We start from the raw sequence: 116,808 nt of genomic DNA on the forward strand, positions 1-116,808 counted from the left end.
ATCAGAGACCTCAAACCACAAGAAATACACTCAGAATGAGCTTCAAACCTCACACCTGGATATATACACCTAAACCAATCCGAGACCGCCCATCCTGGTACATGTATCTATATATACATACCACCATATGACTCAGAAATCTCCTATTTCGAAGATACCCATGAAACATCCAAGGTCTACCAACCTAGACACAACTCACAGACACCTCAGAGACCTCACATATATACACACAAAATCAGTGGAGAGACCTCACATCCTGGGACATGCACTTACCAAAACCTCAAAGCCCACCATTTTAGGGGGACACACACTCTCAAACAGGTCAGAGACCTCTCGCCCTGGTTCACACAGCCACACACAGTTCAGAGACCCCCCACCATCAGACATTCACTCACAAACACTGTGGAGTTCACATCCTTGGATGGGCACAGATGGCCACATAGGGACATCACAACCCGTGACACTGTGTTTGTTTCCCATTGCTGTTCTAATAAATCACTGCAATCTCAGTGTCGGGAACAAACACAAATTTATTTATAATATGACATTTGCGTAGGTCAGAAACCCAAAAATGGGTCTTACAGTCCTCAAGTCAGGTGTAAACAGAGCTATCTCCCTTCTGGAACAACTCAAGGGGAGAATCCATATCCTTGCCTTTTCCAGTTTCCAGAGCTGCCTGCATTCTTGGTCTCCGGCCCCTTGCAAAGCTGTGAGCGCCTCATCTCCAAATCTCTCTGCTCTCTGCCTCTGCCGTCACCTCTCCTCCCTGATTAGGGCTCTCTGGTCACATGTGCTTCACGAGGGCCTATTATTTGCCTGACTACAGACATCTATGCACAGTTAGAAATTTCACATCCTGGGACATACTGCCATGAACAGCTCAAGGACTTCGCCAGCTGGGACACACACCCACCAACAGCTCTGTCATCCCATCACTGTATCTGACCTGGTCTGTGTCATTACTCTGCATTCTTGACAATAACCTTCCTGTCTGCCTCACTTCAGAATCTTTGTGATTATATTGGACCCACCTAGAAAATCTAAGATCTTCCCATCTCGAGATGCTTGATTTAATCATACCTGAAAAGTACCTTTTTTCAAAAAAAAATTTTTTATGGTCCACGAGCTGCCAGTTTGCAATCCATTTTATTTTTTTATTATTTTTTGTGGGGGGTGGTAATTAGGTTTATTTATTTATTTTTCTTTAATGGAGGTACTCGGGTTTGAACTCAGGACCTCATGCATGGTAAGCATGGACTCTACCACTGAGCTATACCCTCCCCCTGAAAAGTACCTTTTAACGTGGAAGGTCACATCCTCAAAGTTTTCAAGGATTAGGACACGGGCATCTTTAGGAGGCCTTAAGTCAGCAGAGCAGAGACACACATGCACAATTAGAGACCTCACATCACGAAACACACACCTTCCAAAATCTCAAGAGACCTAAAATCCCAGGGCATGAGCCAGAAAGAGCTCACATCCCCCATCCAGAGTCACACATCTAGGAAGTGATCAGAGACCTTCTACCCTCAAGCAGACATCGAAAGAGAGCAGAGAGATGTACATTGTGGGACATACATCCACAAATGGGCCTGGGACCTCACAAATTGAGACACATATCCACAGACAGACCTCACACCCTTGACTAACAAGCAAGAGAGACCAGAACAACACAAAACAAAACACAAACCAACTTCACATACTGCGATACACACACAAACGGATCAGAAACCTCATCTGAGAAATACAACCAAAAATTGGCTCAGAGACCTCAAACCCGGCAATAAGAACCCACAGTATATTAGAGACCACATATTCTGGGAAATACTCACAGAGTTAACTAAAGATACTTGACATCTTCGGGCATGCATCCACAAGGAGAGGGGAGAGCTCAAACCTGGGACCCATTCCTGCAAACAGATCGCAGGCCTCAAGCCTGAGACATACCCACAAAGAGCTCAGAAACCTCATGTCTCGGATCTACACACTTTAACACCTGATAAACCTCTCATCCTGTTACATATTTGAGCAACCAAATCAGAAATCTCATATGCTTGCAAATAACACCGGAAGCATCAGAGATCTAATGCCCTGGGATGTACATCCTCAAACAGCTCGGGGAACTCACACTGGGGATACACACCCCACAAAGAGCTCTGAGGCCTCACATCCTAGGACCTGTGTTCAGAAATGGATCAGAGAGCGCACATCCTGGGAGAACACCCTCAAACACCTTAAGAGTCTTTTAACCTGGTTCATTTATCAGAAAACAGATCTGAGTCTTCACACCGTTAGACATACACCACCACCACCTTACACACACACACACACACACACACACACACACACACACACACACACACACAAAGATCAGAGAGTTCACATTCTGGAATACACCTCAACAAACAGATTAGAGACCTCACAACCTGGACACGTAACCATGAAGAGACCACAGACCTCAAAGCCTGCAATGTACACCTTCAAAATGATCTGAGACCTCACATTCTGAGAAATCTACCAACAAAGAGATCAGTGGACTCACATCGTAGGATATACTCCAGAACACAACAGAGACCATATACAACCAGAGATACCCACAACTAGATCAGAGATCTCAAATCCAGCAACATAAACTCACAGGCACATCGGAGACCAGACATGCTATGAAAAAGAGCCAGAAACAGATCACAGGAGGAATATCTTGTGACACAGACCCACAAAGAGATCAGAGGATTCGGGCCAAGGGACATACATTCACAGTGAGCTCTCTGAAACCTCATACCCCGGACCTTCATAATCAGACAGATTAGAGACCTCATATTCTAGTAGATGTACCACCAAAGAAAGCAGAAAGCTCATTATCATCAGAAATACCTCCCAAACATATCAAAGACCTCACAGCCTGGAATATAACCCACAAATATCTTAAAGACCTCATACACTGGACATACACTCTGGATCAGCTCAAAGACCTCACATCTTAGGACACATAAACAGATCAGAGATCTCCCATTCTGAGACGTACACCAACAAACAGTCACACATTTTGGGACACATACCCTCAAGTAGGTCAGAGACCTCACTCAGACACATCAGACACACACTCACAGACAGATGACGGAGTTCACATCCTGGGCTGGGCACTGACAACCAGGTAGAGACATCACCACCTGGGACACTGTGTCCATTTCCCATCGCTGCTATAACAAATCACTGTCATCTTCATGTTGTAAAAAAAAAACAACCCACACATCTATTATTTCACATTTCTACAGGTCAGAAACCCCAAACTGAGTCTTCCAGAGATAAAATCAGGTTGTCAGCAGGGCTGCCTTCCTCCAGGAGGCTCCAAGAGAGAAGGCCCTTCCTTGTGTTTTCCAGTTTTAGGGGCTGTCTATAGTCCTTGGCCCGTGGCCCCATCCTTCTTCAAAGCCAGCAGTATTTCATCTTCAAATGTCTTTCCAATCTCTCTTCTCTCTGCTCAGTCGTCATACCTCCTTCTCTGACTCTGCTTCCATCATTCTGTCACCTTCTTTGACTCATCCTGCACTGTCATGTCATCATTTCTGACTCTTACCATCCTGCCTTCCACACGGAAGGCCCTTAGGGACTACACTGTGCCCAGCTGGATAATCCAGGATAAAGTCTCAATCTCCAGGTGCTTAACTGAGTCACATCTGAAAAGTCCCTTCTGTCAGAAAGTTAACCTAGTCACAGGCTCCAGAGACTGAGACATGTATATCGTTGAGGGCCAGTATTCAGCCAGAGATACACACGCACAGACTGATAGAGACATGACATCTTGGGATACACACACCCACCAACTAATCAGGGAGCTCACACCTGATGCATACACCCACAAGCAGATCAGGGACCTAAAAACCTGGGAAATATAGCCGTAAGGAAACCAGAGACCTCAAATCCTGCCACATGACTCTATGGTTCAGAGGCCACATATCCTGGGTAGACCAGAAATAGATTAGCATTCTCACCCCAGCTCATATGCTGATAAACATGTGAGAGTCCTCAAAGCTTCGTACATACACTCAAAAGGAGTTCAGATACGTCACTGGCTGGAATTCTCTCCCAAACAGATCAGAAACCTCACAATACACACCCATAAACCCAGCACGACCCTCCCTCCTTGGGACATACACACACAAAGAGCTCAGACACCTCACGCTCTGGGACATTTGCCACCAAGCAGAGCAGAGACTTCCTGTCCTGGAATAGAAATCAATGGATCAGAGAATTTGCATCCTTGACAAAATTCATGAGCAGACATCACATACTGAAACACAGGAATGAACAGAGAAGAGACTTCACGCTGTGAAATGCAACCACAGAGAGGTCACAAACCCCACTCTTCAGACACACACCCTCTAAGAGATCTAAGACATCACATTCTATGATATGTACCCACAAACAAATCCAAAATCTCAAATCTTGGGAAATAATCCTCGCAGATCAGAGAACTCACAACCTGGGATGGACATGCATTAAAAAGTAGAGAAACATGCTTTCTAGGACATATGATCAAAGATCTCAAATCCTAAGAATTAGACCCACAATGAGATCAGAGACTTACATCCTGGTATACGTACCCAAAAACGGATGAGAAATCTCACCCTCTGGACAAACATCCTCAAACAGAGCAGAGACCTCACATCCTGGGACAAACAGCTGGGGTCCTTACATCCTGGGACACATATGTACAATCAGATCAGACCTTACGCATTTGACAAACACACACAGACAGATCGGAGACCCCCATTCTGTGATGGACATCCACAAAGAGATTAGGAACCTCACAACTTGAGACAGACATGCATAACAGAGCAGAGAATTCAAATCCTGCAGTATACACCACAAGCAGTTCAGAGACCCACATACCAGGAAAAACATTCAGAAACGAAGTAGAACCCTCTCAAATTGGAATATATCACTCAAAAGAGAGGAGAGAGCTCATATCCTGGGAATATACTTACAAATAAATTAGAGGCCCCACATCGTAGGACATACACCCTCACACAGGTGAGAGACCTCACCTCTCTCACTGAGGAAATACATTGAGGAATAGATGAGAACCTCCCATTGTGGGACATCACCCCCCAAAAAAGATCAGAGATATCACCTTGTGGGACATATACTTGCAAACAGATTGGCAATGTCAAACTCTATTAAATCCATACGTCAGAGATCTCACACCCAGGGACATATAACCACAAATAGAGCAAAGACTTTACATGTTTTTTACATACACCCATGTAAGTGACCTTACCTCCTGGAACATACAATGACAAAAAAGGCCATAAACCTCGAAAGATCATAAACCAGTAAATAATCCCCTAAACCGATAAAAGACATCACCCCATGGGACCTACACCCAAAAAGACTTCACAGGCCTCACATAATGAGACATACATCCATAAACAGAAAGAAACCTTACAACCAGGTTCATACAACCCACAAACATATCAGGGAACTTACATTCTTGGCATACACCCATGAAAGATACCTGGTAATTACAGTGACAAGCAGACCACAGACCTCAAATCCTGGGACCTACACACATAAACAAGTCAGTGATCTCACACTCCGGGACAGACACCCACAAACATATTAGAGATCTTCCATTCTAGGGAATATATCCACAAACAGATCAGGAAGGACCTCATAACTGAGACCTATACACACAAGGAGATCAGAGAGCTCACATTCTAGGACATTGCAGAAACAACTCAGATACCTAAAATCCCAGGCCATAAAGCCACGAACATAACACAGACATCTCACCTGGGAATTATCACCCTAAAGAGATGAAGGACTTCAAACTCTTGATACAGCTATGAAAAGATCAGAGATCTTACATACCAAGACTTAGGTGGACAGACAGATCAGGGACTTCTTACTCTGGGACAAACACCCAGAAACAGATCAGGGACCTCATACCCCAGGAAATACACCCACAAAGAGACCTTGATATACATACACCAGTGAAGACAGATTTGCATATTACCAAACAGCAAGAAACAGATCAGAAACCTTATGTTTTGGGAAATACACCGCTCAACAGATCAGAGATCTCACACCTTGGGATATATACCAACAAAGAGCTCAGAGACTTCACATCATGGGATATTCACTCCCAAAAAGATCAGAGACCTCAATCATAGGTCACAGAGCCACAAACATATTTGAGAACTCACATTATGCAAACCGCCCCCGCCCCCTGCAACAATAACAAAAAGAAACCCCACGGATCAAAGACCTCATTCCCCAGAACACACAAACACAAAAGTATCAGAGCACTCACACCCCTGACACACACCCATGGAGAGACCTCACATACTGAGACATATACAGGGAGAGAGAGACCTGAGACCATATTCTGGGACATACACCCACAAATAGATGATATATTTCACATTCTGGGACACACACCCACAAAGAGTTCAACAGAAGTTAGGTCTTTGGAACTACACCCATACACATTTTAGAGACCTCACACCCAGAGACACACCCCCACAAACACAGCAGAGGTCTCACATGGTGGGACATACACCCTTAGACAGAAGAGTCCTCTTATCGTACAACACACACGTACCAAACAGATCAGAGTACTCACACCCCCAGGAAACACAACCAAACAAGCTCAGAAATATAACAACCAGGAAAATATATCCACAAAGAGCTCAGAGGCCTCATATCTTGGGACATAGACCCACAAACAGATCAGAGCGCTCACACATAAGCACAAACATCTACAAAGAGATCTGGGCTCTAACATACAAGGACATAAATGCAAAAAGACAGATCAGACACTTAACAATTTTTTTTAACAGAGGTACTAGGAATTGAACCCAGGACCTTGTGCATGCTAAGCACATGCTCTACCACTGAGCTACACCCTCCCCTCAGAAACTTCATACTCTTGACATACAGCCAAGAAAAGATACCTCACATCCTGCAACATACAATGACAAACAGATCAGAGACCTCACTCTCTGAAATGTACACCCACAAGCAGATCAGAAACCTTATACCATTGGACATAAACCCACAAATAGAGCAGAAACCTCACACTCTGGACATACACACCCACATAGATCAGAGAACTCACATCCTGGAATATACACCCACAAGCAAATCAGAAATCTCTCATCCTGGACAACAAATACGCAAAGAGATCAGAGACACCTCATAATCTTGGACACACACTAGAGAGTTCAGATACCTCACATGCTGGTAATATACACCCATGAACAGAGACCCTGTATAATGCAACATACAGCCACAGGCACATCATAGACCCCACACATTTGGGACATACATCCACAAACAGCACGGAACCCTTATAATATCCAGAAACAGTTTAGAGAGCTGAAACCCTGGAACACAGATTTCCCCTCTGTCCTCAAAATCAGTAATATCAATATCTGGACACAGACTCTCAAATACCACAGGAACTTCATATCCAGGAACTTAGAGGCCCAAACTGCTGTGACACACACCCAATGCCCTGGATGCCAGTCACTTCAATGACGTCACTTCCTGGGACTTAAAAATCCATATACCTTGGGGCTTGAGTACAGCTCAGTGGCAGAGCATGTGCTTAGCATGCGCAAGGTCCTGGGTTCAATCCCCAGTGCCTCCATTTTTAAAAAATCAAAAAAAAATCCATATACCTCAATGAACAACAAAACTTATACACAGTCCTCCGAAGAGTTCATGGCTGTGAAACCTGAGACACAGATTCCCAAACACCTCAATGCCCTCACACCCAGAACACAGACTGCCAGAGGGCTCAAAGACTTCAAATCCTGGACCCAAGTACAAAGCATCTTAAAGACATTACATCCTGGGATGAAAGATCCCAAACAGTCATGATCACATTCTGGACATGAACAGAAAAGGAGCCCAGAATTCCCATAATTTGGGACATAGATCTTCAAATGGTTCCGAGATCTAAAATCTAGAGAGAGGACCCAAAGAGATCAGAGACGTAAAAATGTGAAACACAGAATGCTCAAAACACCCAGATATGGATACAGGTCACAAAAAGCTCAGAAAACTGGAACCCCAGGCAGAGATTCTCAAAGAGCTCAGAAACACCACAAATTACTCCCCAAATTTAGCAGCTTAAAACAATGCTAAGCATTAATTAGCTCACACCATTTTGGGGAGTCAGGAACTCAGGAGCAGTTTAGCTGCATGGTTCTGGCTTTGGGTCTCTTGGGCTGCAGTCATCTGAAGGCTGGAGTGGGGCCAGAAGCTCCACTTCCAAGTTGGATCATTCATGTGGCTGGTGAGTTAGTGCTGGCTTTCGGCTGGGGTGCCTCAGTTCCATGGTACATGTCTCTCCCCAAGGGGCTGCTTGAGTGCCCTCACAACATGGTGGCTAGCTTCCACTAGAGCAAGTGGTCCAAGGAATAGCAAGGCAGAAGCCAAAATGCCTTTTAAACCTCCCTTTAAGTAAGCCCTGCTTTGCTGCATCCACAAATTTGGTAAGTTTTATTTTCATTTTCAATTCACACTATTTTTGAAATTTCTCTTCAGGGTTCTTTGACGCACTGAGGCCCTGCACCCTCCCCCAAAGCCTTTCTCCAGAGCTCAGACCCTATCTCTTGCATAAATGCACAAAACTGTCTCTCTTATAACCAGATTTACAGTTTTCACAAGAGGAACATTTTTTTTTCCTCACTATGTCTCTTGCCTCATGGTACACAGCCTATATTATATCCGTTCTTAAGAGAGCAGCTGATGAAAATGAATATACATATGTAAGTATATGCATGACTGCGACATTATGCTGTACACCAGAAATTGACACATGGTAACTAACTGCACTTCGATTTAAAAAAAAAATAAAAATAAAAATAAAAGAGAGCAGCTGATGTAAAATTGTGGTTTTAGTAGAGCTGGAGATGCAATTCTGGAGAGTGTTTACTCTTTCCTGAACCCAACACGCATTTACAGCAAATGTTATTTGCCCGTTACTACTACATTCCAACTGAGACAGTCTCAGACCCACCCTGGCCCCCCACCAGAGATGGCATCTACCTGAATTGTGTCCCTCCCTCTGCCCTTGAATTGAGAAGGAACGTGTGATTAGGGAGAAGGGGCTGAAATCAGTGGAGTGTAGGTGTGTGGATTGTACGTGGTCCTCCTGTCCTATTGACTCAGAGAAGTCTTGTAAAACCTCAGCAAGTTAAAGTTTAGAAAGATGATCTAAAACAGCTAGACTCTCCTACCATCTAACCAGGACTTGGGGGTTGTAGGCTCTGAAACAGGGTCTACCAGGCTCCAAAACCCATGTGTACTGGATGAAAACTGGTAGCACTGGGTATGAACAAGGCCTGAGGGGGGATGGACTCCAATGTCCATCTAAGCAACGTCCATCCTGAGAGACAGGGGTCTCCACTCTGGGACTGGCGTCAAGAGACACAACCAATACCTCCCTACAGGACAATCTCCACAAATGGTGTCCAAGGAGACCCTGTGACCTCCAGAACAAAGGGCAAGACAGCGGACCACCTATACTTCACGGTCTAGACAAGGAAGCCAGGGTTGCTGTGAATCTGTGTGGAGGAGTTCACAACTAATCACGTGACCCCCACTTCTCACTGCCTTTCTGAACTGGCATATGGCCCGGGTTGAAGGAGGTGCCACAAACACCTCACGTCTGGATTTTGGTACATGATGAGGTCACTCATTCCTGATACAACACTCCCAAGAGCTCAGAGCCTTCAAACACCGGGGAGGAGACGCTGTTGGCAGACCAGAGACCTCACATTCTGAGACACAGACCCAAACACTTTCTCAGAGAACACAAACCTCAGACAAAGACCCCAAACTACTCAAAAACGTCCTACCTTAGCCCCCAGGGAACATTTGCCAATATCTAGGAACAGTTTTGGTTGTCAAGGCTAGGAGGGCAGCAGTGCTACTGGCATCTACTGGGTGGAGATCAGGGATGCTGCCTGTCAGTGCCCTTTAGCCAAAGACCCTACCCCCAGGAATATAGCTGTAGTTAAACAAGTTGGGTTTACTACTGATTGCAGTGAGAGTAAACATGGGAACCGTGGAACATGTTGGTAAGAGGGTGTTAGAAAGAACCAATCATAAGATTTGGGCTTCAGTTGAGTGGTTTGGGGGAGGGTCCAAGGAGGTAGGGGCTCACTCTAGATTGGATGCTGTCAGAAAGCGAGGGCAATTTTATGACTGGGTATCTCAATAAATCTTTAAATCTATAAGGAGGGCAGACTAGGGTGAGGATAAAGCTCAAATTGATAGAGAAGGAGCAGTCATTCATTTTAACTACAAGAGGCAGATGTCTGGCATCTTGTGGGTGGCGCAGTGACCTTGTTTTTGTCTGTGCTTAGACAACATAAAGTGGCTTTGCTTTGACTCATTTTAGCATGGTCTCAGAATAACCTTGTCTGAGGTTAGTATCCTATGAGACTGTTTATATCTAATAAGAGAGTAATATAGCTGAGCTGTGACTCTTCTGACAGCTTCTGGATGTTGGGGGCTGCTCCCCCCACTCTCTTCCTTCCTCTCGCCCCCTCCTTTCCTTTCTTTCTCATGCTAAACATCTGGTCTAGGTTGAATTGGGTTCCTTCAAAATTCATATGTTGAAGTCCTAACCCCTAAAACCTCAGAATGTGACCTTAGTTGGGTCATTGCAGATGTAAGATGAGGTCATACTGGAGCAGGGTGAGCCCCAAATGCAATATGACTGGTGTCTTTATAAAACAGGTAAGTGTGGGCACAGACACCCATGCACATACACACACACACACACACACACACACACACACACACACGGAGAAGGCCATGTGAAGATGAAGGCAGAGATCAGGGTGATGCAGCAAAAGCAAAGGAACGTCAGAACGACTGCCAGCAAACCACTAGAAGCTAGGAGAGATGCATGGAACAGATCCTCTTTCTCAGCCCTCAGAAGGTACCAAGCCTGCTGACACCTTGACCTTGGACTTCAGCCTTCAGAACTGTGAAAAAATAAATTTCTGTTGTTTGAGATACCTAGTTCATGATACTATTTTTTATAGCAGCCCTAGCAGATGAATACAACATCCTACAATGCCCTCCATAACAAAGAATTTTCCGATCCAAAATATCAGTAGTGCATGGTGATCATTTGGGAATGCACAGAAATACTGAATGACTGTGTTGTATACCTGGAACCAACAGGGTGTTGTAGGTCCATTATATTTTTCTTTTTTTGGTTTATTATATTTCAATTTAAAAATGTATTATTCATCCACTTATTCTTGATTTGCAGAAGATTAGCCTAGAATACCATAATTTGAAGATGCATGGTCTGAGATTTCACTTACATAATCAGTTTCAGCAATACCCCCCCAAAACCTGTCGACAGTGCTGAGGTTGAGGAACCCTACCCTACACACAGAACCCCAAAGCACTTACTGACCTCAGAATCTTTGCTAGAGACCAATAAAAAGGAACTGAGCATGCACACACCTTTGGACATAGGCCACCAAAATGCTCAAAGACATCACACCCTGAACTCAGACACTACACAGCTCAGAGAAGACAGACCCTCAAGAGACCCCTAAAAAGTCAGACATCATTCTCTGAGACAAAAACCACCAAGATGAAAAATCTAGCATCTAGAAACATACACCAAAATGCTCAGAGACATCACAGCATGGGACACAGAACCCAAGAGAGCTCTGAGTCCAGAGATCTGACATTTCACACCTTGAGCACACACCAAACAGGGGAACAAAAGCTCATGAACAAGTGTCATTCATTTCCTGCTTTTAAAATTGTTTTAGGGTTATGTAAGTTCTTTACATTAGGGGAAGCTGGGCAAAGGGTATACAAGAACTCTGCACTATTTCTGCCATTTTTCTCTAAGTCTAAAATGATTTTAAAATAATTTTTAAAGCAAAAAGATCAAAGGACATAAAAGCGAAGTTATAAAACTTAAATACATCATTCCACAAACTCAGAAAACAATATTAAACCCCTTTGAAAGTCAGAGAAATGCCAAAAAAAACCAAAAATGAAGTTTAACTTTAAGAAAAAAAAAAAAGCCCACACATCCGAAGACAAAGACCCTCAAACAGCTTAGAGATTTCACATCTTGGGACAGAGACCCACAAACATCTGGAAGACCTAAACCCCTGTGAAGCAGACTCCCAAAGCAGCTGAGAGACTAAATGATCTGCTCGTAGATGTCATACCCTGCAGTGAGATTCCAAAACAAACCCGAGATATCGCATTCTGGATACAACCCTCCAAACTGCACACGGCATGTAATAACTACCTTGAGAGTTGACTGACTTGAGAACCACTTCCCTCTTACACTCAGCCAAACACCTCTCCTGCCTGATACTTAAAATCCCATCATTAAAAAGTTTACTCCTTTAAGTCTTGCCCCTCTTCAAAATTCTCCTTTTAATTGCCACACACCCCTGTATCCTAGAGCATGAAACCGTGCATCGCTCTCTAGGCATCTGTGGCCCAGCCCCTCACCCTACTCCTCCACACACACCGCCACACACCCCGAATCAGGCCTCGTCCAGAGAGGGGCAGGAAACCTCCAAGTCATCCTCTCTGAGGGGAGGAGGGGATGGCTTGGAGGAGGATCATGAGATCACCTTGAACCTTCTCTGCAGGACTCAGACCTCCAGAGGCAGCCTGATACCCTGATGTCAGGAACCCTGGAGACGAATTTTTCTCAGTGCTATTGTGAATGGTGAGTGAATCCTGAAATCAATATAATGGGACGCAATAAGCATTGTTTTAAAACGAGAAATAACAGGTAGAAGAGAATAGAAAAGATTACCCGACACATTCTGTGCCAGCCAATAATGCCAGCTTCTTTTACAGGTGCGCAAACTGAAGTTCTTAGATGGGATTCGAACCTACAGTCTCCAGTAGCCAAAGCCCTGCCTCAGAGCAACCCCGAACGCCAACCCAGGAGCCATAGCGCCTGCGCTGAACCAGCAGCCAATGGCAGCCCGGAGCCGGAGGGCCCGGCTTGCAGCCGGTAAACTATTCCGGAAAATCTCGGTACCCTGGAAGAGCTTGGGTAGCCAATCTTGCAGTGACCAATCGGAGCTCAGGACAGGATTTGATCCCGCCCTACCCATCCAGAAACCAATCACCTCTCCGCCGCCTTCCATTTTCCCCCCGCCCCAACCTCTCCGCTGATGATTAGAAGCCGTAGAGCCAACCCAGGTGGGGCGAGATATAAAATCATGGCGATCGCGGCTTCCAGATAGGTGGAGGCTCTAAGGCGAAGGGTGGGATTTTCCCCATCCCAGCTCCCGGCGCCGAGGTCGGTCAGGGCATCACCATTCGCTCCTCTGCCTAGGGTGGGGGTCTTTCCACGTGCGGGACCTCTCGTGTCCCCACACGTACAGTGGTTTCTTCCAAAATACACGACCACCCCCACTCCCGTGGTACCTCCCAGAGCGGACTGTTCCATGTTCGCATCGTTCAATGGTGTCCTGGAGCTGCAGTGTCTCATTCTTAACTCTTTATTCCCACGCCTCATACTCTCTGTGTGTGCGACCTAAGAAGGGCTGTTTCATGTCAATGTCCCAGGAATTGTTCAAACTTTGGTTCACTCCAACACAACTGAATAAACTCTTTCATGACTTCCTCCCCCCTCTGCCCATGTTCCATCCCCTTCTCCCTCTCGCATATCCCCCCAGTGGACCGTCCCAGTCCCATAATCTGACGATCTTGTTAGGAGCGAAGCCAAGGCGTCCGACCCCTTGCTGCAGAGTCCTGGCCACTGGAAGTGTGAATTTGTGTGGCTGTATCTATCAAAATAAAAAATTGACACCCATCCCCCACTGGAATGACAGTACCACCAGTGTGTATATATGGATTTCCAGTTTCCCTGTGTCTGCAGCGCCTAAAAATGTGCCCTGCACACAGTAGGTTCTCAAAATGAATCTGTTAAATAAATGACTCCTTTGACCTGGGAGTTCCACTTCTAAATATGTATTCTAAGGAAATACACACGCACAGGTCTGCACGAGAATGGGAGGAGCACACAATTAAGGGAAGGAAAGGTGATTTGTGTCAGACCGTGGCGTACAGGCTGGCTGTGAGACAGAATGGGACCTCAACACTGGAAACATGCCCCAAATGGCTCAGGGATATCACAGAGCACAAAAGAGCTTGGAGACCTTAGACCGTGGGACACAGAACCCAAAGCAGTTCAGGGATCTCACACGTGGACACAGACCACAAAAACAGCCTAGAGACCGCACACTCTGGCCAAAAGCTGGCGAAAAAGCTCAGAGAAGGAGGGCAGGGTATAGCTCAGTGGTAGAGTGCACAAGGTCCTGGGTTCAAGCCCCAGTGCCTCCATTAAATAAATAGATGAATAAACCTAATTACCTCCACCCCCCAAAAAAGACTAATTTAAAATTAAACTAAATTAAAAAGATGAGAGAACTCACGTAACAAGACACAGATAACCAGTTAATTCATAGATCTCATCCAATCACAGACTCCTATAAACATCTCAGGGACTTCACTCCCTGGGACACCAAAACACCTCAGGGACCCTCCACACTGGGACCTGAACCCCAGATAGCTCACATACCTCATACCATGGACACAGACCCCAAAAGAGCTCAAAGACCTCACCACCCGGGATCTACATAAGAAACCTCGGCAAAGACCTCAGACTCTTGACATAGAGCATGAAACAACTCAGAGTCCTGGACACAAACAGAATGAGGGTGCCACACATGTACCTGCTGTTAATGGGCAAGCAAGTGAGGGAAAAAATGCTCAAAGACATCAGATGAGCACCAGCCCCGCAAAGGGTTCAGAGATGTCACACCCAAACAGCTCAGAGAGCTGTGACACAAACGTCATGACCCAAATCATAACTTCATAATCACTTCAGTGATCCCACTCCCTGGGATATTGACCCCAAATAGCTCAGAAAGGTGACACCCTGCACATAAGTTCCGAAACAACTCAGGAACCTCATACCCTGGGACAAGACATGGAACCCCAAATAGTACAGAAACAGATCTCTAAACAGCTAATGAGACTTCATACTCAAGAATACAGACACTCAAAAACACAGACACCTCACACCTTGGAAAAGAGACACTGATACAACTCAGTGACCTCGGTGCCTGGACACAGGACCGTAATAGATCAGATATATCACTCCCTGGAACTGAGATCGCCCAAAAGAGCAGCAAACTCATGCCTGGAAATGAATTATTCAAAAATCTCACATCGTGGAACTCAGGATGCACATGAACTTGGACAACCTGCACACTGAGACCGAGAAACCCAAACATTCACAGATCTCCAGACACAGGTACCCAACACCTGATAGACTTTATACACTAGACACAGACCTCTAAAACATTTCAGAGAGCGCACACTCTGGGATAGAGACCCACCAAGAAAATAAAGATGTCCTACCTCGTGACACATCCCCATAAATAATTTTGGAAACTGACCCCAAATAAGACAGGGATATCACAATCAAGAAAGGAATTCCTAACAGGACAGAGACACCACATCCTGGGACTGATATCTCTGAAAGGAAAAGAGATTTCACATCCCAAACAGTTCAAGGATGTCACCACATGGAACTCAGAATCCAAAGAGTTTGGACACCTCACGCCCTGGAACACAAAGGCTAAAACAGTTTTGGGGACTCACACCCTGGACACAGACCCCAAACAGTTCAGAGACCTCACACGTCAGACACAGACCTTGAAACATCATAAAGGCATCACACCATGGCATACACACCCACAACAATACCTCAGAAACCCTAGACTCTGGAAATATACCCAGAAATAAATAAAAGACCTCATTCTTGTAACTGAGACCCACATAAACATCAGAGATCTCACACCTGGAAACTTCTGCCAAATGGATCAAAGATCTCAGTGATGGGCTTTAGACCCATAAGAGCTATGAGGTCTCATATCCTTGGCAGTGACTCCCACAAAGTTCAGAAAACTTAAACCCTGGACCCACGCCCCAGAAGAGCCCCAAACTCCACATGCTAGGAAAAATACACTCCAACAGCTCAGAAAACTTACACTGAGACAAACAGGAATAGAAGCACCTCAGCGATCTCATTCCATGCTACCAGATGCCAAGACCACAAAGACCTCACACACTTAGGACACAGATCATAAAACAATTCAGAGGCTTTGTATGCCGGATGCAGATTCCCATGAAGCTCGGAGATGTTCAGAGGCTGGGACAATGACCCAGAAGCACTGCAGAAACCTCACACCTTGAGACACAGTGTCCCAAAGAGCTCAGAGATCTCACATGCTGGGCACAGCATTAAACAATTCTGGGGCCTTAAGCTTTGGACCCGGACCATTCTCTCCACCCGCTCCTCCCATCCAACCTCACAGACCTCGTGAGTTCAGGGAAAATCCAAAACAGAGATCTCACATCCTGTCACACAGAATCCTAATACCTCACAGACCTTCAGGCCCGAACACCTACCCCAAACAGCTCTGACAGCTCTCACTCTAGGATGCCCAACCCCCTGACGGCCCAAGCAATTCACTCTGGGGCACAGATGGCAAGTACCTCAGCTCAGAGGACATGACACTCGGAACACAAAACCCCAGACAGCTCAGAGATCTCATGGTCTGGAACCCAAATCCATGAACAGACAGTGATTCTACACAGTCATACACAATAGCTCAGAGACCCCACCCCTTGGAAACAGAACAAGTTCAGAGACATCACACCCTTGACCGTGACTATCAATAGGAACAGACTCTTCACACCTGGAAACATATCCCAAATGGCTCAGAATTTCCATCATGTGACACAGAACCCAAAACAGCACAGAGACTTCATACCCTGGACATAGATCCCCAAATCTCAGAAAGTTCACAGCCTGGGACCTAGACCCAAAACAGTTCAGAGAACTCACACCCTTGGGCACAGGTCATAAAACATTTCAGGGACCTCAGGCCATGAACACAGATGCCTATGAATTCATAGACCTCATATGTTGGGACCAGGATCCAAAAATATTCCAGAGATTTCACACAATGGGGTACAGACCCCCCAAAATGAATCCTTGCAGCCTAGGCACAATCACCAGTCACCCCAAGAGTTCAGACATCTCACACCTTGGACACAGACCACAGAAAAACTGTTCATAAACCTCCTACCTTGGTAGCAGATTTCAAACAGGCTCCTAAATAAATCACAAACTTCATGGAAACCAATTGGTAAAGAAACAAACCCACGACTTGAGACCCAAACCTGATCAAAATCTAACTGACCACTTATTAGTAAGAGGCATCACACCCTTACACAGAAACCACCAAAAACATGAGAGACCTCACACCTTGGAACATACCCCAGGTGACACAGGGATTCCATGGCATGGAACACAGACCCAAAAGAACTCACACACTTCATACCTTTCAGACAGCTCAGAACCCCAAAAAGCTAAAAGACCTCATTTCTTGGACTCAGACTAAAAAATCATTCATAACCATCGTACCATTAACAAACATCCCAGAGAAACTCAGAGATCTCACGTGCTAGGACACAGATATGGACTGAGTCCTCTCTGTCCAAGACGTCACACTGTGGAACACACCCAGGGATGCAGTGATCCAAACAGCTCAGAGACCTCATACCTTGGGACAGAGCCCCTCACCCCACGCCCAACACCTCAGAGACCTCACACTATGGGACAAAACCCTACACATAGTTCAAAGACCTCAAAGTCTTAAGAAAAAAATGCATACAATTTCAGATAGCTCATCCTCTGGACAAACATTCCAAACGAGTTCAGAAACAAGATACCGTAAGTCACAGAGCTGGTACGTGGTCTGTGGTCTCCCAACCTGGTACACAAACTATAAGAGATTCCAACCCTGGGCACAGACCGCCACAGTTGTGAGACTTCACACCACAGAAAGAGATCCCCAAAGAGCTGAGAAACTTCGCACTGTGAGACACATATCCACGTATATTCCAGAGACCTTATACCACGATATACACACCCCAGACAGTCCAGAGACCTCAAATCCTGTGACACAGCCTGATAAACAGTCCAGATAACTCATACCCTGATTAATCACCCAGGCTCTAATTAATCCGAGACATCAGCCTTGGAACTGAGATTTTTCAAAAAGAACAGAAACATCACGCCTAAAAGCATCCCCCAAATGGTTCAGGAACTTTACACCGTGCAAGACAGATGCTAAAAGAGTTCTGAGATTTTACATCCTAAGATCTGGACACCAAAACAGCTCAGAGACCCTACGCCCAAGTACACAAACCACAAACACCTTAGAGATCTCATACCTTGGCATACTGGCTCATAAATGGCTTAGAGACTTCAGTCACTGGAAACAGTACTTTAACAAGTCAGAAACATCACACCCTGGGACTGATACCCTCAAAAGGAATAGAGACTTCATACCTGGAAATAGACCCCAAACAACCTAGGGACCTCATTTCATGGGACACAGAAACCAAAGGTTCTCAGGGACCTCACCCATATACACAGACACAGATAGTTCACAGATACATACACATAGTTCAGAGTTCCCAAATTCTTTGTCACAAGTGCCCAAATAGTTAAAATAAATCCTAATTCAGATTAAAAACCCCTAAAGAGCTGAGAGATCACACATTTTGGAGAACGATCTTCAAACAGTATAAGGATCTCCCACCCAGAACCACATGCCCGACTATAGTCTGAAGAGTGTGGAAAGAGGTAGTGGGAGTCTCTGGGGATTTTTTTTTCTTGTTTCTCTCCTGGCTTTTCCCTAATGGTAGCCCCAGGTCAGAACTCTACGGCAGCAGTGTAGGCAGCTAAATCTCCGGGAGAAATGGCATCATTTTGGCCAGAGGACGAGGAAGACAGGCCCCTGAAGGCTGGAGATGTGGAGGGCAACTCCACAGAGGAGAGAGCTAGAGAAAGGAACCCCCTAATTCTGTGCGTAAATTGACGCAAGCCTCAGGCTTGCATGAGCAGATCCAAACAGAACGACAAAGCTTTGAAAATGGAACTGACAATTTTGAAATCCCAGTCTATCCCTTCCCACCCTCCACGAATAGATAAACAAGATTATACTGTATAGCACAGGGAAATATACACAAAATGTTATGATAACTCACAGAGAAAAAAATGTGACAATGAGTGTGTATATGTCCATGTATGACTGAAAAATTGTGCTGAACACTGGAATTTGACATAACATTGTAAAATGATTATAAATCAATAAAAAATGTTAAAAAAAAAAAAAAAAGAAAATGGAACTGACATCAGAAGTACTGCCCACAGAAAGCGAGACAAAACTTGTGGTTTGAACCCAGACAAGTGGATTGTCTGATAAAAAACAAATAAACTATTATTTTCAGGAGCTTAGGAAGACCTAAAGTCTAAACAACACAAGATTTTAAATGTCCAGGATATAACCTAAACTTACTGTACCTATGAAGAACCAAGAAAATGCAACCAATTCTCAAGACAACAGATACCAAAACGAAATGACTCAGATGTTAGAATTCTCAAAGATTGTTTTGAAAGATTGTAAAAAAGCTATGCCAACCATATCTCATGAAGCAAAGGTAAACACACTGAAATGAATGGTAAGATAGAAGTTCTCAGTAGAGAAATATGTTTTAAAACTATTTTTAATAAAATAGGAGTTGGGGATTAACAGATACACATGACTATATATAAAACAGATAAACAACAAGGACCTACTGTATAGCACAGGGAACTACATGCAGTTTCTTATAATAACTTTTAATGGAAAGGAATCTGAAAAGAAAAAAATAGCATAGCTGAATTGCTTTGCTGTACACCTGAAACTAACACTGTGAATCAACTACACTTCAATAAAAAATAGAATTTTTTAAAAGTCCCATCAAAGAAACTATTTTAAATATACACTCTATAGAGTATATAAAAACTATAGAGAAACTATAAAAAAAACTAATTGGAAATTTTAGAACCAAAAATATACCATTCGAAATAAAAATTTATCGGGACAGGCTCAATAGAAGAATAGATATGACAGAGGAATCAGTGAACTTGAAGATAGGTCAACAGAAATTCTCCAATTTGAAGAACAGAAAGAAAAATATTAGAAAACGTGGACAGGATTTCAGGAACCTATGACACAATTTCAAAAGGTCAAATATTCATGCCATTGAAGCCTCAGATAAAGGATGATGCTGGTGTGGAAAAAAATTGAAGAAATGATAGCCAAAACTTTCCCAGACTTGGATGAAAGGCATAAATTAACCGACTCGAGAAATGCAATGATCTCCAAGCAGCATAAACTCAAAGAAATATATCATAATCAAATTGCCAAAAGATAAATATCTTGAAAGCAGTTAGAGAAAAACAACATATTACATAGGGGAAAAATGATACAAATTCCACATATTTCTCATCAGAAATATAGTGGCCAAAGGGCAGTGGAACAACTTCTTTAAAGTACTGAAAGTCACAGTCAACCCAGAATTCCAGTCAGCCAAAATGACATTCAGAAATGAAAACAAAACAAAGACATTCTCAGATGACAGAAAGTTAAGAGCATTTGTCAACAGCAGACCTGTTCTACAAGAAATGATAAAGAAAAATGATACCAGAGGGAAACTTGGAACTTCAGGAATGAAGGAAGAGCAACAGAAATGGTAAATCTCTGGGTAAATATAGAAGACCCATTTCCCCCTCTTAAATTCTTTAAAATATGAATTACTGTTCTGTGCAAAAATGTCCTCAGTGTTGATGTTTTCAGAGTATATAGATGTAATAAATATGACAATATAACAGGAGGGAGCAGGGTAAAGGGAAATATATGGTCGCAAGACTTCCACATTTTACTTGAAGCGGTAAAATATCAACTCTAAAAAGACTGTGAAAGATTAGGTATGTGCATTGCAATCCCTAGAGCAACCACTAAAAATTATTACAAAGAGATATAGCCAAAAGTCTGATAGATAAATTAAAATGGAATCCTAAAAAGTATTCAGACAATCCAAAAGAAAATAAGAAAGGGAAATAGAGGAACAAAAGAAGGAGGGGGAAATAGAAAGCAAATAATAGAGTGACAGCCCTAAATCCAACCACATCATGGAATACTAATCAACCGTAAAAAATGACAACATAATGCCATTTGCAGCAACATAGATGTCCCTGGAGAATGTCATTCTAAGTGAAGTTAGCCAGAAAGAGAAAGAAAAATACCATGTGATATCACTCATATGCAGAATCTAAATTAAAAAAACAGAAGACAAGTGAACTTAAAAATAAAACAGAAACAGACTCACAGACATAGAATACAAACTTGTGGTTGCCGGCGGGGAGGAGGGTGGGTAGGGACAGACTGGGAGTTTGAGATTTATAGATACTGGAAGGTATATATAGAATAGATAAACAAGATTATACTGTATAGCACAGGGAAATATATTCAAGATCTTGTAGTAGCTCACGGTGAAAAAGAATATGAATATATGTATATTGATGTATAAATGAAAAACTGTGCTGTACACCAGAAATTGATGCAACATTGTAAACTGACTATAACTCAATTAAAAAAAGAAAAAAATCACTGAAAAATAAATCCAACCACATCAATAATCACATTAAATGTCGATGGTCTAAACCAGGGTCCACAAACTTTTGCTTAAAGGACCAGATAGTAAATATCTTAGGCTTGCAGGCCGTACAGTCTCTCTCACAACTATTCAACTCTGCTGTCATAGTGTAAAAGTAGCCATAGACAATAGTAAATGGATGGGTGTTTTCTGTGTTCCAATAAAATGTTATTTATAATAATAGCCGGTCAGCTCACAGGCCATAGTTTCTGACCCTTGGTCTAAACTCATCTATTCAAAGACAGAAGCTTTCTGATTATATATACATATTTTAAAAACAAGATCCAACTATGTACTTTCTACAATAAACTACTTCAAATATAAAGATATAGACAAGTCAAAAGGAAAAGGATGGATAAAAAGATGGAGAGATTATATTACTATCAGACAAAGTAGCTATCAGAACAGGGAAAATTATCAGGAATAAACAGGGACATTATCTAATAGTAAAACAGTAAATTCACCAAGATGATATAACAATCTTAAATGTACATTCATTTAACAAATCTTCAAAATACATGAAGTGAAAACTGATAGTAATGCAAGGAGGAACAGGCAAATTCACAGTTATAATTGGTGACTTCTACAGTCTTCTTTTAGTAATAAAGATAAAAAGTAGACAGAAAATCAGTAAGGATAGGGAAGACTTGAACAACATTACCAAACAATTTGACCTAACTGACATTTATAGAGTACTCCAACCAACAGTGAATACAAACAATACAAATTCTCCTCAAGTGCACATGGAAAATTCACCAAAACAGACCATATTCTATGCCACGAAACAAACGTCAACAAATTTAGAAGTTTTAAAACCCAGAAAATATGTTCTCTGACTATAACGGAATTAAACTAGAAATCAATAAAAGAAATATATATGGAAAATCCCCCAATATTTGGAAATTAAACAAGATACTTCTAAATAATCCATGAGTCAAAGAGGAAATCAGAAGGGAAATTAGAAACTATTGTGAATTGAATAAAAATGAAAATACAACAAATAAAAATTTGTGGGATATAGCTAAAGTAGTGATGAGAGGGAAATTAACAACATTAAAATGTTTCTTAAAAAAAGAAGAAAGTTCTCAAATCAATTATCTAAATTTCCAATGTAGGCAACTAGAAAAATTATGCCTGAAGGAAGGAAATAATAAAGATAAGAACAGAAATCACTACAATTGAAAACAGGAAAACAATAGAAAAAAATCAATGGAGCCAAATGTCAGTTCCTGAAAAACATCAATGAAATTGAAAGTCTCTTTCAAGTGAAAGCACCAAAAGCAGTACAACTTTTTTTCATTAACTCCTAATTCAATAAGAAAGCCTCTGCAAAAATTTTCTATTGCTTCCGAATTCTCAAATGGAAAGGATTTTACTAGAAAGAGCCTAATGAGCAAGACTTTTTCATGAGAAAAATATTGCAGAAGCAAAGGGGACATTTTCCCTCTGCATTGTGATTACGTCGTGCATTCACTGTTACATCAGAAAAAGGTGAGGTATTTAGCTCTTTCATAATATTTGTAATAGGAAATGGAGCTATTACATTTTGTTATTATCGCAGTGGATTTCATCCCGGCACTTGAAAATTAGTTTGTAGTTTTGAAATCAGAAAATATTTCTGGTAGCAGTACATTCAAACAGTGATTTAAGCTGAAAAATTAATAACGATATAGAATGTACGGCGACTACAACTTCTGCCGTGATTAATTTATCTTCTTAATATGAATTCCTTTATCAAAAAATTATTTTATCAGTTTCTACGATACGACTTGAAGAAATCATACATCGCTTATACTTAACTGTGCTATGTTGGTTTATATCTGACTTTCTACCACTTTTTGATATTGAAGGAACGATTCCGTACGGCTCAAAGAGCTTCAAAAGGACTTTTCCCTCGTTTAAAAAAAGCCTAATGTTAGTAAATTCACCACGAAACTTACACCAGCGTTCTACCGTTTGGGGGTTCAAATACACAAATTAAAAAACAGCTAATAGCAACCACCACAAGAATTGTAAAGATTGGACGTGATCATCTCATAGTACGTGGGGATGCATAACCGACCATAAGGGCTGTGAACTTGCTGTCTGCTGCAAATAAAGTGAACATCACGTTTACCTGTGAGAGCGAGTAAGTTGTAAAGCATAATTTTCAGAACGAAGCCAGAGGGATGGGCGGACGTAGAGAAGTAGGAACGTGGAGGCACGGATGGACTTCGCAGCGTGTTCTGGTGCTCGCTGGAGTAAACTTTCGAAACAGGCGGCAGGAGTGAGCCCTTGCTGATTGGCTGTTGTCTAGAACGTAAGCCTGTCTCTGATTGGCTGGCTTTCAGGAGGGTTTCTCACTGGCTGTCTTTTAAGGACTGGGCATTTATCACCCAGCGATAAGTAGATGTATTCCACGATGTTTCTCTGTTCCCTAGTGTGCCTGGAGAAGTGGAATTTCTGGATCACAAAATTTTTTTTTCTTGTTTCGGTTTTTTTTCGGGGGCGGGGGGCGGCGTTGGGGATTAGGTTTATTTATTTATTTATTTGATGGAGGTACTGAGGATTGAACTCAGGACCTCGTGCATGCTAAGAATGAGCTCTACCACTGAGCCATAACCTCCCCCACAGGAGATGTATATCTTTAAACGTTCTTAAGCATTTCCGAATGGTTTTCCAAAGTGGTGGAATCCTGTTTCACTCCCACCAGCAGTGCATAAAGAATTATCTTAAATTTGTTTGTTTGTTTGTTTGTTTTTACCAATGTGATATTGTGTGATATTCTTTATTGTGGTTTCAATTTGCTTTTCCCCAGTGAATAATGAGGTTGAATATCTTTTACATGGTTATTGAACATTTGGGCTTCCTCTTCCGCGATGCACCGGTTCGAATCTTTTGCCCACTTGTCTACTGGCTGCAAAGGATTTCTTTTTTTAATTTAACTAGTGATCAACCTTTAAAAAGTAAAAGATTCTCTACTAAACTGCAGTATCTGGCTTTTCACTGAGATACTGGAAGATCTGACCACCTGTACAGCAGCAGTGGGTGGGAGCTGGGTGGTGGCTGCCCTTCTAGATGAGGCATTGTGTCCCTAATGCCCCCTGTGCCCACTGCCGGTCTAGCTTCATTCATGAAAATGCTGAGCCCCACAGGCATTTGAGTTTGGGACATGCTGGGGTAGCCACCCCTGACTCTATCTTCACCTTCCCCTACCAACTGTGCTCTCTATGAACCTGGAGGCGTCAGGGAGAAATATAGGTGAGGGTTTGCTAGCAGGTTGGCTATCAGGTTGGCACTAGCTCCCCCATTCTTCATCCCCAATGTGAAGCAACAGCTCTTGGGCAAGTCCTGTAGCCCCTGCTCCCAACCCAGCCCCTCATATCTCACTTGATGCCCCACGGCCCTGCATGACCCCTGACCTCACCATCTCATAGAGACTCGGCCGTAAAGCCCAGGTATGATTGGTAAATATTTTCTGAGCTTAAATAAAAGTCCTAATGGGAATATCAGCAGCTTAGATCCTCATTTAAAAATTAAGCCATAGTCTCATTAATAAGCATTTTTTTAAAAAAAAAATCTATTAAAATTTCGCAAACTTGAGTTAATGGGGAGAGCCAAGAAGGGTTCAGTTTGGTTTTGTATCCATAAAATTCGCATTAGCAAATTTAAAAAAATGTTTTCAATGCTTTTTGTTACTTATAAAAGGTTCTCTGAACAATAGGATGAGGCTGTCTTCGATATCAGGGCCGAAATCAAATGTGATTCTTCCAGAAGAAAACTGTGATTTGATGGACTGTCTTAGACAAGAAGACAGAATTCTTGGCCCCCTTCATACATTTTCCTGATCTCAGTGTTTCTATGCCACATCCAGGGCTGGCATCTGGATGTCCGCAGTCTGGCTGTGTGACTTTGGCCAAGTCCTGTGTCCCCCATGGGCCTGTTTTTCCTTCTGTCAAATAAAGAATCATAAGCACCATTCTGATCTGTTACGGGTTTCTTAGGAGGTTACAAGACAGTGAAAATGAAGTATCTTTGAGGAATGAAATCAACTCTCTGAGAACATAACATATTTTAAAATTATTATCACACAGAACTTGTTTTTTTGGAGCAAAGTACTGGGTAATGCCAGTGTATTAGTCTGCTCCGGCTGCCATAACAGAATACCACAGACTGGTTCGCTTAAAAATCACAAGTGTATTTTCTCACAGGTCTAGAGGCTGGAAGCCCAAGATCTAGGTGTTGGCAGGGATGGTTTCTCCTGAGGCCTCTGTCCTTGACTTGCAGATGGTCACCTACTCACCGGGTCCTCACGTGGTCTTTCCTCTGTGTTTTGTCCTAATCTGCCTTCTTATAAGGATATAAATCAGACTGGATTAGGGCCCACCCTAATGACCCGATTTTAACTTAATCCCCTCTTTAAAGGCCCTATCTCCAAATACCGTCACATTCTGGGCTACTGGGAATGAGGGCTTCAACATAGGAATTTAGGAAGGTCAGTTCAGCCCATAACAGCCAGAGACAAATTTTCTCTAAGATGGGGGTAGAGGAGGAAGGAGTAGGCTGCATGTGGTGAGACCTCACATGGATGGACAGATTGCTCAGTGGTGGCCGTGGGCATCAGTAAGGGCTCTGGCAATGAACATTATATGTAATCATGGCCTTATTGTTTTGGCAAAAAAAAAAATGCAGGTGAGGAGGGTATAGCTCAGTGGTAGAGCAGATACTGTGTAGCATCCAGGAGATCCTGGGTTCAATCCCCAGTACCTCCTTTAAAAAATAATAAATAAATAAATAAATAAATAAATAAATAAATAAATAAATAAATAAATAAATAAACCTAATGACCTCCCCCCTAAAATTTTTTTAAATAAATAAATTTTTAAAGTAATAAATAAACCTAATTATCCCCCCAAAAAAACCCACAAAAAATTTAAAAATGCAAAATAAAATAGTGCAGAAAAGCACAAAGATAAAAACTTCTTTTTAAAAAAAAATCACTCTAAATCCCACTACCAAGAAATAACCATTTTTCTCGCCATGTTCTTTCTCCACATGTACATGGATAGGAAGCAAGACTGGTGGGTGGAGAGTCAGCGAGAAGGAAAGAGGAGGGGTATAGCTCAGTGGTAGAGTGCATGCCTGGCATGCATGAGGTCCTGGGTTGAATCCCCAGCACCTCCATTAAAATAAAAAAATAAATAAACCGAATTATCTCCCCCCTCAAAAAAACCAAGCAAACAAAAAAGAAATAAAAGCAATTTATACAAATGGGCTTGTGCTATACAAGTTAGTTGAACTAAAAGGTGTTGTGTTTCTCTTCAATTAAATTAACAGAAGAAAAATAAATGAATGTTCTGTTGGTTTCCTATTGCTGCTATTACAAATTACCACTAAGCTAGTGGCTCAAAGCAACACAAATTAGTACCTTACAGTTCTGGAGGTCAGAAATCCGGACATGGGTCTTACTGGGCTCCAATCAAGGTGTCAGCAGGCCTGCATTCCCTTCTAGATGCTCTAGGGGAAATTCTGTTTTCCTGCTTTTTCCAGCTTCTAGAGGCCCCTACATTCCTGCAGCTCCTGGCCTTCCTCCTCCATCTTCAAAGTTAACAACGTCAGCTGCATTTTCGCATCATCTCACTCCTGCCTCCCTCTTCCACTTTTAAGGAACCTTGTGATTACATTGGGTCCACCACCTAATCCAAAATAATCTCCTTATTTTAAGGTCAGTTGATTAGCAAACTTAATTCCATCAGAAACCTTGATTCTCTTTTGCCATGTAACATAACCCAGTCACAGGTTCTGGGAATTATGAGCATCTTTGGGGGTGGGACCATTATACTGCCTGCCATGAATGCAAAACGTAAAAAAAAAAAACTGAACTTCAGCTAAATTTTTCATCACAACATCCTCTACATTTAATTTTTTCATAATTCTCTAAGTAAAAAAAAAAGATTTTGAAAAACCTTTATCAGATAAGATGCTTTTGTCTGCAATTTACAGAAACGAACTTGAACCAGCTTGACCAATAAGAGACTAGATGAGCTCACAAAAGGGGAAGTGGCCGGGAGTGTATAGCTCAGTGGTAGAATGCGTGCTTAGCATGCCTGAGGTCCTGGGCTTGGTACCTCCATCAAAAATAAATAAATGAAATGTTACCTCCCCCCTCCAAAAAAAAAGAGGAAGTGGGCTTTAGGCTAATGCTGACCTAGAGGCCCCCCATTTCTCCTGCCTCTCTCTGAAATATCCCAAAGCTGGCAGGGCTTCCTGGTGTTCATAATAACTAACATTTGCAAAGCACCTACTAGCTGGAGGGCAGGAAAGCGGGGAGACGGCTCCAGCAAGGTTAAGTAACCTGCCCGAAGCCATTGTCCATGAGAATAATCAGTAAACAATCAATAATAAGAATAGAAAAGGGTTTTATTTCAGCCAAACTGAGGACTAGCCCAGAAGCCCGCTTCCCAGATTACTCTGAGAAACTGCCCCCAGAGAAGCAGGGCTTCCAGCACAGTTTTATCTTTTCAGAACAAAGAACGTTAAACAAGTCAGGGATACATTTCTTCAAGGTTTCCAAAGAAACAGACCAGCACGTACAATATGGCCTTGGCGTCTGGGAAGGGAGTCTTACCATCAAAGGAGTACCAGCACTGGCGTCCTAGGAAAAGGGGCATTTAATCTTTTTTTAAAACTTTGAGGGGGGGGTAATTAGGTTTGTTTATTTATTTATTTTTAAATGGAGGTACTAGGGGTTGAACCCAGGACCTCATGCATGCTAAGCATGTGCTCTACCACTGAGCTATACTCACCCCCTAATCTTTATTTTTTAACATGGACATTCTTTACTTCTGGTCAATGTGCCTTTTCCTTTCCTAGTTAAAGCAGATGTACAGTGTATATTTGATTGGCCATAAACAGGCTATTTTAGTTAGCATGAAATTCAAGTTAACTCATGTATAAGCCAGAATGGCTTCCCTATATCTGTCTCAAGATGTGAACATTTCTTTCTTTCATCATCATCCTGCCAGTGAGTGGCAGAGCTGTGATCCCAGCCCAGGCCACTCAACTCTAGAAGCCAGGCTTTTCACCACTGTCAGTCCACACTGACCTGTGCTGGTGGGAGAACTCCAGTCCAGAGGCCTGCCTTCCTGAGTGAGTGAGTGAGTGAGTAGGGGCTGGCAGCCCAAGTCCCCAGATTTGATGAGGGACTGTGCCTTGCAGACACCGGCCAGCCCTCAGCCTGTCCGTTACACACGACCATGGAGCCGCACAACCTGTGAAGCACCAAGACATGGTCAGGCTATTTCTTCACCTTCCCTCTGCCTGGCTGGGCTAATCTGGGCCTCTGCAACCCACCCATCACCCTGTGATGTGCTATCCTAAACTGCTCGGTTTCCCCGTGTTATCATTGTTGGTTCTCATCTCCAAGAGCTTTGCACGTGCCACTGGCACATTCTGTCTCCCTTTCTTCTGCTTGGGTAACTTAACTCCTTATCCTTCAGATTTCAACCAAGATATCACCTCCCTGTGGACTCCCCCTCTGGCATCCCCAACTGTCACAGGCTAAATAATAGCTCGCCAAAAGATGTCCACCTCCTAATCACTAGAACCTGTGAATTTTCACTTATATGGCAAAAAAGGACCTTGCAGATGGGATTAAATGAAGGAGCCAGAGATGGGGAGATTATCTGGATTAGCTGGTAGGCCCTAAATATAACCACAAGTGTCCTTTTAAGAGGTAGACTGAGGAAGATCTGAGATAGACAGTAAAGGAGAAGCCGTGAAGATACCCACAGAGGAGGTGGCAATGTGACCATGGAGGCAGAGATAGGACTGATGGGGCCACAAGCCAAGGAATGCTGGCAGCCACTGGCAGCTGGAAGAAGCAACAACTAGGTTCTCCCTTAGAGCCTCTGGAGGGAGTGCTGCCTTGCTGATACCTTGACTGAGGACTTCTGACCTCCAGAGCTGTGAGTGAATAAATTTCTGATGTTTAAGCCACCATGTTTTTGGTACTTTGTTACAACAGCCCTAGGAAACCAAGACACCCTCTTTGGCTCTGGTTGGTCCCCATCTGTGCTCCCCTTTAGAACACTCCTGATGAGGAAGATTAATTGCTTGTTTAACTGCAGACTCACCCAGCAGATTCTGTGCTCCAGGAGAACAGGAACAGGTCTGCCATGGTCCTGTGTACATCCCCAGCACCTGGCACCAAGTAGGTGCCCAATGAATAATAAAAAGGGAAGAAAGGAAGGAAAGGAGGCAGGCCATCCACAAAAGTTCTGGTTTTACTTGGAGAGAAGGGGTAGGGAAAAACCCTAATGGCCACAAGATCAGAACAGCCTTGACTGAGACCTGCTTGCAGTTGGCAGTGAAACTGCGGACAGAGGGAGGCTGGAAGGACCACCAGAGGATCTGCCCTTTCCCCCAAGGACTCTGTGCAGCAACCACATCAAAGCTTCAGCTGCAATAGGGTGTTAGCACTGAAGGCAGCTCCAGCTCCCCTCTTATAAGAGGCGCTCTCCCCACATTTCCCTGGCAATTCCTGACTCCCCCATTGCCTGCCTCTAAGGGCCTCCCATGGTCCTAGGCATGCAAACCTTACCTTTCTCTTATGTCTTTCTTTCTTTTTTTCTTGTTTTATTTTGTGTTGTTTTTTATCGACTCTTTCGTCTTTCTTGAACCCACTCAGCCTCAGCAGTTCAGGGCTGTAAAGTCCAGCAGAGACCATCATTGACCTCCCCACTGAACAAATGGAGAAACTGTGGCACAGAGAGGGCCAGGGATCTGTTCAAGGTCACCCAGTGTGATATCAGTAACAGAGCTGAGACTGGAAACTGAAAATTGGACCCAGGTGTGGGCCCCTGCTGTGCCCCAGGAGACCCTTGTACACCCTCAGAGTGACATCTTCAAGGACAACCAAAATGGCCTTGATCCTAGGAGAGATCCTTGCCCCTGCCAGCTGGAAAGAGACAGGAGCCTAGTAGTCCCTGGACCTTCCCCACTGAAGGATGCAGTGGGCCTTCACTGCCACGTAGTGAATTCCACAGCCCAGCCCCCATGTCCAGGTCAAGGCCACAGGTCTACCAACATATGGTGTGGCCTTTGAAACCTCTGACCTCAATTCCCTCCAGTACAGAAGAGAAACCAAGGCCCAGAGAGGGTAAGAGACAGAACCCAAGCCACACAGCAACTCCAATGCAGAACTAGGGCTAGAACTGCACTCACCTTGCTTCCCATTCTGTGGTTCTATGGCAAATGCTTCCCACTGCCTCCCCTATTATCCTCACCCCCATTCTCTCCCTCTCCACTATCCCATCCCGACTCTTCTCAGATGGTAATGGAGATTATCTGTCCTTAAGGAGGATGAATTCCTCCACAAGACCAAGGGAATAGATTATGATTGATCTAAACGAATCATAGCAATTTTGCCTCCCTTGGATAAATTGGAGAGGGGGACATTTGATTCCATTTTGGTCAATGAGGAATTATCCCTTATTCAATACAGGATAATCTATAGCGAAGTCTGTCCATCCCAAATAAAAAGACAATGTTTCATTAAGAGAAAGCCTTTGTTCTGACCCCTTTTTCCTGAATTGGATACAGATGTAAGGGCTGGAAATGCAGCAGCCATCTTAGGACCACAAGGCAATAAGCATGAAGACAAAAGCCAGCAAGCTTAAAGATGGTTGAGATGAAAGAAGGGAAGAGGGGAAGTGAAAATTCAACCCTGCTTACAATATCATTGAGCTTGAGACTGCCAATCTCAAATTTTCTGATAATGGGAGGAAATAAACTCCTTACTTGAAGGCACTCTAATAGGGCTTTCTGTTACTTGCAGGGAGAATGCCTTACCGAGAAAGAACCTTTTCACATAATCTCTTAACTACCCTCTGAGATGGCCAGGCTATGTTCTAGCATGTCCATTTTATGGACAAGGAAACTGAGTTACAGAGCCTATGTGGTTTAAATGCCTTCCCTCAAGTTCTCACAAACTCTGGATCTGGTGGAAAGGCAGGCGTTTTCTTTAGGGTAGAAATAACACTTTGTAAGCAAGCACTGTCCCAGCATATTGTGTGGGCCTGGGGTCATAGGAGCATCAAATGGCTCTGAAGGTGGCATAGTCTGGGAAACCCTGGCTGCTGCCCCACAAGTTCTTCTGGGGCTTTGTCCTAGGAGGAGCACTGGGGCCAGCAGTGGATGGGGAGGGAGCATAGTGGGTCTCGGCGACTCAACAGAAAGTGCCTTCACTCTAAGGAGAAAAAGAAATCTGCTGTTGGAGTCATTTAGTGAAAGCAAAGCTATCTTTAATTCATCTAGGGAAAGCTGTGGCTGAATTCTGCCAACTCTAGATATACCCTGAAGCCCATTTTTTTTTGTCATTTTAAAATATTTTTATTGAAGTATAGTTGACTAACAATGTTGTGTTAATTTCTGGTGTACAGCATAGTGATTCAGTTACATATATATATATATATATATATATATATATGTATACACACACACATATTCATTTTCATATCCTTTTTCTTATAGGCTGTTATAAGGTATTGAATATAGTTCCCTGTGCTATCCAGTAGGACCTTGCTGTTTATCTATGTTATATATAGTAGTTCTGAAACCTATTATTAAAGCTGAGCCAAGCTACAGAGCACCAGCCCCTCATTCACCTCTGGGTCTCTGAAGAACAGAGTCCCATGTCCAGGGTTCCCCCACCCCCTCAGTGGAGCCAGTGTCCAGCTAGGGTGGTGCCAATGCCCTCCCAGCCCCTCATCCTGGCCAGAGCTCTGCCTGCTGTAAAGGAAGGACTAGCAGCTCCTTGAAGCCAGGAGACCTTCCCGGAAGAAGGCTCCCCTGTCCGTGGGCTCCTCAGCTGGCAAAGTCCATTTCCACAGAGGATTCGATCCACACAACACTGTATGTGTAGTCAGAAGTTAACTCTTCTGCAGTAACAAACCAACCCCACAATGTCAGTGGTTTCACACAATAATAAAAGCTTGTTTCTTGCTCTCATCACAGAATAATGTGGGTGTTTCTGGTTGATAGGTGGACTTCCATGTGCTGGCTGAGGACCCCAGGCTCCTTGTACACTGTGGCTTTCCCCTCTGCTGGGGCTCGAGACCTCCAAAGGATGGACGATGGGCAAATGGAGGAAACACCACTGTTTCTTAAGGACTCACATGGTTTTAGCTCAAGCCCATTGGGCAGGACTGGTCATATGGCCCCACCCAGGTGCAAGGGAAGGTGGAAGATGTAATTTCTGGCTGGGCAGCTGCTTTGCAACAGCTCAACATTAGGGCAGACAAAGCATGACTTTTGGGGACAGCCAGCTGTCACTGCGACGCCCTGTCAGATGGGTAGTTATCCCCAGGAATCTGAGGCTAGTGCAAGCGACTCATTCAAGGTCAGTTAGATCCATGATTACAAACTTGGTGTCCACTCTCCCAGCTCCTTGCCCCACGCCACTGAAGCAGCCAGCTCACTGCTTTGAATTTTAAGAAAAGTCTCAGGCCTGGTGCTTTATTTTACAAAGCAGTTTTAACTTGAGACCCTCACTTCATCCTCAAAACGTCTTGGAAAAGGAGGTGGGAAATAAGCAATCCCCATTTCACAGATAAAGAAACAGTAAGACCAATTCTGAAAATAAGTGAGAAGCCCCAGGTCTCAGGCACTGCAGACCTTCCGAGCAACAGATTATAGACAGTTCCCTTCCTCGGGCATCCCCGACAGTGACAAAAAGAGGCAGTCTGTGAGTCCTACGTGGTGACTAAAAGTGAAGCGCATATTCTAGAGCCTGTCATGTGCATGGCTCAGGTGTGTTAAAAGATAAACTGAGGCACATTTGTATGTTTCAGGAGTTTATTTAAGCAAACGCTGGAATTGGGCAGCTCTGGGAAGTGGTTTAGAAGCCCTCCACACCATGAGCTGGGGCAAGGCTTTTATAGGGCAGATGGAGAAGCAAAGCGAGCTTATTTGATTGGTTTAGAGCGGAAGAGGGTGCTTATTTGGGAAAACCCAGTTGGCTGTTTGTGACTGGTTCTTCTTAAATTTTGATTTCTCAGATACAGGTGCTTTGACTCTGGCTCACGTAGCCTACCAAGGCATCAGAGCCGCCTCAACCTAATGGCCTCCCTGTTTAATTACTTGAACCGGTGGTATTTGAACTTTCCCTTCTTAATCAGTGGTCTCCAAACGCACACCTTCAGCATCATCCTTTCCCCAATCTGTGTGACCCCAGGAGCATCCTCTCCCCATTCTGTGACACCAGGACTGTGCACACTACTGTGTGTGATGCCAGCGAGACCCTCATCCCAGTGTGTGCCCACTCCCCAAGCTGTGTTACACCAGCATGTCCACATCCCAGTCCATGTGATCATGAGTGTTCAACCCCCCATGTGAGGGACCCCATGACTGTTGACTCCCCATTGTGTGTGAGCCCATGAGTGTCCAAATACCCATGTATATGACCCTTGAACCGCCCTCACCACAGCCTGTGACCTCAGCAGTGTCTGCTCCCAAGTCTATACCAAGGAGCATCCATCAATTACTCTGTGTGACCGAGGGAGTGTCCACACCTTAATCTCCAGCCCCGGCGGTGCCGGCTCATCACTTCTTTGACCACAAGAATGTCCATACCGCTTTCACCAAGATTGCAGGAGTGTCTACAACACAGCCCATAGGACTGTCCCCACCTCAGTCACTATAACCCCAAGAGTATCCCCTCCTCTGTGGGACACCATGAATGTTCACACTCCAGTCTGTGCGACATAAGGAGTGTCCAGTCCACCCGTGTGTGGTTTCAGGAGTGTCCACTCCCCAATGTGTTTAAGAGTGTCCCAAACTCTCTCTGTGTGACCTCAGGACTGTCTACTCTTCAGTGTATGTGCATTGGGAGACCTTGGAGTGTTTGCACCTCTGCCTGAGTGACCTCAGGTCTGTCCACACTCCAGCCTGAGTGACTCCAGGAGTGTCCAAACCCCCATCTTCATGACCCCACATCTGTCCACACCCACCCTGTATGTCCTCACAGTTGCCCACACCTTAAGCTGTCTGATCCCAGATGATGTGTACATCCCAGTCAGTGATCCCAAGAGGTTCCACGCTACAGTCTGTGTGACCTCAGCAGTGTCCATACCCCAGGCTATCTGACCCCTGGGGTGTTCACACCCCAGTATGTTTAACCCTACAAATATCCACTAACCAGTCTGGGTGACTCAGAAGTATCCACCTCCTAGTGTGTGTGAGCCCAGAAGTGTCCACATACAAACCTGATCCCAGGACCGTCCACACCTTAGTTTGTTTAACTATAACAATGTCAACACACCTGTCCATCTGACCCCAGAGATGTCTACACTCTACTTTGTGTGATCCCAAGAGTGTGCAGCGTCCAGCGTGTGTGATTCCAGGAGTGTCCACTCCCCAGTGTGTGTGACTTCTGGAAAGAGACCCCCGTCTGAGTAACCAAGGCTGTCCAACCTCCAGTGTAGGCTACCTCATATGGTGGCCATACCCCGTCTATGTGGCCCCAGAAGTGTCCACATGACAATGACACAATGGTATGTTCTGAGACGACACTAGATTCCTCAGCACCTCCACTCCTGCCCACCCTCTGTGGGTGTGGCCTGGGAGGGGCTGCTCATGCCACCTCTGGGGATCACTTTGTCCCTAGCTCCCTCCAACACCAGGAAGTGGTCTCTTCTTTGCCTGTTTCCCCTCACTCTCTCTCTCCAGTAGACCATTCAGTTTCCATACCCCTCCGCAACCACACACAGGCATACTCGCATCCATGTCTCCAAACAGACCATCCCAGCTCCAGCCCCTGCAGATCTTGTAGAGAGCAAAGGCTGAGGCAGCCAGCCTCCTGCTGCAGACCCTGCCCCACAGACAGCAGTGGAGAAGAAGCCAGTGACTGCACCACTGATGACAGCGAAAGCTTCCAGGGCCTTGTGAAACATCTAAATAAAAATTGGACACCCTCCTCCCCAACTGGAATGTCGGCTCCACGTGGGCAGGGATGTTTGTCTGTCTTGTTCTCTGATGTCTTCCCAGCACTTAGAACAGTGCTCATCACATAGACCTCACTCATTGGGTGTCTGCTGAATGAAAGAACCCTTTGACCCAGCAATTCCACTTCTAACTTGAACACACACACAAACACACACACACACACAGCTGTGTGCACCAGGCAGGTAGGAGCAAATGACTGGGAAAACCTTATAAATGTCCATTTCTAGACGATGACTGCTGCAGAGTGAAATGAAAGTTGGGGAGTTTATGTTATACCACAGAGTACCCACCTGACATGATACAGAATGCGTGGGACCTGTGTGTTCCTATGGGGTGGGAGTGCCTTCCACAGGACACGCTGTTAACAGGGAAAAGCAGGTGGGAGATGGTTTTAGTGACTGTGTGTGTGTGTGTGTGTGTGTGTGTGTGTGTGTGTGTGTGTGTGTGTATGTGTTTGAAGGAAACACCAGAAACTGACCTCAGTGATCATTTTTGGAGAGTGGAGGTGGGGATGACCTGTATAGTCCATATATTTGATGTTTTGTTGGAACTTTTAATACAAACCCATTTCATGTATTTGTGTAACTCTTTATAAAGGAAAATCATACGATAAAAATAATATGCATAGCACAGAGCATTTGTGTGTCTGTTAGGGATCTGGGGTGTGCCTAGGAATAAGAATCTGAAACTCACATGCCCCAGGGGCTAGAGAGGTAACCCACAAGAGAGAGAGGTGCTAAGTTCAAGGTAAGGCAAACAGCAATAGGGCTGATGATTGATCCCTAACTCTCAGCAGTGGAGGGTGAGGATGGGGTGAGAGAGAGGTTGGGAAGGGGGAGGACTCCAGAGCTCAGAGTCCCAAACAGATCAGAGATCTCGCACTCCGGAGACACACCCTAAATAGATCAGGGGCCTCACACCCTAGAATTAACGTTCCCCCCAGTAGTTTGGGATGGGTGGCTTTTCCTATGTCATTACAAAGTAATCCCTTACACATATACACCTCGTTATGGACTGAATGTTTGTGCCCACCCCGCAAATCCATGTGTTAAAAGCCCTAACCCCTCAATGTGATGGTATTCGGAGTGGCTTTGGGCGGCTCATCTAGGGTTAGATGAAGTCATGAGGGTGGGGTCCTCATGATGGCATTAGTGCCCTTGTAAGAAGACACCAGAAACCATGTTCTTTCTTTCTACCATGTGAGCACATGGCAAGAAGGTGGCCATCTGCAAGCCAGGAAGAGAGCTGCCACCGGAACCTGACCATGCTGGCACTCTGATCTTGGACTTCTGTCCTCCAGAATTGTGAGAAAATACATTTCTGTGGTTTAGGCCACCCTGTCTATAGTACTATATAATGGCGGCCTGAGCTGGCTAAGACATATCTTAAGCTTTTACTTTCCAGTTTGATGTCAGAGTCCTGGCATGTGCACCACCTACCTCTGTCAGCACCAGCCGTCCTCAGTCCGTGGCCCTCCTACTCCTGCCCTTTGATCTCTGGGCACAGAGCCAGAGGGTCGCCTGGAGGCCCACGAGCAAGGACACTTGGCCCACCTTGCTGCACCATCTGCCCTCCAGGCTGCCAGGCGGGATGTGGAGCAGGACTTTGGAGAAGCAGGTGAACGGGATGGGCCCTGGGGGCCTGGGGCACAGGTCCTGGCACCAAGGCAGGAGTCTTTGGCCGGGCGTGGTAATCTGCTTCTCTTCTACGCAGGCTATCCTGGAGCGCTGTCATCCATTTTCCCCATCCTCCTCTCTTTTCCTTTCTCCTTCAAAGACAAGCAGAGGGCAGCAGAGGGACACAGAAAGAGGTCCGTGCTCTAACACAAGACCAGCTGTCAACATGCTGCAGGAGTGGGCCTGGGCTGAGGACTGGCTGTTCTGCTTCCTGGGGGGCGGCTGGGGGTGGGGAAGCCAGGGCCCTCAGGCTAGAGCGGTGTGGGGAGCGGCTGAGAAACACAGCACTGACCTTGAGGTTTGCTAGAAGAATCCCAGGGACCCCTGGCACACTGAAGGAGACCTTGAAGAGGACTTTGTAGAAAGATAGAAGCCTTCCCTGTGGAGGAGGCAGGTGTGAGAGTATTGTATTGTAGACACTTCAGTATATATATATATATATATATATATATATATATATATATATATATATATATATATATATATATATATATATATATATATATATATTTAATATTATATATACACATGCTGTTGGGTTGTTGTGAGGAATAAAATGGATTATATTTTGTGTAGTGCTTAGAACAGGGCTTGGCACACAGTAAGCGTAGGGGATTACCGCGTCTGGGTTGTGGGAGGGGAGTGTTGCCTGCCATTCCAGCGAACAATGAATGCTCCCCTCCTTCCAGCTGGCAGCCACTGCAGCCTCCCCGCAACGGTGCGCCCTGGGGGAATGCAGGATGGAGAAAAACAGGATACTGGCCCTAGATAGCTGAGATGCATATCTAAGGAAAAATTTCAATGAGCCCAGACTCTTGCATCTTCCCATACATAGAAAAGTGCTAAAATCGTTAACTTGAGATGTCTGGGTTTTTTGGGTTTTGTTTTGTTTTTGTGATGAGCAGCAATCTTTTGATGTTTGACTACTTGGGTTTTTTCCCCAGCCAAAACTCCTATATATCCTGCCCCTCCCTTACCTCTTTGGAGCAGGTCCTCAGAGCTGTCTTGAGAGGTTGCCTTCTGGGCTATAGTTCTCAGTAAGACCCTGAATAAAACGTAACTCACAACTTTAAGGTTGTGCATTTTTCTTCAGCTGACTTGATCATCTTTTTCTAAATCAGCCTCTCTAACCTAGCCTTGAAAACCCTGCATGATGTGGCCCTGCCCTCCCTTCCTGGTCCTGCTTCCTCAAGCTTAGATTCTAAGCCACATGGGTCTTGTTCCTTAGAAGAGCCAGCTCTACTTATTCTTGAATTTGCTAGGATGGAGCTCCCCGTCTGCAAAGCTGGAGGGGGTGGGGGGGTAGTGAATCTGAGCTGGCACGGAATTGAATAATGGGAGGAGTAGGTTGAGTTGATTTCCAAAAAGTATCAAAGTTGGTGGATGCAGCTAAAGCAGTGCTTAGAGGAAGTCCAGAGCTCTAAACGCCTATAGACAAGGTGAAAATCAATTACCTCAGCTTCCAGATCACGGATCTGGAAAAGGAACAGCAAACTGAACCCTAAGAAAGTGGAAAGAAGGAAGTTATAAAGATAAGAGCAGAAACTGGTAAAATGGAAAGCAAACATACAATAGAGAAAATAATGTCAAAAATTGGTTCTTTGAACAGATTAATAATTTGTAATTTTTTTCTCTCAATAAATTAAGAGAAAAAAATATAAAATACCAATATTGGGACTGAAAGGGAGTGCTATCTATTATAAACCCTACAGACATTGAAAGGTTAATAAGATGTTTTTAACATACGACTTTATTTTCAGTGGGGCCCAATTGTCAATCACTTTCCCATTCTACTGCTTCTGTGTCCATGTGGATTCTCTGTATCCATGAGGACAGCAGATGTCAGCAACTTTGCTAATGCCTCCGCCACTCATGAAAATAGAAAAGCACAGTATTTTTTTTTTAAAGCTGGGGCTCAGTGAAATCAACTGTTTAAAATGTAATGGTTTGAGTGCTCGCTTCAGCAGCACATATGGTAAAATGTAATAGTTTGAACGGAATTGAACATAATAGAACAGACTAAAATAGCACAGGGTGGAATGAAATAGAATAAAATAGAATAGAATGGAATAGAAAAGTCAGACTTTGTGCCAGGTTCTGGGCCTAATTACTGTAGTAGACACTCATTAGTTGAATAAATATTATTGAACATCTGCTGGTTGTTTGGGACACAGTGGGGAACAAAACAGAAATCTCTATGCTTATGAAGCTTATATGCTAATCAGGGAGACAGATATTAGCATGTGCAAAAGGCCCTAAGGCTAAAGGTACAAGGATGGCCCTCATGAGGAACAGGCAAAAGGACAATGTGGCTTGGAGTTCAAGAGCAATGGATGAGGCTGTAGAGACTGGGAGTGCAGAGAGTCCAAATTATAAACAAGATGATCATGACATCATTGTCATCGTCATTATCATTAACTCTTGCAGCACTTGCTATGTCAGGCATGGTTCTAAGCCCTTAAAAATACAACTTTTAAAAAAATTGTTCACAGCAGTCCTATAAGACACATATAAATTCAGGCCCATTTCCCAGAAGGAGAAACCAAGGCACACAGAGAGTAATTAAATGTCAGTCTGGCTCCAGAGTCTGTTCTTTTAACCACTATACTCCGCAATTTACAGTGCACAGGGATCTTCTAATTCTGCAGCAGATGTAATGTAAGTATACAAATGACTAAAGAACACAAATCAAGAGAAAGACTTGGTAGATGTGCCAAAGGCAGGAGGTGAGGGGTGGGAAGCTGTGCCCTCCCATTGGGTGTCAAGGTTGATCTATAAGCACACACGCCCAGAAACATTTATTTCATCTGAGATGCTCCCTTTTGGTCCTGTCCTCTGTGATCCTCTGTGATCGTTAACTGTGGAGTGAAAAAGGAGGGGACTGGGTTAAATTGGCCAAGAGGGTGCTTGTATTCATGGCGTTGGGCCTCCTCTGTGTCGTGTCACTTCTTACAGAAGAGATGTATTCTAGCTTGGGGAAGACAAGGGAGGGTTTGGTCTTGGTCTCCACCTCCCCTAACCTTCTCCTTTATCCCTCTGGAAGGAGGAAAAGACCAAGAAAACAGTGGAAAGTAGTCATGGCAGACACATGGGCTCTTGTGAAACATGGGTGTGACCAGTGGTAGCATGGTCTGTTCTGACTTTTTTCTGTTTGTTTTTAGTCATGGAGGGACAGCAGGCAGAGCCCTTCTCCGTGTCTTATCCACAGACTTGACCACATTGTGATGACAGTAAGGAGCATCAAAAACACCACTATGTTTTATTCCAAGATCCTGGGCATGGAGGTCATGACTTTCAAGGTAATCGTGTCCCCAAATGCCAAACTGCAGCTGGGATAAACTTGATAATATTACTTTAAAAAAATAACCTAAAACTCCCCCACACACAAAAAAAAGCCACACACACACACACACACAAGATCCGTGAGAAAAATGTAAAGGTTCAATGGAGGAGATCCAAACTCCAAATAGTGGCCTTTACAGAGCGAGAATGGGGCGAAAGGAAGGTAAGAAACTATCACAGAATAACTCAAGAGAACTTTCCAGTCTTTATAAGGAAAGGGTTAACTGAGTATCTAGCACATTGACACTTAGATCTATGTTCTTATGAAATTACAGAACATTAAAATCAAAACAAAGCCTCTAGGAGCTTTCAGAAAGGTTAAAAGGAAAAGTAATTCAACTACAAAGAAAGGAAATATGCAGAGATCAGATTTGCCAAGAATCAGAGATCAGAAGACAATAGAAGAAATACTTCGAGATTCTGAGGGAAAACATTTCAACCTAGACATTCTATGGCCAAACTATTAATCAATGTGAATGTAGAATAAAACACTCTAAACACATAAGAAGACCCAGAAACTTTGCCCACTTGCTTTGAAAATTACTTAAGAATACACTACATCAAAATAAGTGATTAATCTAGGAATAAGAAAGACAAAACATAAATAAATAACTAAGCCTAATTACCCCCCCCAAATAAACAAAATAAATTTTTAAAAAAGGGATAAGAAAGACAATGAAAGTCAGGACACAGTGGATCCCAAGAGGAAGATCCAGAAAGATATCTAGAAAACAATCAGTCCAGTTTGGATCAGAAGGAAAGGTCCCAAGAAAAAGAGATTCAAGGTAAAAAGGAAGTTTCCAGAGTCTGAATACTAGCCTTCAGAATTCAGAACAAATTCAAAAGTGAGAGATGCAGAGACACTGAAGATGTCTTAAATTGAAAGGGCCTATGGAATGGCAAACAGGGTAAGATTTTTAAAACTAACATAGAACACTATGCATAAAAATAGAATTATGTGACATCAGACTGGATGTATACACAGCAAGATGGACAGGTCTTAAAAAGATCACGCTGAGTGAAAAATGAAGGCGCCTCGTCAGGTCAACAGCCAGGTACCATTTATAACATACACACATGAAACAATTATACACTTTTTACAATAGCTTATGAAGACCAAAGGATGACCATCCAACACATTATAATAGTTGCCTAGGGTGGGGACAGGAATGAAGAATGGGGATAAAAAGAATAAATACACAAATAAAACTAGAGAGGGGCTTTGCATGGGTCAATGATGATAATGAGGCACGTGTAGCCTCGGCTTCCTGTACTTGGACATACGGCAGTGAAATTCCAGTACAAGGTCCTAAAAGCTTCAGGAGTGGAGGGTGGATGTATCATCTATAAAAGACTGAAAAACAGGGTAACATCAGACTTCTTATCAGCAACACCAGATTCAGGAAGACAACGAAGCAACATACTTATAAGGCTGTGGGAAAATAACCTATAACCTCAAATTCTGTACTCAGCTGAACTACTGTTCAAGTGAAATAAAGTCATTTTCTGATGGAATGGATGTGGTATCAGTCATGGTGATATAAAAGGAATATGAAAATGGCAAAAGAAATGGCAGAAGTTGAGAGGCACAGGAGAGGGAGGCGGGATGAAGAGGAGAGTTGGGCCAAGGAGACGCTATGGCCATCCATCAAAATGTAAAGACGCAAGTGGGTTATTGAAAAGTTCTAAAGGAACCAAAAGAGGAACTAAAAATGATGACAGAATTCTATTGGGAGGGGTAGTAATGTGAATGAGCTCAATTCTCATTTATCATAGCAAGGAAAGGATAGAAAATGTCTAAAGTTGCCCAGTCAAGAAAGAGTGGTGTATCGGTTAGGAACTGTTTGGAGGCATGTGGGAAAAAACTCAACTACCAGAGGGTTTCTTTTTCTTTCATTTAACAACCAGTCCAGAGATAGGCAGTCAGGACTCGGGCAGTGGCTGGAAGAAGGAGGAAGTGAGTGGGCAAAAAGCGCCAGCTCGGCGGGGTGGGGAGGTTCCCAGAAGCACTACTCACAACCTCTGCTGACACCCCACTGTCCAGTCCATCTTAGGTGGCCGGGAGATGCATGCTTTGAAAGCTGGGCGCACAACAGACCCCACTGAAATTTGGGTTGTGTTTAAAAGTAAAGGGGAGAAATGCATATTAAGTAGACAAATGGCTGTTTCTGCCATGGGTCATATAAACATATTGTTTGGAGGTATGGAAATAATTTCCAGAAGAAACATACACACGTTAAAAGCAGCTGCCTCTAAGGAATGAGACTAGGGTGGGTCAACGGGCTGTCGTTTTTCTTCAAAGCCTTGTTCTATCTTTTTTTTTTTTTTAATCTTGTTGGGGTAGGTGGGGGGGGGTGCTTTGCCTCACACTCATCTTAGAGGTTTAGTTCTAGGTTGTTTTCTCTCCCTAAATAGGGGGACCGGAAAGCATTGTGTTTTGGAGACCAGAAATTTAACCTCCACGAAGTGGGAAAGGAATTTGAACCCAAAGCCGCTCACCCAGTCCCCGGATCCCTGGATATATGTCTGATCACAGAGGTGCCTTTGGAGGAAATGGTCCAGCATCTCAAGGTGAGTCAGACTTCCACCCTCTTTTGAGAAAGCTGCTGCAGATGCAGTGAAAACAGAAGCCTGACTCAAACTTCAGACGTAACAGGTTTCGTCACATCCAGATAAGGCCTGGACACAATTGTTTACTCATCATTTTTACTGACATGTTTTTTTCCTGTAAACAAATGTATTTTAAAAGAAAACTTTCCATCACCCTTGTGAAAAAATCATATCTAAATTCTTTTTACATAAACACATACTTAAAATGTATTTATGTAAAAAGAAAATGTTCAACCAAGTAAATGAAAACCCACTATATCTTGGTATAAAGGGGAGGTAACTGTAAAAACAAACAGCTATAAAAGCATCACAATGTCATTAGATTCTAGCCACTTCTGTTACCCACACACTCTGGGCCTGATACTCCAAAAGATTTGGCAAGTGGTTAAGGAGGTACCAAGGACTTAGTATCCACCAGAGACTTTCTTCTTGGTATCATAAGAAGGACTGAAAGAGGATTGAAGAGGGAATAATTTCTGACTTGCTGTTACTTACTTTAGTGTCCCTGTAACACTTAAAATGATTTCATGTGAAAGGGTTACTGGTACTCCTTTTGGGGAACACAGATTGAAGTATTAAATAAATTTTGGGCAAACTGACCTGGACTCCTTCTTTGGAAAATATCAGTGAAAAAGTCTGGTTTGAAAGTAAAGTGGGGTTAAGTGTATGGACTTTCTCTGTCCCAGACTGCCTGGGTTTCAATTCTGACTCTGCCACTTACTAGGTAATACTAGGCACATTATCATCCCCATTTGACAGATGAGGAAACTGAAGTACGGAACAGTTAGGTACTCTGCTTGAGGTCATACAGCTGGTAAGTTGCTGAAGCAGAATGAGGGCGGGAAGAATGGTAGGAGATGAAGTCAGAAAGATACAGGGGTCTTCTAGGCCACTGTAAGGAATTACATTTCAGTCACACCTGGACTGTGATGAATGACTTTTATCTTCTCCTCCTACTTCAGGCTTGTGATGTCCCCATTGAGGAGGGTCCAGTCCCCAGAACAGGGGCAAAGGGGCCCATGATGTCCATCTACTTCCGAGACCCTGACAGAAACCTGATTGAGGTGTCCAACTATATCTCCTCGTGATGGAGGCTGGCTCTCCTCCACTCTGTCCCCTGCGATGTCGCCCTCTCCCTTCCTTCCTGCAAACCCTCACCCAGGCCCAGCCTTCAAGGACTGAGGACTTGGGCACTGCACACATCCTGCTGGGGGATCTGAGGTGGGTTTGGGACCAACAAGTCTGAATGTCCTCCATCCAGTAAATTGATAACCTTTCAATTAATGTGAGCTCTTCATTTTTATTGTCTCAGCATTCTGTATGGGTGTTCATCGAGGATGTGAGGTCTCTGCGCTATTTGAGGGGTCAGTGACCAGGGTATGACATCTCTGAGGACCAAATCCAGGGTCATCCCCTTGGGATTCCAGGCCCTTGACAGATATCTCCTCGTTGGTGAGCCCATCCTTTTTCGCCCTTTATCTTTCACCTCACTTCTTCCAAGTGCTGCCTGCCGTTTCCTCTACCCCATAGGCTTGACTGAACCCCAAGGTCTCTATGATTCCCACAGGGTCTTCAAGGACCAGTCCAGATGATGCTACCTTTTTCCTGGAATGCCTTAGCTGGTCTCACCCCCAGGGAATGTGGCATTTTCCACCTTTGGATCTGGCAGGTTCAGACTCATCTCAACTGAGGCTCAGCTCCTGACAGAGTAGGCGGGACAAGGACAAATTTCCTGTTTCTGTCCCCTCCCTCCACCATTCACTCATTCAGTCACCCAGTAAACGTATACTGAGCACCTACTGCGTGCTTGGCCCTGTTCCAGGCATTGGAGAGACAGTGTTGAACAGGAGAGATAAGCATATCTATGTTGGTGGAGCTGCCATTCTAGTGGGAGACAGAAAAGAAATAAAATTAAGCAAAGAAAACATCAAGTGTGTTAGAGGATGATAAGTGCTTTGGAGAAAAATAAAATATGGAAAGGTCGCCAAACAGATAAAAATCGCTGGGGCAATTTTCCAATGGGTAATGGGATGGGCAGGGGAAACCTGAGAAGGAGACATTTGTGCACAGACCCAAAGAGATGAGGGAGGGAGCCACCAAGATAGCTGGAGAAAGAGCATACCAAGCAGCGAGAACAGCCAGTGCAAAGGCCCTGAAGCACGAAGGGGCCTGGTGTGTGTGTATGTGAAGAATAGCAAGAAGGCCAGTGCAGCGGAGCAGAGTGAGTGGTGGGGGAGCAGCAGGAGGTGAGGTCAGAGAGGTGGTGAGGGACAGACTGTGTAGGGCCCTGTGGGCCATGGAGAGGACTCTGGCCTTTACTCTGAGTGACGGGAGCCGCCAGATGGTCATGAGCAGAACAGGGCTGCGATCTGACTTAGGATTTAGCCAGTTCCTTTTGGCTACTGGGAGGAAAACAGACAGCAGGGTTGAGGGTGGAAGCTGGGGAACCCTGAGGAGGAGGCTACAGCAGTGGTCCAGGCGAGCGATGCCAGTGCTGGCAGTGGGGGGGTGATAAAAAGTGGTTAGATTCTAGGGATACTTTGAAGACAGACTGGATGAGTTCACCAAGAGAAAACATCAACTAGAGAAGAGGCCCAAGGGCATTTAGAGTTCTGAAACAGAGGAGGAACCAGCAAATGAGGCAGGCAAAGAGGAGAGGGAATCGCGCAGCTTCCCCGAGCAAGTAAGAGATGGATGGAGGAGCAAGTAGAAGAGTCTCTTGGAGGTGAGGGAGCCCCTAGTCTTGGGGACTCCAGTGTCCCAGCAGTCTCCAGGTGGTAGTTCAGCGATGCCCTATGAGTAAACTCCCAGGGCGCCCCAAAATGCTGGGAATAGAGGATGTGTAAGGATGTGAGTTTCAGCACACAAAAGGCTTTGTCAAAAGCTGTAGCAGGTTTCCTGCCTATTAAAAATAAAACAGCTTGCCTTAGACCCAGATGTTATATGCCTAGAGATAGATGATCTATGGAAGGAAGGAAGGAAGGAAAGAGCAAAGGAAGGAATGGAAGGGAGGAAAAAAGGAAAGAAAGGCAGCAAATGGGTGAATGAATGAATGGGGAGGTGGGCCAATGGATGGATAGATGGGTGTGTAGATGGATAGATGAATAGATAGACTGATATCCCCTACTCCGGGAAAAACTCTTTCATACGTGTGTGTACAGAGAGAGGCACATGAGTTTATAAGTAGAAGGTTTGCTACAACAGGGAAAAGACTGGAAACAACCCAAATGTCCACCAGCAGATGAATGGTTAACCAAACTATGGTTGTCCACTCCATGGAATACTACTCGGCAATAAAAGGGAATGAACTTATGAGGCCATCATTACCTGATACCAAAATCAGATAAAGACATGACAAGAAAAGAAACTACAGACCAATATCTCTTATGAATATAGACGTAAATGAAATACTAGTAAACAGAATTCAGTAACATATAAAAGAATTATACACCATGACCAAGTGGGATTTATCCCAGGAATGCAAGATTGATTCAACAGACAAAAATCAGTCAATGTTGGGGAGGGTATAGCTCAAGTGGTAGAGCATATGCTTAGCATGCATGAGGTCCTGGGTTCAATTCCCGGTACCTCCTCTAAAAATAAATAAATAGATAGATCTAATACCCTCCCCACAAAAAATCAATCAGTGTAATACACCATATTAATAGAATAAAGGACAAAATCCACATGATCTTCTTAATAGACGCAGAAAAAGCATCTGACAAAATTCAACACCCTTTTATGATAAAAACACTCAACAAACCAGGAATAGAAGAGGATTTCCTCAACCTGATAAAGGGCATCTACAAAAAATCTGCAGTTAACTTCATACTTAATGATGAAAGACTGAAAACTTTTCCTGAAGATCAGGAACAAGACAAGGATGTACCCTCTCACCACTTCAACTCAACATCGTACTGGAGGTTCTAGCCAGGGCAATTAGGCAATAAAAAGAAATAAAAGGCATCCATATTGGAGAGGAAGAAGTAAAACTATCTCCATTTGCAGACTGTACACAGAAAATCTTAAGGGGCACACAGCAAAGCCATCGTGTGTGTGTGTGTGTGTGTGTGTGTGTGTGTGTGTGTAAATAAGCTCAGCAAGGTTGCAAGATACAAGATAATAGAAAACTGAATCATATTTCTATACACTAGCAAAGAACAGTCCGCAAATGAAATTAAGAAAACAATCCCATTCACAATAGCATCAGAAAAAAATACTTGGTAATAAATTTAACAAAAGATAGGCAATACCTGTTCACTGAAAACTACAAAACATTATTGAAAGAAATTAAAGAATACCTAAATAAATTAAAATACATCACATGTTCATCAACTGAGGACTTTATAGTGTTAAGATGGCAATTTTCCCCAAGTTGATCTACAAATTTAGTGCCATCCCTATCAGAATCTCAGCTTACTTCTTTGCAGAAATCGACAAACTGACTCTAAAATTCAAGTGGAAATACTGGGGACCCAGGATAGATACAATAATATTGAAAAAGAAACACAGAGTTGGAGGACTCACACTTCCCAATTAAAAAACTTACTACATAACTACGGAAATCAGGGCTGTGTGGTACTGGCATAAAAACAGATATATAGATCAATGGGATAGAATTGAGAGTCTGGAAATAAACTCATATGTTATGGGCAATTGATTTTTGACAAGTTTGCCAAGATAATTCAATAGGGGGAGGAATAGTCTTTTCAATAAATGGTGCTGGGACAGCTGGATATACACATGCAAAAGAATTAAACTGGACCCCTACTTGACACCATATACAAAAAGTAACACAAAATGAATCAAAGGCCTAAATGTAAGCACTCAAACTGTGAAACTTTTAGAAGAAAACTTAGCCATAAATCTTCATGACCTTGGATTAAGCAATGGTTTCCGAGATATGACACCTAAAGCCCAGCAACCAAAGGGAAAATAGATTAACTGGACTTCATCAAAGTTAGAAGCTTTTGTGCTCCAAAGGACACTCAAGAAAGTGAAAAGATAACCCACAAATAGGAGAAAATATTTGCAAATCACATATCCAATAAGGGTCTAGCATCCAGAATATATGAAGAATTCTTACTACTCAAAAATAAAAGGCAAATAATCCAATTAAAGTGGGCAAAGGATTGAATAGATATTTCTCTAAAGAAGACATACAAATTGCCAACAAAAACATGGGAAGATATTCAACATCATTAGTCATTAGGGAAGTACAAATCAAAAGCACAATGAGGTACCGTATCACACCTACTAGGATGGCTAGACTCAAAAAGAAGGACAATAACAAGTGTTGGAGAGGATGTGGATAAATCGGAAACTTCATACAGCTGCTATGGAGGATACTTTCGCAGTTCCCCAAAAGGCTAAACAGAATTACCATAGGACCCTGCAATTCTATTCCTAGATATACATCCAAGAGAACTGAAAACATACGTCCACGTAAAATCGTTTACATGAATGTTCGTTCATAGCAGCATTATTCATGAGAGCCAATACTGTTAATCAGATGGACAGCACAATGTAGAATTTTCATATAATGGAATGTCATTCAGCCCTAGAAAGGAATGAAGTACTGATCCATGCTACAACATGAATGAACCCTGAAAATTTTATGTTAAGTAAAAGAAGCCAGTCACAAAAGGCCACATATTGTATGATTCTGTTTATACGAAGTGTCTAGAACAGGCAAATCCATAGAGACAGAAAGTAGATGAGTTGCTAGGGTCTGGGAGGAGGGGGAAATGGAAAGGGGAGTGACTGCTAATGGGCACAGGGCTTCTTTTTGGGGTGATGAAAATGTTCTGGAATTAGTGATGATAGCTGCACAACCTTGTGAAGGTTCTAACCACTGACATGTACACTTTAAAAGGGTGAATTTTGTGGTATGTGAATTACATCTCAATTTAAAAAATGATGACTGTCACAGACATGCTGAGCAAAAAGAAGCACATACTGTGTGATTCCATTTATATGAAGTTCAAAAACAGGCCCCAAACCCCCAGTATCATTTCTTATATACACATACATACATATGCAGTGATGGAATAAAAATATTTACGATGAAGATAAACACCAAACTTAAGGTAGTGGAAGGAGAGAGGGAAATGAAATTGGTGCAAGGACTTCAACCATATCTGTAATATCATATTTCTTTTAAAAAGGATCTGAAGTAAATAGGACAAAATATTAACATTTAACAAAGGTGAATGCTTTTTCTCTTAAAAACCACAGTGGTTTGGTTCTAAGGCAAACGTTTGACTCCTTAGCAGACTTAGGTTGATGTTTCTCTGGGTGCTATTGACAGAGAGGTGAGCCGGGCTCTGTCCTATCCCTGGTGGACTTCACAGTCTGCAAGAGGCAAAAACAGTCCAAATGCCATGGGTTTGGACCAAGCTCTGGAGCCCCAGGAGATGCTAGGAGGGAGGGAATCAGTCAGGGAAGGCTTCCGGGAAGAGAGGCCGTTGGGACTGAGTCTTAAATGGAGGCCTGACAGAGAGGACGCTTGGCCCAGACACCCCACCCCCACCCCCGCCCCCGCCCTCTTCAGTCTCCCCCAAAGCCTGGCCTGGCCCTGCCGATTCCCTTATCTGCCCACTCCCAGCTGCCTCCCTGCTGGCTGAACTGTCGCCACAGACTTCTGGGCCTGTGCCCCCTCCATGGGGATGGGGGAGGGAATGGGGTGAGGCCTGGGCTCAGAGCCGCAGGGTTTTGGTTCTTGATGGAGGCAGAGCCCTGAGGCCCCCACTCCGCACCCTTTACTTCCCTTCCTGAGCCCTTTCTCCGCTCCAGTTATGAAGAAATGGACTGTGAGCCCAGCAGCCAAACCCTGGTCTGAGACAGGCCTCCAGCCTGCCCTTCCCAAGGAGGGCAGATTTCCCTACCTCACCCGCGACACTGCAATAGCTATTGCTAGTAATAATAACAATGAGTTACCATTACGGAGCTCACCATCTACAGTGTGCCAGGTAGGCCCTGTGATGAGTGGCCTCTCAACAACACTGGACGTGGGTTCCATGATTGTACCCATTTTCCAGGCAAAGAAACTGAGGTTCAGAGGGTGTCCTGCCCAAGAATCACGCAGCAAACCAGTCAGAGCTGAGACAAGAACCCAGGGCCTCAGACGAACATCTTCATTTCTCTATGCCTACTCTTAAGTCTAGAAGATGGGGGCAATTATATGCACTTACACCACTCAGGACCTGGCGAGAAAAGGATAAAATTATGTAGGGAGAGCACTAGCACGGTGCCTGGGGTGGCCAGGCAAATAATGCTGCTGCTGTTGCTATTATATTAAGTGCTAGGGAAAGTATTAGTATCAGAATTAGTAGTAGTAGTATTACCATTAGTGTTGCTGATAGAATTAAAAGAATAATAATTATTAGTTCTAGAATTAATATAAGTATTAATAAAAGTATGTGTGTTCGATTAGAATTAGTATTATTACCATCATGTTAAAATTAACATTAGTGCTAATATCAATATTTGAATTAATATTAGTATTAGTAATTAGAACTAGCAGGGGTATTGGTGTCAACATATTATTAGCACTAGTACTAGAATTAGTAGTGTGCTAATAAAAAATGGCCAAATATCACCCTTCATATACAGTGGGTACTCAATAAATAAATAAGAATACTTAGCATTTTTTGAGATTTCAGAATCAAATGCGTTAAAATCACTTAATGGATTACATCTCATTTAGTCACCCTAATCACCCTGCTATTACCCTATCTTTCCAGAGGGGACGGTAACTCGCCCAAAGCCACATGCCAGTCAGTGGTGAGGGCGGTCTATAAATGAGGGGGTGCTGGCTCCAGAGAGGATGCCCTGAGACCATCACCACTTGAGTCATAGGAGTCTTTGTCCTTCTTACTGATGAGGGCTTGGCACACAGTGGGGCATACAGCAGGGGCTCAATAAATGGCCTTGTTCTCTTCCCTCCTCAAATCTCCCATTTTGCATATGAGGACATTGAGGCCCAGAGAGGTAAGATGAGGATGGTAAACTCCCTCTGGGGTGGGCCAGTGAGTGAGCAGATCCCACTGACCCAGGCCTCCATCCTCGCCCTCTGCCGTCAGTGGGTCTCAGTCTCCTCATCTATAGAATGGGTGGTCAGCAGAGCGCCCTATCCCATGGAGTCCTGGGGCCATGACTCGGTAGTCTTACCTACTGTCCTACAGGGACCCAAGTTGAACACCTACTGTATACATGTGTGGTCAATGATTTTACATGAAGAAAGTGCTCTGAAAAGGCCAGGCACAGGTCTGTGTCAGCATGAGACACTGGTTGTTGTTGTTATTTTGGGGAGGGAGGTAGGACAGGGCAAGAAGGTGGGGACTGAGGTGCGGGGGCCCAGTGACTCTCTGGAGGTCCCTCTCAGCAGGCTGAAGGCAGAGCCACAGGCCACATGGGTCCACATCGATCCATACCCTCTCCCTTCCCCCCACCCTGGTACCACCTGCCCAGGGTCTCTTGGATGTCCTGCCCAGCTGCCACCTGGGGTCTCATGGACATCCTCTCAAGACTCTCTGTCTCTGAATCTCTGTCACTGTCCCCCGCTCTACAACATCATCTTTGTCTCCCTTCTCAGTTTCTCCGCCTGCGTCCTGCATCCTTGGCCTCTATCATTTCCAATCTTTATCTTTCGTCTTCTGTCCAACTCCACCTGTCTCCCGTTCTCTCTCTGCCTCTTTCTAACTGTCCTGAACTGTCTCTGGCTCTCTCTGTGTGTCTCTCCCCACTCCCCCACCCTGTCTCTCCTTTCTTCCTGTGCCCTCTTTCTGCCTTCTTCCAGCTCTATGTCTATTTATCCCATCTCTCTGTCTCTCTCTGCCTCTCTTCTCTCTCCCTTCAATTCTCTTTCCCTTCCCCCACCCTATCCTACTCCACAAGGAGCCGCAGAGGAACCAACCCCAGGTCCCACCTGTTTCCCGCCTCCAAAGCCGCATGGCGGGCAAGAAGTTGAGGCCGCTGTCTCTGGGTGCCCCCCCAGCCCCGCCCCCCACCCCAAGACAGCCTGTTACCACGGCGCCAACAGCCACAGTGGCCTCCATCTGATAAGACTTATCTGCTGCCCCAGGGCAGGCTGGAGCTGGCGTAAGCCCCAGCGGGGCACTGAGTGAATGTGCCCCGGCCTCCCGCCAATCCTGGCCTGGCCCCTGGGGTGGGCCAGGGTCCTGAAGATGTCCCATGGACATCTTGGTTCAAATTTCCACCAAACCTCTCTGAGCCTCATTCTTCTCACCTGCAAAATGGGTGCAGTCACATCCCTCCTCTCCCTGTGGCCAGGAAGACACATACATAAGGGCCTAACTCATACCTGGCTAAGCACACAGTAGGGGCTTTACAAACACTCACTGAAAAGCCCAGCAGAGTCATGAAACCGTATCGGCTATTTTCATTTTATCTTGGTTTCAGCCCATTTTGTTTGGCTGGACACTGAAGTCCACGGAAGTTCAAGTCAAACAGGGTCCAAGAATCCACAGGGTGGGCAGGTGGGGTGGAGGAGGGCCCCCACTGCCCAAGAGGTGCCCCATCAGCAGGGGGCCCGCCCCCTCCCCTGGCCCGCCCCACCCACTGGGGCACCAGCCACTCCCTGGGGAGGAGGGAGGAGGGAGAGGGGAGGGAGGGAAGGAGGAAGGGAGCCTCAAAGGCCAAGGCCAGCCAGGACACCCCCTGGGATCACACTGAGCTCGCCACATCCCTAAAGCAGCTGAACCCTCCGCACCAACCAGCCCAGGTTAGTCTCAGCCCCTCAAGAGCCCCCGGCAAGGCAAACCCCGGGCCTGCTGCCCCTTACTTCAAGGCTACTCCCTCAGCCTGCTCTAGGCTCTCCAACCCACCACTGGTCTCCAAAATGTCTACCACCCCTGAATCCCCTGACAGCTCCTCCCCTAGACCACCTCTGTCTTTCCAACCCCAATCTCTACCCCAAAATACTCTCCAAACCCCACCTCTCCCTGCCCCAACTCCCATCCACTCCTTCCAAGATAGCTATGTCTCCCTGATCCCTTTATTCTACTCACCAGACCCTATCCCTGCTCCTAAAACATGCCTTCATCCCCCTAAATCCTACCTCTGCCCCAAATCTGATTTTTACTCACCCAAACTAGTCTCTGTCTCTGAATTCTCCCCTAAAGCTTACTTTTGATCCCCCACACCTATTTTTGCTTCCCAAGCCCTTGTCTACTCCACAACATCCTTGTCTTGGCCCAAGGTTCTCTCTAGGACCTCCCAAGCCTGCTTCTGGCCTGCCAAACACTACCTCCACACATGCTCTTACCCCCATCTCTGCCTCTCAAACCCCGTATTTGTTCCCTGTGACTTCTCTGATCTCTCAAAACCATTTCTCTCCCCTAACCCTTTGTCTGTGCATTGAAATGTCTTTGTCACTCCAAACACTAGGTCTACCCATCCAAATCTGTCCTGTCAAATAAATCCTCATGTCTGCTTTCCCTAAACCCTATCTCAGCCCCAAAATATTTCTCTGCCCCTCCAGATCTCCTTTCTGTCCCGCAATCTTTCTCTACCCTAATTCTATCTCAGTTCTCAAACTTCTCCTGTGCTCCCATAACCCATCTCTAATCATCAGACACATTTCTGCCTGTCCAAACCCCCTCTCGGCTCCAGCAAAATCCTTGGACCTTCAGACTTTTCCATGATCCTCAGAATCCATCTCTGACCCCTGAACTATATCTCCAACTTCTCAACTTTCTTGCTTTCAAACTTGGCCTCTGATCCCCAACCCTATCTCTCCTTTCCCAACCTATTTCTGATCCAAAAATGTGACCTTTCAAGGCTTTCTCAAATCTGCTTCCTCCAACTCCATAGCTATTCCCCAAACCTCTGACTCATCAAACCCATATCTGACCCTCAAACTCCACCTCAAACTCTCCCAAGACTCATCTGCCCCCAGATCCAACCTCTGCTCCCTTCAGTCCCAAGGGACCCTCCCTTGGGGGCTGGGGTAGGGACGTTACCTGGGGTGAGGGGCTGGGCCGAGGGAGAGTTGAGGGTGCCGGCCTGCTGCCTGCCGCCCGTTGGGGCAGCACTTACTCTAGTGGGGCAGCTGATAAGGAGCTTTCATATCCCCCAGCCTCGAGATAAACTTTATCTCTGTCCGGAGAGTGATAACTGGGGGTGGGGGGTTGGGCCCCTGCCACGGGAGGGGTGGGCAGTCCTGGACCTGCCAAGGTGTAAGGTGCAGGGATGAGGGGGGCAATGGCACTGGAGGGAGATGGTGGGGGTGGCGAGGTGAGGATGAGGGGATAAAGGAACAGTGGTGACAGAGACAAAAAGAGCAAGAGACAAACAGGGAGATAGGTGAGGGGAAAACAAAGAAAGAAATGGAGAGAAAAAGAGCAAAAGACAGAGATGTGAGAGAGAAGACAAACAGAGAAAGAGTAAGAGAGCTAAAGAGCCAGCAGGAAAGAGGGGTGACCCAGGAACAGAAGAGGAGAGTGAGACAGGAACGCAGAGAAAGAAACTCACAGATAGAGAAAATCATGGCGAAACAGAGAGGAAAAGAAATGGAGTCTGAGAAGAGGAGGCAAGACACTCTCACCAGGGAGAGACAGCAGGGACCCTGGGGCCTCGAGGAGGTTGGTGGCGGGCACGCTGACAGGCCCATCTCTTCCCTGCACAACCCCTAACCCCAGGCCCCACTCTCAGCTTGTCTACACGATGGGACACATAGGCGGGCAAAATGGTCCTCTCCTCTGTCTCTGTCACTTCACCCAACAGACAGAGAGACTGAGGCTTTCAGATTAACAGGGCAAGTCAGGGGCAGGGGAAGGGTTCTTGACTCCTCATCCTGGGCTGTGCATGGAAGGATATGGTCAGGGATATGGGGATAGTCAGACAGACATGCAAGTAAGGCCAGAGAGCCCAGAGAGAGAGGAGGGAAGAGACAAACAAGCAGAAAGAGACAGAGGGGGGAGAGATGTACAGACGTTCAGAGAGAGATCAGTGGAGAGAGAGAGAGAAGAGAAACAGAAAGAGATACAGAGAGAGAGAAACAAAAAGAGATAAAAAGATGGAGAGAGACAATCAGGCAGATAGAGACATGGGACAACAGAAAAAGGGAGAGGAAAAAACATTAGGTGTTTATAAAAGCACAGAGAAAGAAGCAAGATATATCATGGTAGTATAGAAACATGGGCGGGAAACACAGAAAGTGAGACTTGAGAAGAAACAGCGTCAGGGAGAAAGAGACACAGGGAGGCAGAGATACGTACAGGGAAGGTCAGAAGCAAAAGGGGCAGAGAGACCAAGCTACTATCTCATAGGTCTTAGCTCGACCCCTTTCGCTGCCTCTTATCTGGCAGATGGGGAAACTGAGGCCTGAGAATGGTGGGGACTAAAGGAACTTGAAAGCAGAACTATGGCAGACAGCCCCAGCGGACAGGGTATGGGTAGAGGGAACACCTCCCACCTGTCCCCCTCCTCAGAGGAAGCCAGTGGCCTTGGGGTGATTTCAAAAGTTGGGCGGGGATGGCAGAGATAAGCACAGGGGTACTGACCCCCCCATGGAGCAGGGAGGAACTGAGGGGGCCCTCTGTCTGCAGACCCAACGGAGGTGGGGGAGGGGAGAGTCAAGCCGGAAACCATGGGGTTTCTGAGAAAGTCAGAAGACAAGATGCAACAGATAGGGATGAATTTGGGGAGCACAGGAGGGTGAACCCCAAGGTCTGGGAGGTGACCAAGGAGTTCAAGGGACTTTGGTTCTGCACCCTAGCCCACCCCACCTAGACTCTTCAAGAACGGGTGGGGAGGGAGGGCGGGGGCAGAGGAAGAAGAGGAAGTGGAGGAGAGGAAAATGAGGAGAGGGAGAAAGATGAGCAGAAAGGGAAGGAGAGGAGAAGGATGAAGACAAGGGGGGAGGGGCTGGAGGGTTGGGAAGAGGGGGAGGAGGAAAGAGGAGTGGAGGAGATGGAGAAAGGGGAAGCGGGGAGGTGGCTGAGAAAAAGGAGGGGGAGGAGGAAGAGATGGAGGGAGAGAAGAGAAGAGAGACCTGAGAGAAAAAGAGAAGTGGGGAAGGAAGAGGAGGAAGGGAAGAAGATGAAGGAGGGAGAGAAGGAGGGATGGAAAGAGAAGGAAGAGGAGGGAGAGAAGGAAAGGTAGTTGAGAGGAGGGAGGAAGAAGAGATGGGAGGAGGGAGAGAAGAGAGGGAAGAGGAGGAAGAGGAGAGGGAATGAGAGGGAGGAAGTAGAGGGTGCAGAGGAGGAAGAGGAGGATAGGAAAGATAACCGGGGAAGAAGGGGAAAGAGGGATGATGGGGAGAGGATGGAGTGGAAGATAAGGGAGGAGAGAGGGGAAGAGGAGGGTACTAGGGAGGTGGAAAGGGTTAATATGAGAATTGAGGGGATGGAGTGGGAGGAGGGAGAAAGGAGGGAAGAGGGGTGGAGAGGGAAGAGGAGGGTTTCTCTGTCTGAGGACCCCCCTGTCTTCACAGGCCAAACCCCAGAGGCCCCATGGAGTTTCCTGGCCTGGGGGCCCTGGGGACCTCTGAGCCCCTGTCCCAGTTTATGGACCCGGCCTTGGTGTCCTCGCCACCAGAATCAGGGGTCTTCTTCCCCTCTGGGCCTGAGGGCTTGGACACAGCAGCCTCCTCTACCGCCCCCAGCACCGCCACAGCTGCAGCTGCCGCACTGGCCTACTACAGGGATGCTGAGGCCTATAGACACTCCCCAGGTAACTTCTTTGGGTGGCTGTCTTGGCACTGGCTCCGTACTGTTGGGTTTGCCATGGAGGCCCTCAGGTAGGGCAGAATCCTAGTAGAAGGTCACCCTGAAAATGGCCAGGTCACCCTTCACATGGCTGTGCTGACCACTTCCCCTAGTGGAGTCCAGACTTGGGAATGCCAGTGCTCCTTAACCTGTCATCTTGGGGTAGCCATACTGGGAAGCAATGTTGGAAGTAGGTGGTGGCCTGAGCTGCCAAGTGATCTATGGGGCTCCAAATTCCAACAACCTATCCTCAAAGGTTAGAGGTTACTGCAGCTGCCAGAGTGACCAGAGGGGCTCAGGACCCAGGGATCACCCAATGGCCAGCAGCTGTTCTGGTCACCTGTGGAAAGGTTGGAAACTTGACCGCCATGTTGGGGCTGTTGGGGAAGCATTAGACTGAAAGCAGGATGACTTTAGACTGATCGCTCCTCTTCTTTCCTCCTTCCTTCCCATACACACCCCTTCCCAACAGTCTTTCAGGTGTACCCATTGCTCAACTGTATGGAGGGGATCCCAGGGGGCTCACCATATGCTGGCTGGGCCTATGGCAAGACCGGGCTCTACCCCGCCTCGACTGTGTGCCCTACCCGTGAGGACTCCCCTCCCCAGGCCCCAGAAGATCTGGACGGGAAAGGCAGCAGCAGCAGCTTCCTGGAGACCTTAAAGACAGAGCGGCTGAGTCCAGATCTACTGACACTGGGGCCTGCACTGCCTTCATCAATCCCCGTCCCCAGCAGTGCTTATGGGGGCCCTGACTTTTCCAGTACCTTCTTTTCTCCCACTGGGAGTCCCCTCAATCCAGCAGCCTATTCTTCCCCCAAGCTTCGTGGAACTCTGCCCCTAACCCCCTGTGGTGAGGTTCTCAAAAAGGGACTGGGAGGGGGAAGGTGAGGTGGGGGGAATCCAAGGGAAATTTGGGCTGAGCCTGGCACCCTCTTCCCCTCTGTCCATCCCAACAGAGGCCAGAGAGTGTGTGAACTGCGGAGCAACGGCCACTCCGCTGTGGCGGCGGGACAGGACGGGCCACTACCTGTGTAATGCCTGTGGCCTCTATCACAAGATGAACGGGCAGAACAGACCCCTCATCCGGCCCAAGAAGCGCCTGGTAAGACCCAGGCCTGCCGCCCCTGCTGTTCTCATCCTGCGCAGGGATCCCCGTCCTCAGGCTCTACAGGAACCCACATCCCCGACCCCTTCCCCATCCACCTGGAACCCAGCTCTGTGCAGGACCGCCTATTCTCATAGGCTGCAAGCAGGAATCCCATCCTCCCCCTGCACCACAGTTTTCATCCTTGGCTTCACCCTGGGATCGCCCTGGGGCACTTTAAAACCACTGGGCCTGAGGTCCTCCCCTAGATGTGCTCTTTTAATTGGTCTGGGGTGCTGCCTGGGCATCAAGACTGTTTCTAACTCCCCAAGTGATTCCACTAGATGGCCAAAGTTGGGCACTACTGGTGCAGTCTCACTCACAATACCCCAAACCCCTACCCTGTCCTCGCCCACACAGAACCTGCAGCCCCTACCCTGTAGGAAGCTCTGCCTTCAACCTGACCTTCACCTCTTGGGTCCTCCACCCCTCAGTGCACTGATCCTCACATTCTCTCTCCCCCAGATTGTCAGCAAACGGGCAGGTACCCAGTGCACCAACTGCCAGACAACCACCACCACACTGTGGCGGAGAAACGCCAGCGGGGATCCTGTGTGCAATGCTTGCGGCCTCTACTACAAGCTACACCAGGTGAGGCCCCTCCAAGCCTCCCTCCTCTCCTCCCACTTCCCTTCCTACTCCTTCCTTCTCTTCCTTCCATCTTCCTCCATCCCCCCTCCAACATCTCCACCCCTCCCTCCTCCACTCCTTCATCTCCTTTGTCCCTTCTACTCCCTCCTCCCTTCTGGCCATCACCAACTCCCACTCTCCCCTAGACTGGGGGCAGCTCCCATCAGCCTCAGAGGTTTCCCCAAGCTCAGAGCCTCACAGCCTCAGGATTCTTGAGGGCAATACCTGTGCCACACCAGGGGCGCACTCCTCTAGTCCTTGAACCGAATTCCCTGGTCTTAAGAAGTAGGGAGGAGAGAACATCCCCAGTGGAGACACAGGCAAAGATGTGGAGTTGGGAAACACCCATGGCCTCCTTTTTGGCAGGTGAACCGACCACTGACCATGCGGAAGGATGGTATTCAAACTCGAAACCGCAAGGCATCTGGAAAAGGGAAAAAGAAACGGGGGTCGAGTCTGGGAGGTACAGGAGCAGCTGAAGGACCAGCTGGTGGCTTCATGGTGGTAGCTGGGGGCAGCAGTAGCGGGAATTGCGGGGAGGTGGCCTCAGGCCTAACATTGGGCCCCCCTGGTACTGCCCATCTCTACCAAGGCCTGGGCCCCGTGGTGCTGTCAGGGCCTGTTAGCCACCTCATGCCTTTCCCAGGACCCCTGTTGGGCTCACCTACAGGCTCCTTCCCCACAGGCCCTGTGCCTCCCACCACCACCACCACAGTGGTAGCCCCACTCAGCTCCTGAGGGCACAGAGCATGGCCTTGGGGCAGGGGTGGTGTCCCTCTTCCTCTTGTAGCCAGCAGTCTGTAAAACCCAACACAACCCTCTGGGCCCCAGACAACCCCTGGCCTGGATCTTCAAGGCTTTTGTAAAATAAAACCACCAAAGTCCTAAAATTGGAGGTGTGAGTCTGTGTGGGACTGAATAAAGACGGGGGCAGGGGAGTATCAGTGTCTGTGATTCTTCGATGACAGTGTGTGGCTGCAATGTGTAACCACTTGAGATGGCACGTGGAATGATTCATGATTGTGTGCTAGTTACTATGTGTGATGACTGGGACAGTATATGTGAAATTGCATGTGACAGCATCCAGGTTGCATGAGACAGCACGTGTGTCCCCATGTCACAGGGAGAGACGGTGTGTGACGGGCGGTGGGGATGAGGCTGTATGAGACGGTGTGCGTGACTGTGTGAGCGGAGGTGGGAATGTGCAGGTGACAGCGTGTGCCAAGGAGACGTGTGCGGTTGGGTCCATGTGATTGTGCACCACTCAGGGTGATCTTTGAGACAGCACCACAGCACAGAAGCTGATCTGTAAACATTTCTGGAACGCTGAACAAGATGTGTGTATGACGGTGAGTGAGGCGTAACAGTGGGACTCTGAGCGGCTACGTGTCAGGATGTCTTCATGGGGATGGTAACAACAGTACCTCTGGGCAAGTCTGTGTGTGTGTGAATTTATCATGTGGTGTGTGCCATGTCAGTATCTCCGAGTCACTGACGATGTGAGCAGCCCTGTGTACACTTACTTATGCAAGCATCAACGTGTACAGTTTCAGTTTGTGTAAGCTGGGGATGCTCTCCTAAGGGACAAAAGACATGTTCAGAACAGGAAGGGGAGGAAGGGGTGGGGTGGGAATGGTGGCCATCAAGAAGGTCAGAAGGCCAGTGTGGGACCATGAGGTTGTCCGTGGACCTTCCTGTCACTCATCTCTTATCTCTCTCGGCCCAGCTCGGCCTGCAGCCCTGTGGGAAATAGTAGAGAATGAGAATAGGAGACTAAGGGGACAAAATAGCCTCTGGGGGTGATAGACTCCGCAGGTCAGAGAGCCCCTCAATGTGCCATCCCCCTCCCTAAGACACCTACTCACCTGTGTAAAGTGTTCCCCCAAAAGTGGCATCTGTTCCTCCATTTAACAAAGCCTTTCAGGGGAGTGTGTGTGCGCTGAGTTGGGGGACGTACTAAGCCATACAGGTTAAGTAGCTCTCCTGAGGTGACACAGCTGGTGGCCCGGGGCTAGACAGGCTCCGTGGCTTAGGCTCCGAGCTACCCAGCGACTCCTAACAGCAAGCAGCACTTTTCACTGCATGCCCACTGTGGGTCAGCAATGGCTGAGGGGCTTCAGTTGCTTGAGTTCGTGAATATCTGGGAAAAAAAAAAAGACACTGAGGAAAGTATACTCATCCTCATTTTACTAATGAAAACCCAAGGCTCAGAAGTGCTGAATAATTTGCCCTGAGCACACTAAGTGTAAGGAGTGGATTTTAGACGGGCAATCCCCCACTCCCGCCAAAGAGAGTCCTGCTCACACTTAATTGGGCTCCTTCTCTTTACAGCTTCTTCCCTGGAGCCCCAGACATGGGGACTGGGGGCCCACACACCCTGAACACAGCAGGGGTGAGCAGCTGTCCTCAACAGAACAGCACCTCTTCAGCAAGTCATCACACTAGCCCACTCAAGAATCACAGCAGTCTACCCTCATCACAGGGATCGTCCAGAACAGCTCTGGCCCTGTAAAAGCCTCCTGCCTGGCTGCCCCCGCCCCAGAAGCCCAGCCCTCTCACCCTGTAGGAGCCCCTGTCCTCGTCTGGAACAGAAATCCCTCTCAGAACCTGTGTGGAAATGTGCCTGATCCCACCTTGTTCAGGAACGCCAGGCCTCACCCCCTAGAACAGCTGCCCTAGCCTGGTACAGGAACCTAGTTCTGGAACCTGAGGGAGCCCTTTCTCTAATTATCAACAAGAAACCCATCCTGAGCCTGGACAGGATCACCAGCCCTCCCCTTGCCCAGGAGGAACCTTTGCCTTACTCCTGATAGGAATCCCTGGACTCCCACTGTAAGAATGCCCCTGCACAGGCCCCCAAGAGAACTGCCTGTCCTGATCCTTGTCCAAAGCCTCAGTCTCTTTATAGGAATCCTGTCTTGACCTTGGACAGGACACCTCTGTCCTCACACTCTACTGGAGCCCTGCCCTCCAGGTAGCATTTTTAAAATATTTAACTCACAATAAAATCTGGTTCTGAACCACCGGCCTGGCTCTCTCTGTAGAAATCCTCTTCCTCAACCTCTTCAGGAACCCTGACTGAGTATAGAACCCTTTGCCCCCACAGATGACAACTCCCGACAACACTCTGCACAATAATCCTGATCTCACAACCCACCCCGAAGAGTCCACAGGAACCCATGATCTAACTCTCAACATGAACTTGAACTTACACAGAAAGCCCTTTCCTGATGCTGTGTCAGAGACGCCTGTCCTGGCCCTTACTTAAGTCCATATCTCATCCTATACAGGCACCTATGGCCTCACCTGGCACAGGACCCCCTTCCCAGACACTGTACAGGGATTTCTGTCCTCACCCTACCCTAGCTCCATGGCCCTGACCCTCTACAGGAAGCCTTGCCTACAGCTGTACTGGAACTTCTGACCAGACTCTGCAGAAAACCTTTTCCTTACTTTCAACAGAAATCCTAACCTGACTCATTTATATGAATCTCCGACCTGATCCTTTATAGGAACTCCTAACCTTCCCCTCTGGAAACACTCTCCTGACCCTGCACAGGAAGCCCTGATATGACTCTCTACCACAGCCCCTGCTCTGGCTTTGTCCCGGAAGCCCCACCCTCGCCCTGTATAGTAGCCTTGTTCTGACCCAATAGAGAAATACTAACCTGAATCTCTGGAGGTAACAGTGTCCGACCTCTGCACGGGATCTTTGTCCTGACACCGCACAGGACCACCCCTCCTCTTCTGAGTGCCAGCAGGAACTTGGGTCCTGAGCTGGTACAGAAAATCCCACCCTCACACTCAACGGGAACCTTTGGCTCTTGAGAGACATCCAAGAAACAAACCAGTATAAAAATCACCTGTACTGTATAGGAAGCTCTGCTCTGACCTTGGTAAACAATCCACAATCTGAATCACCATGATCACCTGTCCCGCCTGTACAAGAACCCCTAGTCTAACCCCAACAGGGTCACCTGATCTGTCTGTCCCCAGGAGCCTAGCTCTGATCTCATATAGAAATACTTGGCCTGAGTATGCTGTGATCCGCTGGCCTGACTCTCTACAGAAAACCACCCTCCTGGCCTCTAAAGGAGCAGCTAATCTTCATCTGCACAGCAACAACAAAAAAATGCCTTCACATTCTTCCCTCTCACTGTACAATGTCTCCACCCCGCATATTTTTCTACAAACCTGCCTTACCAGGAAATAGAATCATTCTCCTGACCTCGGACAAGAAACACTAACTTGGCCCTAAAGAGAAAGCCCTACTTACACCTACACAAGAACTCTTGTCCCAATACTTTATGAGGGGGAGGTAATTAGGTTTCTTCATTGATTTCCACTTAGACGTGGTACTGGGGATTGAACCCCTGACCTCTTGGTTGCTTAGTATGCACTCTATCACTTGAGCGATCCCCTTCCCCCTTGTCCCAATACTTTTTAAAGAGAATTCTCTTACAGCAGTGCTATCCAATAGAAATACAATTTGAGCCACATGTGTAATTTAAATTTTTCATGTAGCTGCATTGAAAAGAGGAAAAAAACAGGTAAAATTAATTTTGATAATACACTTTACCCAATATATTTAAACAGTTGACCCTTAAATAATGCAGGGGTTAGGGGCACTGACACCCACGTGCAGTTGAAAATCCATGTATAATTTAGTCAGCCTTCTGTATTCTTGGTTCCTCCATATCTGCAGTTTAACATCCATGGAGTCAACCAACCTCACAGTGCAGTACTGTAGTATTTATTGAAAAAATAAACTGCACATAAGTGGACTCAGCTCAAACCCGTTTTGTTCAAGGGTCAACTACATTTCATTTCAATACATAATCAATATGAAAGTTATGGAGATATTTTTTCATACCAATTTTTTTGAAATCCAGTGTGAATTTTACACTTACATCTCAAGTTGGACTGGCTACATTTCAAGAGCCCAGTAGCCCCATGTGGCTAGTGGCTACTGCACTACACAGCATAGTTCTGCAGTCTATAAAATCCTGTAGCACGCACAATTATAGGCTCTTCAATCTTGTTCCCTTTCTTCCTGAGCTCATTTACTTTTCCAACCTCCCTTACAGTTAGATATGGACATGTGCCAGACTTCTAACCAATAGAGTATGGGCAGAGTAACATACAACACTTCCAGGCCTGGCCCATAAAAGTCTCTCAAACAGTCCTCCATGATACTCTTTCCCCATCTACCAGATGAATAGTGTGAACTCCAAGTGTTCAGAGGAGAGCAGAGGTGCAAAATGGAAGTTGTCTGGGTCCATGAATAACCAGTAATATTCACACTGGATTTCACATGAGTTAGAAATAAACATGTGTTTGTGAAGCCTCTGAGATTCTGGCTTTTACAGCACCTAGCATAATTTAGCCCAATTAGTAACAATCTCTTGACTGAACCTGGACATGAACAGCTGATCTTATGTCTATATGAGCACAGCTCTGAACCTGTACAGAAACACCTGTGCCGACTCCAAATTGGGTTACCTGATCTCTTTATAGGAACCTGTCATAATGCAGTCTAAGGAGCCCCATCCTGAACTTGGATGGGAATCCCTAGTCTGGAGCTCCCTAGAAACAACTGCTTCGTCCTGTATAGAAACCCCTGCTTGGTTCAGTAGAGGAACAACGCATAACCTCACTCCATCCAGGAACATTTGTTTGATCCAGTAGAACACCAGAAATGACTTGATCTTGTCCATGAATCCCTGTCCTCACATCTCACACAAGAGGAATACCTCTCCCCAGGAAGCATGAAACCTCTGCACTCATCCTGCAAAAGAATCCCAGCCAGATAAAGGAAATCAAAGACTGACGCTCTACAGCGGGGATCAGCAAACTATGGCCTTCAGGCCAAAGCCAAACTGTAGCCTGTTTTTACTTTTTTAAAGAGAAAGAAAGAAAAGAAAGGGAAGGGAAAGAAGGGGAGGGAGCGGAGGGAAGGGAAGGAAGAAGGAAAAGAATGGCCAACAAAAGAAAGGGAAAGAAAAAGGAAGGAAAGAAAGAAAATGCCACAGAGGCCAGATGTGGCCTGCAAAGCCTAAAATATTTACTATCTGGCCCTTCATAGAAAAAGTTTGCCCACCTCTGCTCTATAGGAACCTCTCTTCTGACTATACAGAAAAAATGGGCCTTGGCCCTTATAAGACTTCCCTACTCTTTCACTCTGCTAGCATCACAACCTCAGAATGTTCCTCAGTGTTTATCATTGTACATGTACTTTTTTTGGTGTATGTAAACATTTAAAGGTTGTGACCCTCTTCCACTGGGACAAAAGACATGTTCAGGTAGGAAAAGAGTGGAAGGGAAGAAAAGGCTGGAACTGGGGTTTGCAATAGGGTCAGCAGGCCCAGCTACTGGGTGGCAGGGCTGTCAATCTGTTGGTTAGTCAGCGATGCTGAACCCCAGACCGCTTATCTCTCCCGCCCCAGCCTACAGCCCGGTAGGAAATGGTGAAGAATGAGAGAGGGAGATTAGGAGGACAAACCAGCCTCCTGTGGGGCTGATACTTAGACATTTAGACACGGGGTGGGAGGGAGTTGGGGGGCGCGCGTGGGGATAATCCCTCAGGCACACACTTTCTATTACAGCTTGGGAGCAGAGGTTTTCCGGTGGAGGAGGCCGAGAGGGAGAGCTTCGGCCCAAAAAAACCTCTCTTCCCGAGGTCCATTCTGGCCCTCGGCACTATTATCACAATTTTCCAGACGAGGAAACTGAAGCACAGAAATGTTCAGTAACTTGCCCAAGGTCACATGGCTAAGTCGCGTAACCTCAGTTTCCTTATCTGCAAAGCAGCCTTAATAATGAGAACTACCTCATAGAATTGTGGCTTACACAACGCCTGTCACACAATACTTGCTATCATCACAATTCCTTGCCCCTTCTAAGAACCCTTCCGCTCCGCCATCCGTTTTCGCGGCAGGATATTAATAGCTAACGTTCGGCGAGTGCTTCCTGTGTACCACCTTAGTGAATATGAACTCAGAAAATCCTCACATTTATCATCATCACCACTCCCATTCTGGTCGCCACCAGCCTCATCCAGTTTCCACCCAGCTCCGGGCCCAGCCACCAGCCCGCCCGCACTACGTCATAACGGCGCGTCGCGCGGGAAGCCACCGGGAGAACACGCCCCTTCCTAACTCCCTCGCTTGCTTGCGTGCCCTCGAGTCATCGCACGGTATAGTTGGCGGGGGTCCGGAGGGCTTCTAAGATGACTGGACAAGGACGGAGGGACGGCGGCCTTGGCCGCCTGGACGACAGCCGCGGTGGTTGGGGGAGGGGCGAGCTTGAGCCCGAGCGCCGCGTCGAGCCGCTGGCGGGCGCTTCACGCAGGCGCTTCACGCAGGCGCAGCACGGCCCGCGTCGCGCGTTGACGACAGACGCGCCGGCGCGCCGTTTGTCAGTTTGCCGGAGGTGTGGTCCTGAGGCAGGATCCCCAGTGTGGGCGGTATCAGGGCGGGCTGTGAAGGGACCCGGCCCAATGGAAAAGCGGAGCTCAAGCACCCGCGGCGCGAAAGGTCGTCGGGAATTTGGCAGCGCAAGACAAGGGCGGAGTTTGAGAAAGGGGCTGCGCCCAGTGTGTGAAGGGATTGGTCGGCGTCGACGGCGGGGCCGGGAAGGGGGGGAGGGGCTGGCGGGAAGCGGTTAGGAACTGGCTGAAGGGACTTGGTGACGCGTTAGGGGTGGGACCTGGGCAGGGGGTGGGGCCTGGTGGAAGGAAAGGGGCAGTCTCCTGAGGAGCTGGGCTCCTTGAAACGTTGGGGGCGGGATCTAGCCAAGTGGAAGGTGCCGGTCCGGCCCGATAAGGGGTGGAGTTAAGTGGGTCGTTAAGGGTGGAGTCGGGGCCCGGGCTGGGTCTGGCTGAGTGAAAGGGTGGGTGATAATCCCGGGAGATTGGCTGGAAAGGGCAGGTTTGCGAAGGGGTGGGGTCTGGGCGAGGCTTTGAGGAATGAAAGGGTCTGGGAATGGGGCTTGGTAGAGCGGAAGGGGCGGTGATTAGCTGGAAAGGGCAGGCTCTAGAACGGACTGAACCAGGGAGTTAGTTTGCTCTTTGAAAGGGCAAGATTTTGAAAGGGAAAAGAATAGTGTTAAGGGGGTGGAGCATAGTGAAATGGGCGGAACCAGATGGAATGGACATCCCGTTGGAAGGAGAGAGCCTTGAGAGGCGGAGTTTAGAAGGCGGTGGGGAATAGACAGCATAAGGGATGGAGACTAGCAAAGGGGGCGGGGCCTGGGAAGGGGCTGGGATGTGGGGTCCTCAGGGCACTCGGGCCCCTACACAGTCACCTCCACCCCACCTCCCAGAACCGCGCCAGGGGTGAAGTCTCCCCAGCCATGACCTCCACTGGCCAGGATCCCACCACAACCAGGCCGCGAAGGAGTAGGCACAGCCCCCACTCGCCCCCCCACGATTCCAGCGTCACCTTGGTGAGGCCCCAGAGAAGCCCAGATGAGGGGGAGGGGGAGCAGCAAGCCATGCACTGGACTCTGACCCTTCTCTGTTTGGCAGAAGCGAGGTGTTAAGAAGGGTGCTGCACTCCGCTCCAGCCCTAATCTAGCGGAGGTAAAGAAGAAAGGCAGAATGAAGAAGCTTAACCAAGCAGCTGAGCAAGACCTAATCGTGGGGCTGCAAGGACTGGTGAGAGAGGCCTGGCCACAATTTAGCCTCCTATGACAATCAAAACCCTGAGGTTCTCCATCCTGGACACTGTGGGATGTTCCTTTTGACTCAGGTCCAAAATGCATCAGTTTCTTCCATTTTTTTTCCCTGCAGGATCTGAACCTTGAGGCCAGGACACTGTTTGGCACTGGCTTGGTGTTTGATGAGCAGCTCAATGAATTCCACTGCCTCTGGGATGACAGGTGAGGCTGGCTCCTCCAGGCCATACCCATACCACATAAATATACACACTTAGAGCCCATTAGCAAAAACAAATCCTTCTTACTCTAGCCTGGAGACTGGAAGCAGATGATTTAGGCAGATGGAGCTGAAGCTTGAAAGGGTTCTTTTCATTTAGCCAGCAAACATTTATTGAGGACCTACTGTATGCCAGGAGATGGTGATACAGATGTGTCTGACAAGACAGACAGGGTTCCTTTTCAAGGAGCTGACAGATGAGTAGGAGAGCAGGTCATTAAACAGCCATTAGCAGTGTTAGGTGTTTAATGAAGGAGGGCTTAAAATGGGGATTCAAGGGTGTTTAATAGAGGACCCAAGACTAGCATCCAGGGTTCCCAGAAGGCTTCCTTGAAGAAGGGACGTCTGTGCTGAAACGGAAGACTTACATCTCCCATTTGGTCACACGTTATAATCCATCAGCAAATTCTTTTGGCTCTGTGTTCAAAATTTGTTCATTATCTGACCTCTCCTCGCCACCTCCACTGCCACCACCATCATCACTTACCTAGACATGCAGAGGCCTCCCTGCTTCCACCCTCACCCCTGCTACCTGTTTTCCACTCAACAGCCTAAAAAAAAAATGTACAAGATGATATTCTCTCTCTCAAAATCCTTCAAGGGCAGACTGTTGCCCTGAAGGTAAAGTTCCAATTCTTTACCCTGGCCTTGAAGGTTCCACGTGATCTGGCTCCATATCACCTTGGTGACCTCAGCAGCCAGTCCTCCCCCTCATTTGCTTCGCTTCGCTTCACGCACCCTGGTCCCCTTGCTGCCAGGCACTCTCTCATCTCAGGTCTTTACCCTGGCCAGTCCCTTTTCCAGAGATTCGTTTTCACCGTTTCCTCTCCCAGTTAACATCACATCTCAAGGAGGCTCTCAGAGAGGGCTTTCCCTGACCACTCCCCTTCCCCCACACCTGAGCTTTGGTATATTTCTAGCTCACGTCATTGTTTGTCCGTTATTATATTTATACGTTTACCGGTTTAATATCTATCTCCCCTATCCCAGTGGAAGACTCAGGATGGCCAAAGACGTCATTACTTTTTTTTTTGGTAGGGGGTAAAGTAATTAGATTTATTTATTTATTTTCAGAGGAGGTACTGGGGATTGAACCCAGGAACTGATGCATGCTAAGCATGCGCTCTACCACTGAGCTATACCCTCCCCCCAAAAGACTTCATTATTGAATACATACATATCTGCCATCTCCTGAGGTGCTAGGAACACAGCACTAAACAAAACCAATGCCTGTCTTCGTGGAGATGACATTTTAGAGGAGAAAGACAAATAGTAAACAAAGAAAGAAAAAGTACATTATATAGCATGTGTGAAAGAGAGGTACCGTGGAGAAACACTGAAGCAGGAGGGAGAGTAGCAGAAAGTGCAGTGGAAGGGATGCTTCAGTTTTAAATAGGATGGTCAGGGAAGGCCTTGCTATTTGAGCAGGGATTGGAAAGAGGTGAGGAATGAGCGCTGGAGACATCTGGGAGAAGAGTGTTCTAGGCAGGGAGAAGGGGTCGCTGAAACGTACTTGGCCTGATTGCAGAACAGGGAGGAGACCTGTGTAGGAGAAGCAGAGTAAGGGAGAGCGAGAGCAGTAGGAGATAGGGGTCACAGAGGTGATGAGGCAGATCGTTAAGAGCCTTCTGGGGCATGGAGAAGACCTTTGCTTTTACTCTGAATGAGATGGGAGCCATGAGAAGCTTTTGAATAGAGGAGGGACATGATCTGATTTGAGTTTTAACCGATGTCTGCCAGCCATGCAGAGAAAGGACTATGGGGGGAGCAAGGGCAGAAGCAGGGAGGCCAGTGAGGAGCTGAGTGCAACAGCCCAGGCGAGAGGTTATGGTAGCAGCAGTGGAGGTGAGGAGGGAGCAGGCTCTGGATGTATTGTGAGAATGGGGCCAACAGGTGCCAGGGATTACTCCAAAGTTTCTGGCGTCATCCCCTGTGGGAAGGTGGATGGGGAAGATGTGCAGGAGCAGATGTGGTTCTCACCCGTGTCATACACGTGTATCTGTATCTACATCTGTATCTATATCTGTATCTCTGTCAACCCAGCTTCCCTGAAGGCCCCGAGCGGCTCCATGCCATCAAGGAGCAGCTGATCCAGGAGGGCCTCCTGGACCGCTGCGTGTCCTTTCAGGTGAGTCCCCCCAGCCGACACCCGGGGTGGAGGGCGGCAGCTGGCAGGACCTGAGTACAGCTGGAGCCGGAGCCTTAGCCCTTTATTCCTCATGTCTCCCCAGGCCCGGTTCGCCGAAAAGGAGGAGCTGATGTTGGTTCACAGGTGAAGGCTTGGGAGCCTTGTAGGAATGGGGAGGAGGCTTCCCTGGGCCAACCAGGACAGGCTGGAGGCTTTGGGAAGGAATGTTGCAGACTCTGACTTGCCTTGGGCAAGTCACTGAGCCTCTCTGAATCTCAGCGTCATCGCCTGTAACCTGGGAGCTAGTAAACATAAGTTCCTCAGGAGGGTTTGATATATGGCTGCTTAGAATGGTGCCTGACAGACATATATATCATCAGCCCCTGCTGAGCTTTGTTGTTGTAATCTGGTGTGTGAACAGATGGTAATATGTGGAAAGAGTGATCAGGAGGTCCCCCCAACGGGCTGCAGGAACCCAAGAGTAAGAGGCTGGGTGTGGTATGGCTCAAGGAAAGTTAACTTGGCAGTATGGGTATCAGAGCTGAGCTTTAAGAAGAGAAAGAGTCAGATGAAGAGGAAGGCTGAGGGAAGGGGAGGTACAGACAGCTGGAACAGTCTGGCCAGAGGCCTGGAGGTAAGATTTAGTGTGGCCAGAGCAGAGGGCAAGGGATATCACTGGAAATGAGGCAGGCTAGGGAAGGAACAGGGAGTGTGTCCTGTATCCCAGCTAGTCCCCCGGGTTGACCACTGGGGAGGCCTGATTTGTCCAAAGGTCTCGTGCGTGGAGGACTCAGCTGGGAACAGGATAGGGCCCTGGCTCAGGGCCAAGGAGGGAGGCAGGCCCTTGACTCTCATCCCCTGTGTGTGTCCCCAGCCTAGAATACATTGATCTGATGGAGACAACCCAGTACATGAATGAGGGGGAACTCCGCGGCCTAGCAGACACCTATGACTCAGTTTATCTGCATCCGGTATGGATGAGAACTGTGAGGGCAGAGGGTGGTGGCAATCCTACGGTCCCCTATTCCCACATCCATCACACCCTGGGGGGAGCAGCTGAGTGGATAGGGCTGCTCTCTCCCTCACTCCCTCTGTGGCTCCCCACTGTCTCTCCAGAACTCATACACCTGTGCCTGCCTGGCCTCAGGCTCCGTCCTCAGGCTGGTGGATGCAGTCCTGGGGGCTGAGATCCGGAATGGTATGGCTATCATCAGGTAGGACCCAATAGCATTTGGCTTTTTACATTAAGAAAAATTCCTTTCTCAAATGTAAAAGGTAATAGTATGGGTAGTATATTCACATGGTATGAGAATCAAATGTTAAAAAAGGTTGGGAGACGGGTACAAGTAAAAGTCCTCCCCACCCCTTTCTCTAGACACCTGCTTCCTCTCCTGGAGGTAGTCACTGTAACCAACAACTCGTGTCCTCCCAGGAATAGTCTGGGCCTATTCATTGACTAAATACCATATTTTGTTGATTCTAAGATGTATATTTTTTCCTATTTATAACATCTTGAAATCCAGATGTGTCTTATAAACAACGGTGTCTCAGACTTCCTTTGGCAGCATTTTCTGTTTTGTTGTTGGCATGTAAAATCACAGTACATCTCATCATCATTGGCATCCCACAAGTGATGAAATGCAAAGGATGTAGCTTTTCTCCTCCCCTCCCCCATTTTTGGCCACAAATGGTGGTAGCACCCGACATACTCCCTTCTTTACCGTTCATTTTTCACTTATACATCTTGGAAAGGTTTTCTCTTAACAGTGTCTAGCTTAGACCCACGTAGAATACCATTGTCCAAATGTAGAGTAAGTTAAGCAGCCCCCCTACCATTGGGCATTTTGGTTATCTCCAGTCATTTGCTGTTTCCAAAAAATGCTGCAGCAAATATCATCCATTTATAAATATGTTATTTCACCCTTTTTGTTATATAGGTTGTGGACTAAGTCCCCAGGAGCAGAAGGACTTGGTAGGAGGGTGTATGCATTGCTAATTTCAATGAGCATTATCAAATTTCCTTTGGAGAGAGGACTAGAGTGGGGTTGAGGGTCTATGGCTCTAATTACTTAGTTCCTGGCAGATTTGCAGGCATCGGTACTGGGGGAGTTGGTGGTCCAGGATTAGAGAGCAGGGAAGAGTCCATCTCTGCAGAGGAGGACCCTCCCCTCCACTCAATCTGTCACCTTCCCTGTCCTACCCAGACCTCCTGGACACCATGCCCAGCACAGTCTTATGGATGGGTATTGCATGTTCAACCACGTAGCCGTGGCTGCCCGCTATGCTCAACAGAAGCATGACATTCAGAGGTCAGCAGCAAGCAGCAGGGCGGGTGTAATGAGGGTGGCACAAGGTGGGGTATCCTGATTTGGAAGTTTCCCCCAGATGCACCTTGATCTTCTTACAGAGTGTCCGCCTCTCTCCCACTCACAGGGTCCTTATCGTGGATTGGGATGTACACCATGGTCAAGGGACACAGTTCACTTTTGACCAAGACCCCAGGTATGCCACAAGTACCTGCCTCGATGCTAGGCTCCTAGCCACCCCCAACCTTTACAGGCCCAGCCAAAAGGGGCCTGGGAGGGAAGGGAAGGCATTGACATTTGTTGTACCTGCCCTGGGAACAGACTCTGTGCTGCTCTCTGTTTGTCTGCTATCTCTCCTAATTTTACACAGAGGCAAGGACTATTGGGTTCCCCATTTTACAGATGGGGGAACTGAGGCTTACAGGTTAAGAGGTCACAGAGAAATTGAAGAGACAAGATTTGAGCCCACAAATATTTAGAGATCTTGTTCACCAATTTGCCCTGGAGCTGGAGTGAACCTCGAATTACTACTTTACTTTTTCTGATTATGACAATACTGCAAATTATTTGTTTTAAAAATTAAATAATATAGAAATGTCTAAATCAGCGAGTCTTCTGCAATTCCCATCACCTCAAAAATGCCTGTTGATAGTTTGTGATATCCTTACAGAATTTTTCCTGTAGATGTATGAATAGTCATCATTATCATTATTGTTATTAACACACTGCCACTACATGTTCTTCAGCAACTTGCTTTTTACATTTAACAGCATGGTGTGGACCTCTCCATGTTAGTGCCTCTGAAAAGCGTTGTGTTCTTTGTAAGGGCTGTACTGTGTTCCCTTGTATGGCTATACCTCTGGTCATTTAAACCCAGGACACTTACAGTTTTTGCTATTACAGACAATTCTACAGTAAATAGTCTGGTAAATATATGATTTTATACTTCTCTGAGTATATCTATAGGATGGATTTCCAATTCATCAGAGGGTCAGTGTGCTTTAAAGTCTGGGATCTACTGCCAGACTTCCCTCCAAAAAGAGGGAAGTAATTGAGCCAGTCCTTGTCAACTGAGGACACTACTAAATAGTTGTTGTTTTGTCCAGCCTTTTATTGAATCTACTGCATTCATTCTACTTTTCCCCATAGTAACTGAGCTCCTATGGCCCATTCTAATTTAGGTTGGTTGGTCTCTAAACATTGCTTTATTATTTTCCAGCATTCCATGTTGCTGATAAATGTCTATATATCAGTCTGATTTTAATTTCTTTTCAATATATTTTCCTCTCTAGAAGGTTTTAAGTTCCTTCTCTTTATCCCTGGTGTTACGAATTTTCACCCCACCCCTTCATTCTGCTTACCAGTGATAAATATTTTACACCTCTCTTAAATCCTCAGAAGCTTTCTTCTGTTAGATCTTTGATGATTTCTTCTGCTGTGTTCTCTCCGGCCTCTCCTTGTTAGTCAGATGTTAGACTTCCTGGGTTGATCCTCTATGTCTCTTGTTTTTTCTCTCATGTCTTCTGTCTCTTTCTCCCTTTTCTCTGTGTCCTGAGAGATTTCCTCAACTTGACCTTCCAGCCCTTCTGCTGAATGATGTATTTATGTATTCTTTTAATCTCCAAGAGCGCTTTCTTCCTCTCTATGTCTGTGCCCTCTCATTCCTGATATTGTTTTTATAGAGTACTAATTAGAAGAGTTAAATTTCTTCTGTTCTCTGCATTGCCTTTTTATTCTGGGGCTGGCTGAACTGGTTTCTTCTTGGTCCTTCTCTGTCATACTCATGGTTTTTCTCAAATGTCTAGGGATTTTTATTTGGCCATTTAAACCTAAGAACAAAGCGCTGTTGCAGATGGCTGTCCTGAGGCTGCTCTGCTGTGGTTCATGTAGGTCTATTCCTAAAAGGCACTTCCCTGGGATGGGGGCAGGAAATATCCACTGACAGGTCACAACTTTAGGGAGAGTGGGCAAGGGAGATGAGATCTTGCCAAATGCCAGAAAAAAGGGGGTCTCTTTCTGGGGTGACCTCTTTTTTTTTTTTACCCTCAGCCTTGCCAGAGGTTTGTCTATTTTACTTATCTTTTCAAATCTGGCTTTCTGCTTTTTTGGTCATCTCTACTGTTTTATTGTTTATTCTTTATATTCATTATTTTTTCTGTTTTTATCTTTTTAAGTTTCTTCTTCTTATGTTCTTTATTTTGGTCATTTCTAGCTTCTTGAATTGACTGCTTCAACATTTATCAGCTCATTGGCCAATCTTATTTTATCTATACCTGCCGTCACTGCTGCCCTCCTGTATTATGTTGAAGTTAATCCCAGATACCGTATCATTTCTTCTGTAAATATTCCAGAATATATCTCTAAAATGTAGGACTTGTTTTATACAAAAAAAGCATAACCACGGTATCATGCTTAATAAAATTAACAATAATTCCTTAATATCATTAATCGTTCTTTTTGTTTTAATAAATGTATTGGAGGCAATAGCTGTGTTCTTTTGTGGATATATTACTGACTATATGCATTAATATGGAGAATTGTGAATATATTCAGTGCATTCTTCCCTGTGAATAAGAATGTATAAATGAAAAAAAAATTATCCATGCCCTTCAACCTTCCAGCTCCTCATCTTTCAGTCTCTTAACTCCATCAGCAGGGTCCTGAGGTGGAGACAAATTGAATAGTCCTTAAAGTACTATTATGAAGGAAAACAGGTAAACTAAAGCTAAGTAGTGAAAAGGAACAAGTAGTGGGGAGGGTATAGCTCAAGTGGTAGAGCACATGCTTAGCATGCACGAGGTCCTGGGTTCAATCCCTAGTACCTCCTGTAAAAATAAATAAGCCTAATTACTCCCCCCACCAAAATAAAATAATACAATAATAAATAAAATAATTTTAAAACATCAGCCATAAATTTAAAAAAAAAGAAAAGGAACAAATAAATTTAGTGAATTGGCTATTCAGAATTGATTTTGTATGCATTGACCTGGATCTCTGCTTGATTTCTCCAGAAGGGAAACCTCAGATCATCTTGGGTACCCTCCCCAACCTGCTCAGCATGGGAGAGGGCACCCTGGGGCCCCAGGAGCCTCAGACTACCTTCCAGAGATTGTTGAAGTCTCTAATTGTCTGACATCCCTTCTCCTGTCTCTGTCTTTCTGAGTTGATAACTTGTTTAAAATTCCTTTAAATTCCGCTAGGATTGTTGGAGAGTGAGGTGGTAAACCTGTGCTGTCAGTTCACCATTCTTTCACTTAAAGTCAGTTGAACTTATTTTAAGATCTCCTTCTGTGTGCTTTATAAACTTAGTTTCCTTGGGTATTAGTTCTGGTTGTTGATTCTGGTGGCTTTCTTGTTGAGTAGACTGTCTTCAGGTTTTCTCTTTATTCCTTTCTTTCCCTGGTGATGATCTTTACAGTCTATTGTGGGTTTTATCTATCAGAGTCAAAGGTAAAACAGTCATCTCCCATCTACTCAAGACCAGAGCTTTCACATGGATTTCATTTCCCAATTCCAAGAGTTTTCTTCAATTTCAAAATTCCTTTTATGTCAATTGTGTTTAATTTCACAGCTACATTATCAGCATTTATTAAAATGTGACTATTAGGTTTGTCTAGATCCGTTGCTTACCACTATTTCTTGCATTTCCCTAAAAAAGAAAAAAAAATGCTGCCCTAAATCCTTTCTGGAACAAGAAAGGGGGTGGATGAACAAATGGATGGATGCATGGGTGGATGAGAGATTATTCACTTTGATTGCCTCAGTCAGAATCAAGCCCTCCTACTGGGCTTACTTTTGGAACATATACCATCGTGTCTTTTCAGTATCTGTTCTTTGTGACAGTGCCCCTCACTGCTCTGAGTGTTCAATTTCTCACCTAGAAAATAGAAGTAGTATTTATAGGTGGCCTGCATGGTATTGGGGAGAAGGAATTGCCCCCTCACTGGCCTCATGGAGCCCCAGTCAGCATCCCCAGTCCAGCTCCAAATATAGAGCCAAGTCCCACCCCTCCTAACCCCTAGACCCTGAGTCTCCCTACTTCCTTCAGGGGAAACAGTAAGGTTCCTGGCCTGGCCTGACATTCTTTTCAGTCTTAGCTGGCTCCTGCCAACTAAGAGCCACATGCCCCTGTGGGCTTCCAACGTCATAGTGCTTGTCCTGCTGTCACCACCTGGGTCACAGGGGCAGGTGGGTGGGCAGGCATGACCTCGAGTCCCCCATGGGGTCAGGAGCCCTAGGGGGTGGGAGAGACCTGATAGTTCTCAGGGTCTCGGAGCTCGAACCGGGTGGGCACCGAGGCAGGGGGGTAACAGTGTTTGCTGAGGGAGGAGTTTCAGTAAGAGACCAAATGAATGAACGAGTAAGGTGATGGATAAGTAAATGGAAGCATTAATGAATGAGAAGATGAATAAGTTGGCAACTGGATGGAAGAATGAATGAATGAATGGGTGAATTAGAGAATTCATGGGGAAATTAATGAGAGAATGAGTGGTTGAGTAAACTGGTAGTTATGGGTTGGGTGTGCCTAGGGAGGGATTGACTCTCTCCTCAAGCCCCACTTCTTTTTTTCTTCTGCCTCCAGCGTCCTCTATTTCTCCATCCACCGCTACGAGCAGGGTAGGTTCTGGCCTCACCTTAAGGCCTCTGACTGGTCCACCACAGGTTTTGGCCAAGGCCAGGGATACACCATCAATGTGCCTTGGAACCAGGTCAGTGTCTGTCCACCCTTAGCCCCCAAAGTGAGGCCCATCCCTGCCCTTCAGCCAGTTCAGGGCTGATGGCAGGACATCCGCATCATGCCCCTCTGTCTGCAGGTGGGGATGCGAGATGCTGACTATATTGCCGCTTTCCTGCACGTCCTGCTGCCAGTTGCCCTTGAGGTCCTGGGGGTCTGGGGTGTTCTGGGGCAGGGGTGATGAGGGATGGGCCATGAGGGCAGGTGTCCTTATATAGTCCCTTACCCCTTCAGTTCCAGCCACAGCTGGTCCTGGTAGCTGCTGGTTTTGATGCCCTCCAAGGGGACCCCAAGGTAAGGCAGGCTGACGGGGATGGCAGGTGGGCAAAAGGTGGTTGCACAGTGCCAATCTGACCCTCCACATCCCCCCCCCCAGGGCGAGATGGCCGCCACTCCGGCAGGGTTCGCCCAGCTGACCCACCTACTCATGGGTCTGGCAGGAGGCAAGCTGATCCTCTCGCTGGAGGTGAGTGTCTCACTTCATCTCTCGGCCCGGGGATCCTGGAAGACGTAAGAACAAGACTTCCACGTCTGGCAGGAGTTCCTGTCCCAGCATTTCCACTTACTGGCTGGACAACTTCACCTAAGTCACTCAACTTCCTTGTGCCTCTGCTTTCCTTATGGAAAGCGGGCAACATAATAGTGGTAATCACCTCATTGTTCAGTAAACAAAATGAAGTCACCCTTCAGGTGCCTTGTTGCTTGACATGTAGTCAGCATCCTAGTATCATCACTACTCTTCCTTTGTCATGTCTGGTTCTTTCCTGACCTCCCTCACACCTCCTCCCAGGGTGGCTACAACCTCCGCTCCCTGGCTGAAGGTGTCAGCGCCTCGCTCCACACCCTTCTGGGAGACCCTTGTCCCATGCTGGAGTTCCCGGGCGCCCCCTGCCGGAGGTGAGCCTAGGTGGAGGAGGGGAGAAGCGGGACATTCACGGCTCCCTCTGGGGTCATTAGGTCACATTTTCCCTCCCCCTGCCCTCCAGTGCCCAGACTTCTGTCTCCTGCGCCCTGGAAGCCCTGGAGCCCTTCTGGGAGGTCCTGGTGAGATCAGGTAGGAGGCAGGGAGTCTGCTTGGTGGGGGGTTGGGCATGGAATTAGCTGGGGGAGGAGACTCTCTTCCTGGCCCCACTCTGACTTTCCTGGGCCCCCTTGGTGGGGGAAGGTCAGGTCCTCTCTCTCCCTGGGCCCTGGTTTCAGACCTCCCACTCCTTTTTAGGTTTAGGTAAACTGAGTTCCAGAGCATTACGGGGACCCAGGGTAGGGGTATAGGAGGAAGGTAAATGTGACCTCCCCTTGCAGCTGAGACCCCAGAGGAGGAGGACACCGTGGAGGAGGAAGATGTGGAGGAGAAGGAGGAGGAGGGACTGTGGCAGCCCCCTGAGCTCCCAATTCTGACATGGCCAGTGCTGCAGGCTCGCACAGGGCTGGTCTACGACCAACAGATGATGGATCACCACAGCATGTGGGACAGGTATGCAGTCAGCCAGGCTAAGTGGGAGGTGGGGAGACCCCCGTTCAAGCACTAAGCCCTGCCTCTGGTCCCTGCACTCCTAGCCACCACCCCGAGATGCCTCAGCGCATCCAGCGTATCATGCGCCGTCTGGAGGAGCTGGGCCTTGCCAGGCGCTGCCTGGCCCTGCCCGCACGTCCCGCCACGGATGCTGAGCTGCTCACCTGCCACAGGTCAGACCCCCGTGCCTGTGGTTGGAGGGGGCCTCAGACCTCACAAGCCGCCCCAAGGGCTGGAGCCTGGGCTTGCGTCTCTGGTATGTGGAGGCGACCAAATTACCTGACTGTCCCACGAGTGCCCCATCTGTGCCTCCAGTGCGGAGTACATGGGGCGTCTACGGGCCACGGAGAAGATGAAAACCCGGGAGCTGCACCGCGAGAGTGCCAACTATGACTCCATCTACATCTGCCCCAGCACCTTCGCCTGCGCGCAGCTGGCCACTGGGGCCGTGTGCCGCCTGGTAGAGGCTGTGCTGGCGGGAGAGGTGCGTCTACTTTGGGGAGGAGACCTGGGGCTCGGGTTTGGGCTGGCTCCAGCTCGGGAGAGGAAGTCCTGGGGCTGGGGCTGGGGCTGGGGAAAGAGGCAGCTCTGAGAGTTGGGCTGGGCCTGAGGAAAGGGAAGGGGGAGCGGTCCTCAACAGGGAGGGCCCCCCCCCCAGCTCACTGGAGGCCTTGCTCACGGGGAAGTGCACCCCGAGGGGTGGGGGCCACAGGGCTGGGAGCCCCTAGCAGCTGGTGGGCAGGAGAAAGGGAAGTGGGGAAGAAAGGGAAGGGAAAGCTGTGAGGGTGGGTGGTCTAATCTTTGCTGCCTGCCCCTCCCCCAGGTTTTGAATGGTATTGCCGTGGTTCGTCCCCCTGGACACCATGCAGAGCGGGATGCTGCTTGCGGTTTCTGCTTTTTCAACTCAGTGGCTGTGGCTGCTCGCCATGCCCAGGCCATCAGTGGGCATGCGCTGCGGTGAGGGGCCCCCCCCCAGCCTGGTGCTTACTTAGCAGGTCCCATAGTGTGGCCCCTAAAGTTACCCAGAAACACCAAGAATCCATTTGCCCAACGCTTCCAGAAAAGGATCAAGGATCTAGCCTCTCAATGCTTACCCAGATAGGACCCATAGATTGTGGCACCCAGGTACTTATAAAACGGAATCCAGGATTCGCCACCCGAGTTCCTGGCCCCTGATGGCTATCCCAACAACTCAGGGTCCAGGCCCCTGGCGTTGCTTCAAAAGACCCATGATCCAGCCCCCAGCGCTTACCCACACAAGGTCTGGGGTCTGGCCCTGAGGACTTGCTCGGGCCCACCATGAAGCCCTTAGGACTCTGATAGAACCCACAAGCCTGTCACCCAGTGCTTTCCCCAGGGACCCAGGGTCCTGCCACCTACAATAAATGTTCCTGCACAGAGACTCCAGGGATCTAGCCCCTGCCCTCCCCGTGGAGGTGAGTGTCCCAGATAACTGAGACGCTGTCCTCTCCCCAGGATCTTGATTGTGGACTGGGATGTCCATCACGGTAATGGAACTCAGCACATATTTGAGGAGGACCCCAGGTGAGGGGCTAGGGCAGGGAGGTGGGCGGGCCAACTCTCAGGGGTGCCGGGGCTAACCAGCCGCGCCCCCTCCCTGCCTCCTCCCTGCAGCGTGCTCTACATTTCCCTGCACCGCTATGATCATGGTACCTTCTTCCCCATGGGGGATGAGGGTGCCAGCAGCCAGGTAGGTCAGGCTGCAGGCACTGGCTTCACGGTCAACGTGGCCTGGAATGGGTCCCGCATGGGTGACACCGACTACCTGGCTGCCTGGCATCGTCTGGTGCTTCCCATTGCCTATGAGGTACGGTTCAGGATGTAGGTGACTGTGTGGGAGGCAGCAGTGTGCATGTGTCTGACTCCCAGGTGGGACTGTGGGTGGCTGTAGTGATGGTTTAGGGGGAGGCGATGTGACTCTGAGGGCCTTTGGGCCGGTGTACAGTGGCTGTAAGTGACTACCTTCTCTGTGTGTAACTGTGGTGGACTTCTGGCAGGGCTGGGGTGGTCTTGCCTGGGGGTGTGCCTGGCTGTGTACGTGTCCTGTGTATACACCATCACTAGTGCCTGTCTCTGTGATGGTGGCCACATGTGACGGCCATCCCTGTGGAAATGCACATGCAAGGTGGGGAGGGGTTCGAGTGTGTGTGAAACTGCATAGGCACCTCTTTGTCACTGCCATTTCTCTGTGTGATGGGTGTGATGTTGTATGTCACTGCACATTGCTCTCTCTGTGACAGCTGGTGTGTGACTTTCTGTGTGGGGGAGGCTATGTATGACAGTCATCTCTCCGACTGTCTCCTGTGACCTGTGTATATTTGCCTGACTCTGCATGAGTGGCTGTAGGTAACTGCCTTCTATGTATAAAGTGTGGGTGTCTGTGGCAGATCGTGTGCCCATAGCTGACTCAGAGGGCAGATGAATATGAGTGCCATCTCTGTGACCTCTGTGCAGGTGTGCATGTTCAGATGTGTTCGTGGGTCTGACTGCACAGTGGCTGTGACTACCTTCTGTGTGTGTGTAACTGTGTAAAATCATGTGAGTGACTGTGTGCAAGAGACCACCTCCTGCGGGCACAACAGTGTGCATGTGGCTATTGTGACTGTGGTGATGGCATGCATATGATTGTGTCTGGGCTGGAGCAGCCGTGGATTACTGTTCCCTGAGAAATTGCGAGTGCATGCGGGTAACTAGTACCATGTATAGTCCTGTGTGTCTGCACCTCTCTTTGGCGCTGTGTGTATAAAGCCCTGTGTTGTGCATGTGTCCCATGTTTGACCCAGGAAGGGGAGCATGTGCCTCTTGGTCTCACGCTTGGGCATGTATGTGAGGACGTATCTTTCTCTGTGTCTCATGTCACTGTCTCTTGATGTCTTAGTCTCCATGTTTCACAACTCTACTTCATGTCCCCGTCCATCCTAGTCCATTTCTGGTGTCTCCATATCTCTGTATCTCATGTCTCTAGGTCTTGGTCTGATGTGTCCACGTCTCCAAGTCTCTCTTGTGTCTCCATGTCCTCCCCTCCCTCATTTTGAAGCCCTGGTCTTGTGTCTCCTGGACTCCTAGTCCCATGTCTCCATCTCTCTGACTTGCATCTCCCTGTCTTCATTTGTCCTGGTCTCCATGTCTGGGTCTCCCTCAACTGCTGCGTCCTCAGGCCCCCACCCCCATGCCCCTATGTCTCTTCTCTCCCTGCCGCAGTTTAACCCAGAGCTGGTGCTGGTCTCAGCTGGCTTTGACGCTGCCCGGGGGGACCCGCTGGGTGGCTGCCAGGTGTCGCCTGAGGGCTATGCCCACCTCACCCACCTGCTGATGGGCCTGGCCAATGGCCGCATTATCCTGATCCTAGAGGTAACTCTCTTGGTCCCTCTTCCCGCAGTGGGAGGGTGGTCGGGAGGCCCTGCCCTTTCTACTGACTGGCCGCGACACTCAGGGCTGTTTCCTAAAATCTCCTTTGAGTGTCCCCACCTGGGCTTGTGGACTCACATTGGGCATTAATAATAATACCAGCAGTAGCAACTTTAATTGCATGCTCACTAAGTACAAGACACACTTCTCAGCACTTTACATGCATTATTAATGTGTTTATTCGACAACAGCAGTCTCATGAGGGAGGGTCTGCTGACCTCGTCATTTTCCTCTCAAGATCAGGGAAACTGAGGCACAGAGAAGTGTAGTAACTGGCCTGAGGTCACATATTTAATAATGGCAGAGCCAGGCCTTGAACCCAGACAACCTGACTCCGGAGTCTTTTCTTTTTTTTTTTTCTTTTTTTTTGTGTTGAATTATAGCTGATTTACAATGTTGTGTTAACTTCTGGTGTATAGCATAGTGATTCAGTGACACATATATGTATGTGTGTGTATATAAATATATTTTTTCCTATGCTTTTTATCACTACTGGAACTGCCTCCAGCAAGTTCCTGAGACAAAGTAAATTCACTGACCTTTTGTAAATTACTCAGTACCCCACCCTCTGTGCCTCAGTTTCCTCATTTGTAAGGTGCAGCTGGCTAATCACAGAGGGGTGCCTGGCATATGGGAAACACTATACAAATTCTGTGACTGCTTCTTTTTACACATTGTTCACACATTAGTTTAACCCTCTCAGCAACCTTCTGTGCTGTTATTTTTACTCCTTTACAGACGAGGAGAATAAGTTACAGAGAGATTAACTGCCTGGTAAAATGTCCCACTGTGCACCCAGGCCTGCTTGTGGCGGGACAGGGTAGTGGACTCTTTAATCACATGGCCCAGGTTCCAACCTCAGTGCTACCTCTTAACGGCTGTCATGATGTCAGACAAGCCATCTAACCACTCTGAGCCTCAGATTTTTTATCTGCAAAGAGCAGAGACTGGAGGTTCCTATAGAGTGAGAGAAAGGGGGGTTCCTGTACCAGGTCAGGACAGTGGTTCGTGTAGAGAGAAAACCAGTTGTCCATGTACCAGGTCAGGGCAAGGGCTCCTGTGTGGTGGGGCCATAGGAACTTGAGTACATGTGGTTGTGGGATTCAGTACTTAGAGTAGGGCCTGGCACACAGCAAGCATTTAATGAAGGTCAGCTCTTACTAACATTGCCGTGAGTACTGCTATTGTTGTGGTTTTTATCTTGCACTTTACATCACAGTTTATCCCCCTCAACAACCACTTCACACAGTGGGTGCTTCCCATCTGACAGATTGTGGGTTCTTGTGCTGTGGACCCAAAGGGGGATTGGAAGGCAGGTCATCTTGTCTCCCAAATTCCCTGAGGACTCGCCGGCAATCATACCTTTCCCTCCTCTTTTCCTTAACAAAGGGTGGCTATAATCTGACATCCATCTCGGAGTCCATGGCTGCCTGCACCCGTTCCCTCCTTGGGGATCCACTCCCCATGCTGACCCTCCTGCGGCCCCCACTATCAGGGGCCCTTGCCTCGATCACTGAGACCATCCAAGTCCATCGCAGATACTGGCGCAGCTTGCGGGTCATGAGTGAGTGGGCATGGGGAATTGAGGGCAGTGGGGGCTCAGGGGAGGGCAAGGATTAGAGGCGGGAGAGAGGGTAGCACCCACACTCAAGGATCTCTCTCTCATGGTTCCAGAGGTCGAAGACAAAGAGGGACCCTCCAGTTCTGAGTTGATCACCAAGAAGTCACCCCAACCAGCCCATCCTGGGTCAGCCAAGGGGTTGACCATGCCAGAAGGGAACATTCTGGATGCAGGCCTGGGAAAGGCCACCTCAGCATCATCCGTGAAAGAGTCCGCTTCAGAGACAGCTGTGGTGGAGCTCACTCAGGACCAGTCCTCAGAGGCAGCCATAGGAGGAGCCACACTGGACCAGACCACCTCGGAAGAGGCAACAGGGGGAGCTGAGCCGATCCAGAACCCTCCAGCCTCATGCCCTGTCAACCAGACTCCTCCCACCTCACCCGTACAAGGAGCCACAACCCAGGAGCAATCCCCCAGTAAGCTGATTGGGAATCTCAGGACCTTGGAACTGGACAGTGAGCCTCAGGTAAGGCCCACCACACTCAGGTAGGGGGAAGAAGAGACAAGAACTGGGCCTCCTGGATACATCTCTTAACCTCTGTGTGTATAGGAACCCCCCGAAGAGAAGGGGCTACTAGGAGAGGCAGCTGGAGGTCAGGACACGGATGAATCAGTGCTGACGCAGGTCTTTGGAGACCATGCTGACACTGACCAGGTGAGGTCAGGGAGAGGTGGGAACAGTGGCTCCCTTCTCTCACCTGTTTCTTCCTCTACCTGGGCGCGTGTGATATAGGAACATTTGATGGGAAGATGGAGTCCCTAGCTGACTCAGTTTCACCTACCCCAGGTCATGTTTTATGCTGTGACGCCACTCCCCTGGTGTCCCCATTTGGTGGCAGTATGCCCCACACCTGAAGCAGGCCTCAGTGTGACCCAACCCTGTCAGGACTGTGGAACACACCAGGAGAACTGGGTGTGTCTGTCTTGCTACCAGGTATGCAGCTAAGGAAGGGGATGGTGTGGAGGCTGGCCCAGGAGCAAACCACAGGTGGGAGCTGATCCCCACCCAATACTTGCTCCCCAACCTCAGGTCTACTGCGGTCGTTACGTCAACGGTCATATGCTCCAACACCATGAAGGCTCGGGACACCCGCTGGTACTCAGCTATGCTGACCTGTCTGCCTGGTGCTACTGCTGTCAGGCCTATGTCCATCACGAGGTGGGCCCTGGGCAGACCCTCTAACACGTGCACACTCACCCCCACCCCCATACACACACACCCTTAGGGGCAAATAGAGACCCTTCTGCATGCGGGCTAGTCCAAGAGACAAGGCAGTGAAGGGCTGGAGCGGGGGCAGCCTCCTGGCTGCAGTAGGAGGGTGCTCACTCTCTTGACTCCGCCACTCTCTTGCCTCCTCCTCAGGCTCTCCTAGCCATGAAGAACATCGCCTACCAGAACAAGTTTGGGGAGGATTTGCCCCACTCACACTAAATCCCAGAATGTGCTGCTCTTCACCTGTGAAGCCCAAGAAAGACCAGCCTTAGTTCATTCCAACCTGTATCTTGGATGAGGGGCAGCCTCAATCCTTCTGATCCTGAAGACCCTTTACAACTCCCCAAGGGTGCTGATTTAAGTGTAAATACTTGTACGCGGACTGTGATGATCAGTTGGAGATCTCCCCCTGCCTGCTCGAGGGACTCCATCTACTCTGCCAGAAGTAAAGTGGGGCAGCTCAGCGGCCCCAAGACAGGGCTCATATCATAAAGATGATACTTTAGAGGGAGGGGGGATCAACTGGCAGGTATTGGCGGGGTTGCATATGTAATAAAGTACAAGTTGTTGCAAATCTGGAGAAAGCCTTTAACTTTGGGTAGAGAACTCCACACTCCTGGCCAACACGGCTAGTGAGTAATGAAGAAATGAGGGTACGGATCTTTATTGGGTTGACCCCCTGCTGACATCCAGTGCCCCAAAATACTAACTGGAAATAGAGTAAGCAATTTGGCTCCATAAGAGAGTAAATGGTGGAATCTTGTGAGAAAATGAGTGCCTGCTTTACAAATAGGAAACTCACAGCCAGTCCCAGCTACATTCTGGGCTGGGAAGGCAAGAAAACTACCACAAAGTGTCGTCACTAGGCCTCAGTCTCCCCATCTGGCTGTCTTGATTGGGGAGTGGAGGGACAAGGGTCCAGGTTTAACATACTTAGATTTGGTGGTCACGGGTAGCTTCCTGGGGGAAGTGCCTACTGTTGAGCAAGGGTGGGGAATTGGAGGATAATTTGGGGGTTTTATTTCTCCCACATAATAAGAATTACTTTGGCAACTCAAAGGAGCCTGGGCTGAGGTTTCCTGGACTTTTCTTCATGGCTACCCTATCACCCCAAGATGACTACCAGAGCCCCACCCAATCAAGACTGGGGGACTGGGGAAAGGGAAGGAGGCTGCTGGCCAGCTCAGTCATCCTCCTGTGAAGGAGCATTCTGGATGTCCCTGCCCTACAACCCCTGCTTACATTTCATTAGTCAGAACTGTGTCACATGACTGTCATAGCTGCAAGGGAGTCTTAAGAAATGTTTTAGCTTGAGACGCATCCACCTCAAATCAGGTTCTTTTCTGCCTTTACAGAGTAATTCTTAGCAACTCTCTCCCTCCAGGAATGGATACAACCCTCTCCCGAGCTACCAAAAAGCCCGCTTGAGGCAGTGCAAACTCCGGGGCCTCAGAGGCCCTCGCCAAACGTTTCACAAAGTCTGGACACTCAGGTCAAAAATCTGACATCCTCCACACACTAAAAACACGAAATCCCGTCCCAGATGGGGGCAAGGTAAGGAAGAAGTGCAGCAGGATGCAGGGGGCACACAGAGGAGTCCGTGCTCACGACGCACCGCGAGACCACCTGGCGCACACTGGAGGGCGGGCGGTGACCCGGCGCTCACCTGGGGGCGGGGGTGCGCCCGCCTGAGGGGCCTGAGGGCAGCCCGCCGCGCATGCGCACTCCCTCCCCCTCAGCAGTCCTCCGCCGGGAAGAGGTGCGAGCATCTCCTCCCCTGTCAGTCCTGTCAGAGCGGCGGCGAGTTCGGGTCCCAGCGACACCAGCCTTCCCGGGACAGAGGTGAGCTGGGCCTCCCGGGCCCCCAGCCCCGGCCTCGACTTTCCACTCAGGGTTGTGGGAGTGCGGCCTAGGTCGTGAGTGAGGGGACCCCTCCCTCGCCGCCTCCCTGCCTCGGGGACCACCATCCTCTTCCCGCCCCCGAGGGCCGCCATTATAAGAACCCGCCTGGGCGAGGGTGTGGGCGCCGGGCAGGGAGGCTTGGGCCGAGCACCGGGTCTCGGTTTCAGGGTGAAACTCGGGTCCCCCCTCCCCGCCAGCCAGCCACCCGGGCTTAGTCAGGGGATGCGTGACCGACGTGGTGCGGGGTCCGGGCCGACCCTGGACGGGGTGGAAGAGGCCACTCTCGGGGTGGGCTTCCCTGAGGTCAGGGAAGCGACACCAGGGACTGGGTCCGGGCGACCCGACCCGGGCCGTGGGGAAGGGGCTCCCGGCGATGCTCCGCGAGCACTTGGCCCCGCAGTTCCCGTGCCACCTGGCAATGGGCTGTGTGACCCAGGGCCGGTCCCCGCCACTGCGCGGGTGGGCTCTTGGTTCCCGGCCGCTGGCGCCCAGAGCCAGGGCCCCGTACCCGGCCCGGCCCGGCCCATCCCGGCCCCGGGTCAGGGCGCCTCACGTCTCCCGCCGTCCGGACCCCTCCCCACCCTCCGGTCCCTCAGCCACCCAGTCAGGCCCGTCTCAGAATGTCCCCAAGTCCCACCTCTCCTGCAGGTGCCTCCCTCTCACCCAGGCTGTCCTCACAGCCACATCTTATGCCCCCAAACAGGGCGCAACGCCTGAGCTCTGTCCCCAGCTCACATCTCCCCATCGCGGCCCCCTCCTTTCTGGGCCAGCATGGGCAACATCCCCACCTGGGACCCGGCCCCCCAACTCTGACCCCAGATCCCAAACTCGGCCGAACCCTCCATGGACACCTCCCCCCTCCCCTCGCCACCCCAGATGCCACTGCCCCAGGGCTTCCCGGGAGACTAGGACCTCGGCTATTATGATGCATTTCCTGAGGCCACACACCGAACCGAGACCAGGATGTGTATTGAATGCGTTAATGGTGACTTGCTATTAATAGTGCACACTAATTGAGCACCTGCTGGGTGCCCATCCTCTTCTAACTACATGGTAATTTACTTGCTTATCTTGTTTATTGTCTCTTTCTCACTTCCAGAATCTAATCCCCCCAAGGGCAGGGACTTTAGTCTATTTTGTTCTCGGGCCCTATCCCCGCCCCCCACCCGCACCCATCACAATGCCTGGCGAGCGGGAAGATCCTCCAATTAATGAAAGAAAATTAAATTATAATAGAAATGCCTAACGTTAACCCAGCACCTCCCAAGGCTTATCACCTACTGCTGAAACTTTGCTGTTGTCCGTCCGTCTGTCCGTCTTCCTGACTAGAATGTCACGTTCCTGAGAGACGGGGTTTGTTATCTTATTTTTTTCCCCATCTCTTTGTCCTTGCCACACAGTAGGTTCTCAATAGCTGTGTGTTGCATGAGTAATAAAGACTAAATTGCAATGATAATGGCTAACAGACCTCATAATTTGCTTACGGATTTGGTTTATTGTCCCCACCTTTTAGAACATAAACTCCCTGGGGCCAGGAATGTTGCTCAGGATAAACTATGACTGGCACCGTGCAGGGCTGGGATCCAACAGTGACACAATCTGAAATCAAAACTGACGGAATCCCTGCCCTCCCTCCGGAATGGGGAGAGACTGCTAGTGGAGGGGGGGTTTCTTTTCCGAGTGATGGAAATGTTCTAAAATTAGATTATGGAGATTGTCACACAACTCCATGAAGGAACTAAAAAGCATTGAATTGTACACCTTGGCTAGATTAACTTTACAGTATATAAATTAATAAAGCTGTTTTTAAAAATCCCTGCTCGGGGAGGGGGCGGTAGGGTATAGGTCAAGTGGTAGAGCGTATGCTTAGCATGCAGGAGGTCTTGGGTTCAATCCCCAGTACCTCCCCTAAAAATAAATAAATAAACCTAATTACCTCCCTCCTCCACAAAAAAAAAAAAAAGCCTACATAAATAACTCCTCAAAACATTTTTTATTTTTTTAAACATTTTTATTGATTTATAATCATTTTACAATGTTGTGTCAAATTCCAGTGTAGAGCACAATTTTTCAGTTATACATGAACATATATATTTTCATTGTCGCATTTTTTTCTCTGTGAGCTACCACAAGATCTTGTATATATTTCCCTGTGCTATACAGTATAATCTTGTGTTTATTCTACAATTTTGAAATCCCAGTCTATCTCTTCCTACCCCCCGCCCCCTTGGCAACCACAAGTTTATATTCTATGTCTGTGACTCTATTTCTGTCAAAACATATTTTTTAAAAAGTCCCTGCCTTCACACAGTTTATGTTGGAAAAGGGAATGAGAGAATAAGCAACATAAATAATAGTATTTTAGGTGATTAGCACACACTACACACTCAATAAAGGTTGATTCAATGACACCCAGCAGTCCCTTTGCCACTAAATGGTCTCACCTAACCTGCCCCACCTCACCCCTGCTGTCTTTCTTGTCTTCCTGCTTGCAGGCCTGCCATCCACATCTCTTCCCTGAGCTGCCCACTGGGGGCATGGCGCTGCCAACAAAGCCGAGCATGTTTGATCTGGGCCTGGGCACATGGAGCCCCAGCTCCCAGGAGCAGAGCCACAGGGCTCGGGCACCCTCCAGGGGTGTTGGCAAAAAGCTGCCCGAGTACAAGGCAGTGGTGGTAGGCGCAAGCGGTGTGGGCAAGAGCGCGCTGACCATCCAGCTGAACCACCAGTGTTTCGTGGAAGACCACGACCCCACGATCCAGGATTCCTACTGGAAGGAGATGGCCCTGGACCACGGAGGCTGCATTCTGAACGTGCTGGATACGGCAGGGCAGGCCACTCATCGGGCCCTGCGTGACCAGTGTGTGGCGATTGGGGATGGTGTGCTGGGTGTCTTCGCCCTCGATGACCCCTCGTCTCTAGCCCAGCTGCAGCAGATGCGGGCCACCTGGGGCCCTCACCACACCCAGCCCCTCGTCCTTGTGGGCAACAAGTGTGACCTGGTGACCACCACCGGAGATGCTCGTGCCGCTGCTGCAGCCCTCGCAAAGAGCTGGGGGGCCCCTTTCGTGGAGACCTCAGCCAAGACACGCCAAGGCGTGGAGGAGGCCTTTTCCCTGCTCATCCATGAGATCCAAAGAGTCCGGGAGGCCATGGCAAAGGAGGCCATGACAGGGCCAGGTGGGGATAAAGCCCGGCACCAGAAGGCCATGTGCCGCTGTGGCTGCTCTGTGGCCTGAAGATTTTGGTCTAGAAAAGTGGACCCTCTCCCAAACCAGGGTGGTGGTTCCTTCACATGAGACTCCCAGAGCAAGTAGCTGTGTGGGACACTGTTGGTGTACTGGGGATAGATGGACCCTCTCCTGGAGAGGTTTTCATTTGGTGATGGGCTTTTTGACAATGTGGGGTGTAGTGTGTTGGTTATGTTATGTCAAGTTGAGAGATTTTGTGCAAACTTAAATAAATGGTGTTCTCAAGTTTCAAAGCTGCCTCCATGCCTAGTGTTATGTGGGTGGGAATGAGACTGGAGAGAATGTTACTTAAATTGTGAGAATTCTTTCATTCAGGAAATGTGAGGGAACCCACAGTGTGCAAGGTCCTGTTTGGGGCACAAAAGATGTAGAGTCAAGCAAGACACTACAAATTCCTGCCCTTATAGATATATATAAGACTTTGTATTAAAGGCAGGTGAAGTAATTCAGTGACAGAGAGGCCAAGGAAAGCCTTACTAAATAGGTGACATTTGAGGAAAAACTTGGAGATAACAAGGGGGCAGATGGAATTGCCAGTGGAAAGGCCATGACCACAAGCCATTTACCACCACACCAACTGATAATCTTCAGGGCTAGGGTAAGAGTACCGATAGAGTGGCCTCCATATTATATAGCTAAATACTTAAACATATATCAAGCTGACAAACATAAAATACATCTTATCCTCCTCTTACCTTGCCAGGAGGTGACCAGGTTGGGAGAGCAGCCTGCAGCCTGCAGCCTGCAGCCCGCTCCCTTTCGCTTCCGGTCAGTAGCCCCTCCCCATCTCAGGGGGCCTTCGGATGTGGCTATGGACATGCGGGCCCAAGTCCAAGCGCTACTCTCATGCCTCATTAACAGCCTCCCCTTGACCACCTAGTTGGTCCTTAGGAGGATGGACCCTCGGAAGATGCTGCAGCAAGCCCTGAAAGTCGCCTCAAAGGCTTTTGGGCTCTTCATTCCTAAAGGAGGCCTAGAAACGGGGCACAGAATCTGTGTAGGCACTGCCATTCTACATATGGATACCTCCCCAGTGAGGAGAGGCACAGGCTGGGAGGGGGGTTGTCTCAAAAGTGGGGGATCAAGGGCAGAGACTCTCTTCCCTCATCTAAGGGCAGCCAGCACCACCCAGTCCACCACCACCCCACCACCCCGCCCCGACACCGCCACTCAAACAAACAGGTAGCTGCTTCAGATCATATTTATTGTGGGGGTGGGGATCTTGGGGTTCGAGGGCAGCAACAGTGGCTGGCGGGATAAGCCGCTCTCGACGTGCGGGAGGAGCAGTCGGGGTGTCAGGGGTCGGGCGGTCCTGGGCGGGAGGGTGCGCAGGATCCAGGTGGTGCTCAGGGCAAGAGGCGGCGCGCGGGCGCCTGGGGTGCGGGGGTCTCCAGGCGCTTTACGCGCAGCAGAGCCCCCAGCACGCCCTCAGGGGGCACCTCAGGACCCAGATCCTGGTCCGCGGCACGGCGGAGGCGACGCGGGGCAGCCACAGCCTCGGAGTCCGCGCTTCCCGTGAGGATCCGCCCCAACAAATACCTGCAGGGGAGCACAGCAGAATGCAGTGAAAACGCCCCGGCCCTAGGACCTAGGTGGCGCGCAACCGCTTACAGCCTGGGAACCTGGCAGCCTCCTTCCCACCCAGGCGTCCCACTGCTTTCAGGAGATGAAGGTCCCCGCCTCCCATTCCTGAAACTAGTTTCCCCGCCTCCCACTCGTCCTCCCGGCCAGGCATCTCTGCCCCCACACTCTGGGTCCAGGACCAAAGTCCCTCCTAGGGTCGCAGGACCCAGGTGTTCGCACCTCCACCTCCTGAAGCAGCCCCCCCGCAGCTCCTCGCCCTCCTCCCAGGATGCTGGCGCCCGCCCCCGCCCCCCTCTTGCAGGGGTACCTCAGGAGCTCGGGGTCCACGTCCGGCGCGTCGTCGCCGGCGTCCTCCACATCCAGGCCCGTGGGGCCGTCGTCGTAGACTGGGGGCCGGGGTCTGAGCGCTGCGGCGGGGGCAGGGGCGGGAACAAGCTGGGCTGCGAGGGCAGCGGGGTCTAGGCGGGCACGGAGCAGGGCGCGGGCGAGCTGCGCGGCGGGGGCGTCGGGGTCATCTTCCAGGCCCAGGGAAGGGTCGTTGGTGCGGGGTGCGCTCCAGACGCGCAGCAGCTGCGCCAGGACGCGCGCCTGCTGATCCTCGGCCTCCTGCGCCTCGGCCCGCGCCCGCTCCTGCCGTTCGGCCTCCAGCAGGTGCGCCAGCGCCCGCGCCAGCTCCTGCACAGCCCCCGCCGCCTCTCCCCGGGGCGCTGCCCGCCGGAAACGCCGGGGAGCACCGGCCTCCGCCAAGGGCGGCGAGGCTGCGCCCAGGCTGCGTGGTTCCTGCGGAAAGACGACGTGGTGGGAAGGAGAAGTCGTCATCATCTGTCAGGCCAGGGACCCCCAACGCGGGTGGCTCCATGGACCTCAAATATCCCCAGATGCTACCAAAGGCATATGGTCCCTCAAATATCTTCAGACACCCCTAAGGCCAATGGAGAGCCCGAAGTATCTCCAGACACACTTAGGACCACCAAAGACCCCTAGATTCCCCACCCACAACTATTTCCTAGTGACTCAGAACTTGCCCAGGGGCTGCTGAAGACCAGGTTTCCTTATAGGAGTGGCGATGGTAGATGACAGCTGTAGTTTCTTCTATATTAATGCTGTGGACAATGGGAACCTGTGCTTGCATTTTATAGCTTCCTATTGTCCATTTGTTTTATCCAAAAGGTAGTGGACTGTTCCGCACCTTGCTTTTTGGAATCTATACCTACATCAGTACCTTAAAAGCATCCTTTCTCTCTCTCTCTCCCTTCCTTCCTTCTGCACTGAATCCCTTTGATACGGATGTACAATAGTTTACTTAACCAGTCTTCAACAGATGTTTCTTTTGCTATTCTTATAAATAATATTGGAGTGAACAACCTTGTTCATATATCATTTGGCATGTGTGCAAGTCTATCTGTAAAATAAATTGCCCAATGACTAATTTTCAGTTCAGGCAGTTATGAAACAATTTCAATAAGTTTAAATAAATAAAAGAGCATATCAAAAATATGAGAAAGGGATGAAAGACCATTAAAACGATCATGAAGATTTGAAAAAGAAACCTCTAGAACACCTAGAAAAATATTTTAAATGAAATTAAAAATTAAAGGGGCAAGTTAAATGGCAGATTCAATACAGCAGAAGGAACTAATAGGATTGAACAGAGCTTGGAAACAGATATAAACATATTGACATATGCTATGACAGAGGAGACACTGCAGAGCAGTGGGGACAGGACCAACTCCTTCAGTAAATCGTGCAGGAACAAGTGATCCAAATTGGAAGATAATGGAAAGGAAAAGAGAACTAAATTTGACTACATTCAAGTTAAGAATTTCTTTTTATCCCAAGACACTGTAAAAAGAATGAAAAGTAAAACCAGAGTGAGAGAAGATACCTATAACACAAATAGTCAATAAAAGATTAGTGTCCGGGGGGAGGATATAGCTCAGTGGTAAAGAGCATGCTTAGCATGCACGAGGTCCTGGTTCAATCCCCAGCACCTCCATAATAAATAAATAAATAAACCTAACTACCTCCTCGCCCCAAAAAAACAAACAAAAAAGATTAGTGTCCAATATATACAGATTGCCTAAATAGCAGTAAGGGAAAACCAAACTAATACAAAAATGTGCAAAATTGATGATCAAGTATTTCACAAAAACAGAACCAAAACAGTTACTAAACATATGAAAAATAATGAACCTCATTAGAAATCAAGAAAATGCAAGTTAGATACACTAGGCCAGTAAGATACACTATGCAAAATACGTCCAAAGACTGCCAAAATTTAAAAGTCTGATAATGTTGAATGCTGACATAGATGTAGGAAAAAAAACAACAAAACAGAAGCTCTCAGACACTGCTGCTGGGAATTCAAGTGCCAAAATAACTTTGAAGAACAATTTGGCAATGCCTAAAAAGATGCATATATCCTAAGCCCCACTCCTGGGGTGTTACACCCCAGAGTAGCTTTTGCACATATACTACTGGACACAAATTCATGAAAAATTGCAGCAGCACTATTCATAAAAGTGAAGCGAGAGGGAAAAAAGAAAAAAAAAAGCCTGGAAACAACACAAATGTGGACTGATGTACTGAGAATGCATCTATAAACCATGACATACTCATATGCTGGTGATACACTCATCAGACAAAATACTATGCAGCTATAAAAAGAAATGTATTACAGCCACATACTTCAATGTGGATGAAACTCACAACCAATGTAGAGCAAAAGAAAAAAAAAATGAAAGAAAAAATCGCAGAATTCCACTGCAGACTGTCTGCGACTACCAGACACCCCGATGACTTCCTAGTGACCCCTAGTGACTACTAGGAGCCAGACGCCCAGTATGATTCCATTTCTGTGAGGAAAAACTAGAGAAGATATTGTTTAGAGATACATATGTGATAAGCTGCAAAAAAAAAAAAGGGGGATAATGAACAGAAAATACAGGATAATGACTGAGGAGAGGGGCTGTCGTGGGGAGGGGCACCGAGGGTCGTCTAACTATTGGTCATGCTCAATTTTTTAAGCTGAGTTATGGGTACACATACGGGTTGATTATTTTATCATTATGCCTTACGTTGTACATACGTATTTAAATATATTATGTCATATGGGTATTATTTAATTTTTTTAAAAACCCATCCTTGACACAAACAGCCTTGAACTCTTCATTAGAGGAGGATATGCTCCAAATGCCCTTGACACCAACCACCCCTCAAACCCCGGGGAATCACACACATCAATCACAGCCTCACACACACTCATATGGACTGACAGGCCTTAAGATGTCACATATGCAACCCAACACTGCCACATTCACACTCAACGACCTGCACATGTTCACGCACAGGGCCGCTCATGCAGTTACAATCGTCAAGCCATCCAGACGCAAGAGCACGCACCACCCTTAAAGACATAATGCAGCAGAGAGAGACATCATGGCTCCTCTCCCCAGAATGACACAGCTCCACAAAGAAACAGGGAGGAACAGCCTCATGAACACACATACAAAATCCTAGTCCCTCAGTTCAACAGAACCAAAATGGGATGCGCGCTCGGGGATGCAAAGACCACTCCCTCCTAGACAAAAACGAAATCACACATACAAACACACAGAAAGACACGCCCATAAGTCACGCCATCACCATAGGATTCACAAACACACGATGTCACTGAGAAAAGTCACACTCAGAAGCACGCCCAGCATCACACACTGCACACCCGGACCCACAATGACATCTTTCTATGGACGCTTGGAAGCGCTTACATCAAAGGACACACACAGGGACAGACAGCACACCCTCACGCCTCTGTCATCCCATCACGTGCGCACATACAGATAGCCACACTCCCTGCCTTAAAGCGCCCTAGTCCCATGGACAGCGCCACAGACCGCGGGGGGTGGGGGGGGGGGCGAGGCCCGGCCCAGCGCTGGGTGCCGAGGGATGGGCAGGGCGCAGCTGCCGGACGAGCCCCTGACACTGCCACCCGCACACCCAAGAGCCTGGCATGGCCTGGACACGGACTGGCGGCTGGTCCTCGGGCCACCCTGGCCAATCTCTCCACACGTCCTAGGAGCTGAGGCCAGCGAGGATGAGCGGCCAGTGGCCGGGCACCGACCTTTGCGGGTAGCATCCTCCTCCCCACCCCCACCCAGCGCCTAACCCGAGTCGCACCTTTACCGGCCGAGAGCAGAGCGCGGGAGGTGGCCCAAGCCAGCCCAACAGCAGCAGAACCAAAAGGCCGGCGCCCCCGGCCCGCGGCCCGCGGAGCAGCGGCGACCCCGCCATGCTGCCCCAGCGAGCCGGGCTCCGGACGGGCGGACTGGCTGGCAAGTGCGCAGCGCCTGGGCTAGCGGGCAGAGCTGAGATGCTCTGCGGCTGCGCACGACAGGGAACCCTGCCCTCCCCTGCTCACCCCCTTCCTCCACTCTACGCAGGCGCAACCTTGGAACTCCTGCAGCCCCTCCATCCCGCCCGTCGCCATGGAGATGCCCAAGGGGCAAGGTGGAGAGCTGGAGCCTTCGATGGCGGTTGCCATGGCAGTCGGAGGGCAGTTGCCAGGGCAACAGACCTTGCTGTCTCCACAGCAGACAGGCAGAAAAGAATTGACTCAGTGGAGTGGAATGCGGGCCTGGTCCCCACCTCTCCTTCCTCGCGGAGATGTATGACTTTGTTTATTGGATAAACAGTTACGGATGGTCTATGGACCAGGGCCTTTACAGGATGATGGGTTCAATCCAGGTGGTGTGACTGTGCATAGGCCAGTTCACCATTCTTAAGCGCAGCCCTTTAGCTGCATAAAGGGATTAATAGTAACTGACCCCCAGAGTGGCTTTGAAGGTTTAATAAGAATGACATTCAGTAGGAGCTCAATAAAAGTTCATTTCTATCCTCTCCTTGTCTCTGCCAGTATCTTCCTTTCTCCATAGCTCTGTTTCTCTTTCGAACTTATGCACCCACAGCTCTGTCTTCCACTCCCATCTGTCTCTCCCTGCCTGATTCTTTCTCTCCTTTCATCTCTACAACCCTCCTCCTGTCTCTGTCTTTATTTTGCTGCCTATATCTACTTGTTTTTCAATAAATACATAGATAGATTGATTTTACTCATATATTGTTCCAAAAGGATTTCAAGCCACTTAAAACGATACATGAAAGGAAATAAAATTTTGGTAAAATTTGTGTATCCATAGGGGAAGAAAATGTTGGGAAGGGCATGTCAGTGATTATTTCTGGAGACCAGGGAAGATAACTAATGGTTTATCACTTTCTCCTTTACACTTTTCTCTGCTGTCTGAAAAACAAAGTTTCAATGAATATGTATTACTATTATTACCAGATGAAAAAAAAAAAGATATTTTCATTTTGGAATTAAAGCAAAGTATGGTAAAATAGCATAAATTAAAAGTGAAAAAAAGAAATATTGATTTATGTTGCTGGGAATATATCTAATCTATTGATTCTAACTGCCTCTATCTCTTCAGTATTACAAACAACAACTTTACAATGAAAATCCTCATACACATCCCCTTAAGGATCTGAAGATTATATACTCAAGCATGGTGTAATGGACACACAATTAAGATGGCTTCCATGATCTTTGCCTTTTGTAATCCTTGTGTAATCCCCTTCCTCTGAGTGTGTTGTGTGCATGTCCAAAGGTGATCAGATACAAGTAATTACATATACATAATTATGTTAAAAATGAGGTTGAAATGGTCAACTTGTGAGGCAACTCCTACTCCCCTGCTGGCTTTAAGGAAGCAAGTGGCCACTTTGGGGAACCTCACATGGCAAGGAACAGAAGGTGGTCTTTAGGAGCTGAGGGTGGCCTCCAGCTGAGAGCCAGCAAGAAATTGAAATCCTCAGTTCTACGACCATAAGGAATTGGATTCTGCCGACAACCGGAGTGAGCTTGGAAACAGATCCTTCCCCAGTCAAGCAACAGCCTTAGTCAACACTTTCATTTCAGCTTTGTGAGATCCTAAGCAGAGAACCCATTAAGAACCCTGACTCCTGACCCACAGAAACTGTGATATAATGCTGTAAGTATGTTCTTTTAAGCCGAGGAGTTTGTCATACAGCAATAGAAAACTAGCATAAATGCGATAATAAGTTCTTCTATAGAGAAAATATTAAACTTCGTTTAAAGTTATAAAAGGTGATCTGAATAAATGAATAAATGAAGATACGTTTTATGCTCTTGGATGAGACTATTTCACGTTATAAGTGTTTCAATGATCTCCAAATTAATATATAATTTCAATACGATCTCAATTTAAATCTCAGCTGACTATTTAAAAAAATCAATAAAACTTATTTTTAAATGTATATAAAGAGTCCACACAAAACTTGTACATGAAAGTTAAAAGTAGCACTTTTCATAGTAGCCCCAAAATAGAAACAACTCAAATGTCTATCAACTGATGAATGAACAGACAAAATGAGGTATATTCATACAATAGAATATTACTCATTCATAAAACAAATTAAATACTGATACATGATGCAATATAAATAAAACTTGAAAATATTCTAAGTGAAAGGAGCCAGTGGACCTAGAGATGATCACACTAAGTGAAGTAAATCAAACAAAGACAAATATTATATGATATCATTCAGCCACAAAAACCGACAACATAACGCCATTTGCAGCAACATGGATGTTCCTGGAGAATGTCATTCTAAGCGAAGTAAGCAAGAAAGAGAAAGAAAAATACCATATGAAATCACTCATACGTGGAATCTAAAAAAAACATAAATACAAAACAGAAACAGACTCATAGACATAGAATACAAACTTGTGGTTATCAAGGGGGCAGAGGGGTGGGAAGGGACAGACTGAGATTTTAAAATGTAGAATAAATAAACAAGATTATACTGTATAGCACAGGGAAATATATATAAGATCTTGTGGTAGCTCACAGAGAAAAAAAAATGTGACAATGAATATATCTATGTTCATGTATAACTGAAAAATTGTGCTCTACACTGGAATTTGATACAACATTGTAAAATGACTATTAAAAAATGAGAAGCTGTAGTATATTTAAAAAGAAAAGACAAATATCATATGAGATCATTTACATGTGGGATCTAAAAAAAAAGATACAAATGAACTTATTTACAAACTAGAAATAGACTCACAGACATAGAAAACAAACTCTGGTTACCAAAGGAGAAAGGGGGGCAAGAGAGGGATAAATTAGGAGTTCGGGATTAACATGTACACACTACTATACATGAAATTGATAAACAAGGACCTACTGTCTAGCACAGGGAACTATATTCAATTTCTAATAATAACTTATAATGGAAAATAATCTGAAAAAGAATATATATATATGTATATATACACACACATACAACTGAATCACTATGCTGTACACCAGAAACTAACACAACATTGTAAATCAACTATACTTCAATTAAAAAAAGAAAAAAGCAAGACACAAAAAGCCACATATTGCATAATTCCATTTATGTGAAATGCTCAGAATAGGTAAATCCATAGAGATAGAAAGTTGATTAGTGGTTGCCAGGGCCTGAGGGGAGAAGGGAATGGAATGGGGGGTGATTGCAAATAGGTACAGAGTTTCTTTCTGAGGCAATGAAAATATTCTGGTGTTAGACAGTGGTGATGGCTGCCCAACTTAGTGAATATACTAAAAACCATTGAATTGTACACTTTAAAATGATGAACTTTATGGTATGTAGATTATATGTCTCAATAAATAAATAAACATCTTTATAAAAGAATAAAGATCTGTGAATAGCTAAATCAATTCTGAAAAAGAAATAAAGAAGGTGGATTTTACTTACCAGGTATTAGAATGTGTTCTAAGGCCAGAAAGGTGTTTGGAAAACTGGAGGAAAATAAGTAAGAGCCCTACCTCACACCATATACAAACAATAACTCCAGATGGTTAGATTGTCATGTAAAAGGAAACACCATAAATTAACAGAAAAAAAATACACTGTGTGACCTAGTGATGGGGAGGGGCTCCTTGAACAAAACTTCAAAAGCACAAATCACAAGGAAGAATGCTAATTGAAATATACAATCAACATTTACAAGGAGGGAGGGTATAGCTCAGTGGTAGAGCACATGCTTAGCAGGCATGAGGTCCTAGGTTAAACCCCCACTACCCTCGTTAAATAAATAAATAAATAAACCTAATTACCTCCCCTCCTACAAAAGTTTACAATTTCTGTTTAATGAAAGACCCTACACACAAAGTTAACAGACATAACAGCGAACATATATTTGCTACCTCTGAACTCACAAGAGGTTAAATATCCAGAATATAAAAGTGACTTTGAGAAATTGGCAAGAAAAAGATAGGCACCCCAAAGAAAAATGGACAAAGGATAGGAACAGACAAATCACACAAGGAGAAGGAAACCCATGAGGTTATCAGACATATGAAAACATGCTCAATTTTACTAATGATTAAAGAAGTGCAAATGTTTTATAAAGGGCAATATTCCCTTACATCCTTCATATTAGCAAAAATTAAAAACTGAATCACAGAAAGTGTTGGCGGGCATGTGAGGATATATGAACCTCCAGGTACTGTTGGTGAGAGTCTGGGCTTGAGCAACCGTTCTGGATAGTCATCTGGCGGTATTCAATCAAATGAAGCCTTGACAAACAGAGTTGTCAAGTATCCCATGGTAGGAGGGGGCTTGGGAAAATCACCCCTGAGAAAGGGTATCTATGCTGAGAACTAAAGGTCCAGGAAGAGTTACCCAGGGAGTTGGGTATAAGGGAGAAGCATTTCAGGCAGAGGAAGCTGCACAAGCAAAGGATCTAGGGTAAGAAGCAGCATGGTGCATCCATAGAAGTGAAGTATGGCCAGTGAGCCCGAAGCACAGCAGCGACTTGTTCTGATTTGCTGTATTTTTTAAAATCAATCTTGTATATTTCTAGATTTATTTATTTATCTTTAAATGGAGGTACTGGGGATTGAACCCAGGACCTCGTGCATGCTAAGCACCTGCTCTACCACTGAGCTATAGGACCCCCCCACCACCATGATTTGCTGTATTTTGAAGCCTTCTGGGAGAGTGTAGCAAAATGGTTTAATGAACACACACATCTGCCTCCCTTCCTTCCCCAAATCCCCCTAAAGCAACCCCAAAATATACGCTGAGAAGAAAATCGTCAGTGGTGCTTTTCAAGAAAGTCATCAAGGGACCAGATACTCTGAGGCATTCTCCAGGAGAGATATTGCAGATGGAATCAAGCCATGTGGGGAAAAAAAGAGCTCAGGGAACTACCACCTACATACAAGGAATGGAGATGGACTTTTGTGGAAGTCAAAGCAAGTCCACTTGCTCTCTGTGGTGCTCATTCCTGCTGTTTACTACAATTATCAGATTTTCATTTCTTTCTCCCTTCCAGGACCATGGAACATGGTGGGATTGTACTTCCTCATGACTGAGTGGAAGTGGCCTGTGTTGCTTCAGGCAAGAGCACATAACTGCCAGTATGAGCTCCTCCAGAGCTGTCACTCTTATTCCTTTAAATAGCATGTATTTACTGTTAGTCCCAAATTCGCATCTCTAGCCCGGGCCTCTGCAGATTCGAAATCCAACTGCCTCTTCAACATTTCCACTTGGGTGTTTAATAGGCATCTCGGGGAGAGGGTATAGCTCAGTGGTAGAGCACGTGCTTAGTATGCACGAGGTCCTGGGTTCAATCCTCAGTAGCTCCATTAAATAAATGATAGACAGACAGATAGGTAGATAGATAGACAGACCTAATTACCTCCCTCAAAAAATCAAACCTCAAAAAAATAGGCATCTCAATGTTAACTCCCCCCAAAATGGAACTATTGATTGACTGCCCCCAAGGCCTGCCCTTCCACCACAAAAACAAAAACAAAAACTCTACTCCTCTCTCAGTCTCTCCCATCATTCACCTAGCATCTCAGGTCAAAAACCACAAAAGCATCCTTGACTTCTTTCTTCTTCTCATCCCCACAGCTAATCTCTGAGGAAATCCTGTTGGCTCCACCTTTAAAGTAGATCCATAACCCAACCTCTTCTCACCGCCTCCACCGCCAGCAGCCATCTGGACCCCAGCAGCCATCTGCACCGTGTCAGAAGGCCCCTCACTAGTCTCCCTGCTTCCTTCCTTGCCCCCCTTACCGTCTCTTTTCCTCAATGCAGCCAGAGGGATCCTATCCTAACTCAAGGAATGTCCCTTATATACTCAGAACTCCTCCCTGGCTCCCATCAGAATAAAAAATAAAGTCCACGGTCCCGCATAAAGCCTCTGGCCCACAAGGCCCTGTGAGACCTAGACCTTCTTACCTCTCTGACCTCCCATCCCACTGCTGTCCCCTCACTCACTCTGTACCTGCACTCGCCTCCTTTCTGTTCTATATCCGAGTCGAACACGTTTGCAACCTCAGGGTCTTTGCATCTGCTGTTCACTTTGTATGTGGTTTGTTCCCGTGTTTCATTCTGGTCTCTGTTCAGCAATCACCCCTTCAGAGATGACTTCCTTGATCTTTCTACCTGAAGTTCTCTGTCTCTATAGTCTGCTTTATTTTTCACTATAGCACTTAATCACTTCCCTTTATTGCTCTATGTACTGTCTCCCCAACTACAAGGTGAGTTTCACAGGGACAGAGTCTTCGATTTCTTTACCATTGCATCCCCATGCCTGGAATATAGTAGGGGTTCAATAAGTATGGGAAAAGTATTGAGTTAAGAATAACCAGTGACACAAAACAGAAGGACTAGGAACAAATGGAACAGGAAAAAAATGAGAGGAAACAAAAATAATCAAAGGGGTATGAAAACTTCTTAAACGTCGATGATACTACACTCATAAAATAAGAATAGGCCATGTGCGGGGGCAAGGGATATTGGAAAGTCTCTGTATCTTCCTCTCAATTTTGCTGTGAACCTAAAGCTGCTCTAAAAAAGGAGAATCTTAAAAAACAAAACAAAACAAAACAAAACAAAGAGGCTGCTATGAAAAGAGCAGTCAGCAGACACAGGGCTGAATACATAGACTGGGCATCACTGAAGACAGAATTAGTGATCTGAAAGAAAATTTTGTTTGTTTATTAATTTTTTATTGAAATATAGTCACTGTACAATGTGTCAATTTCTGGTGTACAGCATAATGTTTCAGTCATACATATACATACATATATTCCTTTTCACAATCTTTTCCATTATAGGTTAATACAAAATATTGAATATAGTTCCGTGTGCTCTACAGTAGGACCTTATTGTTTATCTATTTTATATGTAGTAGTTAGTAACTGCGAATCTGGAACTCCCAATTTATCTCTAACTTACTTCAATAAAAAAAACATCCTGGAGGCTAAAAACCTGAAGAAGATGGATGTAGGAGGGATGTCAGATCCATATGTCAAGGTCCACCTGCTGCAGGGCAGGAAAATGTGCGGAAGAAGAAAATGATCATCAAGCAGAACACTCTGTAGCACTTGTGTTTGGTTTTTGTTTAATCTGTGGACAAAGACTTGTAGACAGGTGCAAAAATAAATCCCCTTTTGCAACCCCAGAATTCATTGTTCAGTATGAGTTTTGATACATATAAGAAGCAATGTGATACCTAAAACAGATTCAAGTGATGGGGGTGCTGATAAACATACAGATTGCGCTCCTAGGACTATAGAATTGGTAATTTAAAAGCATAAGATATGAGAAATTATCAGCTATGTTGATTTAATACTCTAATTTTAATGTTCACATGACACAAAGATGGCTTTTATCTTGAACACAGTATCTGGACTTTGAAAAAGGTATTGGCATATCCCAACGATCAGTACTCTTCCAGGGTGTGATAAGCTTAGGAGTAAATACTATTTGAACTTAATGCGTGTTTATTTTTTATTTATTTTTATTTTCTGGTGGGAGGAGGTAATCAGTTTTATTTATTTATTTATTTTTGATGGAGGCACTGGGGATCGAACCTAGTACCTCATGCATGCTAGGCATGCACTCTACCACTGAGCTATACCCTCCCCGCTAATGCATGTTTAGAGGGTGTTTAAAATTCAGAACCAGGCAGATCCATCTTCTCTGACCCCAAATATAGCCCTAAAGTAAACTGCTTGAGGAAACTGGATCCCAAAGATTACAGGTGCAGAGTTTTTGAAGTGTGTCCATATTAAACTGGAGATCAAGGAAGCCCAACTAAAAGAATTATGGTCTGACTGACATGACAACTGTTGATTGAGCAAAAATTCTTTTTTGAAAGGCCTATCTAGAAGATTATGACTCAAACATGGGAGGAACCAAGGTGATGGGCAGCGGAAGGAATCATAACATGTGAAATTCTTAAAAAATTTATTGACTTAAATAATTCTGCCTATGTTACACTGTTACACAGTTAAAAAAAAAAACCTTTACACTTTTTGTAGAAAAAGTTAAAAAGAAGAAGAAGAAGAAGAAGGAGAAGAAGAAGGAGAAGGAGAGGGAGAGGGAGAGGGAGAAGAAGGAGAAGAAGAAGATTCTGAACTTCTATTACACTGAGGCCTTCAGCTTTGAGGTGCCTTGTGACCACATCCAGAAGGTCCAGGTGGAGCTGACTCTGCTGAACTACAAAAAGCTGGGCAAGAATGTGGCCATTGGGAGGGTGGCCACAGGAGTGGCAGCCAGTGGGGCTGGCCTCTGGCACTGGGCACACACACTGGCCAACCCCTGGTGGCCCATTACCCAATGGCATTCCCTGCAGCCCCCTGACCAAGTGAGGTCACAGCCAGCACCCTGATCCCTCACCTCAAGCCCCTGACCCCAGACTCCTGGCCAAAGCCGCACCCATGCCCTCTTTTAAGCTTTCTTTGAACTCTAACACCCCCCACCCACCCACTCCTTCTGTCTCCCCTTCCCCTCTATTATGCCAATCATGATAACTTTCCAATTCCCCCACCAGGTAGAAGCCCCAGGGACTCCTGGGGGAGGGGTGCAACCTGGCATCCCCCAACTCCAGGGTCCCACCCTCTGCTTTGACAATCAGTGACCCCAGCCTACTGTCCCCTTGGCTCCCAGTGCCCCTTTTCCTACACAGGACCACTCACTCCCGTCTCCAGTCTGATTCCACACTGCTCTGGGGACTAAATAAATACTCAGCAACTTCGAAGAGAAAAAAAAAAAAAGAAGGAGAAAATTTATGTTATGTGTATTTTACCACAAGCAATTTTTAAAATTTTTAAATGAGGGAGAAGTAAAGACATTTTGTTTAGTAAACAAAAACATCACTAAACAGACTTGACCCACAGGAAATACTAAAGAGAGTCCTTCAAGTGGAATTGAAAGGACACCAGATGATAACTCAAATCCACGTGAAGAGAGGAAGGGTATAGCTCAGTGGTAGAGTGTGTGCTTGGCATGCACAAGGGTTCAACCCACAGTACCTCCACTAAATAAATAAATAAACCTAATTACCTCCCCACCAAAAAACAAAACAAAAAATCCACATGAAAAAATTAAAACACTGGCTAGGGTAACTACAGGGGGAAATACAAAAGACTGTATAAATATGTATTTTGTAATTCTTTTCTTCTGTTATCTGATTTAGAAGAGAACTGCATAAAGCAATAATTATAAAACTGCTGGTGGACTTACAATTGTATAAAGATGTCATTTGTGTGACGATAATAGGGCAAAGGAGGAGAGAAGGAACCGAGCTATATTGGAGCAAATTTTCTGTATACTATCGAAATTAATTTAAAATAATTTAAATTAATTATTAATTAATAATTTTAAAACTTCCCACAGAGATGCTCAGATTGAGACGGCTTCATTGGGGAAGTCTACCAAGCATATAAAGAAGAATTAATAGCAATTCTTCACAAACTCTTCCCAAAAATTGAAGAGGAGAGAACATTTTTCAGCTCATTCTATGAGGCCAAAAACAAAACCAAAGACAACACTAGAAAAGTACAAACCAATATCTCTTATGAGTATTGACTCAAAAATCCTCTTCAAAATCCTAGCAAACAAAATCCAACAACATAGAAAAAGGATTATACCCCATGGCCTAGTGGGATTTATTCCAGAAATGTAAGGTTGCTTAATATCTGAAATCAATTAATGTAAAAGACCGTAACAATAGAATAAAGTACAAGAACCACATGAGCATCTCAATAGAAGCAGGAAAAGCACATGACAAAATTCAACACCCCTTCATTTTTTTTTTATTCATGAATCAACATATCAGCAACAAACTAGAAGTAAAAGAGAACTTCCTCAACCTGATAAAGGACAAATACCCCACAGCTAACATCATACTTTTTTTCCCACAAGAAACTAATCTTCATCTCCCACCCCCACCAAAAAAAAAAAAAAGAAAGAAACTAATCTTTACCCAATAAAGTTCTACACAAGTGGAATCTCATGCCACCTGGGCGCCAATCCCCAGCACAGCCAGTAACAAATGGACAGACCCTGGAGGAAGAGGGTTGGGGGAAGGAGGGACGTGGTAATGAGAGGGATTGCAGATCAATCTAGGCCACTCAGGGTCTGCAGTCCTGGGCAGGGGAAAAGGCTGAGAAGCTGAAACTTCCTTGTGCAAAAATCAGCCAAGTAGGGAGCGTATAGCTCAGTGGTAGAGCGCATGCTTAGCATGCACAAGGTACTGGGTTCAAATCCCAGTATTGCCATTAAAAATAATAAATAAATAAATAAATAATAAATTAATGTATAGCACAGGGAAATGTATACAAGATCTTGTGGTAGCACACGGTGAAAAGAATATGACAAGTAATATATGTATGTTCATGTATAACTGCAAAAATTGTGCTCTACACTGGTAATTGACACAACATTGTAAACTGACTACAACTCAGTAAAAAATATTAATAATAAATAAATACATAAATAAATCTAATTACCACCCCCCCAAAAAATCCTAAAACAAAAATCAGCCAAAAATAAATTTAAAAATTAAATCGTTTTCTTTAAAAAAGAAAAGAAAAGATAACTAGAACCAAGCTTACCTTCTCTGAAGATTGTTGGAGCCCTTCCATCCTGGGTGGAGAAGGGGTTACCAATCCATTCACACACCCTAAGACCCAGCAGAGGATGTATCAAAGAACTTAACATCATACTTAATGGTGAAAGACTGAAAGCTTTTCCCCCAAGGATCAGGAACAAGACAAGGCTGTTTCCTTGACCATTTGACCATGTCTATTTAACATTGTGCTTGCCAGGGCAACTGGGCAAGAAAGGGAAATAAAAGGCATTCATATTGGAAAGGCAGAACTGAAATTCTTTCTATTTGCAAATGACATGATCTTGCACATGGATAATCTTAAGGAATCCACAACAAAACCATTAGAGCTAATGAGACCAGCAAGGTTTCAGGATGCAAGATCAATATCACCAAATTCAATTGTATTTCCATATACCGGCAAGGACAATCCAAAAATGAAATTAAGAAAACAATTCCATTTGCAGTAGCCTCAAAAAGAATAAACACTCTTAGAAATAAGTTTAACAAAATAAGTTCAAGACCTGTACACTGAAAATGACAAAACCACATAACATGAGCTCAAATCCAATAACTTACATCTAGTACCCCTTTTTCAGATACTCTGTGGTTCCCCATGGTGTGTGGTCTCCCTCATTTGCAGCAAGTCAGTAAACCCAACTTGGTTTGACTACTGTGTTCCTGATGGGTTTGTTTGTTGGTTTGTTTGTTTGTTTGTTTTTCTGGAGGTATTGGGGATTGAACCCAGGACCTCACGCATGCTAAGCAGACGATCTACCACTGAGCTATACCCACCCCCTCCCCATTGGTTTTTAACTGACAGGCATTTACAAGAATGGAGGCTTCCTTGACATTCAGGTCAAGCCCTCAATGCTTTATCTATCTTTCTACCACCTGTTCCTACGTTCTGTCCGCTTGTATAGTACGAGTCTTATATTTAGTCACATATCTGAGTGTTGTTTTGCAACAAAAGGAAACAGCTATAGGGACAGAATGAGCATGTTCTGTAATACTTCTATTCTCCAGCTGGTCCTGGGGGCTCAAGGGGTCAAAAGTTCTTCTCAGATCAGCATCCATCCTTCGGACAAACATGCTTTGGATCAATATCAGAAAATCTGATGTGGAAGCAGGGTCTGGAAGAGATATTTGTACACCTACGCTCATTAGCAACATTATTCGCGAGAGCAGAAACGTGGAAGCAACCAAAGTGTCCAAGGGTGTATGAGGGGATAAGCAAAATGTGGCATTTACATACAATGGAATATTATTTGGCTTTAAAAAGGAAGGGAATTCTGACACATGCTACCATATGGATGACCCTTGAGGATGTTATGCAAAGTGAAATAAGCCTGTCACAAAAAGACAACTATTGTAAGGTTCTATTTATATGAGGTACTTAGAGGAGTCAATTTCTTCGAAACAGAAAGTAAAATGGTGGGTTCCAGGACCTGGGGAGAGGGTAAAATGGGGAATTATTGTTTAATGAGTACAGAATTTCAGTTTCACAAGATGAAAAGAGTTAGGAAGATAAATGGTGGTGATAGTTAAACAACATTATGAATGTCTTTTATACGACTGAACTGGACACTTAAAAATGGTTAAGATGGTAAATTTTATGTTATGTGTATTTCATCACTAAAAAAATTGGAAAAAAATATATCTTATGTGAACTTCTTCCTCAGTCTTGTCTTTGTATCCCTGAGAATTGTTTTGTTTAAGTTTCATCTACCCAGAATCAGGAAGGTTTTTATTCTTGGCCCATGATTGGTGACAATTGGCCTTTGGCTGAAATTTGGAGACACCAAGTCACACAAGCACCACCCTCATGGAACATTGCAAGTCTCAGGGGATCTTCTCAGTCGAAAATTGTGCCTCAAGAAAGACAAATACTATATGATATCACTTACATGTGGAATATAAAAAATAAAAAATAATACAAATGAACTTATTTACAAAACAGAAACAGACTCACAGGCATAGAAAACAAACTTATGGTGACCAAAGGGGAAAAGGGGTGGGGGGAAGAAATTAGGAGTATGGTATTAACAGATACAAACTACTATACATAAAATAGATAAGCAAAAAGGATGTACTATATAGCACCGGGAACTATATTCAATATCTTGTAATAACCTATAATGGAAAAGAATCTGAAAAAGAATATATATATATAACCAAATCACTTTGCTGTACACCTGAAACTAACACAACATTGTAAATCAACTATACCTTAATTTTAAAAATAATAAATAAACTAAAATAAAACTGACTTTTCCAGGCCAAGCACTTGCTTCCTTCATGTTTTCTCATTGCAATGTCAACACATATGTTTATCTCTCTAACTGGCAAAATTTCACCAGGGAAATTTTGGGATTGCAGTAACCACTTTGGGAAATTTTGCCAAGAGCAAGATTGGTAATTTGAAACAATCTTATGGTTACCAAGAGGAAGGGGTGGGAAGGGATAAATTGGGAGTTCAAGATTTGCAAATATTAACCACTATATACAAAAATAAATAAAAAACAAATTTCTTCTGTAGAGCACAGGGAACTATATTCAATATCTTGTAACCTATAATGAAAAAGGATATGAAAGTGAGTATATGTATGTATATGTATGACTGAAATATTATGCTGCACACCAGAAATTGACATGTTGGAACTTACTATACTTCAATTTAAAAGAAGATTGTTAATTCGAGAGATGCCTTAGAACAGAAGGGCAGAAATCCACATGAAGAGCTTGCTTGTTTTATTTATCTTAAAGAGAAAGATCATTTTGTTTCACAAAGGAGACACCCTCCTCTTCATTTCTGTATTTGGGGATTAAGAAGTGCTGACTTTTGAATACTATGCCTTGATAAATTAGTCAAGAGCCTGAATTATTGTTTAAATCAGCTGTAATAACTCCCTTTTGAGTATGCTTATGTGAAATTGTGTTTTCCTGCAGCCAAAATTCTTCCCTTCTCCTTTGGGAGGGAAATGTAGCGAGCCTTTTACAGCGATAATTTCATATTCATCTGAAGCCACTACAGGAACCCTCATCCAAGTGGACAACAAATGAACTAATTTCTATATAGCTTTCCATTACTTGCGTAAACAAAGAATGTTGCCTGCCAGTCTAATTCTCCAAGGATCACGTCATTAGCCATTGTAGTCACTAACTTACAAGGAATTCAGGGTGAAACATTCCATGTGTTGGATACACTGGGCCCTAGATAGTTAAGATGCATATCTAAGGAAGAATTTCAAGGACCCCAGATTCTTGCATTTTCCCATACAGAGAAAATCACTAAAATCCTTAACCGAGATATGGTGGGGGGTTTAGTTGTTGTTTGCTTGTTGGTCTATTTTTTTGTGATTAGCAGTAATCTTTTACCAAGATGCATGCATTTGTGTTTTTTTTAATATTATATTTTATTTTTTAAAGTGGCAGTTTCTTTTAATTTATTTAATTTTTGAGTGGGGGGTAATTAGGCTTTTTATGTATTTATTTTTAACGGAGATGTTGGGGATTGAACCTAGGACCCTGTGCTTGCTAAGCAGGCACTCTACCACTGAGCTATACCTCCCACCCCAAGATGAGTGCATTTGAATGTATTTTTCTACATGTATTTCCCAGCCAAAAAAAATGTATATATTCACTAGCTCCTCCCCTACCTCTTGGAAGCAGTTCCTAATCCTCAGAAAGACACTGGATAAAACTCAACTCATGGCTCTTATGTTGTGTTTTTTTCTCCCACCAACACTTGGGCTCTCCGTAAGAGTGGAATTTAGCAAAAATACTTCATGATAGTGGCTGCAATAACAGAGATAAATTGGCCTTGACACTGAACCGAAATTGATGGGGTAACTTTAAGGGTCTTGCTGAGATAGTCCCCTTGCATGTCACTCCTCATAACAATCGTGACAAAGACTGAACAGGTTGGATGTTGACAGAAATCAAAGGCTCCAGGCCCTTTGGGGGAAGACACTGAACCAGCTATTTATTAAGCAAGACACAGTGTAATTTTTTTTCTCTCTTTTCTTTTCTTTTTCCCCCCCTTTTCTTTCTTTTCTTCTCTTCTCTTTTCTACAGAGGTACTGGGGATTGAACCTAGTACCTGATGTATGCTAAGCATGTGTTCTACTGCTGAGCTCTACCCTCCCCCTCCAGGCCCTTTCGAACACCTCCAAAGGGGCTGTGAGCATATTCTGATTGTTTACTTTCCCGTGGAATTGAATTTTTCCTAATGGCCAGAGAATCATCACTGTAATGGTACGGAAACTACTTGCCTTTGTATTCCCCACTTGGGGAATGTCAACTTATCTCTCCAGTAGGAGGGATATGCATTGCATTTATTTAAATAACTCTGTTATTTAAAAACTCCGTGAAGTTTTAACTTCTTCAGAAACTCTACAGCCATTATCACCCATCATCTTCGGAAAGAGTAGAGAGACCTAATGGAATTTGGAATGTAAAGTCAACAAGCTTCTAACCCTGACTCTCAGGTGAAAATATTGCCATTAGCCTTGATGACAATAAAATTAATCTAACCCCTCTGGGGACCACCTCTAGTTAGCTGCTTCTGAGTGAATAACAGATGACCCCATGTGCTTTATAATTTCACCTCAAACCCTAGATTCTACCCTATTACAGGCCAATGTGACTTCTTCACAGGGACTCATATGATGTCTCCACATGTCTCCCTAACAGGTTCAAGTTACATTTTCAACATATCCACCTAAACGAAGCCTGCATGATCAAAGGGGAAACTGCCCTGAACCTCAGTGGAAAAGATCTTATTCATAGGCCTCAAACTGAGGATTCTTAGGAATTCTCCAGAAGCTGATGACTGCAGAGGTGAAAGGCTTCTGCCCAAGACGACAGAACAAGATTCATTTTCTGATTCTTCAGCATGTTTTTCCTTTTTATCCCACTATTTATCTTGATTATTATTATACCTTGACACCCTCTAGTAACCAACTAAAATATCTCTCAGCCTGATCTTCCTTATTCTCATCCTGTTATTTTTGACCTGCTATGGTCTTCCTCTGTCACTTAGGGGAAAAAAAAAACTATCTTGGAAGAGGGGGAGGATATGGCTCAGTGGTAGAATGTGTGCTCAGCATGCACAAGGTCCTGGGCAATACCTTCAATCCCCAGTACCTCCATTAAATTAAATACATACATACATACATACACACACCCAATTACTTTACATCCTCCCACCCCCCACCCCCGCCAAAAAGAAAAAAAGAACTATCTTGGGGGGAGGGTATAGCTCAGTGGTAGAGCACATGCTTAGCACGCACAAGGTCCTGGGTCAATCCCCAGTACCTCCACTAAAAAATAAGTAAATAAATAAACCTAATTTCCGCCCCCAACGACAACAAAAACTTAAAAAAACTAAAAAAAAAAAAATTATCTTGCCTGTTTCCTTCAGACCATAGCTACTACTCTGAATTTGCTGGATCTCTCTCATGCACACTCACACATCTACCAGAAATTCTGACAGAAATGTAACAGCTCTTCTTTTAAATACCTCAGAAGGTAGGTTTCTTTCTACAGGTCCCCTCTAGTACTCACATCTCCATTACAAAAGTTAATCCCAAACCTTGTTCTTGGAAAAAAATGGTGTTGGCCTCAGAGAAGGTTTCTGCTGAGGTCATCACAGCCCCATCAGCAAGACTGAGCCGGTCAGGAGTGGGAGCCAACAGATGGGGCAGTTTGTTCTCTTCAGAGGAGCTGCAGCCTGCTTTGCTGCTGCTGTTTAACTTCCACGCTTGAAGGATACAAATTGCCTATTCCCTGCTTTGATAAATGATACATATATTCCTAACACACAGTCTGTGCTCACTTGGATACTTATCGCCACTTAGGTAGCCATCTGGCTCACACCTGCCTGCTGCACACTAGCTTATCTTGTGTAGTCAGGGTAATTGTTCCAGAGTTTCAGATATTTAAAACTACCACCGTCTGAAGGGTGGGGGTGGGCACGTTGCCCTGAAGATGTCCAGAGAGCTCCAAAAACGCAGCAGGCATAGGCTGCACAGAACTCCCAGGAGGCTCCCTCTTCGTGTGAGTTGCAGTTCCCACAATGAGCAGGGTACACTTGGAAAAGGTGGTTCCCAAATTGGTCTCTGACCTTAGCAGATATCACAAATGACGTAACTTCCACCCTAGAAGTCCCCCAAACCAGTTTAAATTTAAATTCATTAGTCATATTGTCACGAGCAATTTCATAACCCTTGATGTCCTTGGCTAGCGGTGGGGAGGGGGGCGGGGGCGGGGGTTATGCTTTAGGAAACAGCTTTGCTGCACTTACATAAATACTACAGGTCAAGTAGAACAATTTCTGATGAAGCTAAAGAAAAGGGCAGTTGGCTCTCTATAAGAGACCAGCTGGACTCTGGGCCATGTTTCCATAGGGTGGGTTTGGTCATCTGGACCCCGGTGTCCAGGGCCTATTACAAGGATAAATCATCATCTTGTTTCTCATAAACAAGTGGTACTCTTGGCCAATGTATCCTGTCCAGAGTCTTAAATGCCACTGTGCAGCCCTTATCACATCAGAGGATTCAACACAAATACATAAATAAATCTAACATAAACCCAAATCCTGTAATGTCTTTTCTAATAACTTAACTGAGATGCCCTATGGTTCTCCATGATGGCTCTCCATTCTCTGTCAGTGCAATAAGCTAATAAACTCAACTTTGTTTAACCACTGGTGAGTTCCTGGTGGTCTCTGGCTGAAGCTCATAGACATTATTTAGAGAATCCAAGAGAATTATCTAAAAAACTCTTAGACCTAGTAAGGGAAGTGAACAAGGTGATCAGAAACAAGACCTAACATGAAATTGAATAGCCTTCCTTTACAGACACCTAAAATTAGAAAACATACTAGAAAAAGAGATTGACATCATGGCAACAAAATTCAGAACTTCCCGGGAATATGTTGAACAAAAAAAAAGTATGGGTTCTACACATTTTTACAGAAAAAAATGTCACCTGAGTAAGTAGGGAGAGATATCATGCTCCAGGCATGAAGAATCAACATTGGATAAATCTGTCCCCAAAGTATCCTCTAAATTCAATTTAATAGGATTCTTTTTCATCTCCTAAATAATAATAATAATAATAATAATTTCCCCATGGAAACCACCATCCTGAACAGCATGGTTTAATTTAGCCTGATTTTTGAACATTGTATAAAGAGAATCATATAATAATCATAATAATAATTATTATTATTTAAATGGAGGTACTGGGGATTGAACCCAGGACCTTATACGTGCTAAGCATGCATTCTACTACTGAGTGATACCCCACCCTTATCTCTTCTAAATTATAAAATATTTCAAGTGCACAATAATCTGCAGAAGAAAATAATATAATGAACACCTATGAACACTCAACATGTTGTCATTTGCCCCCCATTCTTTTTTGTCTTTAAGAAACACAGTACTTCAGCTCCAGCTGAAACCTACTAGGTCGGTTCCTCCACCTAATTTCATCCTTCTCCCTCCCTCCTTGGAGGTAACTGCAATCCTCAATTTATTATTGATCATTCCCTTGCATATCTTTATTCTTTTATGTGATTAGGGATCCATACACTGAATATATTGTTGGCATTTTTTTCCCAGTTTTATTAGGTTGAATTATTGGTTTGATTGCACATATACATTATACTGCATGTAAATACATATATACATTATACTGCACATATTTTCTAGTTTACACGTGTGTACTGATCATTGTTTCTAAGAACAGATTAGAGCTTTAGCTTTTTAAACTTACATAGTTATCAAAGGAATATAGCTTTGTTGGCATTTTTTTTTTAACCTTATTTAAAACAAATATCATACTCTATGTGGCAGTCTTCAACTTTCTTCTATCTCAGCACTGTAGGTCTGAGAATTATCCATGTTGACACATGTAATTCTAGTCCTTATTTAACTCTTTAGTGAGGTATAATATACACACAGAACAGTGCACGTGTTACATGGGTGCAATCTGCTTAATGTTTGCCAACTGAGTATACATGTTACTGGCAACGGGACTGAAAAGCAACATGACCAGCACCTTGTCTCAGGTACCACTCTTGGACCTGCTTTCAGTGACTACTCACCCTCCCATAGAAACCACTATCCTGAACAGCATTGTTTAATTTAGCCTGATTTTTGAACATTGTATAAAGAGAATCATATTCTATGCATTTCTTAATGTCTAGCAGCTTCTTTTGCCCGTCATGAGATCCAGCCATGTTGCACATACGGAATTACAGTCATCCATTTTCCTGGTGTTAAGTGAGAACTGTGACGGCTCTGAAGTTTTACCCTACTCTTGAGCTAACAAGATAGCCTGCCCCAGTTTTACACACAAAACGCAGGTCCATGTGTCAGGAAAATAGACCATTTATTACTCACAGCAAAGAGCAGCAATTAAGGGGTGGGGATTATAGCCCAGTGGTGGAGCGTGTGCTTGGAAGCTGCTGACACATCAAGCTGTCCTCCCTCCATAGACAGAGGTTACTCATTACCCTGGAAACCATCTCCCCATTGGAGATGGGAGGGACATTTCTAGATTTATTATCCTGAATTGTTTCCAAATCTCTCCAAAGAGATACACTAGCTCTGATTTCCAAAACTGATGCTCAGACATGCCCTTTGCTCAGAAGGCCTGGACCACACAGAAACACAAGAAATCTGGGGACATTTGTCTCCAAAACATTGCTCTATAGCATTCAGTTGGGTGAATACACCATTATTTATGGATCTGTTCTTTGGTTTGTGTGCACCTGGGTAAGTTTCAGTGCAGGGTTATTATGAATAAAGCTGCTGTAAACATTCTTGTACATGTCTTTGGTTAACATTTGTAGACATTTTGGTTAGGTATGTACCTAGAGGTGGCATCACAGGGTGATGGGTGTGCATATATGCAGCTCTAGTAGATGCTGCCAAACAGCTTTCCCAGATGATTGCTGTAACCCCTGACATCCCCATCAGCTGCCAATGAGACACGTTGTTCCTAGAAATCCTTAGCAACACCTGGTATTCTCTGATTTTTTAATTTTTGCCCACTTGATTGATATGAAATAGTATTTTGTTGTTTTAAGACACAGTTCCCTGATTTTCTGTGAGCATACGTCCATAGGTTATTGGCCATTTGGGTTTCCTCTTTTGTAAAATGTTTTTCCGTATCTGTTGCTTGCTTTTCTATTGGGTTGCTTGTCTTTTCCTTGTTTTGATTGTATCTATAATATATATTTGATTTATATATATAAAGTCAATATTTTACATATATAGGCTATTTATCTTTTGTATATTGTATGTATTCTGAAGGTATCTTTTGGGGTAGGTATGTCTGTATGTTGTTCTAGGCAGACGGGGCTCACAAAACCATCAAGCTCCCATTATGGCTGGGAGCAAGCAATATTTTCTATTGTCTTGGTGGATAGATTTAACTAAGAGAAGGACTGTGATCCAAAGGGACCTGATAGCTTCTTTGAGGGATAAATCAGGAGCATCAGGCATGGGCCAACACCTGAGGACCACACAGGATCTGGCACACCTCAGAAGATGCCTATGTGAGAAAGTGACCCCCAAGGACAGCCCACTCTCCCCATATCCTAAGTATCCAGAAGTTAAACTCCAGCCTGGAGGAAATGAGGGGTATGCAGACTGAAACTGCTAATGTGGTTCAGTGGGGCAGGTTAGAATTGAGATTTCCTCTTATAGAAGGAAAACACGACATGTTCATTATTTCACTGAAATTTTTAAAAATCCTCTTTGGCTCTATCCTTCGTATTTTGCAATAAAAACTTTGCTCCATGGAACTAATTATTTTTTGGGGTGGGGTGGGGCAGGTAATCAGGTTTGTTTGTTTGTTTATGGTACTGGGGATTAAACCCAGGACCTCAAGCATGCTAAGCATTCGGTCTACCACTTGAGCTACACCCTCCCCCCCATTTTATTTCTAATGCTCACTGAATAAAATTCCCAAGCCCAGCCTTATAATTAACTAAAGGAATCTAAGAAGGAATGGAGATGTCCCCCTCTCCTTTGGCTGGAGGAAGAGATTCCATTCTGCATCATAAAGATAGTTCACACCATCTGATTTGGTGAGATGTTCAAGTGAGAAACTTTGTTTTGAGTCCCTGTAGGAAAGCAAAGCCCTGTATGACTGCCAAGGACTGCTGCCAACTTGACGTCCACTGAGATCAGGCTGCCCTTGAAATTATAACTATAACTAAGGGGGCTCAGAAATTGCTGCTGTGGCCTGTGAAAATCTTCAAATGACACCCATAATTACAGTGGATAATGTGTTGTCCTGGAAATGAAGTTGCAAATGACCTCTGACACTCTTGAGCACTATAAAGGAGGCTAGAAGTCCCAGCTTTGCCGCTTGCAGGCGGTATAACCACGGGCAAGTTACTTTACCTTTTT

The 116,808-nt window shown here is 46.1% G+C and overlaps 5 protein-coding genes, 1 long non-coding RNA gene and 1 other non-coding gene across 23 annotated transcripts; 5 read left to right on the forward strand and 2 right to left on the reverse strand.

The window, feature by feature from the left end:
- Positions 1 to 36,149: 36,149 nt before the first annotated feature.
- Positions 36,150 to 65,992, reverse strand: LOC123612164 (uncharacterized). 6 transcript variants are annotated; one of them, XR_012504805.1, is made up of 6 exons: positions 62,450 to 65,992; positions 60,647 to 60,921; positions 59,007 to 59,205; positions 37,939 to 38,044; positions 37,612 to 37,698; positions 36,150 to 37,411 (listed from the first exon to the last, which is right to left on the reverse strand). It is a non-coding gene; the product is annotated as an uncharacterized LOC123612164 (long non-coding RNA). The 6 variants fall into 6 exon arrangements; XR_012504806.1 differs by lacking the exon at positions 37,939 to 38,044 and having other exon boundaries at positions 62,450 to 65,991; XR_012504802.1 differs by having other exon boundaries at positions 36,150 to 37,698; positions 62,450 to 65,991.
- On the forward strand, positions 37,139 to 44,551 carry GLOD5 (glyoxalase domain containing 5). The gene is made up of 4 exons (XM_010968131.3): positions 37,139 to 37,260; positions 40,481 to 40,618; positions 43,077 to 43,232; positions 44,234 to 44,551. Exons 1-4 carry the CDS (start codon positions 37,234 to 37,236, stop codon positions 44,357 to 44,359), a joined length of 447 nt encoding a protein of 148 aa, XP_010966433.3. The 5' UTR covers positions 37,139 to 37,233; the 3' UTR covers positions 44,360 to 44,551.
- GATA1 (GATA binding protein 1) lies at positions 52,814 to 59,674 on the forward strand. Its single transcript, XM_010968132.3, has 6 exons — positions 52,814 to 53,016; positions 56,731 to 56,969; positions 57,477 to 57,857; positions 57,964 to 58,109; positions 58,617 to 58,742; positions 59,148 to 59,674. The coding sequence occupies exons 2-6, from the start codon at positions 56,750 to 56,752 to the stop codon at positions 59,517 to 59,519; spliced, it is 1,245 nt and encodes a 414-aa protein (XP_010966434.1). The 5' UTR covers positions 52,814 to 53,016; positions 56,731 to 56,749; the 3' UTR covers positions 59,520 to 59,674.
- On the forward strand, positions 65,838 to 85,235 carry HDAC6 (histone deacetylase 6). Of its 10 annotated transcripts, none has more exons than XM_045505141.2 (29): positions 65,838 to 65,976; positions 67,104 to 67,226; positions 67,309 to 67,437; positions 67,573 to 67,661; positions 69,760 to 69,844; positions 69,948 to 69,988; positions 70,719 to 70,815; positions 70,961 to 71,058; positions 72,049 to 72,153; positions 72,278 to 72,346; positions 76,733 to 76,859; positions 76,965 to 77,030; positions 77,120 to 77,179; positions 77,262 to 77,351; positions 77,676 to 77,782; positions 77,872 to 77,939; positions 78,188 to 78,359; positions 78,443 to 78,571; positions 78,714 to 78,882; positions 79,222 to 79,355; positions 79,875 to 79,943; positions 80,034 to 80,226; positions 81,621 to 81,770; positions 83,217 to 83,391; positions 83,502 to 83,914; positions 83,999 to 84,103; positions 84,236 to 84,382; positions 84,479 to 84,607; positions 84,812 to 85,235. In XM_045505141.2, the coding sequence occupies exons 2-29, from the start codon at positions 67,134 to 67,136 to the stop codon at positions 84,878 to 84,880; spliced, it is 3,378 nt and encodes a 1,125-aa protein (XP_045361097.2). In that variant the 5' UTR covers positions 65,838 to 65,976; positions 67,104 to 67,133; the 3' UTR covers positions 84,881 to 85,235. The 10 variants fall into 10 exon arrangements, with proteins under 10 accessions (XP_045361097.2, XP_045361100.2, XP_045361101.2 ...); XM_045505144.2 differs by having other exon boundaries at positions 67,312 to 67,437; XM_010968133.3 differs by lacking the exon at positions 65,838 to 65,976 and adding an exon at positions 66,357 to 66,375.
- A 145-nt stretch (positions 85,236 to 85,380) lies between these two features.
- ERAS (ES cell expressed Ras) lies at positions 85,381 to 90,368 on the forward strand. Of its 3 annotated transcripts, none has more exons than XM_010968134.3 (3): positions 85,381 to 86,503; positions 87,440 to 87,616; positions 89,059 to 90,368. In XM_010968134.3, the coding sequence occupies exons 2-3, from the start codon at positions 87,614 to 87,616 to the stop codon at positions 89,800 to 89,802; spliced, it is 747 nt and encodes a 248-aa protein (XP_010966436.2). In that variant the 5' UTR covers positions 85,381 to 86,503; positions 87,440 to 87,613; the 3' UTR covers positions 89,803 to 90,368. The 3 variants fall into 3 exon arrangements, with proteins under 3 accessions (XP_010966436.2, XP_074215776.1, XP_045361103.1); XM_074359675.1 differs by lacking the exon at positions 87,440 to 87,616 and having other exon boundaries at positions 85,381 to 86,215; positions 86,401 to 86,503; XM_045505147.2 differs by lacking the exon at positions 87,440 to 87,616 and having other exon boundaries at positions 85,381 to 86,215; positions 86,446 to 86,503.
- A 633-nt stretch (positions 90,369 to 91,001) lies between these two features.
- PCSK1N (proprotein convertase subtilisin/kexin type 1 inhibitor) lies at positions 91,002 to 95,777 on the reverse strand. Its single transcript, XM_074359676.1, has 3 exons — positions 95,575 to 95,777; positions 91,706 to 92,178; positions 91,002 to 91,353 (listed from the first exon to the last, which is right to left on the reverse strand). Exons 1-3 carry the CDS (start codon positions 95,686 to 95,688, stop codon positions 91,161 to 91,163), a joined length of 780 nt encoding a protein of 259 aa, XP_074215777.1. The 5' UTR covers positions 95,689 to 95,777; the 3' UTR covers positions 91,002 to 91,160.
- A 7,087-nt stretch (positions 95,778 to 102,864) lies between these two features.
- LOC123612176 (small nucleolar RNA SNORA40) lies at positions 102,865 to 102,993 on the forward strand. Its single transcript, XR_006719389.1, has one exon. It is a non-coding gene; the product is annotated as a small nucleolar RNA SNORA40 (small nucleolar RNA).
- Positions 102,994 to 116,808: the final 13,815 nt, after the last annotated feature.

The sequence above is a fragment of the Camelus bactrianus genome, chromosome X, assembly GCF_048773025.1.
Source record: "Camelus bactrianus isolate YW-2024 breed Bactrian camel chromosome X, ASM4877302v1, whole genome shotgun sequence".
Lineage (NCBI taxonomy): Eukaryota > Metazoa > Chordata > Mammalia > Artiodactyla > Camelidae > Camelus > Camelus bactrianus.

Bases quoted from the DNA above. Each gene is read 5' to 3' on its own strand.
- GLOD5 (XM_010968131.3), top strand. From the start codon at position 37,234: ATGTGGAGCAGGACTTTGGAGAAGCAG. The intron at 37,261-40,480 runs GTGAACGGGATG...GTTTGTTTTTAG, and splicing joins GCAGGACTTTGGAGAAGCAG to TCATGGAGGGACAGCAGGCA. The intron at 40,619-43,076 runs GTAATCGTGTCC...CTCCCTAAATAG, and splicing joins TGGAGGTCATGACTTTCAAG to GGGGACCGGAAAGCATTGTG.
- GATA1 (XM_010968132.3), top strand. From the start codon at position 56,750: ATGGAGTTTCCTGGCCTGGGGGCCCTGGGGACCTCTGAGCCCCTGTCC. The intron at 56,970-57,476 runs GTAACTTCTTTG...CCTTCCCAACAG, and splicing joins GGCCTATAGACACTCCCCAG to TCTTTCAGGTGTACCCATTG. The intron at 58,110-58,616 runs GTAAGACCCAGG...TCTCTCCCCCAG, and splicing joins TCCGGCCCAAGAAGCGCCTG to ATTGTCAGCAAACGGGCAGG.
- HDAC6 (XM_045505141.2), top strand. From the start codon at position 67,134: ATGACCTCCACTGGCCAGGATCCCACCACAACCAGGCCGCGAAGGAGT. The intron at 76,860-76,964 runs GTCAGTGTCTGT...CTCTGTCTGCAG, and splicing joins TCAATGTGCCTTGGAACCAG to GTGGGGATGCGAGATGCTGA. The intron at 78,572-78,713 runs GTCAGACCCCCG...CTGTGCCTCCAG, and splicing joins GAGCTGCTCACCTGCCACAG to TGCGGAGTACATGGGGCGTC.
- ERAS (XM_074359675.1), top strand. The intron at 86,504-89,058 runs GTGAGCTGGGCC...TCCTGCTTGCAG, and splicing joins CCAGCCTTCCCGGGACAGAG to GCCTGCCATCCACATCTCTT.
- PCSK1N (XM_074359676.1), bottom strand. From the start codon at position 95,688: ATGGCGGGGTCGCCGCTGCTCCGCGGGCCGCGGGCCGGGGGCGCCGGC. The intron at 92,179-95,574 runs GTGCGACTCGGG...GTCTTTCCGCAG, and splicing joins TCTGCTCTCGGCCGGTAAAG to GAACCACGCAGCCTGGGCGC. The intron at 91,354-91,705 runs GTACCCCTGCAA...GCTCCCCTGCAG, and splicing joins GTGGACCCCGAGCTCCTGAG to GTATTTGTTGGGGCGGATCC.